This window comes from Ochotona princeps, chromosome 4 (genome assembly GCF_030435755.1).
Source record: "Ochotona princeps isolate mOchPri1 chromosome 4, mOchPri1.hap1, whole genome shotgun sequence".
NCBI lineage: Eukaryota > Metazoa > Chordata > Mammalia > Lagomorpha > Ochotonidae > Ochotona > Ochotona princeps.
In genome coordinates this window covers 97,140,667-97,284,845 of record NC_080835.1, presented here as the reverse complement: position 1 = coordinate 97,284,845, position 144,179 = coordinate 97,140,667, and the positions used below count along the sequence as shown (strand labels likewise).

Genomic DNA, 144,179 nt, shown 5'->3' with positions numbered 1-144,179 from the left:
AAGAGCCACAAAACAAAATCAACATCTGGGAGAAAAAAGAAATTAACAACATCAAGAAGTTAAATAACATGTTATTAAATGACTAACGTGTAGCTGATTAAATGAAAATCAAGAACCTTCTTGAAGAAAATGATGCCACTGCATGATCTATGAGTCATTGAATGATTTAATCAGAAGGAAGTGTTTTGAAGAAATGAAACTGACAGAAAACAACAAAACCCATGTGATATAGTTTCTGATCTTCGTTGAAGTGAGTCTTCTCCAGACAATAAAAAGATGGGTTCTGATTTTTAATCCAGTGTACTAATCTATGACGTTTGATTGAGCTTAAGCCATTTACATTCAGAGTTTAATATACATGGGTGGTACTTTGGTCCTGTCATTTTAGGAATGGGTTGTTCATTGGTTTAGTCTTCTGTTGTCATTTTAGTGGGATGTTCTTCCTGTTTGCCTTTGGTTTTGGTAGGTGCTATTCCTCTCCTCTGTCAAGAGAACATCTTTAAGTATCCCTTGTAGGGCAGATTTGGAAGAGGCAAATTCCTTTAGCTTTTTTTTTTACTGTGGAAGAATTTTATTTCATTTTCAAAGACAAAAGAAAGCTTTGCTGGATATGTTATCCTGGGCCGAAAATTTTTTTCTTTTAGAATCTGGAATATGTCACTCCATTCTCTTCTTGCCTGTAGAGTTTCCTGTGAGAGATCTCCTGTGAGCTTAATTGTCTTTCCTTTATATGTCAATTGATTTTTTTTCACGTGCACATTTAAGGATTTTTTCCTTATGTTCAATTGAAGAGAGCTTGAAGATCATATGTCATGGTGAAGATCATTTTTGATCAAGCCTGTTGGGAGTTCTGTGCCCCTCCTGGAACATGTTTCCCAATTCTTCCTCTAGATTAGGGAAATTTTCCTTTATTATTTCATTAAATACATTTGCAAACGCAGCTTCTCTTTCTGCACCTTCTGGGACTCCCATAACTCTTATATTTGGCCTCTTAATAGTGTCTTTCAATTCTTGAATACTTTTTTTGGCCTGATCCAGCTCTGCTTCCAGCTTTTTGTTTGCTTCCCCCTGATGACAGGAAATACCTTCCAATTCTGAGATTCTTTCTTCCGCTTGCTTCATTCTGTTTTGGAGACTCTCCACTGTACTCTTAATTTGCTCCACTGTGTTCTTGATTTCTGATATACCAGCCTTGATTTGCTTTATTGCTTCCTTAAATTCTTTGAACTCTTGCATGAGCTTCTCATTGTTAATCAGAATCTTTAAAATCAGTCTTATGGATTCTGTGTGCCCCATTTTCTCGATGTCTTCCTCAGTTAACTCTGAGGTTGGCATAGGGTTTTGCTCCCTTGCAGGGGAGTTTCGGCAATATTCATTGTGCCTTTGTCTCTTCTTTTGCTCTTGATCATTGTACTTCTGGTTAGCAGAGTCTTCTCCTTGGGGCAGGTTTCTAAGCTGTGTTACCCACAGGTCTACAATGCGATTTTACTTATTGCAGTTAGTACACACCTTTTGGCTTGCAGCCACTTGTGCTACAACCTCCAGAGAGTTCCAGGTTTGGGTTTTTACATCAGATTTCCACCGTGGTCTCCACAGCCCCAGCTCTTGGCTTACCACTCTCCTCCTCCTGTGATACCATGCTGAGGCTTCACTGTTGTCTCTGCAACCTTTCTCCCACTTTCAGTTGGAGCAGGTCCCAGGATTAGAGAGACACCAGGTGTCCTATATAATTAGGTTTTTGGTGGACAATAGTGAACTGCTGTCCCCTGAAGTCCCAAAGCTATTGCCACAGTGCCCAAAATGGCGCCTGATGTACAACCATTAAGGTTCTTGATTTGGTGGCCGTCAGATCCAAGGGCTACACAGACCTGCCCTGGGTGGAACCCGTAGAATGCCATGTCGTTGCAGTTCACTGAGACAGAAATGAGCTCACTCCCAGCTCAGCGCATGCTCCGTCCTTTCCCTTGCCTTTGCCTCTTTACACAAAACGGCGCCCAATTCAGCCCTAGGGGGCTGACTGGGCTGTGAAATCCGCTCTGTTCTCGTACTGCCCGTCTGAGATCTGCTGCTCTGTCTCTGCTCCTGGTCAAATCAAATGGACCAGCAGAACAGACAGTTCTTTGTCTGGGTTCACCTCCCAAACTCCCAGTGAAAGTCCCTTCCCACCTGGTTGCTGGTAGAGTTTCGGCTGCTGTGGAGTTCAGATCACCATGCTGGAGTATCAGTCAATGCAACACCACACCGTTGTGTCCACTGCTTTCCTGTGTCGGTCATTCTCCAGGTACCCCTCTGCTGTTGTTCTGTCCTTTCCTACAACCTGAAATATGTCCTCTCTGCTTCATCCTGATTGAATGTTTTTCGTCTGTATAAACGTTTCCTTACCCTATTCCGCCATCTTGATTTTCACTTCTAACAGGGGTCCCAGTTGTCAATTCCACCAAGTCTGCTTCCCGGTGACTGGAAGTGCCCCATTGCCCTGTGCCACATGGGTCCACTGTGGGAAAACATCTGGCTGGTACTGCAGGAGCCTGCAGCTTCGGCTTGTGGACAAGTTGGGGTCTCAAACAGCTGCTCCCTCCATGGGACTGGCAGCCTCAAGTGCCCCCACTCAATTTGAGTTCCCACCCTCTGGTCTGCTTGGGAAGAACTTAGGGCCAGGCAAGCAAGTTTTGCTTGGACCCATGGTCCCTGGAGCTATATATCTTTCATTGTTAGGGGCACTATGGGTACCACAAATAATCAAAACTATCTTCTGCTGCTTTTCCTGGAACATTAACAGGGAGTTGGATCAAAAGTGGAGCAGCTGAGATTTGAACCTGTACCCATATGCGATCCTGGCAAGATAGCTTAACCTCTGCTCCATAGCCATGGCCCAATTAATTTTTTACCATTGACCATGCCCTTGGTACTATGTAGAAGCTGTTGCTATACTCAATGTTTTCTGCAATTTTTCTTCTGTTATCTTTTTTTTAATATATATATTTATCTTTATTGGAAAGGCAGATTTACGGAGAGGAGAGACAGAAAGATCTTTAATACTGGTCACTCCCCAAATAGCCACAACAGCTAGAGCTGAACCAATGTGAATCCAGGAGTCAGGAGCTTCTTCTGGGTCTCCCACTGGTTCGGGGTCCCAAGGACTTAAGCCATTTTCTACTGCTTTCCCAGGCCACAAGCAGGGAACTGGAAGAGAAGTGGAGCAGGCAGGAAGTGCCATTTGGATGCCCATATTGGGATCCTAGCAGATGTGAGGTGAGGATTTAGTCACTAGGCTATCACACCAGGCCCTCATTATTTTTTTTAAGATTTATTTATTTTTATTTGAAAGGCACATTTACAGAGATAAGGAGAGACAGAGAGAATCTTTCATCTGCTGTTTCACTCTCCAATGGCTGCAATGCCTGGAGTTGAGCTGATCCAAAGACAGGGGTCAGGAGCTTCTTCCAGGTCTCCCACATGAGTGCAGAGGCTCAAGGACTTGGACTATCCTCTGCTGCTTTTCCAGGTCATATGCAAGAAGCTGTATTGGAAGTAACGCAGCCAGTATATGAATAAGCACCAAAATGGGATGCTGGTGTTAGCAGATAGATGAGTCTGTTGAGGCACAGTGCTAGTCCACCCTCTGTTATCTTCTACAAATTTTGTAGTTTTGTATTTTATACTTGTGTCTCTGGTTTATTTTGAGTCAGAATGTTAAAGGTGTAATTTCTTTTTTTTTTTTTAAGATTTATTTATGGAAGTGGAGCAGCTAGGACATAAACCTGCACCCATATGGGATGCCAGCACCACAAGGAGGAGGCATGTTGAGCCACTGCAACAGTCCCAGACCTGGTAACCAATGTGACTTCCAACTAGGGCTTAAAAAGATGTTGGGCTTTACCATATTACTGCTACTCACCCCAGATTGGTTTGAAAGACCATCCCAGTGGCACATAACAAGAAGAAAACAAAAGAGAATGGGATCTTAAAACAGAAAAAGCTTGAGACTGCTTCTTCTGGGAGATCACTGTTCACAAGCACAAAAATCTTCAAGGTGACACTTGAAAGATGCATTGCATCAGCTTTGTCCCCAAGGAGCCAAGGTGGTACACACACAGGATGCCCAACATCTCACAGGCTGCGAGGGACCTTAGAGATCCAATAGCTCATTCCCGACTGCATCCCATCTTACTTACTCCAGGCCCACTCTCGTGTATTCCATGTGTTTACACAGGCCATGCATCCTACGTGGATTCAGCTGTGGATGGCAGGGATGACAGGCACAGAACTGTTGCTTAGCACAATGGGATTCTGGGTATCCAACATATTCAGAGACCACTTAGCTGCCCACAAACATTTAGAGCAGTGTGCCACTTATTCGATTATTCCTCTACTCTCATTTTATTAATACCCATGTTCACTACTTTCAAGCTGGTAAGGTTACATCTATGCAGCTGTCTTCTCTTTGCTAGGCACAAAAGTTAAATTCTTCCTATTCTAATATCCCTTGTTTGACCTGCTATGGAGTCAGAGCCAGAATGAAGAAGACAGGCGTTGGCCTTCTCCCTGTGAACAAGTGTTTCACTGTTGATCCAGTCAAACCAAAACCTGAAAGGTGCTTTAAAAGACTCTACCATCACAAACCACACCCAACATAAGCATCCAAGGGCCATTAAGTATTATGAGGTTGACCTGACAGCAGCCTACCTCCCTCCGCAACATGACGTTCATTGACTTAACATCAAGATTTGGTAATTTCTGGGTCCAGCACTACAGGGGAATCCGTGCAATGGGTGTGGACAACACAAAGGCGTAAAGAGAACAGTTCCCGCTAAAATAAAAATAGACACAAGACAGCTCAATAGTACCCTATAGCCATTTTAAGGTGTATAGAAGCTGGTTGTATATAAACGAAAATTGAAATGTCAGTGAAGTAGTCATAGGATATGCTTAAGAACTTGCATATTTTAACATATTGGTTACTCAATACTATGTCAAATAATTCCATAATGTTATAAATTATTGTTGATGTTATGTTGTGGCTTTTAATTGATCCGGATGATATTCTGCCAGCTCTGCCTTCAGACCAGAGCTGGTCTCCCCAAGAAACCGTTGAATTTATCTGGACAATAAGATGCTGGACTCTATGTTTGGTATACGCTTGCAATGGGGGAATCTCAACTGAACTTGAGCTGTGGTTATGCAACAAGGTGGAGGAATCCACCATGGTGGGAGGGTTTGGGGAGGGGTGGGGAGAACCCAAGTATCTATGTAACTGTGTCACATAATACAATGTAATTAATGAAGTTAAATCATAAATAATTTTTTAAAAAAAGATGCTGGACTCTATGCTTGCAACGAAAAATCAAAACGGAGAGAGAGAGAGAGAAAACAGCTCCCCTGTTGGCAAGGCTGCAAGGAGCTTCCAGCTGTATGGCAAGGACTGGCAAATGTCTCTCCAATCACCTCAGTAGAGTTTTACCCCCTTTTCAAAGACACTCAACCACCCTGCTAAGAATCCTGTAAAACATTGAGGCATTGTTGTTTGCCCTTGTGAGATGGGTTTTGCAACCGATGTGAGCTTGGGAGTTAATGTTGCTGACAATGCCTTGGTGAGTGGGCGTTTAATAATTTACACACATGAATACAATTAAGCCCATGCCATTTCTGGACACCTTGCTATGTGCCTATTACCCCAAAATTTGGCCCAGACATGTAATATGCCTTTTGGGAAAGGGCTTGAGAAGTATCCTAAAAGTTAATGAAAAGTGATGGGATGTTGGGAACACCCTCGTCGCCACGTACCCCGAGCCGAGCGGAGGGACTAGGGTTGCAACGCAGACAACGCAGAGAGACAAGACAAGGCAACACGCAGTACACCGAATGCCGATCGATGACAGATTGATCTTTATTGCAACTCCAGACTTTCTTTTATACTCTGCTTAGCTCCTCCCAGTAGTGGCCACCCTAAATCCCTTCAGTTCCTCCCAGTGTTTATCCAATCCTCTAGTGGCCACCCTAAATCCCTTGAGTTTTATCCAATCCCCTGGCAGATAACTTGACAAATAGGAAGCAGGAACTTGCGGTTAAGCCAGTGGCTATATGTATCAGGCCAAAATTACCAATCCTGTTATGTTCTGAGAAACAAGCTAAGCTGTGGAGTTAATCCTTGGGAGACCGGGGCCTGCATGTCCCCCTTTTTTTGTTTTTTTTAATGGACGCCTGTCTTAGGTTGTCCAGCAGTCAGTTGACGCCTTACCCGTCATGGGGAGCCCCACCTGGGGAATCCCTGTCTTAGGTTGGTCATCAGCGCTGCCAGATCTTACCCGTCTCTGGCTGCCCATCACACCATGTTCACCAAACTTGAGCGCTAGGGTTTTCCACAGCCAAAACCATCATGGTTTGTCAAATAATGACCTGCTCCCAGGCTTGTTGCCTGCATAGGCGTCAAAGAAGAGTAAACAGTACTGCAATCATGGCTATGACCATCAGCCTCATGGCCAAGATTCCGCTTTGTTCCTAAAACATCCATGCTGCCAGTTAAATGCCATTTCACAGGGGTAACACATATATGATGGTAAATCGGGGAGCAGCTGGAGATCTGCGTTTCCCATGGGCAGGATATCAGGAAGTTGCACCACTGCTGTCAGGGTCTCCTATCCTGCAAGAACATCATTAGGAGTGGGATCATGTTGAGTTGGAGCCAAGGAGATTTGTCGTGTAAGTCTCTCGGGAACCCATCTAGGTGTTTCTTCATCCTGGGGAAAAACACAAACGGAGCCTCGCCCCCACGTTAGTACTGGATCTGGTCCTCGCCATTTATTTGTGGCCAGATCTTTCCATTTTACTTGGCCTTTATTCTCATTAGAAGGGCGAAGCCAATGGCGCTCTGCAGGAGCTACATCATTAGTGACAGTTAAAAAATTTAACACATAGATGGCAGATGCCAGTAAGGAATGGGGTGAGCTGCAATGCTCGGCCACATCCCCCTTCTTTATTTTTTCTAAATAAACTTTAAGGGTGCGGTTAGCACGTTCAACAATGGCTTGACCCTGAGGATTATAAGGAATGCCTGTTTTGTGAGTTATATTAAAATCTTGGTATCAGTCTTAATTTGTTTGAGGACGCCCATATAGGCAAAGGCCTGTAAACAATGGGCTTCTTTTAATTTCTCTCAAGCTGTTCCTTTACCAATTTAATTGCAGCCTCTAATTTTTAACCCTGTCACAGACTGGTTGGGGGTCACCTTGAAGATGTCTGCCCAAACCTTTTCCAGGAAAGTATCCCTGTCTATTAAGCATATTTGGCACAGGCTGAGAGGTCAATACAACATTCATGGCACTCAACAAATCTCGTCCCCACAGGTTGATAGGAATATGTGGTAAGACATACGGCTGGAAAACTCCTGAATGCCCTTCTTGATCCTTCCACCTTAACAACCTGGCACTTTTCTGTGGCTGAGAAGTTCCTATCCCTTGGAGAACGGTTGGGGTGGCCTCTAATGGCCAGGAACTTGGCCACTGTGCCTGGGATATAACTGTACTATCAGCTCCGGTATCAAGTAAACCTGTGAATTTTCTCCCTTCTATCTCTAACTGTAAGGTGGGTCGGGTTTGCATGTCGGAGACCCAACATGCCAAGGGGCCAGAATGTCCAAATCCTCCTTGTCTATCTCTCTTAAGAATGGGGTTGTCAGTTGGAACCTTGGGGATCAAGATCAGCTGGGCAAATCTAGCTCCTGGTGGAATGATTATAGTGCCTTTGGCTGATTCTGCCATGACTTCTATTTCTGCGGGGGTATCCTCATCTATCACTCCTGGGAGTACCCTGATTCCATGCATAGTAGCACTACTTCTTCCTAGGATCAGACCCAAGGTATTCTTAGGTAAGGGGCCCCTGACTCCTGTTTTTATCCGTTGGGGTCCCAGGAGCGGGGTCAATACCTCTCCAGAGGTGGCACAGAGGTCCAGTCCTGCGCTACCTGGTGTTGCTCTGAGGAGGGTTGAAATGTCGGTGCTCCTCGCCGTGGGAGAGGGACTCTGGAAGGAGTCTGCGCTGTTCCGGAAGTTACAGGTGTCTGCTGGGCTCCGTACACCTGAGGTTGGGGGGCCCGGAGCGGGCCCCTGACCCCGTTTCCCGATAGGGGATTGCCTTGGGCATCATATCTGGACCTACAATCACTGCTCCAATGATAGCCCTTACGGCATCTTGGACAAAGATCTGGGGCCTGCAAGGATCTTGGGGGTGATCTTCCTTGTCGCAGAATTTTGGGGCACTGTTTTTTAAAATGTCCAGGCTGTCCACATCTGAAACAGGTTTTGGGAGGCGCCCTAGGGTGGGGCTGAGGGTGTTGAACAGCGGCTGCTATCACTTGCCCAAGGGCATGGGTGGAGTCAATATGTCTGCAGATTTTGAGATAATCATGCAGGGACTTATCTCTGTGGGACATGAGAGCATCCTGGCAATATTTATTAGCATTCTCAAAGGCTATATGCTTAATTACTGGCATTGCTGGTTCCACGTTACCAAAGATCTTAGTAGCAACCTGCATAATACGGTCCACAAATTCTTGAAAAGGTTCTGTAGGGCCTTGCAAGACCTTGGAAAGCTGGTCTCCTGTATTAGCATTAGGTAAGGCCTTCCAGGCTCCAAGGGCTGCATTTGCTATCTGTGCATAAACTCCTAGGTCATAATTAACTTGTTGTTGGATGCCCTCAAAAGGTCCAGTGCCAGTAAGCATTTCAAGGCTTCGATCTGCATGTCCCCCAGCTGCGTTCTGCTCAGCAAAAAAGCTGCACCTATCTTGAAAATCCCCTTTCCATAGGAGAAAGTCACCACCATCGAGAGCAGAGCGGCACAATTGCATCCAATCACTAGGAGTAAGATTCAAACTCAAAAAGGATTCTATGAGTGCAAGAGTAAAGGGTGCCTGGGCACCATAATCTTTAACAGCCTGCTTTACATTTTTGAGGTCTTTAAATTGAAGGGGCTGATGCTCCCGGCGAGGGGGACCTCCTCGAACTGGGACCTCTATTACAGGGAAGCATCGAACCCCACCCACCGGCTGATCAGTGAGGCCGTCACTCCATGGCCGTGTGGAGTAATTATTGGGTGAATGGCCTGCGGTTTCCTCCTCAGGAGGAGCCGTAGGGGTCACAAAATTAGGGACATATGGTGGTGGTCTGGAACTGGACAGTTTGCCAGAGGAACATGCACCTATTCCTGCTTTCTTTAACTTTCTTTTAATGTCCCTAATTTCCCGCTTTAAGAAAACCTTCTCTTTATCCTTAATTTTCCGCTTTAAGAAAGCCTCCTCATCTCGTTTGTCCTCACTCTCTTCCGAGGAAGAGGCCTCGTTCTCATCTGAAGAAGAGGCTTCACTCTCCTCTAAAGAAGAGACCTCACTCTCCTCTAAAGAAGAGGTCTCACTCGGGGTGGTTTCACTCGAGGCCACCTCGTTCCAGGCTTCCAAGGACCGTAGAACTTCCCACCCCTGGATTGCTTCAAAAGTAGTCTGTACTTCTCTTAACTGTCTCTCAACTTTCACTTTATCAGTAAATAATGAATCACGGACTAAGCGCCACAAAGAAAAGTTAACAATGGGGAAATTATCTGGGTCTTTTTGTAAACAGGATTGTAAATTGGCCTTAACCTGTTCCCAATCGGGAATATTGAAGTTGCCTGAAACAATAAACCAAGGACTGCTAGATTGAATGGCTTTAACAAAATTTCTAATCATTTTAAATTTAACTGGCATCCCCAGTTGACGTAGAAGTTCTTCAAGCTCGGTGGCCAATTTATTCCGCGAGAAGGCAGAACCCATTTTATCGTCCTTTTCAACGGATAAATTAAACACCAAGACCTAACTATACTTCAAAATAAATCTAAAACCTGACTATACTTCAAAATAAATCGAAAACTTAAAAAATAAATCCAAAACCTAGTTATATTTCAAAATAAGTCTAAAACCTAACTCTATTTCAAAATAAATCCAAAACCTGACTATATTTCAAAATGAAACTCCCTCTCCTACCAGTTTAGGAGAGACTTACAATACGTCCCACTTACCTGAATCAGCTGGCCAGACTCTTGGGACGACCCTTCGTCGTATCCTCTCTTTCTCAATCTCGGTGGAACCTCCAGATGTTGGGAACACCCTCGTCGCCACGTACCCCGAGCCGAGCGGAGGGACTAGGGTTGCAACGCAGACAACGCAGAGAGACAAGACAAGGCAACACGCAGTACACCGAATGCCGATCGATGACAGATTGATCTTTATTGCAACTCCAGACTTTCTTTTATACTCTGCTTAGCTCCTCCCAGTAGTGGCCACCCTAAATCCCTTCAGTTCCTCCCAGTGTTTATCCAATCCTCTAGTGGCCACCCTAAATCCCTTGAGTTTTATCCAATCCCCTGGCAGATAACTTGACAAATAGGAAGCAGGAACTTGCGGTTAAGCCAGTGGCTATATGTATCAGGCCAAAATTACCAATCCTGTTATGTTCTGAGAAACAAGCTAAGCTGTGGAGTTAATCCTTGGGAGACCGGGGCCTGCAATGGGAGTATGAGCTAAAAATGTTATGGTGATAAACACAGTTACTGTGACCTTAAAGGCTAGACTGTCTGTAATTTCTTTGGAGCATAGGAAATGCATCTATTTCAGCCACTTTTATGATTTTTGGATAGAATAAATAAGGGATGCTTTTGTTAATATAGAGATATGCTTTTAATTATTATTTGATTGTTTATGGAGTTGTAGAACCTGTAGTTGTAGGGGGGTTTAATATTTGAAACTTTTGTCTTCAATCTTTATGATTTTTCCCTTGTGACATATTTTTCTCATTAAGTGTTGGGTAAATTATAGAAATAGAAATGTGGTAGGAACGTATTACTGATTAACAGGTAATCACACATACCTTGGCCTTGGAGTTCTGGCTGTCGCTTCATTGCTACTACTAAAGAATGAACAATGGCTTGCTTTGAAGAATATGAATATAATATTCGGCAGAATTATCTCTAGGGGCACCTGCTTAGCCATGAAGTACACAGTGACCACATGTCTGTGCATGGCCCCTTAGTCATGTAGTAGAAGCTTGTGATTGGCTGGAAGACACCTTCTTTTTTTTTTTAAGAGCTTTAATCCTTTTTTTTTTTTTCATCTTTTTTTTTTATTAATTACATTGCATTATGTGACACATTTTCATAGGCCCTGGGACTCCCCTAATCCCTCCCCTAAACCTCCCCCCATGGTGGATTCCTCCATCTTGTTGCAGTATTACAGTTCAAATTCAGTCAAGATTCTTTCATTGCAGGCATATACCAAGCATAGAGTCCAGCATCTTATTGTCCAGGTAAATTCAACGGTTTCTTGGGGAGATCATCTCTGGTCTGAAGGCAGAGCTGGCAGAATGTCATCCGGATCAATTAAAAGCCACAACATAACATCAACAACAATTTACAACATTATGGAATTATTTGACATGGTATTGAGTAACCAATATGTTAAAAAAATACAAGTTCTTAACCACATCCTATGACTACTTCATTGACATTTCAATTTTCGTTTACATACAACCAGCTTCTATATACCTTAAAATGGCTATGGGGTACTATTCAGTTGTCTCATGTCTATTTTCATTTTAGTATTTAGCAGTTTACAGTGTTGAAGCATAATTTTGCTGAACTTAGCAGATTTTAGGATAGTCTAAACTGGCTTATAATTCTAACAAGGCATATTTCAACAGTTGAGGTGCAAAACAGTTTTAGCAGGGGTATGCAGAGAAATACGTTAGTGAGGAGTAACTAATCTTTGTGTCCTACCTAGTAAGGTATGTGTGAGTCCATGCTGACCATTTCCTGTCAGAAGACAGCTTCTTGAGCTGCTAATGGAGAGCACCAAGTAACAATGTTCGCATCTTCTTTTTTTTTATTAAATTTATTCATTAATTACATTGTGTTGTAATTACATAGAATCTGGGATTCTCCCCCCCCACCCTCCCCCCATGGTGGGTTCCTCCACCCCGCTGCATAACCATAGTTCAAGTTCAGTTGAAATTCCCTCCCTGCAAGTATTTGCCAAGCATAGAGTCCAACATCCCGTAGTCCAGACAAGTCCAACTACTTATTGGGAAGACCCTCTCTGGTCTGAGGGCAGAGTCAGCAGAGTATCCTCCTGGTCAAATAAAAGCACTAATATACCATCTGCAACAATTAACATCGTTATGGAATTAATTGACATGGTATTGAGCAGTCAACATGTTAAAAATAAATGCGATTTCTTAACCACTTTCTGTGACGCCCCCCCCCCGTTCACAGTTCAATTTTAGTTTATATACTACAAATGACATAAAATCCATAACATAACATGATATGCTTAACATCATATCATATTAAATTAAGGCAAACATGTGGTATCTAACCTTTTGGGATTGGCTCATTTCCCTTAGCATTATGGTTTCCAGTTTGGCCCATTTGGCCACAAAGAACTGCATTTTGTTTTTTTTAATAGCTGAGTAGTATTCCATGGAGTAGATGAACCATAGCTTTCTTATCCAATCCTCTGCTGATGGGCATTTTGGTTGTTTCCATGTTTTTGCAATTACTGATTGTGCTGCTATGAACATAGGAGTGCATGTTGGTTTTTCATAAAACAAGTGTTCTGGATATATTCCTAGGAGTGCTATAGCTGGGTCATACGGTATGTTGATTTTGAGTTGTTTGAATATTCTCCATACTGATTGCCATAGAGGCTGTACCAATCTGCAGCCCCACCAGCAGTGGAGTAGGGTTCCTTTTTCCCCGCAACCTCGCCAGCAAGTGTTGTTGGTGTTTTTCATGTGAGCCACCCTTACTGGCATTAGGTGGTATCTCATTGATGTTTTAATTTGGATTTCCCTTATTGCCAGAGAGCTTGAGCATTTTTTCATATGTTTATTTGCCATTTGGGATTGTTTTTTTCACTGACTCCACACACCCTGCTGGAGCTCCAAACATGGCTGTAGCTGGCCTCTGGCATAGCACGGTAACCTAACAAAGTCGTTGCCTTGCATGCACCAGAATCCCATATGGGCGCCGGTTCTAATCCTGCCGGCCCCAATTCCCGCCCAGCTCCCTGCTTGTGGCCTGGGAAAGCAGTCAAGAACAGTCCAAAGCCTTGGGACCCTGCACCTGCATGGGAGACCTGGAGAAGCTCCAGGCTCCTGGCTTCAGTTCGGCACAACTCCAACCTTTGTGGCTGCTTGGGGATTGAATCAGCAGACAGAAGACCTTTCTCTCTGTCTCTTCTCCTCTCTATTTATCTAACTTTCCAATAAAAAAATAAAATAAATCTTAAACAAAAAAAAAGATCTGGTCATTTCTTACTCAAATAATTACAACAATGTTGCCATGTGCTCTTATACCTGCCTTGACTTACATAACAAATTTCTCACTTCTGTACCTAGGGACCATATGAACAGAAACTGCTCTGTGTAAATCTAGGAGTGGCTTCTCACTGCCTCCAGAATCATTCTTGAACTTCCCAAAAGAGCACACAAACGTCCTGGAAAGCTCTCTCAGGCTGCACATCCTCTTGGGCCCTCTCCCAGGCACCAAAATGAACATTTCAGGCCCAGTGCGATGGCCTAGCAGCTGAAGTCCTCGCCTTGAAGTTGCTGGAATCCCATATGGGTGCTAGTTCTAATCCCTGCAGCCCTACTTCCCATCCAGCTCCCTGCTTGTGGCCTGGGAAAGCAGCCGAGGATGGCCCAAAGCCTTGGGACCCTGTACCCCTGTGGGAGACCTGGAAGAGCTCCTGACTCCTGGCTTCAGATCTCCTCAGCTCCGGCCATTGCAGTCACTTGGGGAGTGAATCATCAGATGGAAGATCTTCCTCTCTGTCTCTCCTCCTCTCTGTATATCTGACTTTGCCATAAAAATAAATAAATCTTTTTGAAAATGAACATTTCTTTAGCAATTCATGTCCCTACTTCAATGCCTTTGCATATTGTGGGCCAGCCCTGTAGTGCAGTGGATTAAACACCTGCAGCACCAACAACCCATATGGACACCAGTTTATATCCTGGCTACAATTCCTAAACATCTCTGTGATAACAACCTAAGAAAAGCAGTGGAAGAAATCCCAACTCCTCAGGCCCCTGCCACCCATGTGGAAGATCTGAAAGAAGCTCCTGATTCCTAGCTCCTATACCAGCTTCCATTGTTGTATCCATTTGGAAAGTGAATCAACAATGGAACAGATTTTTTTTTTCTCTTTCTATAACTTTACCTTTCAAATTAATTAATTAATTAATCATCTTAAATAAAGATTTGCTTAGTTTTTACTTGAAATACTTAATAGGGCTCAGCATTGTGCGTCTGGACTAAGGGGCTAAGCTGCTGCTTGCAATGCCAGCATTCCATATGGGCACCGGTTCAAGACCCAGCTGCCCCACTTCCAAATCAGCAACCTGCTAATATGACGGAAAATCAGTGAAGGACAGCTCAGGCACTGTACACCTAGGAGAACTGAATGAAGCTCCTGGCTTCTAGTTTGGGCAGGCCCAGCTCCAGCCCACTCTACCAGTTAAAGAGTGAATCAATGGATTCAAGATCTCTCTCTCTCTCTCTCTCTCTCTCTCTCTCTCTCTTTCTCTCCCTCTCTCTCCTCTTCTATCTTCAGTCTTCTCTCTCTAACTGTCTTTAGAACAAGATAAGCAAAAAACCTCCAAAGGACCAGCACCATGGCATTATAGACTAAACTTCTGTCTGCAGCATAGACATACTATATTGGTACCAGTACCTGTCCCAGCTGCCGCACTTTTTTTTTTATTCATTAATTACATTGTATTATGTGACACAATTTCATAGGTACTTGGATTCTCCCCACCCCTCCCCAAACCCTCCCACCATGGTGGATTCCTCCACCTTGTTGCATAACCACAGCTCAAGTTCAGTTGAGATTCCCCCATTGCAAGCATATACCAAACATAGAGTCCAGCATCTTATTGTCCAGTCAAGTTCAACGGCTTCTTAGGTATACCCTCTCTGGTCTGAAAGCAGAGCCAGCCCAGCTGCTGCACTTTTGATCCACCTCCTTGCATGTGGCCTGGGAAGATAGCAAAAGATGGCTTGGGGGCCCCTGTAGACAAGTGGGAGACACAGAGGAGGCTGTAGGCTTCAGATTGGCCCAGCTCCAGCCACTGCAACATTTAGACAGTGGACTAGTGGATAGAAGATGTCTTTCCAGTGGGAGTGGTAACCCAAGAAGGAGGCATCCACTATTTCCCTCATAGGCTACTCCCACTGCCAGATCATGCACTCTCCAGGTGGTTCTGCTGTTTAACTTGACAGAATTAGCCACCAGTGACAGCATCTGCCAGCTGATGCTGTGGCAAAGCCCAACCAATCCTCACCCACTCTGATTTATGCTTGCACCAGTCAGAACAATCAGCGCAGCCTGGTTTTTCCCTGATCTAGCTCACATGAGGCACATAGGTGTTGTAGCTCTGCCTGGTCTGGTCTGCCCCCATCCCAATTCACACTCTCCAGTGGGAGTGGCTGTCCAGCAGGGGAGCCCACTTTCCCCCTGCCTGCCAGCTTTGCCCACTCCCTCCTGGTTCTCATGTGTGCTGGTTGGGCCCTGTGACCCAGTCTGGTACAGCCCACCTCACCCTGGCATTTGCCAGTGGGTGTTGTAGCAATGTATATTTTAGAAGTGTATATAACTTGATTTTTTAATTTAAGGATTTATTTGTTTATTTATTGGAAAAGCAGAAAAACAGAAAAAGGTGGAGAGATGTGGAGAAATTTTCCAAAAACTAGTGCACTTCCCCAAATGCCCACAATGGCTGGGCCTTGACCAGGCGGGAGCCAGGAGCCAGGAGCTCTGTCCAGGTCTCCCATGTGGATTATCCTAGAACACTTATAAGTGACAACACGGCCCTATAGAGGTCTTAGAACTCCAGGCCCCTTCACTTCACAAGAAAGCATTACTTCAATAGCAGACGTAGCCAGGACAAAGAATTCTGCAATGAGTTTCAGCAACGGGCTTTAGCACTCTCACTCCCGACCTCCATTTGTGTGGAAAAGGAAGCCATGTCAGGATTCTGGGGTTGTTCTTCCGCTGTGCATCCTTAGCTGGCAGGGTCCTTACACAAATAACCTCTAAGGAGGGCAGATGGACCCACTCAGCCTCCTTCTGTGTTCCTCGTGCCTCTTTGCTTTCCTGCTTTCTCAACAAAACTTATGTGCATCAAACAGGAGAGGAATATTTCATTTCGTGAATTGTTTCCCAGTCTGAGTCAGCTGTCTGTCTGGCATTCCTCATCCAGTCGCTCAGTGGGAGGAGGAAGTGGATAATAATGGAGGGAAGAGGGAAGGGATACAGAAAAAGAAGTGAGGGGGAAAAAAAATAGAAGATAGAGGATGTCATTTGAGTTTTCCATGGTGGAAATGGGAGGAGTCAGCAGACAGCTGTCAACTATCCAGTCGACTGGGGTCTCCAAGCTGAGTGGAGACTGAGGGGCAGGAAATGTCTGAACTTTATTTACCTCCAAGAATAGGAACTCTCTTGATAGCTTAAGAGCAACCATGACTTGGGAAAGTTTCATCAAGTAGTTCATCCCAGGTCACTGGAGGGAGGCGTGATGGGTTTTAAAAGGAAGAGAGACACCATCAGAGAGGGGGGTGCACATTTCAACCAGTGGTTCACTTCCCTAATGCCTACTATAGCCATGACTGGACCAGGCCAAAATTCAGACCAAGGAACGCAATCCAGCTGTCCCACTAAGTAGCATGGACCCAAATACTTGGCCCACAATTTCCTGCTTCCTGGAGTGCACACGCACAGGAAGCTGGATGGGAAGCAAAGGAGTCAAGGTTAGAACTAGGCACTCTTACTGGGGGTGTGCGCATCCGAAGTGGGCTGCTGTGCCAAATGCCTGCCTCCTTCCTCAAGGGGTTTTCAAAGATTAAGCATCCTCAATCAAGAAGTTTCTCTTGGGGAGATCCAAGACTCCGGGGACCCCACAAGTAGCCAGAAAACCACAGACCACATCCTTCTCATTAACCCTATTCTGCACTCCTAAGATAAAACACTTAGTTTTGTATCAATTCCCAAAATAGACCTGCAGGTTCTTTGCTTCACAAATCCCAGGGGGCTCTTTGCAGATCCTGAGAAACTCTTCTGATAATATAGAGAAATATCAGGGATCCAGAACAGCCAAAATGCTCTTCAAAATTTTTGCAAAGGAATCTTGAAAAATAAATAATTCTCAATCTCAAAACTTACTACAAATCCACAAATGATTATAATTTTTAATGCTCAGATAAAGATAAATGCATATGAGCCTGGTGTGATACCATAGTGGTTTAATTCCTTACCTTGAATGCGCTGAGATCCCATATGGGCGCCGGTTCTAATCCCAGCGGCTCCACTTCCCACCCAGCTCCCTGCTTGTGGCCTGGGAAAGCAGTGGAGGACAGCCCAAAGCTTTGTGACCCTGCATCCATGTGGGAGACCCAGAAAGAAGTTCCTTGCTTCTGGCTTTGGATTGGCTCAGCTCCGGCCATTGCAGCCACTTGGGGAGTGAACCATCGGACAGAAGATCTTTCTCTCTGTCTCTCCTCCTCTCTGTATATCTGTCTTCCCAATAAAAAAAAATAAATTTTTTAAAAAAGGATAAATGTATAGATCAATGGAATAAAATAGAATCCAAATAATCAATCATACATACAATTGATTTCTGACAAAAGTATCAATACAATTGAATGAGAAAAGGATAAATTTTTTTCAACAGATGATGCTGTGATTATTGGGTATTTACAAAAGAATTAATTAGTGTCCTAACTCACACCACATATAAAATTAAGCTCAGACGAAATCTAATACCTCAGTCTATAAGCTACCCAATAAAATTAATGGGGAAATGTATGCATAAATACCTCTGACCACATATTTAGCAATGGGTTCTTAGATATGACACTGAAAATGTAAAAAATCAAAGTGAAAAAGGTAAGTTGAACTTCATTAGAACTTAAACTGCTGTGCTTCAAAAGCTACTATCAAGAAAACCAAATGAAAAAGCACAATATGACAGAAAATAATTGTAAACAGTATATCTAATAAAGGTCTAGTCTCCAAATTCTGATTATGTACTAAACAAATGTGTAAATACATCCTTTGCCATAAGAAATATAAAATAGCACAACTAAAAATTTTAAAATAGGCAAAGGGTTTGAATAGGTTTTTTCCTGAAAAGACACATAAATGAACATGAGACATTGGAAACAGCCTCAACATTGTTAATCAAAATACAAATCAAAACCAAAATAAAATACTGCTTTTCACACCGTAAGGATGTTTATTATAAAAATATAGGCAGGCGTGCTCACTTCAACAGCACATATACTAAAAATATAGGCAGGCCCGGCATGGTAGCCTAGCAGCTAGAGTCCTTGCCTTGCACATGCCGGGATCCCATATGACCACCAGTCTGTGTCCCAGCAACTGCATTTCCCATCCAGCTCCCTGTTTGTGGCCTGGGAAAGCAGTTGAAGACGACCAAAGCCTTGGGATCCTGCACCTGCGTGAGAGATCCAGAAGTTACTGGCTCCTGGCTTCAGATCATCTCAGCTCGGGTCATTGCAGCCGCTTGGGAAGTGAATCAACGGATGGAAGATCTTCCTCTCTGTCTCTTCTCCTCTCTGTATATCTGCCTTTCCAATAAAAAAAATAAATCATTAAAATATATATATGGGCCAAAAAATGTTGATAGACTGTAGAGAATTTGGAACCCTCTTACACTGCGGATGGGAATAGGAAAAGGTGGATGACAGTTTGATTCTCTAAAAAGTTAATGAGTTGCTTATAATATAGCACAATGATATAGTCTATATAACACTTTTAGGTATATACCCTTGAGAATTGAAACCAACACCACTGAAAAAGTTACATTTCGTAGGACCAGTATTCTGATAGAGTGGGTAAGCCACCACCTGCGACACCAGCATCCTATAAGAGCACCTGTTGGAATTCTGGGTACTCCACTTCCAGTCCAGATTCCTGCTAATAGCCTGGAAAAAGCAGCAGAAGAGAAACCCAGCCACCCCCATAGCAAGTCCAATAAAACCCCTGGCTAATGGTTTTGGTATATCACAGCCCATGGAAGAGTGTGTGTGTGTGTGTGTGTGTGTGTGTGTGTGTGTGTGTGTGTGTTTCTCCCTTAATCTCTGTAAATCTCTTTCAAATAAATAAATCCTAAAAGCAAACACTTGCCAGTGAATGCTCATAGTTAGTCACAATAATCAAAAAGTGAAACAACCCAAATATCCATCAACCAATATATGTAGAAACAGTATATGGTTTACCAATACACAAGAACACTGCAGCAATCAAAAGCAGTGGTATGCTGATATCTGATACAACATGGGCAGATATTGAAAGTGGCATGTTGGGTAAAAGAATCCAGATGGAAAAGGCCACATCAGATATGAAACATTCAGAAAAGGTGACTCATGTTCTGAAAGTAAAATTTCAAGTTTAGTAGTGGCTGCCAAGGACTAAGGTTAGCTTTTTATGAGGTATGACTGCTAATGGATGGGACTTCTTTTAGGTGGTAGTAAACATATGCTGGTTGTCCAACTTGTAAGGATATTGCAAATCATTGAAACACACACTTTAGAGAGTGGATTCTGTGTTATATACATTCTAGCTGCATTTTTTAAAATTAGGTGTATTTGTGGCAGCCTAGGACTTGAGGGAAAAAGAAAGCACAGACTTTCATTCACAGGTGACAAAAATATAGGATTAGCAGTGATGGTGACCATTAATAGATTTTATTAATATATCAGTATAACCCACTGAATTATAAACCAAAAAACGGCAAGTTTTATGCCATGTCAATTACTTCTCAATAATAAATAAGGAAGAGAGTGAGAAAAGAAAACAATAGGAGCTGGAGCGGTGAGGGAAGGTGATAAGAGCAGAGGGCAAAGAGGAAGCCCAGGGCAGAGGGCTGAAGAGAAAGGAGGAGGATGTGGATGCCCTAGGAGCCATTTGCTCCCTGCTTCCCACCAGTCAGGAGACCTAGCTGAGCAAGCGTGCTCAGCGCATGTGGCCCGCACCACTGTCATCAACAGGGCTTAGTTCTCACCCAGAGAAAGCTTCTCGCTGCCCCTCCACAGCCCTGCTCAGCAGAGGGGAGAAGCTGCTCCGCTGGACTGGGGAGATGAGCACTCACCGTCAGATCTGAGCGGCCAGCCATGGGCTCCAAAGACAGCACATAAACGCCCCAAAAGGGCTCCTCGCAGAAAACCACAGGAGAGGAAGGACAACATCCACTTCATCAGCAAGACTTTGAGGCTTGGAAGCCAAAGATGGCCTAAGAACTCCTATGTCTGCCCCGAGCTTAGCACCAAATAACAAGCAACAGAAGATGCCACAGAGAGAGAGAGAGAGAAGCAAAAACACCAACAGAGACCTCTGTGGTGCAAGAAGGCCAGCACCTGCGTGGGAGATCCAGAAGTTCCTGGCTGTTGGGGCTGCTTAGTCAGTGCATCAGTGGATGGAAGATCTTCCTCTCTCTCATCCTCTATGTATGTCTGACTTTCCAATAAAAATAAATAAATCTTAAAAAAAATGATACATGGGGGTGAGGGCAGATGCCAGCATGCCAGCATGCCAGCAAAAGGGATTTAGGGACACACACCCAAGATGTGTGGGACCAGGGCAAGCGGGCAAGGTCCCAGGCTGGCACCACACAACACCAGAGTACCAGACTTGGGTATCTGCATGCTCGAGGGCATAGGGGGCTGTGGATTGCTCAGGGAAGGGGGTCTGGGATGCATGGGAGGGAGAATATGACAGGTGAGGAGTGACTTTTGGGAGACCTCCACCAATCAGGTAAATGAGGGGCTGAGACCGGGTTGCTTGGAGGAGGAAAACTGAAGTACCTTTCAGGGCCAGACCAATACACCTATCCATGTGGGAATTTTGAGCTGGGCTTTTTAGTATCAACCACCGTCTACTAGTGCACAAGAAAGCTGGGGCTAATGGACCTGCCTGGAAGGCCAGACCACAGTACCTGTCAATGAGTGTCATGGCAGGGGGTGGACCATGTCAGGCTGAACCATGACACGAGTCAGCATGTGAGAGACCCAGGTCGAGGAGTAGATCCTTTAGGGAATTTCTGGGTTCACCCCAGCTGGTTTGCTCAAGGGCTGGGAGTAGTGATGGGCTGCATTAGGCATGACCATGGAACTCAACAACACTCATGGGTGCTGGGGTTGGGAACGGGCCAGACTTGTCCAGGCTACAGCCCCCACAGGCACACCCAAGAGCTAGATGTGGGGAAAGCCAGCACACAACATCCATCAGTACACACAAAAGTTGACACTGGCGAGGTGGGGGGAGTCGCAAACTGCCAGGTAAGGGCTTAGCACCCCTTGGCACACATGATCTTGGTCTGGGAGTGAGCCTAGTAGGGGAACTTGGGAAACTCCCCTGGTGGGCTGTAGCCCCCACTGAGGGCATGAGTTGCTGGGTGTTGGTCAGGCTGAGCAGGTCTGCTTCACATCTTGGCAGGTGTGGGTTGTCTCTGGGGGGGTGAAACAGGCAGCACTAGGTCAAACCATAGCATACTGGCATGTGCAGGAGCCAGGATGGGATGTGGGCCATGCTGGGCTATACTAGGCTGTCACACCTACTGGTTTGGATGAAAACCAGGGAAGGGAGTAAGCTGGGCAGGACTAGGCTTCAGCAACCACCAGTAAGGTTGGGAATGGGGAAGGGCCAGGCCATTCTGCTGCATATAATGTCAAAGGCCAAGATGGGGGTGGGCTATATTTGTCTGGGTCAAAATAACCACCAGCAAGCACAAGATCTGTGGCTGAGAGCAGGTCTAGTCGGGGAGCTAAGACGACACCCCAGCTAGGCTGCAATTCCCACTAGTTAGTGCTACAGCTGCAATGGTTACAGAAAACTGGACTAGACACGGCTGTAGCATCCCTTGACATAGGTGTAGACTGGGTATGGGGTGTGCCAGACTAGGCTAGGTTCCAGACCCACTAGTGCTCACAAGAGCCAGAGTAGGTATAGGACAGGCTGGGCTAGGCCTTAGCACCTACTGAACTATGTGAGAGCTGGTCTGGGGGTGAACCAGGTGTGGCTGGGCTGCAGCACACGATTGTAAGAGCCAAAACGGGTGTGGACTGGTCACAACAGGTAGGCCAAGTCAGACTAGGCCAAGAACCCACCAGTGTGCATGAGATCTGTGACTGGAAGGTTATTTGATAGAGGAGCTTGGAGAAATCTTGTCAGGACTTAGTCCCTGCAGGTGAATGCAAGCACCAAGGCTGGAAACAGCCCAGGCCACGCCAGGTTACAGTATCTGCCAGCATACAAGTGGCCAGGTCTGAGGATAGGCCAGACTGGGCCAATTCACAGCACCCACTGACAGATGTGAGGACCAGGACAGGCCAGATTAGGCAGCAACACCAGTCAGTTAGGGCCAGAACTGGGGCTGGTTGGGCTGGGCTGCAGCACCCATCAGCAAGAGCTGGAACAGGGAGCAGGCTGGGATGAGCCAGACTGCAGCACATACTGGAAAATGCTAAGGTGAAACAAGACATCTAGACTGAGTTGCAGCATCCATAAGCACACGAGAGACCCAGGAGAAGCAGGGGAGGGCAGAGTGGCGAGCCAGGTAGTAGGGATGGAAGGACTCCACTGCTGGACCACTTCTCCTGCTGGTGAGCATGAGAGCTGGGAATGGGAACAGACCAGGCTGGGCCGGACTACAACACCCGCTGGCCTATATGTGAGTTGGGTTAGGGGGAGAGGCAAGCTACAGCTGAGCGACCATATCTACTTGTGTATGCATGTGCCAGAGTAAATGCACGCTGGTCGGACTTTAGTGCAGCATTGGCTAGCAGGTGCTGGGACTGGGGGTAATTCCTGTCAAGCTAGACCGTAGAACCACCTGGAAAGTGCAGGATCTGGGGCTAGACGTGAGCCTAGTAGGGGTATTGTGAGCACCCCTCTGATGGGCTGCAGCTCCCATTGGTGAGCATGTGAACCAGGGCTGGGACAGACCTGACTGGACAGGCAGTAGCACCTGCCAGCTTGAGCATGGGCAGGATAGTGGGGTTGGTCAGGCTGAGTTAGGCTTCAGAACTCATTAATGTTTATGAGAGCCAAATGGGATCAGAATAGACTAGATCAGTCTGCTATACACACACTGACATGCACAAGAACCAGGGCTGGGGTGGTCCTGGTGGAGGCTATAGGGAGTCACTCTCACTAGGCTGTATTTCCCACTGGTATGTATGAGGCACAAGTGTGTGGTGGAACGGGCTGGGCTGTGTCTCAGCATCCACTGGTTTGTGTATGAGAAAGAGCTGGGGACAGAACTAACAGGACAACCGCAACTACCAGTGTGTTTATAGTCTGTTGTGGGTGATAGACTCAGCCAGACCCCACACTGGATGGCACACACAGGAGTCAGTTCTGGGGTCATTTCTGGTGAGGTTTCTTTGAGGACCCCCAACTGAACCTCTGGACTCAGAACTCCAACCATGGGGAAGATCACAGATGCTCTATGGTCTGACCATGCAGTGCATGTATCAGAACTCCATTGTTGAAGCCTGTGCAGCGGACAGCATGCCCAGATGCACATGGGGCACAGCTCATTGAGGCATGCAGAGGACGTGTAGTACCGTAGAGGGCAGAACAAACTGGACAGTTCTCCCAGCCAAGCTTTGAGAGCAAGTATCTGAATGAGCAAAGACTCGAAGGTGGACTATGTCAGTCAATGGACCTTGGAAGGAATTCCTCAGCCTTGGAGCAACGAAATCAACAGCATCTCAGAACTATCAAAACCACTTAGGCAGCTCCACATCAAGGACCCTGGGATGACATCCTGTGCCGTCCCCCATTCCTGAGTAATGATGAGGCGTGGCTGCTGAGAACGGTCCTCTCCCTTTCTGTATCCCACTCTCCCCAAATACCAGGAAAAAAGGGAAACAGTTGTCTCATCCACTCTCCCCCATTCCTTAACCCTGCCCACCCTAATCTGTGGTCAACACAGACTTACATCCTTCTTAACTATGTAAACACCTCAAAAGTGGAATAAATTTATTTTTTTAAAAGAGAAAAAATGACAGCCTAGCGGCAAAAAGTCCTCACCTTGAATGCCCTGGGGTCCCATATGGGCGCCGGTTCTAATCCCGGCAGCTCCACTTCCCATCCAGCTCATTGCTTGTGACCTGGGAAAGCAGTGGAGGACGGCCCAAAGCATTGGGACCCTGCACCAGTGTGGGAGACCAGGAGGAGGTTCCTGGTTCCCGGCTTCGGATCGGTGCAGCACTGGCCATTGCGGCTCACTTGGGGAGTGAATCATCAGATGGAGGATCTTCCTCTCTGTCTCGCCTCCTCTCTGTATATCCGGCTTTCCAATAATAATAAATAAATCTTTAAAAAAATGAGAGTTGAAATTAGAATACATCATATTGAGTGCTATAAGCCAGACCAAAAAAAAAGATAAATGCCACACAACATCCTTTATGTATGGAAGGTAAATATTTAAAAATTAATTTTTAGAGCCAGGCGCTGTGGCCTAGCGACTAAAGTCCTTGCCTTGAATGCGCCGGGATCCCATATGGGCGCCAATTCTAATCCCAGGAGCTCTACTTCCCATCCAGCTCCCTGCTTGTGGCCTGAGAAAGCAGTCAAGAATGGACCAGAGCCTTGGGTCCCTGCATCCACGTGGGAGACCTGGAGGAGGTTCCTGGCTCCTGGCTTTGGATTGGCGCAGCACCGGCCATTGCAGTCACTTGGGGAGTGAATCATTGGATGGAAGATCTTCCTCTCTGTCTCTCCTCCTCTCTGTATATCTGACTTTGCAATAAAAATAAATAAACCTTTAAAAATAAAAATAATTTTTTAAAAATAAATTAAAATAAAAGCTTTAAAAAAGAAAAAATGCCTATGTGTAGCAGTTTTGCTATGAGTAGAGTGTATTTTCAAACTGCTATATTACTATAATTGTAATAATTTTGTGATTTTTTTTAGGACTAATGTGTTTTTTAACTTTATTTTTTTAGGAATCTTATTTAGTTACTTAGGGTACAAAGGGTCAAGGGCTACAGGAAAGTCGGTAAGACCATTGTTTTCGCACTAATATCATTATTTCCCCCTGTATCTGGGATCAGGGGAGATATAAAGGGAAAAGTCTCACCTAACCTCCCTCCCATCCCAGGTTCCCACTGTGAGGCGCACTCCAAGGGCCCTGCTTACGCAGTTTTGATAGTTCAACAGTTCTGAATTGCTGCCAATCTCGCTGTTCCAATCGCAATGAAATCTATTCTGAATATACTGGCTGACATAATCCCTGCATGGTTTGGGTTCTGAGATCAGGAGTTCAGTTGGAGGGATCTCCAAAAAAACTTCTTCTGAGATGATCCCAGACCTGATTCTTGTGTGTGTTTGCCAGTACAGGATCTGGCACAATCCACCACTCCAATCAGCTGATGCACATGCTGGTGGTTGCAATTGTTGGGTCAGTTCTGTTTCCAGCCCTGTCTTCCACACGAACTGATGGGTGTGGCAGTCCAGCCCTATCTTGTCCCCTTCATACTCAACCCTCACGCAAAGCAGTGGGAGCTGCAGCCTAGATGGGGTGACTCCCCAGAACCCCCACCAAGCCTGTCCCCTACCCTGGTTCCCATGCTTGCCAATGTGTACTGCAGACTTGTTCAGTCTGTCCCACATCCCATTTAGCTCTCATACATGTCAGTGGGCATTGAAGTCTAGTTCAACCCAACCAACCCTGCTATCCAGTCCACACACATACTGGTGGGTGCTGTTCTGTCTAGCCACCCCTGCCCCAAACCTGGTTTTCGTGCTCTCCAGTGGGAATGGTAACCCAAGAGGGAGGTACCCACTGTCTCCCTACTAGGCCACTCCAACTTCCAGATCATGCACTCTCCAGGTGGTTCTGGAGTTTAACTTGACAGATTAAGCTCCCAGTGCCAGCCTCTGCCAGCTGATGCTGCAGCAAAGCCCAACCAACACTCACCCACTCTAATTAATGCTTGCACCAGTCAGAACAATCAGCCCAGCCCAGCATTTCCCTGATCTAACTCACATGAGGCCCATAGGTGTTGTAGCCTGCCTGATCTGGTCTGTCCCCATCCCAACTCATGCTCTCCAGTGGGAATGGTTGTCCAGCAGGGGAGCCCACTTTTCCCCTGCCTGCTCTGCCCCTCCTTCCCTGGTTCTCACGTGTGTTGTTTGGACGCTGCAACCACATCTGGTACGGCATTCCTTAATGTGCACTGGTTTGTGTCGCGACCAAACCTGCCTGACCCACACTCTGTTCTGGTGTTCAGTTTCACCCGTGGTTGATGTGAACTGGTTCACCCTGGTCTGCCTCTACCTATGCCATATGTATGCTGGTGGGTATCTTCTTCTGGCCTGGTCTTGGTTGCTCCCTATTGTGCTTTTTGCGCTCACCTGTAGGGACTGTGTCCTGATAGAGCAGTTTCCCAAGCTCCTCCAACAGAACCTCTCACTATGCCAGATCTTGTGCATACTGGTGGTTCCATGGGTCAGCCCTCACTGGTGGCCTTCAATCCATTTCCATTCTTGATGTTGGATGTTTCAGCCCAGCCAAGGCTCGTATGTACCCAAACACTGCTCACACATGGTTCAGTAGGGACAGAGACCCAGCATAGTCCGTCCTACATCTACCCGGGTTCTCCAGAGCACCAGATGGTGCTGGCATCCAGCCCGGCTTGGAGCGCCCAGCTTCAGTTTACACTATTGCCAAGGGAGATTGCAGCCATATCCATGCCAGAATGCAGCCCCCACTCCAGCCCCTGCACTCTCCCATGGAAACTTCAATCCAGCAAGGGCGTACTCTCAATTATTTTAAAATTTATGAGTGAAGTTGAACATCCTTTCATCAATTATTGTTTATAATCCTTTCATTTTTACTTCATATCTCTTGAACTCTTTAGTTAGTGGAGGACCGAGCCTTTGACTACAATGTAAATTAAAAATATGTGATTTCAGGCCTGGTGTGGTAGCCTAGTGGCTAAAGTTCTCGCCTTGTACTCACTGCGATCACATATGGGCACCGATCCTAATCCCGACCCCATTTCCCATCCAGCTCCCTGCCTGTGGCCTGGGAAAGCAGTCAACAATGGCCCAAAGCCTTGGGACCTTACACCCATGTGGGAGATCCAAAAGATGCTTCTGGCTTCGGCTTTGAATCGGCTCAGCATCAGCCAGTTTGGTTACTGAGGAGTGAACCAGCACACAGAAGATCTGTCTCTTCTCTATGTAAATATGCCTTTCCAAGAAAAATAAATCTTAAAAAAAAGAGAAATGGGGGGAGAATCCCAGATTCTATGTAATTACAATACAATGTAATTAATGAATAAATTTAAATTTAAAAAAGAGAAAAATGTTATTTCAAAACAATAATAAATAAAACATGAAATTGCAAAAAAGTTAGGAACTATGCCAGGATATTCATTAGGAATTATGCAATCCAGAGCCAACATTGTAGTATATCAGGTTAAACCATGGCCTCTAGCGCTGACATCCCATATGGGCACCAGGTGGAGTCCCTGTGCTCCACATCCAGTCTAGCTCACTGCTAATGCACCTGAGGAATGCAGTGTAGGATGGCCCCTGCGCCCACATGGATGACAAATGAAGTTCCTGGTTCCTGGCTTTGGCCTGGCCCAGTGCTGGCCATTGTTGCTATCTGGGGAGTGAACCCATAATGGAATATCTTTTACTTTCTCGTTTCTTCTCTCCCTTTATAATTCTACCTTTTAGACCCAGCACAATGGCTCAATGGCTATTTTCAAGCAGTGCAGGTTTGTGTCCTGGCTACTCTTCTTCCCTTCCAATTCCCTTTTGTGGCTGAGAAAGCAGTAGAGGATGGCCCAAAGCCCTGGGATCCTGCACCTATGTGGGAGACTCAGAAGAGGCTCTTGGCTCCTGGCTACAGATTGGCTCGGCTCAGGCAGTATTGGCTATTGAAGAGTGAAGCAGCACACAGAAGATCTCTTTCTCTGTCTCTCCTCTGTGCAGGCCTGTTTTTCCAAGAAAAATAAATTAATTTAAAAAAAATACAAGCCAAGAATTTTAACCATAACCCATTGCACTAGGCCCAAAAATAATCTTAAAAAAAAAAAATTCTACCTTTCAAGAGTCGACCTTGGCAGCTCAGGTGACAGCGGCCCCCCCACACTGTTGGCGACCCGCTTGTAGAGAATACCTGAGCCAGGTCAGACCCAATGCCCATGAATAGGCCCATGGGCACCGTGGCCACACGGTGACCTAGTCCTAGGTTTTGGAGGGCCAGTGCGCCTATTTGGCACCAGGCTCTGCCTTCTGACCGCCTGACGGCAAGCTCTAGGGTTTTTAGGGAATGTAATTGCTGCCTAAGGACATCCAGGGATAAGGTTAGTGTGAGCATAGGTGAGGGATGAATTCTGTGTGATTCCTAGCAATGGAGTCACGGAACTTGCTTCCAAGCATGGGGACCGAGTTCTTAGGGTTTGAAATGGAGAGTTCATAAGATCTATTTGGGCCAGACTGCTTCACCAGCCCACATGGGAGTCCTGAGTTGGGCTGCTAGCATAGAGCATCTCTGACTGCCACACAACAGTCCACACCAAAGCTATGGATGGGGGCCTATCTGGCAGGAATAGGTGCCAGTACCCGAATGAGTGGCAGAACGGGGAATGGGTCACACTTGGCAGGATCAAGACACTAACCAACACGTGAGAGAACCAGATCCAGGGGTAGATTCTCTGGGGGAAGTATGGGCTCAACCCTGAGGAAATATAAGCCCCGCTGGTTAGGTTGCAAGTTGGGTTGGTGATGGGCTGAGCTAGGTGTGGTCATGGAACCTGCCATCACTTACGGGTAAAGAAACCGACAACAGTCTGGGCAGGACAAGGCAGAAGTACCCGAATGTGCATCCTAAAACAGGATGTGGGGTGGGCTGAGCTGCAACTGATAGGGGGCGAACCGGTCAGGGTCGAACAAACCTCAACTCACAAGGAAAAACAGAAATCAGGATGGAGCACAGGTCATGCTGAGCTAGGCTCTTACATTTGCTAGTTTACATGAGCCAGGGATACTAAGCCACAGCAATGAAGGCAAAGGTCAAGACAGGTGAGGAGCTATGCCAAGCTGGGTCAGAGCAACCACTGGCACACATGCTTAATGGCTGGGAACAGACCTGGTTGTGGAGCTAAGAGGACACCCTGGCTGGATTGGGGTTGCCACTGGTGAGTGTGGAAGCTGGAATGGGAGCTGCATTCTGATCTGGATATGGCTACAGTGTCCTTTGGCACAAATGTGGACTGGGGCTGGGCTGACCAGGCTGGGCTAGATTCCAGCACCACCTGGTGTTTTGGAGAACCAGAGTAGATGTAGGATGGACTATGCTAGGTCTCTGCTCCTACTGAGCCATGTGTGAGCTGTATCTGGGTATGGACGAGCTTTGGCTGGGCTGAAACATCCAACAGTAAGAACCAGAATGGGCTGAAGGCAAGTCAGGAAAGGCCACTGTTCCTTCTAGGACAGGAGATAGACTAAGTAGGGCTGGCTCATGGACCCACTGGTATGTGCGAGATGTGGCATAGGGAGAGGCTCTGATGGAGGAGCTTGGGAAACTCCTCTATCAGGACACAGTCCCTGGAGGTGAATGCAAAAACCTTGATAGGGAGCAGCCCAGACCAGGCCAGGTACCCACTGGCATATATTTGGTAAAGGTCGGAGGCAGACCAGGGTGAACCAGTTCACATCACCTGCTGGTGAATTTGAGCACCAGAATAGAGAGTGAGTCAAGCAGGTATGGTCGCAACACATACCAGTGTACATTAGGACCGGGACTGGATGCCGGATGAGCTAGACTATAACCCCCACCAGCCCCAGCTGGAATTGGGGTGGGCCAGGTTGGGACAGGCTACAACACCCACTGGCAAATGCCAAGGTGAGGCGGGCCATGCCAGACTGGTCCACAGCGCCCAAACAACACACGTGAGAACCAGGGAAGGAGGGGGGTAAAGCCAGTAGGGGGAATGTGGACTCCCCTGCTGGAACACCACTCCCACTGGAGAGCATGAGTTGGGATGGGGGCAGAACAGACCAGGCAGGGCTACAACACCTATGGGCCTCATGTGAGTTAGATCAGGGAAATGCTGGGCTGGGCTGATTGTTCTGACTGGTGCAAGCATAAGTTAGAGTGGGTGAGTGTTGGTTGGGCTTTGCTGCAGCATCAGCTGTTAGATGCTGGCACCGGGAAATAATTCTGTCAAGTTAAACTCCAGAACCACCTGGAGAGTGCATGATCTGGCAGTGGGAGTGGCCTAGGAGGGAAATAGTGGGCACCTCCCTCTTGGGTTACCATTCCCACTGGAGAACATAAAAACCAGGTTTGGGGCAGGGGTAGCTGGACAGAACAGCACCCACCAGTATTGTATGGGCTGGATAGTGGGGCTGATTGGGTTGAACTAGACTTCAATGCCCATTGACTCGTATGAGAGCTGAAGGGATGTGGGACTGACTGGACCAGTCTGCAGTACACACTGGCAAGCACAGGAACCCAGGATAGGGGGAAGATCTGGTGGGGGTTATTGTGGGTCACTCCAACTAGGCTGCAGCTCCCACTGCTTTGCGTGAGGGTCGAGTGTGGTCGGACAGTATCAAGCTGGACAGCAACAACCATTGGTTTGTGTGGAAGACAGGGCTGGAAACAGAACTTACCCAACAATTGCAACCACCAGCATGTGCATCAGCTGATGGGAGTGATGGATTGTGCCGGACCCTGTATTAGCATGCACACACAAGAATCAGATCTGGGATCACCTCAGCCGAAGTTTCTCTGGGGATCACTCCAACTGAACTGCTGATCTCAGACCCCAACCATGAAGATAACTGCAGGTTCCATGGTCTGACCATAGAGTGTGTGTGTCAAAGCTGAGCCTCCTCAGTGGCTCAGATAGAGCAGTGGACAGCATATCCAGGTGCACATGGGATGTGGCAGTCTATAGAAACCTGCAGAAGACACCTGGTACCACAACAGATCACAGAGGACAGAAGAAATCAATCAACTATCCCAGCCATGTTTGGCAGTAAAAATCTGGGCAAATGGATACGAGAATTTAGACTATGCCAGCCAGTGAATTCTGAAGATATTTCATTGTGCTTGGAGTGGCAAGATCAGCAGCAATTCATAACTGTTGAACTATCAAAACCACTTGAGCAGTGCCCTTGGAACATGCCCCACATCAGGAACCCTGGGATGGGTGGGAAGCTAGGTGGGGCTTCTCCCTTTATCTCCCCAGATACAGAAAAAAAAAAAGAGAGAGAGAGAATGTGGAAACAATTCTCTTATTCATTTTCCTGTAACCCTTGGCCCTGTGTGCCCTAATCAACTATGTAAAGATTATCAAAATAAAATAATAATAATAATAAAGAATTGTATCTCTCCCCCATCTTTCACGTGAATAAATAACAATAACAAAAAAATAAAATGCAGTAATTGAAAGTGTATTTTTGTTAGGGTTATCGCTATTATCTTAAGCAAACTGTAATAAAGATGCATACCATAAACCCCGAACAAACAACAGAAATATTATAGAAAAAAAGGTATGATTAATGAACAAAACAGAATCATATAAAATATATAATTAATGCAAAATAAGGAACAAAATATGCCAATAATTTTCAAAGGGCAAATTTAAAAACATGTAACAAAGTAGTACATTTTAATCCAGTCATATTAATAACTGTAGAGTGTAACAATCCTCAAATGAAAGCGTAATGGTCAAATTCTATTAAAAACCAAGACCAAATATATGCCATGCTTTTAAAATAAGTTAAATACCTACGAGGTTTTCCATAATGGCAAAGGTAAAAGGATGTAGAAAAACATATCATGTAAACTAACTCAAAGAAACCTAGAGTGACTCTCTCATTATCAGATAAAGTGGACTTGAAGAAAATAACTATTACCACAGACAAAAAATAGACATTAATCAACAATTTAAAAGGTCAACCCACCAAAACATACAATAATCCTAAGTGTTTTATGTCTTTTTTTAAAAAAAAATTTTTATTATATTTTTGACAATCTTTACATAGTTAAATACGGTAAAAAGGTTCAGGGGCTATAGGGAAGTGGGTAAGACTATTATGTCCATATTGTTTCCTTCTTGTACCTGAGGTAAAGGGGGATATTGAGCGAGAAGCCCCACCCACTTTCCCACCCACTTTCCCACCCACCCCAAGTCCCAGATGTGGGGCATGCTCTGAGAAACTTGCTCAAGTGGTTTTGATAGTTCATCAGTTATGAATTGCTGCCAGTCTTGCCCCTCCAAGCACAATGAGGTCGTTGAAGAATCCACGGTTTGACATAGTCCACCATAGAGTCTCCATTTGCCTAGTATTTCGCTGCCAACATCTAGCTGAGGTGGTTGATTGACTTGTTCTTTTTTCTGTCTTTTCTTGGCTAGGGTTCTGAGTCCAGCAGTTCCATTGGGGAGATCCCCAAAGAAACTTTGAGGTATTCCCAGACCAGATTCTTGTATGTTCTAGCAAGCACAGGGCCCAGCACAGTCCATCACCATGATCAGCTGGTGGTTGCAATTGCTGGGTTGGTTCTGTTTTCAGTCCCGACTTGCACTGGAACCAGTGGGTGTTGCAGTCCAGCCTGCTTCTGCCCAGCACATACTTGGCCCTCACATAACCCAGTGGGAGCTGCAGCCTAGTCGGAGCAACCCACAATAACTCCCACCATGGGCTCGGCAGCGTGGCCTGGTGGCTAGGGTCCTCGCCTTGATCCCATGTGGCTGCTGGTTCTAGTCCCGGCGGCTCCACTTCCTCTCTGTCTCTCCTCCTCTCAGTATATCTGACTTTGTAAAAAAAAAAATAATAAAATAAATCTAAAAAAATAAATAAATAAATAACTCCCACCAGGCCCACCCCCTACCCTGGTTTGCCAGTATGTGTAGCAGACTAGTCCAGTCTGTCCCACATCCCATTTGGCTCTTGTACATGTCAATGGGTATTAAAGCTTAGTTCCAGCTAACCAGCTCAACTATCCAGCCATCACGGATGTTGTTGAGTGCCTCTCTGTCTAGCCACCCCAGCCCCTGTCTTAGTTCTCATGCCCTCCCGCAGGAGTAGTAACCCAAGAGGGGGGAACCCACTATTTCTCTCCCAGGTCTCTCTCTATCCCGGCTTATGATCTCTTTGGGTGGTTCTGTGGTTTGACCTGACAGAATTAGCCCCCAGTGCCAGCTTCTACCAGCTGATGCTGTGGCTAAGCCCAAACAACCCTCACCCACTCTAATTTATGCTCGCCTCAGCAGGAATAATCAGCTCAGCCTGGCTTTTCCCTGATCTAGTCCACATGAGGCACACAGGTGTTGTAGCCCTGCCTGGTCTGGTCTGTCCCCATCCCAGCCCACACTCTCCAATGGGGGTAGCTGTCCTGCGAGGGGACCAGCCCTTTAATCCCCCTGCCGGCTGTGCCCCCTCCCTTCCTGGTTCTCACGCATGCAGGTTGGGTGTGCAGTCATATCCAGTACAGGCAACCTCACCCTGGCATTCCATATTGTGCACTGGTTTTGTCGCAACCAAACCTGACTCGATCCACACTCGGTTCTGGTGTTCGGATTTGCCAGTGGATGACATGAACTGGTTCGGCCTGGTCTGCCTCCGACCCATGCCAAATGTATGCCAGTGGGAAACTTTCCATGGCCTATTCTGGGCTGTTTCCTATCATGCTTCTTGCGCTTACCTGCAGGGACTGTGTCCTGCCATAGGAGTTGCCCAGGCTCCTCCATCAGAACCCCTCCCAATGCCAGATTTTGCGCATACCAGTGGGTCCATGAGCCAGCACTACTCAGTTCACCTCCTGTCCTAGCAGGAACAGTGGCTTTTCTTGGCTGGCTTTCAACCCATTCTGGTTCTTGCTGTTGGATGTTTCAGCCCAGCCATGGCTCATCCATACCCAAATACAGCTCACACATGTCTCAGTAGGAGCAGAGACCTAGCATAGTCCGTCTCACATCTATCCTGGTTCTCCATGACACCAGACAGTGTTGGAGTTTGGCCTGGCCTGGTGCATCCAATCCCAGCCCACACCAGTGCCACAAGAGACTACAACTGCTTCCTGGTTAGAACGCAGCCCACATCCAGCACACACACACCTTGGTGATAACTTCAACCCAGTTAGGGTGTCCCCTTGGCTCCCCAACTGGGCCTGTTCCCAGCCATAGATCACGCGCCTGCCAGTGGTTGCCCTGACTCAGCTTGGCTCAGTCCCTCACTTGTCCTAGCCTCTGCTTTAGACACTGTGGCTTAGCGTCCTTGACTCACATAAACCAGTAGGTGCAACAGCCTAGCTCAGCATGACCTGTGCTCCATTCTGGTCTCTAGTTTCACTTGTAAGCTAAGGTTTGCTCAGTCCTGCCCAGTACATCCCATTCCATTACCAATTTACCCATTACCCAACTGTTGGAGCTACTTTTCCCAGACCCCCAGGTCTGGACCACATGTTCACCAGCAGGAGCTATGACTCACCAGGAGAGTTTCCGAAGTTCCTCCACTTGATCCACTCCCAGACCCAGTTCTCATACATGCCAATGGGTTTTAGGCCAGTGCCTGGCACAGTCTGGCCTTCCATATATGAGCTGGTGAATGTTGAAGTCTGGCCCACCCAACACCATATTCAGGATGCACATTTGGGTGCTGCTGCCTCGACTAGTCAAGACTGTTGTGGGTTCCTTTACCTGTGATTGATGGCAGGCTCCTTGGTCACACCTAGCTTAGTCCAAAGCCACCTAATCTCTTGAGCTAACCAGTGGGGCTAGAATTTCCACAGGGTGTGGCCCACACATCCCGCACAGAATCTACCCCCAGATAGGGTTCTCGAGTGCTAGTTAATGTTATGGCCCTGCCTAATGTGACCCCTCTGCTGATCCATCATCATGTCAGGCAAAAGGATATCCTGCTGGACAAGCCCCGAGCCTTAGCTTTTGCATGAACTGGTGTTCACTGCTCAGCATTGTTAAGTGATTACAAGTTCTTCAAAGGAAAAGTTACTGTCATTGGGAATCTTTAGGATTGACTCAGATCCCAGAGGCACAGTGGGATCAACCTGGAGCTACCTAAGCAGTGATTCAAAGAACCAAAACCCCAGAGCTCCCCAGCCGGGTGGCCAGCAGGCAGAGCCTGGCGCCAGATGGCGCCCTGGCTGCCCGGGGATAGCTCACCATGTGCACATGGTGGCTGGAGTCGGGATCCAAGCAAGATGCCCCATCCTGCAGCCCACCAGCCACCAGGAAGCTGCTGGAAGTTTAAACCCCCAGGCCCATGGTCGTGCCCCTCCCCAAACCCGTTCACCACCCAATGAGGGCAGTGGGTGGGCCCCGGGCCTATCCAGTCACGGAGACATCCCCCTCGGTGTACTCACCCCAAAGGAAGTGGCCCCCAAACCCAGGCAGGCCCGGGGACAGCTCGGCACGTGCACATGGTGGCTGTAGTGGGGATCCGAGCAAGACACCCCATCCTGCGGACCCGTGTTTTATGCCTTAATAACAGGCTATCAAAATGCACAAAGCAAAATCTAATAGAACTGGAAAGAAAAATAGATTCATAATTGTAGCCACAAATGTCAAACCTCTCTTAGCAGTTGAAAGAATAAGCCAACAGAAAAGCACTAGATGGAACATTTGAATAAACTATCAACCAACCAACCAACTAGCCCTAATTGACATTTGCAAAGCACCTGCTACTAGTAGGATACATAGGGATTTTTTGTAGTGTGCATGGAACATATATGAAGATAGATCATGATGTGGGCTATAACACCTCAACAAACTTTTTAAAATGAAGTCATACAAAGTATGTTTGTTTACTATAAGGAAAACTGACAATAGCAGAAAGAACAACAGCAACCCAAGCTCATCATATGCAAAAGCTCTAAACAAAAGGAAGATGTCAAAGGGAAAATACAGAACACATGTTGAATTGCACCCAATGTTCTGGAGTAGCAGCTTAAACTGCTACCTATGACACCAACATCACACATGTCAGTGGATTGGCTTGAATTCTGGATACTCCACTTCTCATCCAGCTTCCTGTTACTGCATCTGAGAAAGCAGTAGATGACCCGAGTGCTTGGGCCCCTTCGACCCACACGGAAGACCCAAATGCAGTCCTTGACTCCAGGCTTCAGCCTGATATTCCAACCATTTGAGGAATAGATCAGCAGACAGAAGACCTTTGTCTCTGTTGACTCTCCCCTCTCTCGGATACTCTGCTTTCAAATAAATTCATTTATCTTTCACTAAAAAAAAAACCCTACAGACAACACCCACCAAGGCACGGCTCTGCCTGATAGGCTGGGTTTACTGGTGATGTCTGATCTTGCCAGTCCTGTAATAATCTTTCTACACAGAGCATATGTTCTAGGAATTTAATTAAGTCACAAAAATTTAAAAATCCAAGCATAATTAAACTAAAAACATTCGAGATTTGTTAGTAACAAATGAAACCGTGGAAAGAGGAACAGGCCTAAGAAAGTCATGCCCTTATACCAGGGCAGGGTATAAGGTGCAGAGGATGGTGCCTGCTAAGCCCAAAGCCCTAAGAATACGACTGATGCAAAATACCATCCTAGGAATACCACCCATGCAAAACACCAGAGCCCTTGTCCCTGGCCAGCCTGGCAGAGCCCCTAACCTGACAGGTCTGCCACATGCACTGCGGTCTAACCAACGCCTAACTGTAGAGCTGCACATCTCAGAACATCTTGCTTGAAGGAGTGGAGAGAAAAGAGGAAAGGTGAGCAGCTACAAGTCCCCATCCGGGATTGGGGGGAGTCAGGGAAGACAGCTAAGAGTCAGAGAAAGATGAAACAGCAGAGCTGTTGGAAAGTAGGGGCCACCTTCAAGTTCCCTGGCAATAAGGGAAATCCAAATTAAAACATCAATGAGGTACCACCTAACACCAGTAAGACTGGCCCACATGAATAAAAGCACCAACGACACTTGTTGGCAAGGTTGCGGGGAAAAGGGAACCCTACTCCACTGCTGGTGGGGCTGCAGGTTGGTACAGCCTCTATGGAAATCAGTATGGAGAACACTCAAACAACTCAAATTCAACATACCGTATGATCCAGCAATAGCACTCCTAGGAATATATCCAGAACACTTGTCTTATGAGAAACCAACATGCACTCCTATGTTCATAGCAGCACAATCAGTAATTGCAAAAACATGGAAGCAACCAAAATGCCCATCAGCAGAGGATTGGATAAGAAAGCTATGGTTCATCTACTCCATGGAATACTACTCAGCTATTAAAAAAAACAAAATGCAGTTCTTTGTGGCCAAATGGGCCAAACTGGAAACCATAATGCTAAGGGAAATGAACCAATCCCAAAAGGTTAAATACCACATGTTTGCATTAATTTAAGATGACACGATGTTATGTGTAACATGTTATGTTAGGTTTGTTATATGTTGTGTATAAACTAAAATTGAAATGTCAATGAGATGGTCACAGAAGGTGGTTAAGAACTCGCATTTACTTTTACCATATTGGTTACTCATTACTATGTCAATTAATTCCATAATGATGTAAATTTTTGCTGATGGTATGTTGGAGCTTTTATTTGATCGGGATGATACTCTGCTGGCTCTGTCTTCAGACCAGAGAGGGTATACCTAAGAAGCCGTTGAACTTGACTGGACAACAAGATGATGGACTCTATGTTTGGTATATGCTTGCAATGGGGGAATCTCAACTGAACTTGAACTGTGGTTATGCAACAAGGTGGAGGAATCCACCATGGTGGGAGGGTTTGGGGAGGGGTGGGGAGAATCCAAGTACCTATGAAACTGTGTTACATAATACAATGTAATTAATGAATTAAAAATAATAATAATAATAATAAAAAGAAAGTAGGGGCCACCCATCCACGCTGCCGATTAAGCTGTGAAACTGACAGTAGCTGGCTAAGTAGAAGCAGGTTTGTGGGCCAGTCTCCGCAACACAGACGAGGACCAGGAAGGCTCAGGTTAAAACTTGTTACAGAAAGAATGGTCGCTGCAGCACTTCAAAATCACCTCAGTGTTGGGTGTGAAAAAGGACATGGGGATGCACAGGTCCCCACAGCCCTGGTATCCGTACTGGAGCCTTCCACCTGGGGAGGATAAAGTTAACAATAAATGGGAAGCATCAGCGAGGGGGTAAAGATGGAGAAGCAGACTGAGGACCGCGGAGTCGCCGCCCAGACCCCGCCTACCTTCATACACCTTCCGTAGGAAGCACTCCTGACTGCCCCGGGTCTCGCAGACGCTTTCCTTGCTCTCACAGACCCCGGAGGCATTGAATCGATGGCACTGCACACACTTCAGAGCTGGAAAAACAAAATCAGTAGAGCAAGGATGTTCCAGCTCACCTCCCCTCGCCTCGCCTCCGCTGGTAGCAAAGGAGCTCAGCCTCCAGTCCCGCAGCGGTGCACGGAACGAGTCATTCCAGCGGGGAGCAAGCTGAGCGCCTTGCAGAGCTTGGTAACTCTGCAGGGAGCACACAGCTTACAGGGCCAGCGTCCACCTTCCTGACCACGCCTCCCCGACCTCACATCCTGTGGGCTGTCTGCGCGTGGGCCGTCTGCCTGTGTCCCCTTGGTCTACAAAGACCCTTCTGGTCCCTTTTCAGCACCTATGTAGGGCTCTCCACAAGAGCGCTAGTGGAACTAGAACTTGCCTAGGGTTAGAAAGTAAGAAGGGCAAGGAGGATTAAAGGGAGGAGCAGTGTGGGACCCAAGGTGGAACAACCAAGGGAGAGAGGGAGGAGGAGGTTGAGGGGAAGCTGGGGGAACGAGGTTAGAGGATGAAGGTGAGGACTGGGGCCATTGCCTCTACAGGTGAGGCTAGGGCCTGGTCTTTCCTCACCTCCCCATTGCTGCCCAGTCAGCAGCCACCTGTATGCTCTGTGCATCAAAACAGAGGAGCTCACCTTGCAGAGAAGCGGGCAGCCAGAAGAGGCACAGGAACAGCAACAGCAGGTGTTCACCCATCTCTGTGGGGCCTCAGGACCAAGGAGCTGCAAAAGGTAGGACAGAACTGCAAACCTCACACCCTACGAATTCTCACTGCATCAGCCCAGGAGCGTGGTAGCCAATGAGAGTCTAGGCCAGGGGCTGTCCTTCCCCCACGGCACAGCAGTACAGCTGGGGGAGCTATGAAAGCAGCCCTGTGGGGTCCCACCTGGGTCCCAGCTCTGCTGGACTCAGCTGGGCCTACCCTGGCAGCCTTGAACTTTCATAGTACATTTGTTTCCATCTAGTGTTTCCAGGCTTTGGAGTGAGAGGATGATGCTGTCTTTCCCAGACAGGGGATTTGTAGGATCAGTGTGAGCTCAGCCCAGCGAGGCAAGGCACTTGATGCCATGACAGTGTCATGACAGTACCATGATCTTCCATACTGCAGGACGCTACTTCCCCAAAGATGATATGAGTCATGATGTGAAATCTCACCAGCTGGTGGAAATGGAGACGTACCTGTACTGTTGCTAAGATAAAGCACAAGGCCTCAAATACCACATCTGGGTTTATCTGCAAAGCAGACCACAGTCTAGACTAGAGGGAGATTTCTACCTGTTTGTACACTTGATGATGCAAATGTTCAACAGTGAAATTAGGGGAAAGGTTTGTAGCTTTGGCTTCAGGTTCCTCTCCAGCCAGAGGTAAAGTTCCAAATCCAGCAGCCATTCTTACTCAGGTGTGGAATACTTCAAGAGTTAGCACAGCACCTCACATTCTACACCTCTGACCAGGTTAAGCATGGAAAACCCACGGCAGTGAAGGACTTCCTCTAGGGTCATAATTATTCCCCAGCCTATCTCTGAATCCTCGGGAAGTTCTATTCTCTGACTCACCCTAAAACAATATAGGTATTAAGAGCTTGTCATGTAGGGACCAGCACTGTGGCATAATGGATAAAGCCACAGATCACAGGGTCTACATCCCACGTGGACCCGGGTTCCAATGCCAGCTACTCCATTTCCTATCCAGCGCACTGCCAATCCATTTGGGACAGCAGCAGAAGATGGCCCAAGTACTTGGGACCCTGCCACCCATGTGAGACACTCAATGAAGCTGGCTGCAGACTGCTGGCTTTGACCTTGCTCAGCCCTAGCTGTTGCAACTATTCAGGGAGTGAACTATCACAAGGAAGATCTCTCTGTGTCTCTCGCTCTATCTCTTTCTCCCTCTCTGTCACTCCACCTTTCAAATAAATATATAAATAAATCTTCTGGACACGGCGGCGTGGCCTAGCGGCTAAAGTCCTTGCCTTGAACACGCCAGGATCCCATATGGGCACCTGTTCAAGTCCCGGCGGCTCTACTTCTCATCCAGCTCCTCGCTGGTGGCCTAGGAAAGCAATTGAGGACATCCCAAAGCTTTGGGACCCTGTACCCCTGGTTCCTGGCTTCAGATTGGCACAGCACCAGCCGTTGCGCTCACTTGGGGAGTGACTCATCGGACGGAAGATCTTCCTCTCTGTCTCTCCTCCTTCTGTATATCTGACTTTGTAATAAAAATAAATAAATCTTTATATATATGTACATATATAAATGTTCTAAAAAGAGAGAGTTTACCAGCCACCAGGCAATACATTGGCCCCCTTTGGATCCCACATAACAACCTATGTGGGGCTAGCAGGTAATCGTCTCCATTTCTGGCTGAGAAAGCAATCTCCAAGAGGAAAAAGTGAGTAACTGGCGGATTCAAACCCAGGTCTGTAGGCTGCAGGGATTCCTGAGCTGTGGGAGTCCCCAGAACCTGCAAGATTCCTGCTGTCAGAGATGCTGCTCATTGCTCTTTCAGGCACAGAGGGTCCCTAACACAAGTCACACATAGTGACACAAGTGGTCAGCAGAAATAATAAGAACTTTTTTTATTAGATGGTCCCTCCACTACTTCCACTTAGGACAACCCTAGCATGATCTTGGTAGGGGATGGCTTGGGACTGGCTCCTATTGCCAGCTCAGCCCCTGGGAGATTCCCCCACCCTCCATCCCCGGGCTGCTCCCATATCCTTCTTCCACAAGGCTCAATTGTGCAAACTCCTCAGGCCAGGGGCCAGCCTGAGCACCTGTTCACAATTCTTCCAGCTTTGAGAAGACAGGAGAGACCCATTTCAGCCTGTGGAAGCGCAGAGGACATAATGCATTGGTAGGTGGGCAGGGGCAAACAATACCAGAATCATAGGATGGGGAAGCAGGAATCATTTCAGTTAATTATGTTCATCTACCCAACAAGCTCTTTGTTTTCCTATTGCAATTTGCACATTTGAAACTCCATATTGAAAAAAATTAAAGAGATAGAAATCAATTTGGAAAGCCTAGATGATCAATTCCTTAGTTCAAATGACAGTGTAGTTTTCTTATGAATGCATATGTTGTGTTATATTATGTTATATTATATTAATCCACATCATTTAATGCACATTAGCTGTCATTTAACTGCTCGTGATTCCACAGGTCTCCTAGACCCACAGCTGGCTTATGGATCAGTGACACTAGGCCCTACACTCAAAGCAGCCCTGGGTACAATGCTCCACAGTCAATGTCTTAAACTTCTCAGTATCTTTTAAACAAAATCCTCACATTTTCACTTTGCACTAGGCCCCATAAATTCTGTATTCCGTCTTATCTTTTGGGTTTTTCTAATGATTTACCTTACTTATTTGAAAGCCAGAGTAATGGAAAAAGAAAAAGGAGAGTGGGAGAAAGCATGGAAAAATTTGTACCATCTGAAGGCTCACTCTCCAAATGAGCCCAGCAGCTGGGGCTAGGTCAGGCCAAAGCCAGGAGCCTGAAACTCCAGCCTACCCTCCCAAGTGGGTGCCTAGAGCCCAACTGTTAGCTGTAGGATTTTAGGGTTCAACAAGATGAGAAGGTAATTAAAGAAAAGACTTCATTGAAGATAGGACAGTGTGATAGGAGAGGTGAAGAGTCATGATTGGGCAGCCAGCACGGTTGTGAGAACAGAATTAGTACCACACTCCCCCACTGCCCCAAGCAGTGGGTAACACCCTATTTGTGCTGTTAGGATGGGGCCATGCCTACATGCAGATTTATGCCCCTGGCAGTGAGAATCTGAATGAGCCAAAGGCCCTCTTGACCGGTGTTATCGATGTCAACAATTTACAGTGTGTGCTCTTACCAGCCTCGGATGTCCTAGGGAATTAAGCAGCTGTAAGAGTCAGAGTGGGCAGAATCTTAGGCCAGACAAATTCCATCACGACATCTTCAGGGAATTGTCTTTAAGATGTGAAGTTAACTGTTTGTACCTCCACAGCAAAGCAAGCCCTAACACCAAGCACTGGGACCATCTTCAACTATTCTCCCAAGCATATTAGAAGGAGCTGGATTGGAAGCCAAGTAGCCAGCACATGAACTAGCACGTGGATCTGGAATGCTGGGGGTGTAGGCAGTGGTCCAATCAGCTGTGCCACAATGCCAGCCCTCTCCGTGTAAAGATTTATTTATGTGTTTATTTCAACGTCAGAGAGACTGGCGCACACACATACTTCATCTTCTGGTTCATTCTCCAAACGCCTACAACCAACAGGAATGGATGATAGCTGGGTAGGAACTATGAAAGTCAAGAAGCTGTTTTTACAAGAGCATGGAGATTAAAAAAAAAAAAAAGACACGTCTGAATTTTATAGATGATCCTGCAAAGATGCAAAGAGACCAAGAGGAGCCAGAGTTGAGCTTCCAAAACTCACCACAACTAATTCCTGGTGCACCAAGATTACTCCAGAAAGGTAGAGGCAGTCAGAAAGAAGGAGGAGACGTTCAGAAGACATCCAAGTTCAGACTGTCTGAATGGCAACACGCATTGTCACTCACCCTCCATGTCAGAAATGCACAGTGCAGGGCCTAGTATAGTAGCCTAGTGGTTAAAGTCTTTGCTTTGCACACATCAGGATTTCATATGGGCACCGGTTCTAATCCCAACGGCCCTGCTTCCCATCCAGCTCCTTGCTTGTGGCATGAGAAAGCAGTCAAGGATAGCTCAAAGCCTTGGGACCCTGCACCCACATGGGAAACCTAGAAGAAGCTCCTGGCTCCTGCCTTCAGATAAGCTCAGCTCCAGCTTGTTGTGGCTACTTGGGGAGTGAATCAGTGGACAGAAGATCTTCCTCTCTGTCTCTCCTCCTCTCTGTATATCTGATTTTCCAATAAAAATAAATAAACCTTTAAAAAAAAGAAATACACAGTGCAACAGTGTTTTTGGTTGCTCCCCTGTATCAGTCAGCTTTTGCTTACTTCTGCTAACATCTGAGAGGAGCAACCTAGGAGGTTAATAGGTTCATTTGGGCTTACACCTCAATCCAAGATGAAGCAGCCCATTGGCGTCTATTAAGGCCAAGCATCTATCACATACTGAACCAGGAAGCAGAGAGAGATGGCAGGTGAACAAAGTCTAAGTAACAAACCCCCAGAGCCAAGATCATAGCAAAATGGGTCAAGGCATTGCTGACTGCACGGCATACCATATCTAAGCACTGTTTCTGTTTCTGGCTCCTCTGCTTACAATACAGCTTCTTGCTAATGGGCCTATTAGGCAGCAGCAGACGATGGACCTCGCCCTTGGGCGCCTGTCACCCACACAGGAGACCCCAATGGAATTCCTACGTTAGTTAACAAGCATTCTCTTTGGCTCAAAGCTCTCGCCTGGTTCACCTGATTAAGTGCCAAGTTCTTGGCTTGGCAGTCAACTCTCTCCCTAGCAAGGCCCTTCCCCTGTACTTAGTGCTCCACTCCCAAGCCCTCACTGGTACTCAGTGCTCTCACAGTCTTCTGCTTCACTATCCCCAAGTTCTGACAACCCAAAATGGCTCTAGCCATTGTGAGAAGTCCGCTGGAGGGGATGATCTTCCTCGGTGGGAGCCACCAGCAGAGTTCCATCCTAGAGGTCACTTGCATAAACCCTGTTTCTGATACTCTCCTCTCCTCCCCTTACCGCCGATATTTCCCAGGTTTGTTTCCATCTCCCTCCTAGCACTGAATCATAGCCTGCCTTCCTGCTGTACCTGTAAACAGACCTTCCCATCTGTTCCCTTTATCACATCTCCAGTCCTTGAGAGACCCACACAGTGTAATTTTAAAAGAAATCAAAATAAGGAAGCAGCTGAGTGTTTGAAGTCAACTGCTCCACTCTCTGCCATAGTTTCAGAGCAGTAGCTTCTGCACGGTGTGATCTGAGAAAGTTTCTCTCTCTCTCTCCCCCTCTCCCATCGTCCATCATTAAAAAGACATGGAATGTTAAAAATGCAGCAGAAATTAGGTGATCACGCTTGGCACCGTATCTGGCAGTAGTTAATACCTGAAACAAGGTTGGCGTAGCCAGGGTCTCACTACGCTCTGGAAAGTTGTCATCTGTGCCTGTGCTTCTGGGAGGCCTTGCTCAGGACAGGGTGTGCATGCACAGATCAGGGCGGGGGAGCAGCGGGAAAGGCTAGGAGTTGGCCTCAGGCCTGTAGGGAATTTCACAGAGCTCTTAATCATCTCTTCCCTCCCAGTCACCTGCCTAGGTTGTTCTCACTGGAGCTGTGGCCCTGGAATACATCCAGAATACATTACGACTAGTCAGAAAGAATCATGGATCACAAGAACCAGTTAATTCAAACAAGGAAATCAAGATAAACCACATAAACATCGTACAGCCCAGGCTGTCTGTAAAAATAGGGGCAATATGTGCCTTGCAGCATTGTCTTAAATGGGTAAAGTGCAATAACAAGTGAAAAGGTTGGTATCTTTTACAGCGTCCATCAAACTGAAGCCATAAAGAGGATCAAAACCTTAACACTCAATGACTACCCTTTACCGTGTCCATTGTTCCAAGCATGATGTTGGGTGTGTGACCCACAGTGCCTCATTTACTCCTCAAGAACCTGAAGTATTGAAACCACTGTGGCCCAGAGAGTCTCCTTTAGGGGTGGGGATGGGCACTATGGCACTAGCACCTCATACAGGAGTCCCAACTCTTTTTTCCTCTCTCTTCCCCCCTACCCTTTCTCTCTGCCATTCTGCCTTTGAATAATAGATATTTTTAATAAATAAATTTAAATCTCATAGTGCACTTTCCTTTCTGATCATTTCAGAAAAAGCCACAAATCAGTAGGGATTGGATTTAGAAAATGTGGAGGAATCTGCCCTAAAAACAACTGATGCTCTTTCAATTCTTTTCCTCCTCTTTGGCTGGTCCAGAGCAAACAAGAGCAGAAACCCTAAGGGATGCCTCCTGGGGTCCACATGGGATTCAGAGACCTCCAGGAGATCATTTTGGATGCAGGATGGACCAGGGCTCTTGGCTTGTGAGTGTCTAGCCTTGACAGCAGCCATCTTGGCTATAACCAATGCCTTGCCTACTACGTGACTTAGGCACTCATTCCAAAAGCTATTGAATAAAGAAAATCATCAACACAGTCTACCCATTATTTTGCAGCAGTCACTGATGCCTAGAATATTTCTTATCTGACACACAGTGTGCTAACATTTCTTGAGAAAGTCTAGGTATGTTCCATTTGGCCACCTTTGCTTAGTTTAGCATATAAATCCCTTCCCAGTGCCTCAGGCTGTAGGGATCCTCACACTTGGCTGCTGCCCAAAAGACACAGTTCTGTCCCTAATAAGGTGTAGCTGGGGCAAGCCTCGATACGTCTGCCTCTTGGGTCTCCTAGGTGTTTCCATCACTGACTGCTAGTTCTCAGTAAATGCACTGTTCCAAACATAGGCTGACCCCCTAGAGTGATTAGGAAAGAATTCCTGTTGGTCAAGTGGTAATAGGCAAATGACATGGGAATTCCTCTATTCAGCTTGCAATGATTTCTCTGAATGTCAGGTGCCTAGGTGATATCTACATGAATAATCGTGCTTATGGAGACCAATGGCACCCTCCCTCAAACCCCCAACACCCCACCCACTCTGCCAGTCACTCTGAGCTTGTTCTTCAGGAACTCACCTCTATGTAATACGTCACTTTTTCTGATTCCCCATTCTTACACATTACTTACTGACTTCTTATGACATCTCAGGTGTTACGTCCCTGACACATTCCCTTTGCCCTCCCCCCTCGCTCTTATAGAACTGGTTCACAATTCAGTAAAGATCACTGTTTAGTCATCTTTACAGACCTTGACTGCAGACTGTGGGGGTAAAGAAGTGAACACACAGATGAAACCTGCACAGGTGATTAAGATTCTGACTTATACAGAATATGTCAGGTAGTGACAAAAGCAATGAAGAAAGGGGAAGCAGTGTCAGATGGTAGACCATGACAAAGAGTCTCTGTCAGAAAGGTCTCTCTGAGAAAGGACACTGAATCATTCATTCATTCTTTCAAATGCAGTAGATGACTGAGAAAGGGAAGCATGCTGATACCTGTGTTTTTGAAAAAAAAAAATGCAACACCCACATTCTACATGGATGCTGGTTTGTGTCTTGGCTGCTTCACTTCTGATCCAACTCACTGCTAATGGCCTTGGAAAAGCACTAGTAAATGGCCCAAGTGTTTAGGCTCTAGCCATACACAGGAGAGATCTGGAGGAAGTTCTGGCTTCTGACCTTGGCCTGGTTCAGCCCCAGCCACTGCAGTAAGCAGGCAAGTCAACTAAATCTGAATTGTTTTAAAGTATCTTCATGCCCTATCATGAGGAGGACAGCCATCCGAGGTGGGTGCTGTCATGATGAGTACAGTGGCCACAGCAACAGAGGGAAATCAGGTTTCACTCTAAAGACAAGGAGAAGCAGGGCTTTACAGCAAAAGAGTGCAGTAGAGGATAGAGCAAAGGATATTGCTAAGAGCAAGCAGCAGAGTCAGGGGGATTCTTGGTAGCCTGACTCAACAGAACTCCTGTTGAAGACATGCCATAGTAATAAGATAATGAGGGTGATCAGATACCAAGGGTGGGGGATTTTGTGCTAAACTGATAAAGTGGGATTCTTGCTCAAGAGTGGATTTCACAAAGACTGGGAAGCCCAAGTTCAGGCCTTCCCCAGGCAGAGGGCTCAGAGGAGCCTGATGAAAGTTAAACGAAGGATAGAGCCTTTGTCACAGAGGAAAGATGACTCCAGGAAGAAGCAGCAGCCAATGTAAAGGCCCTGTGGTAGGCGTTTGGTACAATGGTGAGGACACAGTTTGGAAAGCCAGAAAACCACATTGGAATGTCTGGGTTCAAGAGCCGGCTCAGTTCCCACTTCCTGCTTCCTGCTAATGTGTAAGAGATAAAACATGACGGCTTAAGTGGTTTGGTGCCTGTCACCCACATGGGGTATCTGGATGGAATTCCTGGTTCCTGGCTTTGACCTGGCACAGTGCAAGCAGTCACAGGCACCTGAGAAATGAGACAGTGGATGAGGGATCTCCTTCTTTCTGGCTTTCAAATAAATTAAATAAATAAATTGCTTAATTGGGGGTGTGGGAGTGAAGGCCTTGAGATGTGAGACTATGATGTTCTTGCCTTGGTAGAATCACCCCAAAACCGTCTCCAACCCCTTCTGGGAGCTGTTTCTTTCTGGAAAGCTAAGAACTACAGTTCCCAGATTCCTTTGCAACAAGGGTTCTGAATGCTTTCAGGAATTGCTGTCTTTCTGCTGTGTCTGTAGCTGTCTGGAGATGGACATGTCAGAGGAATATGTGAGTTTGTTTTATTCTGCTTCATTCTGAGCTCCAGTCTTACAGTGCTGAGTTAAGGATAGTAAGACCACCTTTTATTTGCTGTTGCCTATCTAGCAGGCATAACGTGGGTTCAGAGCAAAGAGTCGTGGAGGCAGAAGACCTGATTCCTCAGGCCAATGATTCCTATGGAACTTTGTGGACACTCTAACATGACTTTCTTGGTTGTCATAAAGGTACAATATCTCCCCTGGGAGGCCAGTGCAAGAAGTCACTCGGGGAGCCAGTTCCCCGAGAAGCCCAGCCTTCAACAACCCATTTTAGTCAGGCTAGTTAGAAGCACCCGAGTCCTTGCTTGCTACCTTTGGTCAGAAAACAGCCAACTGGACTAGTTTCCACATTCAGCCCTGGGATGCACGTACACTTTTTATTTTTCCTGCAATTTTCATACTCTGATGATTAACTACCTTATTTCATCATTTGGTTAACTAATTTTGACTTGTGGCTAAGCTTGCTACACTATCCAATAGGTTCTCAATGGAAATTTCCACATGGCTATAATTAAAGCCATTAGTTAATATATTATTCTGTTATTTTTCTGGAAATTTTCACTTTAAGCCCTCTATTGTCTACCCTAATCTGTATGCAAGTATATCCCAAGTGGGGACTTAAACATGTACCAGCGTCATCCCAATGCCCATTGATTTAACCAATCACAAGAACTACAAAGAGAGTCTCCTATAAAGCCTTGTAAATGATGGGCTTCAGAGACCAATTGGATAGGTAAACTTGGGTGCTGGGCCCTGTCACCCCCAGAGTAGATGTGAAAGCGTGCAGCACCGCCAGTACATTGCCCCATGTATCTCTTCTGCTGTCACAACTGTGAAAAGAGAGTCATGGACATTCCTGAGAGTAGCAGCCAGCCGGCATATCAGAGACCTAAGGCCCTAAGGCATTACTGACTACGTCTTTTACAGGGGTAGTTAGATATTGGGTAAAGGGTCTTTAATGTGGTTTAGGGGTTATCTATTTGATGTTTAGGTCATCTGGCATTTGTCATATTGTTGTACCCAAGAGAGCCAATACAGAGCAGGGCCATTAACTGGGATATCCTTTCAAACTGGCAGTACAGAGTAGGCTCATGCCCCCAGAACTCTCCACCCCAAACTGCACAACAGTAAGGTTTACAAAGGTAACAACCACAAACTAGGAGGGACTCCGGGGGCCTGAGCTAATACACTGAGCTAATGCAGAACTATCTTAGGGATGAAAAAGTGACAACCACTAACTTTGCAAGCCTTTGTTACTGTACCAGGTGAAACTTATTTTTCTCCTAGTCATGCTTCAACAGCCTCGCCAGGGGTTCAAGCAATCTTGTCAAGCAGGATGCAGCTTTCTGGGCCAGGTTACAGTCTCATGGGTGGGAGGGAGGGTACCTCAGCTAAGATGGAGTTAATAGCAGCTAAGCCTGTTATTGCAATATCTACACATCCAGCTTTCAAGTGAAGACTATAGTACTATGTGCTAGTTTTTAAGTGAACATTTTAAAAATTTTATTATGATATAGCTCCATAGGCCTGCTTCCCTGCTCCCACACTGATTTCCCGCACGTCATTGCACTAGTGTGGTCCTGCTATGACTGTGTGATGGGAGATGGCCTCAGCTCTAATCTAAGCACACAGTCTCTTACAGCAGGACCTTTTCTCCAGCTGACAGCTGAAGGGACAGAAAGAGTTGGCTCTCACCTCTGCAGGTTTGAAGACCGAGGGGGCACCTGACTTGCAATCTGGATGGCCTCAAAAGATCGAGACAAGCCTGAGGTCAGCAGCCCTCAGGAAGTTAGACCAACAGCTGTCAAGAAATAAATTCTGCCAACAACTCAGAGCAGATTCTTCCCCAGAGTTTCCACACGAAGGCCTGAGAGCCCTGCTTGGTTTTTACGCCTGCAAGTCCCTAGACATAGGAGATAGTTAAGTCCTAGAATGCTAACTTACAGATATGTGAGATAACCAGTGTCACCTTAAAAAAAGAAAAAGAGATTTATTTACCTATTTGAAGCCGAATGACAACAACAAGGAGTGAGAAGTGGAGATAGAAATAAAAATCTCTTTCATCTGCTGGTTCACTCCCCAAATGGCAACAACAGCTGAGGCTGGGCCAGGTGGAAGCCAGGAGCCAGGAGCCAGGAACTCTCCGTCTGGATCTCCCTGAGAGTAGCAGGAACTCCACTACTTGAACCATCACCCATTGCTTCCAGGCAACAAACAGCAAGGGAAACAGCATGAGAATTTCAGACACTTGGCTTTGACATTCAGGCCTCTGACCAAGTGTCCGCAACTGCCTAACTTCAGCTGTGCCGTGGCATAGTCAGTAAAGCTGCCGCCTGTGGTGCCAGCATCCCATATAGGCAGCAGTTCATGTCTCGGCTGCTCCACTTCTAATCCAGCTCCCTGCTAATGGCTTGGAGAACAGTGGAAGATGGCCTCTGTGCTCAGGTTGGCAAGATTCTCTCTCTCTCTCTCTCTCTCTCTCTCTCTCTCTGTCTCTCTGTCTCTCTGTCTCTGTCACTCCCTTTCTAACGTTGCCTTTCACAAGGAAGTAAATCCTTCAAAAATGTATTTTAAAAGCCACTGGAAACCCTGTGTGCACAGGGACGACTTACCAAATGAAGCTTCAAGGGTGAGCAGTTAGCCTAGTGGTTAAGACACTCACATCCCACACTGGAGTGCCGAGATTCAATTGCCAACTCGAGTTTTTTACTCCAGATGCCAGGTTAGGCAGTGGTGGTAACTCACACAGTTGGTTCTTGTCACTTGTGTCAGAGACCTCCCTGGAGGTCATGGTTCAGCAGCTGGGCCTCAGTCATTGTGGGCAGTTTGGAGAGGGAGCCAGCAGGTGGTGTCTCCCCACCCTGTCTCCAAACATTTCTATGTGAGATTTCACTCTATAGAGTCATAATGGCAGAATTGACAAACAACTTTCTTGGGTTTCCTCAGCTATAAAATCTGTTGACTATTCTATTTCTCCAGAGAAAGATATGCCAATCTCTTGCCTAGGTGGAGAGGGAGGGGATGATAGAGTCTGTTCATCAATATTCAGGAAGTTGGGAAGAGAAGGGGACTGGAGAGCTCACCTTTCAGTACTCAGACTTGCACAGAATCCTACAAGTGTCAGCATGCCACCTCATGCCCACTCCTAACCCCTATACCTGTGCTGCCTGCACAAAACCTCTTAGCCAGGACCAGAGGAGGGAAGATGTTACCTTGATATTTGAAATCAGGATAGCTGGGAGTTGGATGTCTGAATCAGAACTCAGGAGAGGGAAGAGCTGCAGGTTTTAACTTCTATATACTTGAAAGAGATCTTGGTTGAAAATAATGGCAGACAGACAGACTGATTCACTCCCAAATACCTGACAAAGTCAAGGCTGGGCTAGGAACTCCATCCTGGTGTCCCATAGCGACCCATCTCTCTGAGCCATCATCTGATACCTCCTAGATTCACATTAGCAGGAGGTTGGATCAAAGGCAGAATAGCTTGGACCCCGCCAGGCACTCTGACATCATACGGGAGCATCCCAAGTGGAAGCTTGTGCCACTGCAAAAAACAAACAAACAAAAAAAAGCCTGACCCCTCTTAAGCAGTCTTCTGTGGAACAACTCAGAGCTTCTTCCGGGTGTCCTGGGGTACATAATTGACTCTTCTTCTCACTATCTCCCTCTAGAGGTAGCTGTGTTTCAGCTCCTGCTCAGCTAAATTGGTTACTGTTCTATTTCGTCAGTGTGTTTAATGTTGTTTCAGGCTTATGATATATTCTAACTCCACAAGAAAGTAAATGTTGCTTTACAATACTATTAAATTAACATTGATCTATCCTTTCATCTGGAGTGGAAAAGATTAATAGCAGAAGGACACAGGAACTGGCTCTGTGTGTCTTGGCTCATCATGCTTCAAGTCGGAGAATGAATTCTCCAGAAGCACATGTCTTCTTATACACCATGGGCTCCAGGACTAATACTTGGCTTTGAAGTTCCAGACTGCTGGGCACAAGGAGAAAGTTTCCAAACTGCAGCTCAGGTAAAGCCGACTGGGTAGGACTGCAAGATAGCCTTCTTGAGGAAAACAAAAAGGATTTATTTTATTTGAAAGGCAGAATTACAGACAGAGAGGAAGAGCAAGAAGAGCGTGAAAAGACAGAGATCTTCCATCCACTGGTTCACTCCCTAAAAGGCTGGAATGGCCAAGGCTGGGTAGACCAAAGCCAGGAGCCAGAAACTTCATTCAGGTCTCCTATGTATATGCAGGGCCCAAGGACTTGTACCTTCTGCTGCTCTCCCAGGTACATCAGCAGGGACCTGGATTGGAAATGAGCATTTGGGAATCAAACTCACACCCCTATGGGATGCTAGCATTGCAGATAGCAGCTTAACCCACTACCCCACAACACCACACCCTGCAATATAGTCTCCTAAATTCAACCTCAACCTGCAGGAAAAGCAGAGAACAGGCATACATTTCCTAAAAGCTCTGATATTTGCCAAGAGAGGTATGACCCAATGTGCAATAGCTGGGAGGTGGTACAGACAGCAGCTCTTCTTTCTTGTCTCAAAACACGAAAGTCTGACTCCATGTGATTCTGTAGCTGTTTCTTCAAATTCACTGCCCATGAAAGAAAAGAACTACTGGTAGTCTGTCCTTGCATGATTTTGTCTACAATAAAGGAGCCCAACCAAAAGCTGCCAAGCCCTACTTGTTCTCTTAAAGAGTTGCGGGGGGGGGGGGGGGAGGTCTCATTTGATGGTTATGTTTGCATGTCATCCTTGCACAGTGGCCATGCTAATCTTCTCTGTATCATTCCAATTCTAGTATATGTGCTACTGAAGCAAGCACTGTCACCCACCAGCAGCGACACTAAACGACAAGGCACACTCTTGAGGGTCTGGGAACAGCCGGAACCGCAACCAGACTCCTTATTGCCAAAAGCGGGTGCTTTTTTCCCTGTAGGTCTTAGTTTTTTTGTTTTTTACTTTTCTTTTTTTTAATATATATTTTTATTATTTATGTATCTGAGGTGAAGGGGGATATTGATGGAGAATCCCCACCCAGTCTCCCACCCGCCCAAGGTCCCAGATGTGGGGCATGCTGAGATACTTGCTCAAGTGGTCTTAAAAGTCTTCCAGTTATGTTTGGACCAGAAATGGTCTCCCCAAGAAACTGTTCAACCCATCTGGACAATAAGTAGCTGGACTCTATGTTTGGTATATGTTTGCAAGGAAAGAATCTTGATTGAATTTGAACTGTAATACTGCACCAAGGTGGAGGAATCCACCAGGGGGGAGGGGCGTGGGGAGGGGTGGGAAGATTCCCAGAGCCTATGAAACTGTCACATAATGCATAATAATTAATAAATAAATAAATAAATAAATAAATAAATAAATAAAAATAAAAACTAATAGAGATACCATAAAAAAAAAAGTCTTCCAGTTATGGATCGCTGCCAGTCACATCCCTCCCAGCTCAATTAGGTCATTGAAGAGGCCACTGATTGTCACAGTCCATCATGGAGTCTTCATTTGCCCAGTCTTTCGCTGCCCAACATTTAGTTGAGGTGGTTGATTGACCTGTTCCGTCCTCTGTCCTCTCCTAGCCAGGGCTCTGAGTCCAGCAGTTCGATTAGGGGGATCACCAAAGAGACTAAGAGGTATTCCCAGATCAGATTCCCGCATGTTCCAGCAAGCACCGGGTCCGGCACAGTCCATCGCCACAATCAGTTGGTGGTTGCAATCACTGGGCTGGCTCTGTTCTCAGTCCCGACTTGCACTGGAACCAAGGGTGTTGTAGTCCAGCCTGGTTCTGCCCAGCATGCACTCGACTGTTTCATCAACCAGTGGGGTCTGCAGCTCAGTCGGGGCGACCCACAATAACCGCCACCAGGCCTGCCCCTCACCCTGGCCTGCCAGTATACATAGCAGACTAGTCCAGTCTGTCCCGCTTCCCATATGGCTCCAGTACCTGTCAATGGGCATTGAAGCTTAGTTCCCTCCAACCAACTCAACTATCCAGCCCTCACGGATATTGCTGAGTGCCTCTCCTTCTAGCCACCCCAGCCCCCGTCCTAGTTTTCATGCCCTCTTACGGGAGTAGTGACCCAAGAGGGGAACCCCACCACTTCCCTCTTGGGTTTCTCTCAGTCCCGGTTTATGATCTCTTTGGGTGGTTCTGTGGTTTTACTTGACAGAATTAGCTCCCAGTGCCAGCTTCTGCCAGCTGTCTGCAGTTAAGCCCAAACAACGTTTACCCACTCCAATTTATGCTAGAACCGGCAGGAATAATCAGCCCAAGCTGGCTTTTCCCTGACCTAGTCCACGTGCGGCGCTCAGGTGTTGCAGCCCTGCCCAGTCTGGTCTGTCCCCATCCCATCCCACACTATCCAGTAAGAGTAGCTGTCCGGCGAGGGGACCAGCCCCTCCATCCCCCCGCTGCTCTGCCCTCTCCTTTCCTGGTTCTCACACGTGTTGGTTGGGTGCTGCATTCTAATCCAGTACAGGTAATCTCACCCTGGAATTCCATACCATGCACTAGTTTTAGTCGCGACTGAACCTGGCCCGACCCACACTTTCCTCCGGTGCCAGGGTTTGCCAGTGGATGACATGAACTGATTCAGCCTGGTCCGCCCCTGACCCATGCCAAATGTATGCCAGTGGGAATCTTTCCATGGCCCATTCGGGGCTGTTTCCTATCATACTTCTTGCACTTATTTTGCGCATACCAGGGGGTCCATGAGCCAGCCCTTCTCAGTTCACCTTCTGTCCTAGCAGGAACATGGCTGGCTTTCGCCCCACTCTGGTTCCCGTTGTTGGATGACTCAGCCCATCCATGGCTCGTCCATACCCATGTATAGCTCACATATGGCTCAGTAGGGGATTGAGACCTAGCCAAGTCAGTCCCACATCCACCCTGGTTCCCCAGGACACCAGATGGTGCTGGGGTCTGGCCCAGCCCGGTGCATCCAATCCCAGCCATACTAGTGTCATGGGAGACTACGACTGTTTCCTAGTTAGAACGCAGCCCCCATTCCAGCACCCGTGTCCCTTGGTGGGAACCTCAACCCAGCTAGGGTGTCCCCCCCGCTGACGAACTTGGCCTGCTCCTAGCTGCAGATCACACACCTGACAGTGGCTATTCTGACTCAGCTTGTCTCAGGACCTCTCCTGTCTTGGCCTCTGCCCGAGACACCGTGGCCCAGCATCCCCGATTAAAGTAGACCTACAGGTGCAAGCGCAAAGAGTTACATGTCCCTATCACTGGCAGTCTCCAGGAATTCATGTTTCACCTATACTAAAGTTGGCCTAATTCATGAGTGTCCCTGAGCAGCTATTACAAATAGTAAAAGCCCCAGAGCTCGCCGCTGGGCAGCCAGCAGGGAGAACCTGGCACCAATTGGTGCACTGGCCGCCCGAAGCCAAGGACTCGTCCACCTCCTTGTGGGGTGGTTTTGGCTCAAACCCTCAGCTGGATGCGCCTTAGCCGAGAGCGCCTCCCCACAGCTGCCACCCTGCAAGGTGGGTCAGTCTGTCCCCGGCCCCAAGCATGGAATCCGCCCTAACTCGTCCTGCCTCCATGGCGGCAGGACGGAGCTGGGTTAGTCCAGCTCCCAAATTGCCCTCATGGTTTGCAAACGTGCGGGGGTCCGCTTACCTGAGGGATCGTTGCTCCATGGGCGTGGAGAAGACTAAAGGCTCGTCCACCTCCTTGTGGGGTGGTTTTGGCTCAAACCCTCAGCTGGATGAGCCTTAGCCGAGAGCGCCTCCCCACAGCTGCCACCCTGCGAAGTGGGTCAGTCTGTCCCTGGCCCCAAGCATGGAATCCGCCCTAACTCATCCTGCCTCCATGGCGGCAGGACGGAGCTGGGTTAGTCCAGCTCCCAAATTGCCCTCATGGTTTGCAAACGTGCGGGGGTCCGCTTACCTGAGGGATCGTTGCTCCATGGGCGTGGAGAAGACTAAAGGCTCGTCCACCTCCTTGTGGGGTGGTTTTGGCTCAAACCCTCAGCTGGATGAGCCTTAGCCGAGAGCGCCTCCCCACAGCTGCCACCCTGCGAGGTGGGTCAGTCTGTCCCCGGCCCCAAGCATGGAATCCGCCCTAACTCGTCCTGCCTCCATGGCGGCAGGACGGAGCTGGGTTAGTCCAGCTCCCAAATTGCCCTCATGGTTTGCAAACGTGCGGGGGTCCGCTTACCTGAGGGATCGTTGCTCCATGGGCGTGGAGAAGACTAAAGGCTCGTCCACCTCCTTGTGGGGTGGTTTTGGCTCAAACCCTCAGCTGGATGAGCCTTAGCCGAGAGCGCCTCCCCACAGCTGCCACCCTGCGAGGTGGGTCAGTCTGTCCCCGGCCCCAAGCATGGAATCCGCCCTAACTCGTCCTGCCTCCATGGCGGCAGGACGGAGCTGGGTTAGTCCAGCTCCCAAATTGCCCTCATGGTTTGCAAACGTGCGGGGGTCCGCTTACCTGAGGGATCGTTGCTCCATGGGCGTGGAGAAGACTAAAGGCTCGTCCACCTCCTTGTGGGGTGGTTTTGGCTCAAACCCTCAGCTGGATGAGCCTTAGCCGAGAGCGCCTCCCCACAGCTGCCACCCTGCGAGGTGGGTCAGTCTGTCCCCGGCCCCAAGCATGGAATCCGCCCTAACTCGTCCTGCCTCCATGGCGGCAGGACGGAGCTGGGTTAGTCCAGCTCCCAAATTGCCCTCATGGTTTGCAAACGTGCGGGGGTCCGCTTACCTGAGGGATCGTTGCTCCATGGGCGTGGAGAAGACTAAAGGCTCGTCCACCTCCTTGTGGGGTGGTTTTGGCTTGAACCTTCAGCCGGATCCGCCTTAGCCGAGGGCGCTTCCCCGCAGCCGCCACCCTGCGAGGTGGGTCAGTCTGTCCCTGGCCCCAAGCATGGAATCCGCCCTAACTCGTCCTGCCTCCATGGCGGCAGGACGGAGCTGGGTTAGTCCAGCTCCCAAATTGCCCTCATGGTTTGCAAACGTGCGGGGGTCCGCTTACCTGAGGGATCGTTGCTCCATGGGCATGGAGAAGACTAAAGGCTCGTCCACCGCCTTGTGGGGTGGTTTTGGCTCCACGGTCTTAGTTTTTTCTGCTGCTTTTCTAGCTCTCTCTCTGCTGCTTTTTCCCCATTCTTCTCCTCATTGGCCTTATTGCTTTTGCACCCCTCTGCTGCTTTTCTCCCCATACGCCTTAGCTTTTCTAGCCCTCTCTGCCGCCCCGTTCTTCTCGTTGTCCGGCGTTCTTCTCCCCGTTTTTCTCCTCCTCATCCGTCTTATAGCTTTTAGCAGCTGCTTTTTTTTTTTTAGTGTTTTCTTTTTTTTTTTTTAAGATTTTATTCATTTTATTTTTTTTTCCTTTCATGTTCCCTTTCTTTTTTCTTATTTTCTTATTTATTATTTTTACTTCATTAATTACATTGTATTATGTGACACAGTTACATAGGTACTTGGGTTCTCCCCACCCCTCCCCAAACCCCCCCACCATGGTGTATTCCTCCACCTTGTTGCATAACCACAGCTCAAGTTCAGTTGAGATTCCCCAAGATTTTATTCATTTTATTACAGCCAGATATACACAGAGGAGGAGAGACAGAGAGGAAGATCTTCCATCCAATGATTCACTCCCCAAGTGAGCTGCAACGGGCCGATGCGCGCCGATCCGATGCCGGGACCAGGAACCTCTTCCAGGTCTCCTGTGCGGGTGCAGGGTCCCAAAGCATTGGGCCATCCTCGACTGCTTTCCCAGGCCACAAGCAGGGAGCTGGATGGGAAGTGGAGCAGCCGGGATTAGAACTGGCGCCCATATGGGATCCCAGGGCTTTCAAGGTGAGGACTTTAGCCACTAGGCCATGCTGCCGGGCCCTAGCAGCTGCTTTTATACTGCTCTCCACCAATCACTTCTCCCCGTGGGTCCACTTGGCAATACGTGATAGGCAAGTAGCAAGACATAATCACAGTGAGGGCGTCAGCCTATCCCTGTGATTTCCTGTTTACCTGCTGGTGAGAACAACCCCACTTCCTGGTACCTGGGCCAGCCGCCATCCTGCAATGGCCTTGCCTATTCCTGGAGCAACTTCGGCACCCTGCTCCCCACATAGCATTGATGTTTATTTTTTCAAACATTAAAGAGAGAGAGTGACATCATCTTACATTTGTTGTTTCACTCCCTAAATGCTGCCTACAGTATCCAGGGCTGGGCCAGGTGCCAGGCACCAAATCCAGGTCTCCCACATGGGTGACGGGACTCAGCTACATGCTGCTCCCAGGGTGCGCATAAGCAGGAAGCTGGAATAGGAAACAGACCAAGACTCTCTGAATGGCATCCTAACTGCTGTGCTGAGCCCCTCCCGTACACACACTCCGCAAACCCTCGCTTTGTTCTCCAACTCGCATCAAGAAGGGGAGGCCTCCTTCTACAACTTCAGACTCTGGTGATCCTGCTTTTTTTCAGCTGCCGTCGTCAGGGCCTTGAAAATGTCCACATTAGGGCCTCTGTGCAGTTTCCGTCACAAGGCAGAGAGAGAAAAAAAACCATTCAGGAAAATGTGTTAACACCCTATAAGGTTGGAGCCAGCATGGTGGCTCAACAGGCTAATCCTCCCCTTACAAATGTGGCCAAAGTTTTTTTTTTTTTTAGGGGCATAGAGGATTTAATTTCCAATGATTCAAATATTTTCATTTCAATGGATGACAAGAGAAAAATGATCTCTGTGACATTTAAAGGGAATCAAGAAGTTTCCACTTGAAAATAAATTCACAAGGGTACAGAATGAACACAACCCTGACAAAACACAGAAAACTAGCAGTGGTGAAGATCCTGAAGGAATGCCTTGAGAGCTCTCAGCAAAGACTGTGACACTCAGCAGACACTTTACAGAATGCATCCAAATGGTGATGATCACCCACTGTAGGTGGAGGTGCCATGTGGCATTCATATTACAAAAAAGCACTACCTGCTATCTGGCTGCCATGCAGAAAGGCAACAGCAGCACTGTAGCTGCGAGTTTGGCCTTATGGGGATGCGTAACATTGGCTTTTCCCATTTTAGTCCCTTGTGAGCTCTTTTCTGAAGATCAGATGGGACCACTATATGTGAAAACACCTTAAGGTGAGAGACTGCTTATTATTTCCACCTGTCTAGTTATGCTGTGCAGATGATCCAGTAATATGCATGACAGAGATTTAATCATTGTGAACTGAAAATTTTTATAGAGCATTATAACCTAAAGCAAATTGTTTTTGTCATCACTGTGTTGTTAACTCTATTAATGAGTGAAAACTCAAGAGCCCAAGGGCAAGCTGAGGTTTGCATACCATAATAAGTAGTAAGAGAAAACAGTGTGAAAAAGCAGGCAGTAGGTGTCAAATAAAATCCTTGCAATATTGTTCAAATCTTGTCAAAGATTAATACATACCTTGTGCTCCTCTGTAGTGACTGTCCTGGGGACTATTTCGCTCTCAAATGCATAGACTGGTGACAAAATGCATCCACTTGTCGTGTGTGGGGCACAGAGCAGCTTGAGCTGACCCTGCAGCTGAACTGATGGGAAAAACATTTCTAGAGCCTGTGTTCTTTACTCATGCAGATTTTATTTAAAAAGTAAATCAGGAATTTTGAGAGGGGAAGCAAAGAAGACAGGACAGAGAAGAATGGGAAAGGTATTTAGAATCATCCTGTGTGATGCTGAGAGAGAGGTGTGATGAACTGTTGACTGGGGTAAGGAACTAAATAGAGAGGAGCTGAGCGTGGCGATGGGAGGCCTTTGGCTGCCCCGGTCAGCAAGAAAGGAGGGCACAACCTTCTAGATTTTGTTGCAGAAAGATTGATGCCGGCAGCATATGATTTGCATTCTGGTTCCATGGGAGAAGAGGTTCATAGATGGGCACATGTTCTCACATCCCTGAACCATGAATTGGAGTTTTCCTCCTGAAAGAAGAAACAGATTGTGAGAAGGCGGCTTGCTCCTGCAGCTGTAGCCTTTATCAACTCTCCTCCTGTCTCCGTGCAGGGACATGAGGCCTCCACTTAGAAATCTTTTCTCCACTTCCCTCCCATATGCCTCTTCTGGGACCTTTCTCCTTTGGGTGGACCATTCCTTTCTTCAATGTCTTTTCTATACTCTCCTTTTGTTTGTTTGTTTCTTTGTTTGCTTATTTGAAATTTCTTTGTTTCCTCAAACTTCAAAATACTCTTGACTATGTTACTGTCCCACCTTCCTCCCATACCTGCCCAGAGAGCCGGCAACCCTCAACATCCCTCCTGTCCACATGTTGGTCCCTGGCACTTTGAACCATTTCCACTGTGCTGAAACTTTCCGCTCAAGGCTCACTCTGGGGCTACCCATTACATTCTGGGGCCTATATTCTGGACCCCCCTGGTTTTCTTTGCCACACACATGATGTTGTTGAACAACCCTCATTCTTGGCTCTGACCTCTGCTGACATGGTCTTCTAGTGTTCTGTCTACTCTTCTTGGTGTGGTTACTCTGTCCTCTCAAATTGAATCCTGCCATTTTCAACTAACTGAATATCATCTCCATGATGCTAAGGCCATCTTAACCTGTTTCCCAGATGAAACTCACTGCTTTCCTCATCAAGTTGGTGTGTTTTCCCGAGTTTCCTTGTGCATCTTCTGTACTACCTTTGCAGCTTTGTCAATTGACGCCTGAATTACATTCCCAGATGTTCTGACTGGTTTAATGTAGTTTGAGCATTGGGATTTTTTTGTTTATATTTTAAATATGTACAGCCTTTTCGCTTCTTAAATTTTTAAAGTTTTGATGTGTACATAGTTGACAAGGATGCATGTTCATGAGGACCACCAGTTAGAGTGGGGGTGGCTGAGGCATAGGGTAAGGCAGGTGGGACAGATGCTTCCAGTTTTTCTTTACTTCCATATCTGAAGGAGTAGGAGGAGTGAAGGGGTGAGGTGCTTTCAGCAGCATCGGCATTTTTAAAAAGCTGCTTATGTACAAGACTGAGAACCGGTGGCCAAAATCCTAAATGTCCTCCAAAGTCTTTTCTTTCTCTTTAAAAATATTGAGTTGAATGGTACAGCAACAGAGAAGGGGAAAGGAGAGAGACAAAAAGAGATCTTCCGTCTCTGATTCACTCCTCATAGTTGCTGCAACTAAGGCTGGGCCAGGCTGAAGCCAGGAGCCAGCAATACCATTGGAGTCTCCCACAGGGTGGAGGGGTGCGAGTACTTGGACCATCTTCTGAAGGCTTCCCAGGCACACCAGCAGGAAGCTGGATTGGAAACAGAGCACATGGAGCTCAAACTGCTATCCCAGTATGGGAAGCTGGCCTTCCCACAATGCTGGGTCGCCTCAAAACCTTTCCTAAATATAACTTCCTCCTCAGACATCCATTCACCTCACAACTTGCTTTTCCTAATCTCCAACATTTTGTGTGGTTTCTTAGGACACTGTTTTGTTCTTGGTGATATTATTTCTTTTATCTTACACTAGACCATAACCTATGTGCACACAGTCTGTGTTTGGATAATCTTTCTGTAAGGATTCATGATATGTGTCATTCATACTTCTTGGGTGACAGTGGATGAATGAGTTCATACATGTAGAAATATGAGGGAGAATACATTGTTTTACAGTGCCTAGTACTTGACAATGACAATGGCTATGTTCTTATTTATATAGTTACCACATAATACTTTTTTTTCACTTTGAGTGATTGTAAGTGTACATGTGATATGTGTGATTTTACATACATATATATAGAGACAGTAAGGGAGGACAGGCTATGAGGGACTGGCTCACTCTTACTGTGGAGGTTAGATCCCGAGATGTGCAATCAGCAAACTGGAAACTCAGAAGAGCTGAGGGTGCAAATTCTAGTCTGAAGGAAGAAGATGGCCAATGCCCCAGGGCATCCACTTCTCCATAAGTACATGGGATTCTGTTAACCTTCCAAAGATAAGACTCTTTCTCCAAGTTCCTTGATCCCTTCTTAGGCCTTTACCACAATGCTGCCCTCTTGGAGTGGTACCCAAATTGCTTTATGTGTTTTTCTGACTAAAGATTGCCTTGTGAAGTCCCCACATACCTTCAAAGATCTTCTTTAACATACACTGCTGGGAATTCTGAGTGGTACAAACTCCCTCTCCACGAAGACATTTTCCTTGATCGTTCATATAAGCACAGGTGTTGCAATTTAATACCGCACCTACAAATTGGAAATATGCTTGATGAAAAGTGTTTATGATCCAGGTGTGAATCACACATCTGGGAAGGGATGATAGGCAATAGACAGTCTGAATATCACTATCTTTGCTGAAGAATCTCAAATTGGCCTAATACTGACTCTGGACTCTAATCCATTCTCCATTGGTTTTCTGAACATCTATAATTTTGTCATGTCTGACTTAACAGGAACAATGTATCATGTGACTGGCTCTCTGTCATACTCTCGCCCACAAAACATAAAGAATAAAAGTCACATTTAACTAATCCATAAGACATGTTGAAGTGTTCTGATCCTGCAAGTCTTGTGTGTGGTACTCTGCATATTCAAATTGATCTTTCTGTGGAATGCTTCTATATTGCCTCACTTACAATCTCAACTGTTCATCTAGATCAAAAGCAAAAAAAATTGGAAAATATTGGCTTTTATTAGAGCTAGGTTTGATCCAAGATCTGCCACTTTCTATGTGTGATATTAGCCTCTCACCTGAAATATTATATTAATTGTGCTGTGTAATGTGTTAACTAGGAAGTATTTATGTCTAGTAATAACTGAAGCATGAAACTTGGGTCGTGTTTGCCTTTTTTTGAACATCCTTAAGGAAGAGAAACAAAATTACAATTGTCCTGTAACTTATTTCTTGTAATAAGACAAATGTATCAATGTAATAGTTGAAACCATCTGCATGTTTCACATGCAGAAAAGAAAAAAAGTCAGATACAGGGCTGGAAATCTGTGGGGTTTGCAGTTCTATCTTTCTTACGTAGTGTAACAGCAGGTTTGGCTGAAAGCTAATGAACACTGGTCTTTGGAACTCTGCACTGTGTGAGCCCCTACCGAGAGAGCTGTGGGCATATATATTCATAGTTTATTATGGAGCCTGACTACTGGCATTTTGGCCTTGAACTGTTTTTCTTCAAAATGGGCTTTAATTCAAATCATTTAGTCTTCAAGATCTTATAAAACCTGGACCATGCCTCTTGAGAGAACTATTGTGAAGACACCTTTGAGAGAACTATTTGTGAAGTAATATCAGTTCTTTTTTTTTTCATTTACTAAGCTAAAACTGAGTTTTCTTGAGTGTTCTGCATTTCCCACCTGAAGACAAGCACTGGAACTGATCCAAATGTGGCTCACCTGGGGATGTACTTGAAACTGGTACAGCTGAAGGTTGTTCACTCAAAGATTTGTCAGGTGAAGCCTGTTCACCCGAGGCAGCAGCCTGTTCGCCTGAAGAATGTTCACCTGAAGTAGCAGCCTGGTCACCTGCAGCATAGTCACCTGAAGTAGCCGCCTGATCGCCTGAAGTGTGTTCACCTGAGGTAACAGCCTGTTCATCCGAAGCGTGTTCACCTGAGGTAACAGCCTGTTCACCTGAAGCATGTTCAACTGAGGTAACAGCTTGTTCACCCAAAGCGTGTTCACCTGAGGTGACAGCCTGTTCACCTGAAGCGTGTTCACCTGAGGCAACAGCTTGTTCACCTGAAGCGTGTTCACTCGAAGTAACAGCCTGTTCACCTGAAGCGTGTTCACCTGCAGCCGTATCAACTGCAGACTTTTCACCTGCGGGCTGTTCTCCTGATGCGTGCTCGCCGGTATGTTCGCTTACGGCATGCTCACCAGAGGTGTGCTCGCTTGTGCTGTGCTCACTGGAACCATGCTCAATTAAAGAATTCTCACCTGATGTCTCATACAAAGCCTCACTTCCGGAAGGGTTTCCGAGGGAAAAATCGTCACCTGTAAGTTGGTGAGTTCCAGCTTGATCCATAGAGCCAGGAGGCTCAACAGGTCGGCCTGGTGGTAAAGATGAGAAGATTAAAGCCTACCTTCCTAGGGGTAAAGGGTAGTGCCACATTCCTAGGTTTCCCATGGTTCTAGATCAGGTACCTGAAGTACAGATGCCAGAGGAAGTCAACCAAGTGCTCCAAGAGACCATGAAGATAGATATTTATGAAAACAGAGACGACCTCTGGGATTCAAAGGCAGTATTTAAGATACACAATATTAAGAACTTCGCAGTTGGATCATCCAACCTTGAGCCAAAAGCACCTGAAGGAAAATCAGCTTGCCTCCCTACCAGCACCAGGAAACCAATGCACTGTCAACTCAGGATACCAGAAGTCTCCCAGGAGTCCTCTCTCCAATGTTGCAGTGAGTGAAAGACAAGAAATGGGAAAGAGGAAGCAAGAAGTTTACAATGGCTAAGTAATTTTAGCCTAACTCAAGGGTGGTGGATTTTCAGCTTTGGACAGGATAAACTTTGGAAGATGACAAATGCCTAGTGGATCCACAAAAATTATTAGGGGGATAGGTCTGGTGCTATGGTGCAGCAGGCTAATACTCCATCCTGTTGCGCTGTCATCCCATATGGGTGCTGGTTAGTGTCTTGATTGCTCCAATTCAAATTTAGTACTCTGCTTATGGCATAGGGAAGCAGCAGAGAATGGCTCATATCCTTGGGACATTGTATCATGACACTGTATCATGTGACTCCTGAGGGAGGTCAGGAAGAAGCTCCTAGCTTGAGCTTCAGATCAGCTCATTTAGCCATGTGGGGTGTAGACTTGGAGGATGTAAGACCTTTCTTCTCTCTTTCCCTTTCTCTCTCTAAAATCTACCTTTCAAATAGAAATAAATAAATCTTCCACTGCTTTCCAAAGCCCATCAGCAGGGAGCTGGATTGGTGGTGGAGCAGCTGGAACTCAAACTGGAGATGATACGGGATGCCAGCATCGTAGGTGGGAGCTTTACCCTTTATAACACAACACAACCCCTCTAGATACTCATAAATATCTGCTTGACTGATTGTTCAATGAAGTTTTAGCAGAGTTGTTTCTTTTACACCAGAAGATTGAAAGCCTGTGAATTTCATATGTGACTGACATACTGCCATCTAGTGGAAAGTATCTGTTGCCGAGTCAACTTTTGCAAGTGTAACAAAGCATTGAATACTCTGAGCTTACACTGTAGCTCAGAGCTCATGACCTCTCTTTTCCTGTAGGACTCAGGAGGAAAAACAGCCCATATTATTCGGGGATTCTGATAGAGGAGATGCAGACAATTGGATGAGTAGAATACAGCCACAGTGAGGTTTATAAAGTCTGTGTGACCTAGACCCTGCAGTGCGTGTTTCCTTTTTAAAATTTATCTATTTGAAAAAAGCTACACGGGGGGGGGGGGGGGGGGGAGGGGCGGGGAGCAGACAAACACAGAGAAATCTTCCGTTATTTGTTCACTAATTCAAGTGGTAGCAACAGCTGGAACTGGGCTGGTCCAAAGCTAGGGGTCTGGAACTTTCTTCCTAGTTTCCCCAGAGACCCAAGCACTTGGGCTGTCCTCTGATACTTTTCTAGGTGTATTAGCAGAGAGCTGAATCAGAAATGGAGCAGCTAGAACTCAAACTGGTTACCCATATGAGATGCTACTGTCACCAATGGTGGCTTGCTATGCCACAACGCTGGTTCCCCCAATTCCCACTCTACTCCGAGATGTATTTCTGGACGTATGACATCCTCATCGCCAATATTTCTTCAGCACACTGCCAACATAGCATCTATGTTCAGTAGGAGGGTTAAACCTTTACTGCACTTATACTGGACCTGTAGGTCCAACCTCCCATCTCACAGAGCATCAGGTGCAAACGTGGCTTGGCTGAAGAGGCAGAGGCAGAATTATGCCGGGTCAGTGGTCACTTCTGACTGTAAAACCATAACTAGGAGAAACCAACTGGTTTGGAAGCTCTCAGAGTTGGGCTGGATTTGTTACTCTCGATTCTGGGGCAGATTGGTGTCGGTAACTAAGAGATTGGTCTTCCTTTCTTTCTCAAGAACAAAAACACCTTCAAGAAGGTTCCCTTACATTTCCACCCACAGCCTGGAGAATAGAAGACTCACCTCTGGCAGATCCAAGCAGATAAAGACCCATCAAGAAGATGAACTTGTCCATCTGGAATTAAGGAGAGAGGGGACCCTAGTGCAGGGCACCCAAGAGCTGTGAAGAAACTGACCAGAGTTCCACACCTGTGAGTGGAATTCTAGAACCTCAGACAATCCATGCTTCTTCACAATGGATGATGCTAATGTCCTTGAGTAATCTGTTCAGCCAGCAGGCCCGTGATGACCAATGGCAGATTCCACTAGTGAAGATTAGTGACTATTTTCTATTTATAAAATGGTGTGTTGGATTAATCTGCCCCATCTCGAAACAAAACCAAAGAAATGACCAAAATAGTATGTGTGTTTTGTAATAAAGTTTAAAAGATATCCACTCTTTTAAAAAAATTTTCTGGCACTTTCAACCAGCTAGGTGTGACCAGCTAGTTGTTTCTCACTAGACTTCCTAAATCAGTTATTTCTTTTTCTTGGTCCTGACCTGTAGCCCAGAAGGTTGATCTGTGTTGACCTCACCACCTCAGTCGTTGGGTGAGTCTGCCTTCAGGTTGCCTATAGCCAAAGGAAGACTGGAGGGAAGCGAACAGAGGGCAGCAGAGAGGGAAAGAGGAGCCTGGGGCTTTACAAGACAAAGCTCCTGTTTGCAACTAGGTTATGGTAACATGTTTTCCATCCCTGCTTCCTTGGTATAGATAATTGTTTCTTGCTGGTGCTAAAATCTGGATAGTCTAACTTGAAAAAAAATTTTTTTTTTTTTTTTTAAGGAAACAACTGCCAGCTTCGGTAAACTTTGTCGATGTGGACTTCAGTCAATCATGGTTTTGGCAGGAAACAGTTGGCAAACTCAAGTAGGTACCTGCGGAGAGTTTACACAGAGTAGAGAAATCATTGAGGGGCAGCTGAAAGCTGTGTCATGAGCAGTCACTTCTATCAGGGAGGCAAACAAACTGGGGGGTGAATGCGGTGAGGCACCCACCTGGTATAAATCTAGAACTCTTAGAGGATTGATTGGCAGAGATCCTGAGCCCCCTTCTCATACATACATCTCCTTGCTTCATCCTCTTAGACCACCTTGTAACATGCACCACTGAGTGCTGAGTCTAGAACAGGTCTACTTGCCTTATTATAATTATTTGCCTAATGTCTGTTTCGCTGTTGAAAACTAGGGCCCTATTTGTCACGATCACTATCATTGCCTCAATGGAAGTAACACTGATTGTTACATAACAGGGTCTTTTAAAAAATATTTACGTTTATTGAAAGGTAGATTCTCAGAGAGAGACAGAGATCTACCATCCTCTGGCTCACTCCCCAAATGGCTGCAATGGCCAGAGCTGAGCCAATCTGAAGCCAGGATCCAGGAGCTTCTTCTGGATCTCCCACATGGTTGCAGGGACCCAAAGGCCTTGAGCATCCTTGACTGCTTTCTCAGGCCACAGCAGGGAGCTGGATGGGAAGTGGAGCAGCTGTGACTAGAACTGTTGCCCATGGACCTGGCACAGTAGCCTAGTGACTTAAGTCCTCGCTTTGCATATACCAGGATCCCATATGGGCGCTGGTTCTAATCCTGGCGGCCCTGCTTCCCATTCAGCTCCCTACTTGTGGCCTGGCAAAGCAGTCAAGGACGAGCCAAAGTCTTGGGACCATGCGTCCACGTGGGAGACCCGGAAGAAGCTGCTGGCTCCTGGCTTCTGGCTTTGGATTGGCACAGCACTGGCTACTTGGGGCAGAAGAAATTTCTTTCTGTCTGTCTCTCCTGCTCTCTGTACATCTGACTTTCCAAGAAAAAAAATCTTACAAAAAAAAATAACTTTTGCCACATTTGTAGGTGGAGGATTAGCCTGTTGAGCCACCATGCTGGCTCCAACCTAATAGGGTATTAACACATTTTCCTGAATGGTTTTTTTCTCTCTCTCTCTCTCTGTCTCTCTCTCTCTCTCTCTGCCCTGTGAAGGAAACTGCACAGAGGTCCTAATGTGGACATTTTTAAGGCCCTGACGACGGCAGCTGAAAAAAAGCAGGATCACCAGAGTCTGAAATTGTAGAAGGAGGCCTCCCCTTCTTGATGCGAGATGGAGAACAAATCGAGGGTTTGCGGAGTGTGTGTACGGGAGGGGCTCAGCACAGCAGTTAGGATGCCATTCAGAGAGTCTTGGTCTGTTTCCTATTCCAGCTTCCTGCTTATGCGCACCCTGGGAGCAGCGTGTAGCTGAGTCCCGTCACCCATGTGGGAGACCTGGATTTGGTGCCTGGCACCTGGCCCAGCCCTGGATACTGTAGGTAGCATTTAGGAAGTGAAACAAGAGGTGTAAGATGAGCTCACTCTCTCTCTTTAATGTTTGAAAAAATAAACATCAGTGCATGCTTCAGCAGCACATATACTAGAATTAGAATGATACAGAGAAGATTAGTACACCCTATCAAATGAGGCCCCACCCCCCACCCCCAACTCTTTCAGAAAACAAGTAGGACTTGGCAGCTTTTGGTTGGGCTCCTTTATTGTAGACAAAATCATGCAAGGACAGACTACCAGTAGTTCTTTTCTTTCATGGGGAGTGAATTTGAAGAAACAGCTACAGAATCACATGGAGTCAGACTTTTTGAGACAAGAAAGAAGAGCTGCTGTCTGTACCACCTCCCAGCTATTGCACATTTGGTCATACCTCTGCTGGCAAATATCAGAGCTTTTAGGAAATGTATGCCTGTTCTCTGCTTTTCCTGCAGGTTGAGGTTGAATTTAGAGACTATATTGCAGGGTGTGGTGTTGTGGGGTAGTGGGCTAAGCTGCTATTTGCAATGTTAGCATCCCATAAGGGTGTGAGTTTGACTCCCAAATGCTCATTTCCAATCCAGGTCCCTGCTGATGTACCTGGGAGAGCAGCAGAAGGTACAAGTCCTTGGGCCCTGCATATACATAGGAGACCTGAATGAAGTTTCTGGCTCCTGGCTTTGGTCTACCCAGCCTTGGCCATTCCAGCCTTTTAGGGAGTGAACCAGTGGATGGAAGATCTCTGTCTTTTCACGCTCTTCTTGCTCTTCCTGTCTGTAATTCTGCCTTTCAAATAAAATAAATCCTTTTTGTTTTCCTCAAGAAGGCTATCTTGCAGTCCTACCCAGTCGGCTTTACCTGAGCTGCAGTTTGGAAACTTTCTCCTTGTGCCCAGCAGTCTGGAACTTCAAAGCCAAGTATTAGTCCTGGAGCCCATGGTGTATAAGAAGCTATGTGCTTCTGGAGAATTCATTCTCCGACTTGAAGCATGATGAGCCAAGACACACAGAGCCAGTTCCTGCGTCCTTCTGCTATTAATCTTTTCCACTCCAGATGAAAGGATAGATCAATGTTAATATAATAGTATTGCAAAGCAACATTTACTTTCTTGTGGAGTTAGAATATATCATAAGCCTGAAACAACATTAAACACACTGACGAAATAGACAGTAACCAATTTAGCTGAGCAGGAACTGAAACACAGCTACCTCTAGAGGGAGATAGTGAGAAGAAGAGTCAATTATGTACCCCAGGACACCCGGAAGAAGCTCTGAGTTGTTCCACAGAAGACTGCTTAAGAGGGGTCAGGCTTTTTTTTGTTTGTTTGTTTTTTGCAGTGGCACAAGCTTCCACTTGGGATGCTCCCGTATGATGTCAGAGTGCCTGGCGGGGTCCAAGCTATTCTGCCTTTGATCCAACCTCCTGCTAATGTGAATCTAGGAGGTATCAGATGATGGCTCAGAGAGATGGGTCACTATGGGACACCAGGATGGAGTTCCTAGCTCAGCCTTGACTTTGTCAGGTATTTGGGAGTGCATCAGTCTGTCTGTCTGCCATTATTTTCAACCAAGATCTCTTTCAAGTATATAGAAGTTAAAACCTGCAGCTCTTCCCTTTCCTGAGTTCTGATTCAGACATCCAACTCCCAGCTATCCTGATTTCAAATATCAAGGTAACATCTTCCCTCCTCTGGTCTTGGCTAAGAGGTTTCGTGCAGGCAGCACAGGTATAGGGGTTAGGAGTGGGCATGAGGTGGCATGCTGACACTTGTAGGATTCTGTGCAAGTCTGAGTACTGAAAGGTGAGCTCTCCAGTCCCCTTCTCTTCCCAACTTCCTGAATATTGATGAACAGACTCTATCATCCCCTCCCTCTCCACCTAGGCAAGAGATTGGCATATCTTTCTCTGGAGAAATAGAATAGTCAACAGATTTTATAGCTGAGGAAACCCAAGAAAGTTGTTTGTCAATTCTGCCATTATGACTCTATAGAGTGAAATCTCACATAGAAATGTTTGGAGACAGGGTGGGGAGACACCACCTGCTGGCTCCCTCTCCAAACTGCCCACAATGACTGAGGCCCAGCTGCTGAACCATGACCTCCAGGGAGGTCTCTGACACAAGTGACAAGAACCAACTGTGTGAGTTACCACCACTGCCTAACCTGGCATCTGGAGTAAAAAACTCGAGTTGGCAATTGAATCTCGGCACTCCAGTGTGGGATGTGAGTGTCTTAACCACTAGGCTAACTGCTCACCCTTGAAGCTTCATTTGGTAAGTCGTCCCTGTGCACACAGGGTTTCCAGTGGCTTTTAAAATACATTTTTGAAGGATTCACTTCCTTGTGAAAGGCAACGTTAGAAAGGGAGTGACAGAGACAGAGAGACAGAGAGACAGAGAGAGAGAGAGAATCTTGCCAACCTGAGCACAGAGGCCATCTTCCACTGTTCTCCAAGCCATTAGCAGGGAGCTGGATTAGAAGTGGAGCAGCCGGGCCCGGCGGCGTGGCCTAGTGGCTAAAGTCCTCGCCTTGAAAGCCCCGGGATCCCGTATGGGCGCCGGTTCTAATCCCGGCAGCTCCACTTCCTATCCAGCTCCCTGCTTGTGGCCTGGGAAAGCAGTCGAGGACGGCCCAATGCATTGGGACATTGCACCCGCGTGGGAGACCTGGAAGAGCTTCCTGGTTCCCGGCTTCGGATCGGCGCGCACCGGCCCGTTGCGGCTCACTTGGGGAGTGAAACATCGGATGGAAGATCTTCCTCTCTGTCTCTCCTCCTCTCTGTATATCCGGCTTTCCAATAATAATAAAATCTTAAAAAAAAAAAAAAAAAAAAAAAAAAAAGAAGTGGAGCAGCCGAGACATGAACTGCTGCCTATATGGGATGCTGGCACCACAGGCGGCAGCTTTACTGACTATGCCACAGCACAGCTGAAGTTAGGCAGTTGCGGACACTTGGTCAGAGGCCTGAATGTCAAAGCCAAGTGTCTGAAATTCTCATGCTGTTTCCCTTGCTGTTTGTTGCCTGGAAGCAATGGGTGATGGTTCAAGTACTGGAGTTCCTGCTACTCTCAGGGAGATCCAGACAGAGAGTTCCTGGCTCCTGGCTCCTGGCTCCCACCTGGCCCAGCCTCAGCTGTTGTGGCCATTTGGGGAATGAACCAGCAGATGAAAGAGATTTTTATTTCTATCTCCACTTCTCACTCCTTGTTGTTGTCATTCGGCTTCAAATAGGTAAATAAATCTTTTTCTTTTTTTAAGGTGACACTGGTTATCTCACATATCTGTAAGTCAGCATTCTAGGACTTAACTATCTCCTATGTCTAGGGACTTGCAGGCGTAAAAACCAAGCAGGGCTCTCAGGCCTTCGTATGGAAACTCGGGAAGAATCTGCTCTGAGTTGTTGGCAGAATTTATTTCTTGACAGCTGTTGGTCTAACTTCCTGAGGGCTGCTGACCTCAGGCTTGTCTCGATCTTTTGAGGCCATCCAGATTGCAAGTCAGGTGCCCCCTCGGTCTTCAAACCTGCAGTGGTGAGAGCCAACTCTTTCTGTCCCTTCAGCTGTCAGCTGGAGAAAAGGTCCTGCTGTAAGAGACTGTGTGCTTAGATTAGAGCTGAGGCCATCTCCCGTCACACAGTCATAGCAGGACCACACTAGTGTAATGACGTGCGGGAAATCAGTGTGGGAGCAGGGAAGCAGGCCTATGGAGCTATATCATAATAAAATTTTTAAAATGTTCACTTAAAAACTAGCACACAGTACTGCAGTCTTCACTTGAAAGCTGGATGTGTAGATATTGCAATAACAGGCTTAGCTGTTATTAACTCCATCTTAGCTGAGGTACCCTCCCTCCCACCCATGAGACTGTAACCTGGCCCAGAAAGCTGCATCCTGCTTGACAAGATTGCTTGAACCCCTGGCGAGGCTGTTGAAGCATGACTAGGAGAAAAGTAAGTTTCACCTGGTACAGTAACAAAGGCTTGCAAAGTTAGTGGTTGTCACTTTTTCATCCCTAAGATAGTTCTGCATTAGCTCAGTGTATTAGCTCAGGCCCCCGGAGTCCCTCCTAGTTTGTGGTTGTTACCTTTATAAACCTTACTGTTATGCAGTTTGGGGTGGAGAGTTCTGGGGGCATGAGCCTACTCTGTACTGCCAGTTTTCGATTAGTAGACTGGATTAAAAACAAAACCCATCTATTAAAAAAATCCCATCTATTTGTTGCCTACAGGAGATATATCTTACCAACACAGATCATTGAAAACTATGTCTCATGGATTTGGATTTTTTTGTTGTTGTTGTTTCATCTCTTTAAAACACTTTTTTCCCTCATTAATTTCTTCAAATACTCACAGATCATACAGTAGCATCATTTTTTTCAAAAAGGTTCTTGATTTTCTTTTCCCCCCCTCTCCCCAACCGGGCCTAATCACAGCCAGTGTTACGCGTGCCAGTGGTTGTTCTGGCTCAGCTCAGCATAGCCCATCGCCTGTCACTATCCCTGCCCTAGATGCTGTGGCTAAGCTCCTTGGTTTCACCCATCTTGGACTGTCACCATCCCCACAAAGCTACCCAGTGGGGTTCGTATTTCCGCCTGGTGTGGCCCAGCACCCCCCATACAATCCACCCCCAGATATGGTTCTCAAGTGCTAGTTAATGTCATGGCCCTGCCCACTGTGACACCTCTGCTGATCCATCATCATGGCAAGTAATGGGGACAGCCTGCTGGGCATGCCCGGAGGTGAACTTTTGAATGAACTGGCATTCAATGCTCAGCACTACTAAAGTAATTACAGGTTCTTTAGAGGAAGATTTACTGTCATTGGGAATCTTTAGGATTGATTCACAGCTCCAACGCACTTTGGGTTCAGCATGGAGCTACCTAACAGCCCATCAAACAACCAAAATCCCAGAGCTCCCCTGCCAGTGGCCAGCAGGCGGAACCTGGCGCCAAATGGTACGCTGGCCACCCAGGAGCAGCTCACCATGTGCACGTGGCGGCCAGTGCGCTCAAAGCAGGCATGGGATGACCCGTGTAGCCCTGGGGTGCCTCCACAGCCTGGCAGCTACAGGAAGTTAAGATCCCCAAACTCAAAGATCTGCCCCTACCCATCCCCCTCCCCAGCTCAACCCAAAGCAAGCAGTAGGAGGAGCTGGACCTGCCTAACAAAGCCAGAGTCCCACCTCCGAGAGGTCAGCACCTGGGGCTCCGCCAGGCAGGTCCAGGAGCGGCTCACCACGTGCACATGGCGGCCAGTGTGCGCAAAGCTGGCATGGGATGACCCGTGTAGCCCTGGGGTGCCTCCGCAGCCTGGTAAACTCTTGTACATGAAAGGTTTTCATCCAATGGATTTTGAAATGTGACACTAAGCACAGCTAAAGCTGTGTCTAATGAAATCCATTCCTCCCTTTCCCAAAATTTTACTTACAATTAAGATATATACATTATTTGTATGCAAAACATACAAGAACTATGAGGCATTTGGGTGAAGGGGAAGAGAACGCTTCAGGAGCTATTGTTTGCAGTTTGCAGAACAGAAATCATCTTCTCTAGGAAGAATAATGTCAGCCTAGCAGCATTGTGTTTTCGAGGAATCCCCAGAAACGACGGGTGGATCATGTGGCAGGCAGCCACACTTTCTGGCTGCTGACAACATCACTCAGTTTCCCTTTAATCTTCAGGAAGTGTCTCTTGAACTCCAATCCATCACCCTGTATTAGGAACAATATTCACAAACAATGTCAAGAGTCATGTCATAAAATCAAACTCTAATTACTGGTACCTAAAGAAAAACATCCTCAGATAAATCCAGTTCCTCTTAGGGAAACCAACCAATCCAGTACAAGAAATGGTACACAAATAATTCTGAGAATTTTGTGCTCCTTACCTCTCCCACCAAACTAAACTCAAGAGAGCAGAAAAATTCTACATTGCTGTTTAAAGTAAGAGTGGACTTAAGTCAATTTCTACTTGTAGCAGGTATCTGTAAATAAAACAAATTATGTAACTTGCCATAATACTAAGGAAACAAAGTCAACATATTGAGTTTTGAGAATGACTTCTTAGTGAGTGTATAGCAAGTCCTTGGAAAACAGTATTACACCATTATCTCCACTATAGGGAAGGTGAACTCTCTCCAGCCTTCTTTAGGGCTGCAATGAGATTAACTCAAAAATTTCTGAAAATTCAACCAAAGATCATTTTATTTCAGCATAAAGTTTTTTGCTATTCTTTTATTTATAATATTAAATCTAAAAAGCAAGTTGTAGTAAATGTTAAACACCATGTAAGTAGTTCCCTTACCTAATGGGAATACATTCTATGACTCCCAGCAGTTGTTGAAAACTGCAGTTATATCAAATGTGATATTCTATATATTACTTGATCTTATAAAACACTTTTAACAATATACTATAGTAAAATTGCCAGCATCACTACTATTGTGTTTAGTGGTCACTGTTTAGGAACAATAAGAATGACTTGAATCTAAGAAATATGCTATCACAAGAATTGATCTGATAACCAAGTGGATTACTGTGCACTTGAAAATGAAACGATGACAGCAAAGATCTAAGGCAGCTGGGATACTGTCCCACTCTGGCTGCCAGGCAACATGATCCCTTCCACATTAAAGGTGAACAAGAAAATACCCGCTCTACCATAGGTGCAAACTGTATGTCACAGGGCCATTATGGAAAGATCAGCAACCCCATTAACTGCCCCTCCCTACATAAAGACAGCACTCAATATGAGAATGGAATGTACCTCCTTAATCAATAATCAAGTCTGTTAAGCATTACCATGCGTTCATGGAGTTTTAATGGAATTTTTTTAATCTTTAATGTGTTTTGTAACCAGATAAAAATCTGTATTATTCAAACCTGATTCAGGCACATACTCATCCTGTAAGAAACACTGAAACCAAACTCTGGCTGTGCAAACAGCCAACTCGGGCAAGTGATTGGCTGTTTAAGGGTTTAAACACTCAGTTTAATTAGTTGGATGAACTTTAATGCTGAGTCTTCAATCAGACTGATTATTTCCGTTAAGATTACAAAGGCCTGATTGCCATCCCATGTGAGACAGAGGACACAGGATTCCATTATGCTACTCAGAACCCCAGATCATTTAAAACTTATCAACTGCTTATTTCTGGGATTTTCCTACCATAAGTTTTACTGCGATTAACTTTAGAAAACTAAAATTATAAAAAGAGAAACTGTGGCTAAGAGGAAAGTAATATATGCAAATACAACGCTATTAAAAATTGTCCACTTAAAAATATCATAGTAGAAATAAAATGAAACTTTAAAAATACCTTAGAAAGTCGGAAGTCAACCAGTATCTTCTCATCCATTTCTACCAAATTCACTTTGAAAATCAGTTTATTGTTTCTCCTGTCAGTGGTCGATACAGTAACCTAAGGCAAAAATAAATAAGTGAGGCAAAGCTAGATTTAAGAATATTCTTGGTTTATTTAAATATTTATTTTTATTTGGAAGGCAAATATACAGAGAGACAGATAGTCCAACTGCCGGTTCACTTCCCAAATGGCCGCAATGGCAAGAACTGAGCTGAGCTGAAGACGGGAGTGGGGAGCTTCTTCCCTGGCCTCCCACACAGGTGCAGGGGCCCAAGGAGTTGAGCCATCCTTCGCTGCTTTCCCAGGCCATAAGTAGAGAGCAGGATGGGAAGTGAAACACCCAAGCATGAACCAGTTCCCATATGGGATGTCTGCTGAGATAATGTGACAGCAAGAATACTCTTAACAAAAACTATGTTCTCAGGTCAATGATACTTCTGAGATAAAACTTTTAAAACCAAGAATAGTAATAAGTATGCAGAAAGTCCAGATTTCTCTTCTCCCAGTGGCTGCATGTGTCCAACCCAAACTTATAAACATAGTACAGTTCCACTAGCAAAGACTCTGCATGAATTCTTAGCACCGAGAGAATTAACATTTCATCAAAACATAACTGAAAGAAACAAATAAAAATAAAAATATGGGGCCAGCATTTACAACGCCAGCTACTCCACTTCTGACCTAGCTCCCAGCTAAGGACCTGGGAAAGCCCAAGTGCTTAGGCTGCTGTCAACCATGCAGAAGACCAGGACAGAGTTCCTGGATCCTGGGTTTGGACTGACAAAGACCAGCAAGCAGCTCTGGCTCTCAGCTTTAGCTTGGCCCAGCCCCAGCTAGATGCTGCGGTCTATGTGGAAAATGAACTAGCAGATGAAAGATTTCTGTGTGTGTGTGTGTGTATAAAACTCTGGCTTTCCAAATTAAAATAAAACTTAAAAACAAACAAACAAGAAAATATAACAAGAAGGAATGGACTACCAGATGGAAGATCTCTTGGTGTGTGTCTCCTCTCTCTGATGCTCTGCTTTTCAAATAAGTAAATAAATAAATCTTTTAAAAATCAATTGAAACAGGGCCCGGCGGCGTAGCCTAGCGGCTAAAGTCCTCGCCTTGAAAGCCCCGGGATCCCATATGGGCACCAGTTCTAATCCCACCAGCTCCACTTCCCATCCAGCTCCCTGCTTGTGGCCCTGGGAAAGCAGTCAAGGACGGCCCAAAGCTTTGGGACCCTGCATCTGCGTGGGAGACCTGGAAGAGGTTCCTGGTTCCCGGCTTCGGATCGGTGCAGCACCGGCCGTTGCGGCTCACTTGGGGAGTGAATCATTGGATGGAGGATCTTCCTCTCTGTCTCTCCTCCTCTCTGTATATCCGGCTTTCCAATAAAAATGAATAAATCTTTAAAAAAAAATCAATTGAAACAAACAAAAGCGCAATGGAAAATTTGAGAAAATATGACCTAAATGCAGGAAACATCAGGGAATATACTTATAAGTAATCATGAAATAAGTAATAATGAAAGTAAACATTAAAATCTCCAATTAAAAGCCAGAAATTTGGGGGTGAGCATTTGCCTAAGTAACACTCACACATCTGTACCGGAGTATCTGGGTTCAACACATGAATCGCTCTGCTCCTTATCTCTGCTCTTAATGTAGACCTCGGAAGAAGCAGGCAGGGCTCAAGTGACTTAGCTGCTTCCGCCCACATGGAAGACAGATTGCATCCCTGCCTCCTGGGCTGTGGCTCAGCCTGGGGTTGCCGTGGGCATCTGGGGGTAAGTCGGCCAGCAGGAGATCCCTATCTCTCCGTCTCTGTCGCTCTCATTCCCTCTCAAATAATAATTTTTAAATGATAAAAAAAATCCTTGAAAAGCATAAACTAGCAGATAAAACATATTCAATTACATGTTGCCGACATTCACTTTAGACTCAGAGAGACTGAAAGCTAATGGGAAGAAAATAGGAGCCCATATAAACAAAAAACAGCATCAGTTACATAGTATCACACAAAACAGACCAACAAAAATTGGTATGAAAAAGCATTATATCATATTAAAAGACACAATACATAAAGAATCTGATTGAGCAATTAAAATTATTCATACTTAACTATCAATCAAACCCTAAAATATAAGGCCAACCTGAAAGATTTAAAGTAAGAAATAGTCCAGCAATTACAGTTGAAGACTTCAACACCAAATTCTCAAGAAGGAATGTAAAAGATGAGAAAAAAAGATAAATAAGGAAACATAAGACTTGAGGAATACTATGAAGCAACTGTACCTAACAAAAAGATAAAGAACATAAAACAGAACGCACTTCTAAATGCACCTGGAATACTATCCAATGAAGACCTCAAGCTAGGTGTAAAAAAAGAAAAAAAACCATCTCAAGACTAAAATTACACGAATGAATCTTTTATTTTTTCATTTTAAGATTTATTTTTATTGGAAAGTCAGACATACAGACAGAATGAGAGACAGAGAGAAAAATCTTCCATCCACTGGTCCATCCCCAAGTGGCCACTCAGCCACAGCTGAGACATCCAAAGCCAGGAATAGCTTTAGAGTCTCCCACACAGGTGCAGGGTCCCAAGGCTTTGGGCCATCCTTGAATGCTTTCCCAGGCCAAAAGCAGGGAGCTGGATGGGAAGTGGGGCCGCCAGGACACCAGCACATTCAAGACAAGGACTTTAGCCACTAGACTGCCACTTTGGACCACAAATGGATTTTAATGAAATGTAATTATAAATCAATAACAGAAGGAAATTAAACACATAAGTAAGTAATGAATCAAGGAAGAAATCACAAGGAAAGTTTATTGATATGGGGACAGGTGCTATGGCACAGTGTTGTCATCCCTGGCTGGTTCTATTCCTTGCTGCTCTACTTCTCACCCAGTTCCCAGCTAATACTCCTGACAAAGTAGAAGCTGGCCCAAATACCTGGGGATGAGCATTTGCCTAAGTAACACTCACACATCTGTACTGGAGTATCTGGGTTCAACACATGGATCGCTCTGTATCCCTTGAGACTCAGATGAGGCGCATGCCTCTTGGCTTCTGCCTGGCCTCGCTCTAACTACCGCAATTGGGGAATGAACCAACAGATATACCTTTCCAATAAATAAAAGAATCTGAAAACAATATTTGATACATTGATAACAGATAAAAATCAAAACATGGCATAGCAAAACTGACAGGAAAGAACTACGTTCAGAGGTAAGCAAATTCAAAACCACAAGCATTTACATTAAAGATAAGACTGCTGTGGAGAAAGGCCAGCACCACTGCAAAGCAAGTTAATCCTCTGCCTGAGATACTAGCATCCTTTATGGGCACCAGTTCATGTCTGGTTTGCTCCACTTCCCATCCAGCTCCCTCCTTATGGCCTGGGAAAGCAGTAGAGGGTGGCCCAAAGCCCTGGGACTCTGTACCCACGTACGAGACCTGGAGAAGGTTCGAGGTTCCTGGCTCCTGGCTCCTGGCTTCAGATTGGCTTGGCTCTAGCCACTGCGGCCACTTGAGGAGTGAACCTGCCTTGCAAATAAGTAAAACTTTAAAACAAAAAAGGAAATAAATGGGTAAAATACAATTCACCAAAGTTAATTTTTATGTGTGAATCAAAAGATAGTAACAAAAAAGGGGGAAACAATGAAAAAAAAATTTCCAACAAAACAGAATATATTTGCAAATCAGGTATCTGAGAAAGTTATGTTCATAGTATATAAAGAACTCTCGCAATCCAATAAAAAAAAGTTAAAATGACTATAAATTGAATAGGGATTTCTCTGAACAGATGGCCAGTAAAAATATGAGAACAGGCTCACTAGTAATTACAGAAATGCAAATGAAAAACAAAATGATTCCTGGTTTCCAAATGTCTCTATCTTCTGCATTCAGAGAAATGTCAGGATTCAGTGTATTTATTGCATTACTATATTTACTGCTAAAAATTAATAAATCTATACATGATCAAAGATCTATAGTAATCTATAATGATCTATAAAATGGTTAAGCTTGGGTCCTTAAAGATAATAAATCTGAGATTGTAGTAAAAAAAAAAAAAAAATGAGATGACTCTTCCCACACAGTGAGATGGGAATAATGAAAAGAGCAAATCGATCACCAGTGCTGCCAAGGATGCAGAGAAAACGGAAGCCTTCACCCACGGCTGCTGGGAATACAGAGTAGTTCACCTGCTATGGAAAAATCTCTGCAGTTCCTCAAAAAGTTAAACATAAAGATACATATGCCAAGCAATTACACTGTTGCACACATAAGTAACTAATTGGAAACACACGTTCACAAAAATTTCTGCACCAGAAGATTCAACGCAGCAATATTTACAAACCTCACAAAGTAGAAACAAATCAAATATCCATTAATGAATGAGTATAAACAAAATGTATCATAGTAATCCAACAGAGTATGACTCAGCCAGAAAAAGGAATAAAGTACTGACACATGCTACAACACAGATGAACTTTGAAAACATGCTAAGTCAAAGACAGGTTCAAGTGAACACACATTATATGACTCTATTTTAATGAAATGTCCAGAAAAGGCAATCCTCAGAGAATGAAAGTCGATGGGCAGATGGTGGGAGTGGGGGAATTAGGAATGACTGCTAGCGACACAAAATTTTCTACTATGCGGTTTTTTACGATGTGGATGAAATATTTTAAAGTTAGAGGTGATAGTTGCACAACCTAGTGAATATTCTAGAAATCACTGAATGTGCACACTTTACATAAAGTGATGAATTTCGTGTAATATAAATTTAATCTCTTATGCTAAGAAAAAAAGAGAAAGATAAAGTGAATCAACTATATTGGTGACAGGAAAATGAGGCTGGTCTCAGATTTCCACATAGTAACATTTTCCCTAATTTTTAATTTTGGAAACTTACAAATCTAACACCACCATTTACTTCATGTGAATACTTCATGAATACTTCATGAATACTTCTTATTCACCAAGATACGCATGTTTCATTGTCTTCCCTTCTGTTTCCAAAACTAAGCTGCAGACATCACATTGACATATCTCCCCTGCAGTCTTATTTCATCACATGGTCAAAATCAGACACTGCTATGTCAACATTACATATTATATAAATGCTCAGCAACATTTTTTATGGTGATTATTACTTTGCTGTTTCCTTCTAGGACCAAATGAAAAGACCCAGCTCTGTGCTAAGTTATCAGGTCTCTTCTGTTTCACTCATGCACAAAAAAACCCTCTTTCTGTCTTGGATGATACTGATATTTTTCTGAACAAAAGATTATTTAGAATGCCACTATTGTAATTCTGCTATAGTAATACAACAACAAAAACTGATAGGTTGACTCAGTGAAGGGAGAAAGTACAGAACTGTTAATATGTTCCTGTTCTAGAAGGGAGTAAAATGTTAATGGCTATAATTTAAGTAAATAGTTCTTAAGAAAATAAAGACTCCTGCTACTAATTTTTAATAACCCAAGTGAGGTCTTTTAAGAAACATTATTTTTCTTGTAAATTGTATTTACTTATTCATGACGCAGAGAGGCAGAGAAAGCTCTGTCTGTTGGATTACTTCCCAAACAACTGCAAAGGACATAGCCAGGGCCAAGGACAGAAACTGGAAACTCAATCCAGGTCTTCACATAGATGGTAGTATCCCAATTACTTGAACCATCACCACTGATTCCCAAGGTCTACATTACAAAGAACCTGGAGTTAGGACCTCTGGCTAGACACTGAACCCAAACACTTTGACACAGGATGTGGCATCACTAGGCCAAATGCTCATTGAGTAAAAAAAATTTTTTCTCAAATTTCTCCAATTTTAACTGTTCCTTTTTCAAACTAAACCATTACTTTATTTCAGAATAAAAATACTTTTTACAAAAATACCTAACTTTTTCTGCATGAAATGACATGATGAAAATCAATGAAATATACCTGATTCATACAACTCTTCTTCCACTGATAGCCCAACTTCTCACATGTCTCCTTCAAGCACTGGTAAGATTTGTCTGCATCCAATTTGGTAAAGAATCGTGTCATTCTTTTGACCAAGCGTTGCCAGGGATTCTATATGTCAAAGGAAAGTTGAATTAATCTACTGGAACCAAAAGCAGTCACATTGTAACTATTTAATCTGAAACATTCTTTTTGTGACCCAGAATTATTTTTCCTGAAGGTATCCTCTAATTCATCTTACCTTATCAAAAACTATGTACAAATTAACGTATTAACACTATACAGCTAAAATTTACATATTCAAAAAAGACACTAAGTCAATAAAAATAAAGGGCTGTCATTATTTGTTTGGAAAATCAGTTCTCTTACTTGTGAGGATCCTGGGGTGCCAAGTAATTGACTATTCAGAAGCATATGATCAGGACATGTGGGCTGGGAAAAGCTGATCCCTTGTACCAGCTTATCGATGTAGGAGGGACTGGTGTCCCATAAGGAAAGACCTGTCCGTGGCTCTGGTTGGGAACTGGAGTACTTCACGTTTTCTTCACTGAGTAGTAAAACAGAGGGGTAAATATGTCTTTAAATAAATAAGTAAAATATGCTAGGCCTTCCTTCTATCACACAAACATTCTCACATTTTTAAGACCATGTTATTAAAAATATAAAGACATGGATATAAGTTAAATACAGAAACATAAAAATATATACATGCGTTATTCTTCACAGCACAAATGTACCTCACTAACAGTTCTCACGCTTCATTAATCTCACCTAGACGCACTGTTGACTGGAGAAAAGTCCAGATTGGATTGAATATGCTTAGAGAATCCACCAGGAGACTCTGACACACCACCTGAAGTGACTCGGGGTCTCTTTGCCCCTAAAAAAAAAAAAAAAAAACAAATACAGATACTTTCAAATAGTCTATGCAGGCAATCTGAAGTAAAATCACATTCGTATCAATTTACAAGAAAGGTGGTCAAGTTACAAATCTCCTAAGTACTAAGACTCATTTGTCAAATTAGGTATTTCACAAATCATGACCCATAAGTAAGTTCCAAGTATGGAGTATCATGCTAAAACAATCATGTTAACAGTACTTTTCATGGTTAAGCAATGTTCTACCAAGAATGTGAAATATATCTATAAGACCAAAACTTTCTAAAACAAAAAAATAAATAACGTTAGTTGCTCTATCCATTATTTGTTCCCTTAAAAAAGCTTTACCAAAGGGTGCGTTTAAGAAGTAACACATGTCCCCTTCCCCCAGTCCTTGCCCCCAGCAGATACAAGAGAAAAAGAAAAAAATCTGGGAAATTTGCCCCACCTTCCTTTATGTCTTGACCCTCCCCACACTAAGAAGTGGCCCACATGGGCATACATTATTCCCAACCATGAAAACAACAGTAAAAGTGAATTAAAAATAAAGAAATAGGTAAGATAGTTTTTGGGATGCCAACATCCCATATTGCAATGTCTGGGTTTGAGTCCCAGTTCTGCTTGATTCCAGTTTCTTGGTCGAGTGTACTCTGGGAAGTGACAGATGAAGGCTCAAGTGCTTGGATCTGTCAACCAACTGGGAAATGGGACAGTGTTTCTGGTTCCCGCCCTTGACCTGCCGCAACCCTGACTGTTGCCAAGTATCTGGAGAATGAACCAGCTGATGGAAGACCTTTCTCTATCTGTCTCTGCTTGTCAGCACTTTTTCTAAAAAAAAAAAAAAAAAGTGAAAAATTTAAGGTGGCAAGAATTTGGTAGCACAGGTTAAGCTGCTGCTTTGGATGCTCACATCCTATATTACAGCACAGGTTTGAATTCAACCCTGCCTCTCATTCTAGATTTCTGCCACTACCCAGGTGATGGTTTAAGTACTTGAGTCTATGCCACCATACATCAGACCCAGGTTGAGTTCCCTACTCCTGGTCTTGGCCTGCCCCAGATTTGGTTATTTAAGGCTTTGGGAAGTGAACCTGTTGAGAGGAACTCTCTGTCTCTTGTGTCTTTCTGGTCTTCAAATTAATAAAATTAAAAAACATACAAAAACATGTTTTAAATTAGCTCAACCTGCAGCCATTTAAAGTTTGGTACTATAAATTCATTGTTACAATTATCAGCTGAACATTCTTTGTGTGCAATCTGAATCTGTAGTTAGAATCCTTTTCTTTCCCCAAATGGATTATTTCAAAACTTCGACATTCTTCTGAAATTCTCATGAGCTTCTCCATCACCCCATTACTCAGACGATGTCACTTGCTATCCCATTGAGATCATAAAGCCATTAGACAGACTCTACTAGCCAGCTCCACATTAATCTTTAAATTCTAGAGTTAATGTCATGTCCTTAAGACGAAATGTCCTCCTTACTCTTTGAGATCTGGTCAAATTCTTAGCACTAACACTCTTTCCCCTCTATTAAACAGAATCAGCTTTTATATTTGTTTTTCCTATTAGACATTATAATCATTATGAGAGCACAGTTCTTTTATTGCTGATTTGTAATTTTTTTTTTTTGCAGAGAAAAATGCTTGTGTTTTAATAACATTACCTTTCTTGAGTGGCTTGTTGTACCATCTATCTTTTTTTATGTCTGGGATGGTAATCCGAGCTGATGGATTCTCAACTAGGATTTTATGTAGCAGAGCTGAAGTGAAAACAAGAAGACAACACTCACAAAAGAGTAATTCAGATTACAAGTCAGACGGTGGGGCCAATGTGGTGGCATAGCCGGTTACGCCACTACCCAAGACAACAGCATATCATATGGGCGCCTGTTCAAGTCCTGGCTGCTCGACTTCCGATCCAGCTCCGTGATTGTGTGTCTGAGAATGCAACAGAACACAGCCCAAGTTCTTGGGACGCTCAACCCAAGTGGGAGACCCATATGGAGTTCCAGACTCCTGGCTTCAGCTGGCACAGCCAGGCTGCTGTGGCCATTTGGGAAGTTAACCACAGAGTATGGAACATCTTTCTCATTCTGCCTCTTCTCTATCGTTCTGCATTCCAACAAAAAAAGCTCCTCTAAGTATTTTTAATATCAAACTTTATTGCTACAATATTTCACATTCTCATGTAACTTCATCTTCCGCAATTTTAGAAATAAAACTTACTTACCAATAGCATATTAAGGGTTGGTGTAGTGCGTTAAGCTACTACCTGCAATGCCAGCATCTCATAGACACCAGTTAAATTCTTGGATGTCTCACTTCCAATCCAGTTCCCCACTAATGTCTCTTAGAAAGCAAAAGAAGATGGGCCCCTGCCACCCACGTGGGAGACCCACATGAAATTCCTGGCTCCTGTCTTTGGTCAGGTCATTCATGGCCACTGCGGCCATTTGGAGAATAAATCAGCAGATGGAAGATCTCTATTTTTCTAACTGCTTTAAATAAAGTAAGTAACTCTTAAAAATTCCACATGTTTCAACAGAAAAATTCTATCTAAGAAACTGAAGATTAAAATGTGAATATGCGGGCCTGGCGCCCTGACCTAGTGGCTAAAGTCCTCGCCTTGAACGCGCCAAGATCCCATATGGGCACTGTTTCTAATCCTGACCGCTCCACTTCCTATCCAGCTCCCTGCTTGTGGCCTGGGAAAGCAGTCGAGGACAGTCCAAAGCTTTGGGACCCTGCACCCACGTGGGAGACCCGGAAGAAGCTCTTGGTTCCCGGCTTAGGATCAGTGCAGCACCGGCCATTGCGGTCACTTGGTCACTTGGGGAGTGAATCAGTGGACGGAAGATCTTCCTCTCTGTCTCTCCTCCTCTCTGTATATCCAACTTTGTAATGAAAATAAATAAATCTTAAAAAAAAAAAAAAAAAAAAAAAAAACCTTTGCAAACATGGTAATATAGTTAGAAACCAAAAATAACAATATATATGAAAAACAGAACTTTTACATATCAAAGCAGCATAAAAAATAGTAAATGATAAATTATTAAAAAATACTTGTAATTATTGTAGTCCAAATGACATTAGTGTTAAAAAATAATCTCTGAAGTGCAACTACAAATTTTCATGCCACAAAAAGCAAACAAACACAACTTAATTAGTACCAAATTGAAAACTAAATTGAAGACTTTTATCATTTATACTTTCATAATACTAATTAAAATTTTTTGATCAAATAATGATTTGAAAAGCAATCTGGCAAAATAAGCCATAATAATTAAAAACTATACACATTCTTGGTCCTGAAATTTCACTTCTAGAGGTTTATTTTCAGGAGTAACTTAACAGTAAAAGAGACTCCTGGCTTTACATGTACTCAGCAATGAACATTATGGCTCCCTGGGAGTGAACCAATTGATGGAAGAGCTCTCTCTCCTTCTCTCTCTAATAACTTGCCTTTCAAATAAAAATAAACTTAGAAGACTGTGGAAAATAGAATTTAAAAAGCTTACTTCAGTGCAAATATTTTTCAAATTTTTGCATTTTTTTAAAATACGCATTTTCCATGAACTTTTTAGATTCCACCTATTCAGACTTCAAATTTTTTTGTGCCAAAATAAACATATGGTTAACTTTCACTTTCTGCAAATGTTCTGGAGACCTCTCGTATCTATTTAATGAAAAATCAGGAAAAATCTAAATCTCCAACAGTGTATTTCTACAAAGCAGAATGGCACCACCACACTCTGCTGACATAGTACTACAGTGACAGCATGAAAAGTTTTCACAGATCATTAAAACCACAAAACAGGGCCTGGCTTGACAGCCTAGTGGCTGAATTTCTCACCCTGAACATGCCAGGATCCCATATGGGCACCGGTTCTACTCCCAGTGGCCACACTTCCTATCTAGCTCCTTGCTTGTTGCCTGGGAAAGCAGTAGAGGACGGTCCAAAGCCTTGGGTCCCTGCACCTGTGTGGGAGACCTGGAAGAGGTTCCAAGCTCCTGGCTTTGGATCGGTACAGCTCCATCCGTTGTGGCCACTTGGGGAGTGAATCAGCGGATGGAAGATCTTCCTCTCTGTTTCTTCTCTCTGTATATCTTTCTAATACAAATAAATAAATCTTAAAAAAAAACAGGATTATGGAGCTATATCATAAAATAATAATAAAATGTAAAAAAAGGCTACTGTAGCACAATCTCATTCTTTGTAAAAGTATATTTATAATATATGCATAATAAACATTTATTACATATATCTACAACAAAATACAGAAGAACATAAAATACACATGATATTCTTAAACAGCTACTTACTGAGATCTTACAGAATTTTTTTTTTCTTAATAGTATAAAATTTCATTATTCAAGAAGTCAGTATTTTTATTTAGTCAAGATAACCTGCTTACCTAGAGGGGCAGAATCGATTTTTTTCCAAGGATTGAGGTATGTTTTTTTTTCTTTCCAATCAGAATATTCCTGACAACTGTCACTGGGCTGGTCCCATGGCAATTCTAAAAATGAAACAAGCCTTAATTTTATAAGGGCACATCTTTATAAAGATTTCAAGAAAAAATCAGTATTATATAAATATCCATAAAGTTTCCTCCACTACAGTTTTCAAACTAAGAATGCCAATCACAGAAACTTTAGAGGCACTTAGAAAACAAAGTATTTCTTGTCCAATTGTTTCCAAAAGTGTTCACGTGACTGTGTATACTGCAGACTAACATACTGGGAAGTGAAGATACAGTGTACTACATATCTCTACTCCTGAATAGGAGGAGAACTTCCAGTGAAACTGTTAAAGATGCCTGACAGTATGATACCAGATTTTCTACCTTTGTCTATACCTACATTACCATGATGAACTTGAATAGCAGAATGTTAGACTTGTAACTGTTGCTTAAGTACTACACTAATATGGGGGAAATGGGGAGAGGGGAATATGGGGAAGGAGAAAATGGAGGGAAAAGGAGGAATCCTTACACCTACAAAACAGTACCATGGAAATTAATAATTTTAAAAATTTAAAAAACAAAGTGTTCACATGAAGAGATTGGCGTAATTTTTTAAATATTGCATGAGTTTATTTATTTATTTATTTTGGTTAATTTATTTTTATTGGAAAGTCAAATATACAGAGAGGAGGAGAGACAGAGAAGATTTTCTGTCTACTGATTCACTCCCTAAGTGGCCACAATGGCTAAAGCTGAGGTGATCTGAAGCCAAGAGGCAGGAGCTTCTTTTGGGTCTCCCACACAGGTGCAGGATCCCAGGACTTTGGGCCATCCTCAACTGCTTTCCCAGGCCACAAGCAGAGAGCTGGATGGAAAGCAGGGCCACTGGGATTAGAACTACTGCCCATACGGGATCCTGGTGTGTAAGGCGAGAACTTTAAACACTAGGCTGTCACTCCAGGCCCAATGTTGTAATTATTATTTTTTTTTAAAGATTTTATTATTATCGGAAAGCCAGATATACGGAGAGGAGGAGAGACAGAGAGGAAGATCTTCCATCCGATGATTCACTCCCCAAGTGAGCCACAACGGGCCGGTGCTGCGCCGATCCGATGCTGGGAACCAGGAACCTCTTCCGGGTCTCCCATGCGGGTGCAGGGTCCCAAAGCCTTGGGCCGTCCTCGACTGCTTTCCCAGGTCACAAGCAGAGAGCTGGATGGGAAGTGGAGCTGCCGGGATTAGAACCGGCGCCCATATGGGATCCCGGGGCTTTCAAGGCGAGGACTTTAGCCGCTAGGCCATGCCGCCGGGCCCGCCGATGTTGTAATTATTTTTAAAGAAATGGCTCCAACTGGATCTGGTGCAATGGCTCAATGGCTAAATCCTCCCTTTGCTTGTGCCAGGATCATCTTGCACATGCTGGTTCATATCCTGGCTGCTCCACTTCTCTTCCAGCTCCCTGTAGAGGATGGCACAAAACCTTGGGACCCTGCATCCACACGGGAGACCTGGAAGAAGTTAATGGCTCTTGGCTTTGAATCAGTTCAGCTCTGGCCATTGTGGCCACGTGGGGAGTAAACCAGTGGATGGCAGATCTCTTTTATCCATTTCTCTCTGTGAATTTGCCTTTCCAATAGATATATATTCATATATATATATATATATATATATATATATATATATATACACACACGATTTGTTTTTTTAAATGAGGTATGTTTAAAAAATGAGGTCATTTCAAATGAGGTCATTTAAAAAATAAAGTGTATATATATATATATATACACCTCATTTAAAAAAACTTTGGGTACATATTATGAATTTTATAAATAAATTTAAATAAATTATAACTTAGAATGTACTTAATGTTTGCATACCATTCCCCAGACATATCACATTGAAACACAAAAATATGTATATTGGAATCCTAACCCACGATGTGTCAGCATTTGGAATGAGATTACTGCCCTTATTTTACCACTTCAGAGTGCTTGCTTCTGCCCCCACCCCTGCTCCACACTGCTTAGAACACAGAAAACGTCTACTCAGAAGCCAGAAAAAGGGCTCCCACAAAAACACACTGAACTGATCTCCAGTATCACAAACTAAGAAATGTCTATAAACTTACTGTTTCTAAATCACTTGGCCTATGATGCGTTGAGCATAAATCCAAATTGATGACAACACTGTTATTTAAACATAACTAGTGGAGGTGTGGGCGTTTGGCCTAGCAGTTAAGATGTCTGCTTCTCAGTAGAGTACCTGCAGTGGATTTCCTCAGGCTCCTGACCTGAGTCCAGCGCCCTGCTCAGGTACAGCCTGCGGGCAGCTGTGCTGACTCAGTTAACTGGATTCCTGCACCCACAGGGGAGACACGGACTCAAGTTTCTGGCTTCTGGGTTCAGTCCTGGCCTAGCTCTTGTTACTTGGGGGCATCTGGAGAGAGAATCAGATGGGAGTGCGCATTTCTCTCTCTCTCTGCTTCGCAAGTAATTCTTTTTCTTTTTTCTCTCTCTTTTTTTTTTTTTTTTTTTTTGGAAAGGTAGATGTACAGAGAGGAGGGGAGACAAAGATCTTCTGTCTGCTTGTTCTCTCCTCAATAGCCAAAATGGTCAGAGCTGAGCTAATCCGAAGCCAGGAGCCAGGAGCCAAGAGCTTCCTCCTCCAGGTCTCCCACGTGGGTGCAGGGTCGCAAGGCTTTGGGCCATCCTCAACTGCTTTCCCAGGCCACAAGCAGGGAGCTGATTGGGAAGTGAGAGCAGCTAGGATACAAACAGACACCATACAGGATCCCAGTGTTCACAGGGTGAAGCTTTAACCACTGAGCCATGTTGCTGGCCCCTTGCCAGTAATTCCTAAAAAAATTTCTTGAGGTCGACATGGTGGCACAGCAAGCTAATCCTCCACCTATAGCACCATCACCCTGTGGGGTACCAGTTTGTGTCCTGCCTGCTCCACTTCCCACCTAGCTCTCTGTATATGGCCAGGGCAAACAGCAGAGCACAGCTCAGATCCTTGGACTCCTGAAACCCATGTGGGTGACTCAGAAGAAACTCCAGGCTCCTGGCTCCGGATTGGCTCAGCTTTAACCCTTGTAGCCATTTTGATAGTGAACCAACAAATGGAAGATTTCTGTGTCTCCTTCTCTCTGTAAATCTTTCAAATATAAATAAATAAATATTTAAAAAAATTTTTTTAAGTATTATAACATGGACTCCCTTGGCTTATTTCCTTGATTTTAGTGCAAGAAATTTGACCTTTCTGAGGACAGGAACTTTACCACGATTAAGCAGCTTTTACCTCCAGCCAACATTGCAGTAAGTACTATTCCACAGGACCAAACATCAACCGGCTCTGCGTGAAAATCTTTTCTCTTCAGAAGCTCTGGAGCAACATAAGGTAAAGTCCCACACATCTTGTTCAATAAACGCTCACGATTATTATGCCGAAACACTGTGGCCAGGCCAAAGTCAGAGATTTTGAGGTTATCTAAACCAAACCAAGAGAAAGAAGGACGAAACTGAACAAACATTTTGCAAACAGGTAAGTTTCTGCTGGAAAAATCACTGCTGTTAATTGAAGTTTGCAGAACTACTTTACCTTAAAATGAAAGAAAAAAAGAAATGCTTGTAAGAGAAAAGTCATTCCCATCTATGATCAAATGAAACAAAGATGCGTCCCTTCCACTAATTTAAGAGAAGTATCATCGATACATATTAACAGTTTAGATTAGGTTAAAAGAAAATGCTGTGGTCAAAAGGAGCCCTGAATACTCAAAAGAGTACTCCAAACTGCTCTGAGAGCAAAGCAGCACCTTTCATCAGGTAACAGAGGACAGGGAGGAGGCCACAGCTATACATCAGGAACACTGCAGGCAGGATATCCAACCCACTTGACAAATACAACTCTAAATGAACGGCAGACGCTGTGCCAGCAATATCAACTAGTAGATAAATCAATGAAAAAGACTGACAGCAGACAACTGCCATGGAAAGTTATAAAAATATAGAGGACAACAAGGATCTAACCCAGAACTGACAAGTTAGGGAAAGCCATCTATAATCGGAAGCATTAACCAGTAAAACCGTTTCAGAGGGCCATGTGGCAAAAGATGTCAAAATTTGAATAGTCACTCTTTGAGCTGGCATATTCCTCTTTTAAGACCATTTCCATGAAAACAATCCCACAAATTCATAAACATAAGTATATTTAAAGCAATGCTATTTGTAAACAACTTATATATCCATCTGTAAAGAAACTATCAAGTTTTGTAAAATATGTGTACAATGAAAACTATGGAGATAACTGCTTAAAAAAACCACATTACATCCACATTCACTGACATATACTGAGGGATGTGCACAATTTTTATCATAACATGACTCAAATATAAAGAAGGGGCATCATTACTGTACTTATGTCAGAAAGTTACAATGTCTCATCTAAGGGACAAAGTCCTTAAAAACTAAGGACATTCGGGCCCAGTGGCATGGCCTAGTGGCTAAGGTCCTCGCCGGGATCCCATATGGTCACTGGTTCTAATCCCGGCAGCTCTACTTCCTCTCTCTCTCTCCTCCTCTCTGTATATCTGACTTTGTAATAAAAGTAAACCTTTAAAAAAAAAAAAAACTAAGGACATTCACAACAATGTAGTATTTGAGCACTCGTGATACTTGCATTTGATTTCAGAGGTAGCTAGAGTATTTTATCTTTAAACAGCTTTCTTTCAATGGCTACCTGGTTGACACAATGTGAAGAAACCACTTAGATGAAAAAGTCTAGGTTATAAGGCTGGCACAATGACTAGGCTGGCTAACCCTCTCCCTACAAGAGCCACCATCCCATTTATTTGCCAGTTTGCATCCCAACTACTTCACTTCCCAGCCAGCTTCCTGCTTGTGGCCTGGAAGAACAACAGAGGGTGACCCCCCAAAAAACTTTGGAACCCTGCACCCACATGGGAGACCCAGAGGAGGTTATTGGCCCCTGGCTTCGGATCGGCTCAGCTCCGGCCATTGTGGCTACTTGGAGAGTCAGTCAGCAGACGGAAGATCTTCCTCTCTGAGTCTCCTTCTTTCTGTTAATCTGCCTTTCCAATAAAATAAATCTTTTTTGTTTCAAGATTCATTTTTATTGGAAAGTCAGATCTATAGAAAGGAGAGACAGACAGAAAAATATTCTGTCTACTGGTTCACTCCCCAAATGGCTACAAGGGCTTGAGCTGATCTGATCTGAAGCCAGGAGCCACGAGTTTCCCCTGGGTTTCCCACGCAGGTGCATGGTCACTAGGCTTTGGGCCATCCTCTACTGCTTTCTCAGGCCACAGGCAGGGAGACTGATGGGAAGTGGAGCAGCCAGGATTAGAACTGGTGCCCATTTGGGATCCCAAGTGAGGATTTAGCCACTAGGCTACCGTGTCGGGTCCTAAATAAATCTTTAAAATAATGTGTCAGTCACTTATAAGGCATAATCATTTAAACTACTCATGAATGACTATACTATTCCTTGGACTATGTTGTTATATACTATGTCTACAACTTAGCACTATATAGAGAACTGCACATAGTAAGTTTAAAACTTAAGAATATGGTATGAGGTGGCCTACATCAAGTCCAGGATCAAATGACTCAAAAGCTCACTCTCTCAACACTGCTACGTCGCTTCTCACATTCACAGATATGTGCCCCTTTCCCAGCGGGGTTTATGTAGCTTGACTTTCACCTGTGCTGCACTTTCCTTTCTCAACAGGCCACCCTACAATATTCTCACATGCCAAATTTTCTAAATATCTAATCAATTTTACCGTGTGCCTTATGAAAAAGCTTGCAGAAGGCTAAAAAACTAAACCTCATTGTTGCACAAGATCTTGGAAAGTACATTGGTCCAACTAGCCAAGCTTTTAAATTCCCTTTAAATATTCCTGATACCTAATTACCACATTCACCACATTCACCTCCTGTCCCGAGGACCAGATGGTGGGGTTGTGCTGCCTCCTGTCCTGGGGAGATGTTCATGCCCAGTTTCACACAAACGACCAGTCAGCCTGCTCCTCTGAGCCAGTTGAGGCCCTGAGATGCCACTTCAAAAGACATAAAAATGCTGGGGCCCGGCGGCGTGGCCTGGTGGCTAAAGCCCTTGCCTTGAACCCGCCAGGATCCCATATGGGCGCTGGTTCTAATCCTGGCAGCTCCACTTCCCATCCAGCTCCCTGCCTGTGGCCTGGGAAAACAGCCGAGGACGGCCCAATGCTTTGGGACCCTGCTCCCGCGTGGGAGACCTGGAAGAAGTTCCTGGCTCCTGGCTACTGATCGGCACAGCACCGGCCGTTGCACTCACTTGGGGAATGAATCATCAGACGGAAGATCTTCCTCTCTGTCTCTCCTCCTCTCTGTACATCTGACTTTGTAATAAAAATAAATCTTAAAAAAGAAATACATAAAATGCGAGCAACTTGTAGTGCCAATGACAGTGTGGGGAAATACAGTCATTGGTACCAGCTACTTTATCTGGCTCATTCTGAACTTGGGACACCCAAGGCCTATACCCTTGATCAGCTGGAAGTAGCTAGAGAACATGACATGATACTGCATCCTTCAGCAACTCTTAAGAATAGGGTCTGAAGTCTCAGGAAGAAATGGAACAGGCAGATAGGAAGCTTAGATTCACAAACTAAAAGCTATTACCACCCCCCACTATGTAGTAGAGTCTATATACTTGCCAGTCAAATGACCCCTTCCTCAGCTTGCGCACCCCCTAATCTGGGACTGTGGAATGGCATTATATAAAGAGTCCCCTTCCTAGGCTCACAAGAAGCCAAGCAATGGAAGGGGCACCCTGTCTCCCCATGGACACAAGATAAAAACAGAAACCTCTCTCTCCCACCTTTCCCCTCTCTGTCCCCACTCTGACTCTGAATGTGTTTCTGTGATTTCATTCTTTAAATATACTTTATCACAAAAATGTCTAAGAATAAATAAATAATCTGCCATATTCCACAGAAATCTGTTCCATTTTTGAACAGATCCACTTATGGAGGTCACAAATCCTAACTTTCCCATGTAGTTTTCACCGGCATATTCTGAAAAACCACACTTAATAATCAGCAGATTTTCCCTAAGTTCTAATAATTTTTTATTTTGCATGGCACATAGTCCTTTTATCATTCAGGTCACCCTCTGGTAAGTTTTTGGCAGTCCACAAGCTTGTCACAGCGTGGTTCACAGGAAACCCATTATTGCCCACACAGCACCACCAGAGCAGTGCAAGACTGCTACCTTCCTTATGAAGGACATCACTTCGCATTATGTGACCAAAGCACACAGTGACAAGCGTCAAGGTTGTTGCTTCATAAATGTCCTTCTAAATCTGTTTTGCTGCCAACAGCATATTACTCCACTGCACTTGGTTAGTTTCCTCAAATCAAATGTTGGATTTCATATTTTTTTCCTATACAAAGCAACTGACTCGATTTATCTATCTCTCTTGTTTGTCAAATTCACTCATTTGTAAATATTTTTGAAAGCTTACTTTTTTGTTATAGAGCATTAAACAAAACAAAAATCACTTCCTCACACAGCTGACAGTTTTTAAATCCTCAGTCTACAATCTCACACTTTTACTAACCATCTCTCTCATTAAATGCCATCCATAAAGTAACTAATTTTCTCGTGTCTTTATACAACACTAGGCCAAGGCTAAGATCCAGGACATTACAACAGAGTCTTACCTTTATTTCTCTATTGAAGAACTGAGACAAGTATTACATTTATTCATCTAGTGAGTAACCCCTGCTCAGGGTCAGATTTCCCTCCCTCACCTACACTTATAATGAGAGCCTTGTTTAGTCCAAATAGATTGAGTCTTGCAATTTTACTTGATTTCTCAGATTTTCTGCCCTAAAATTTTAGTAACACAAAAGCCTCGATCCCACCTTGCATAGCTGTAATAAAATAACAGAGGCACCGCTTAGAAAATGATAAACTTACCTCTGTCATCCAACAGTAGATTTTCTGGTTTAATGTCCCTATGAGTTATTCCAATACCATGCAGATAAACCTAAGGGAGAGGCAGATGCAAACACACCTGAATTTGGTATTTCATTCCTACTAATTTTAAGTAAAAAGAAAATAGACAACTGTACCTACCACTCCTGCCATGAGTTGATGGAAGAATCTCTGAGCATCTTGTTCAGGCATGCCTATGTCTGGCTCTGCAAGAATTAATGATGACATTTAGTTTACAGGATAAACATAATTAGGTACCAACCACAATTTCTCAAGTCAAAGTTTTTTGACATTCATGACTGTACTTTAGCAAACAGAATCTTAACACGAACAGAAGATTCAGGAGTCAACCAACACACGCAGTACTGAACAACATATTTTCTCATTGGCTAAATGTCAAAAATAAACTAATACCAGAGGAATATTACAGAGCAACAACAAGCCACCATCAACTCAAGAATGCAAGTTATGCTTCAAAAGCTTCTGCATAATGTTAAAATTATCCTGATTTATTTGGTGTCCTTCAAATTTTCCTCTTGTAAATGCTAAGGCAAAGATTTTTTACACTCCTGAAATAATTGTCAATGTGGAAATCTAGAGCTATACAGGCCAGTATCACTACGTATTTAACAGTCACAAATTTCATAGTGTCTCACACTACAAATCCATGAATGTAAAGTTCCTTCAGAAAACAGTATTATTAAGAAACGTTCTATTGATCATTATCCTTTCACAAGTAACTCTAGATTTCCATTACCCTCAACTTCCTCTAATGCTAGTAAATTAGCTTTAAATAACAAAGTTAGATTTACAGAATGTATTACATGTACTTCTAAGTCTTCTGCAGTACCAATGCTTAATTTGCATGAGTAGCAAATATAATTTACTGAATATACACAAAGCAGTCCTAGAAAATTCCCAATTAGTTCCCTTAAAAAAAGGAATATTAAAACATGTTCGATATGTAAATGTGTATATGATTTCATGTAACTATAATCTCTATAAGGAATTATACAAGGCAACAATGTTGCATTTATACTTCATCATGAAATAATTCATTAAACTGCATAAAATGGTGATCTTGATTAATAAATCTTGTATCACTTGAAAAAAAGTTTTCTTTCAGTGATTCTATACACACTTTCATGTGTTAGTACAAGCTGCCAAGAAAAAAGACAACTTAAACTTATTCCAATTTCACTGTTGCATTAGTAATTCTGAAAGGGCAAGGACCAAGTAACCCCTCAAGGTTAAAACAACAAATTTAGAAACACAGATTATCAAACATTTTGCATACCTATTCTATCAAAAAGCTCTCCTCCACTACAGTACTCCAAAAATAGATACTGGATATTGCCCTCTCTCCTGTGACCATAGAATTTCACTATGTTCTCATGATTTAACATTTTATTTATGCAGATCTCTTTCTTGATATTTTCTGGGCAGTCTATGGCACGCTTCATGTCCACAATCTTCACAGCGACTGCCTCTTCCGTGATTCTATTCACAGCAAGCTGAACCCTAAAAAAGAAAAAAGTTACAACATTCCACATTTTTTGACATAATTTCTCTCAAATTTGCAAAAGATTAAATATGATGCATCCAATATCATTCTACCTTTACTTTCTATTTTCTCCATTAAAAACGAACCAAGGAAATGGTTTCTGCCATGTCTTCAACTGATACTACTCATTTCTGAAACACAAACTATTACAATATGTCAACAGTCATCATGGGGACAGGCATTTAGCCTAGGTTTTCAAATGACGCTAATGATGTCGATGCCGCAAATCCGAGTGCCTAGATAAAAATATCTAACTCATCTCCTGACTTCTGCTTACTGCTCATGCGGCTCAAGCAGCTGAGTTTACACCACAAGAGAGACTGGCAAGTGTCCCAGCTCCTAACCTGGGCAGCGCCAGGACAGGATGCTCAAAGTGGGTCAGCCGCAGAGCAGCAGATGGGAGGTCTCTGTTTCTCAAATAAATACATAAGTTAAAAAAAAAAATATGTTGGACACATAAAAAAATCATAAACTATCTTTGGATTACTAGTACGTACATCCTACATACATGCATATCCATGCAATTTTAACAGCATAATTTAACATTTATCAATTCTATGCTAGTCATGCCTATACTAATGTTCTAAGCATCCATGGGGTAGGTACCATTACCGCCACCTTACAGGTCAAGTACACAGACACTTAGGAAGAGTGCTTAAGATCACACAACAGCAATGTGACAGCATGAAGATTTGAAACTAGGCAGGCTGTGTGCAGGCTGTGTGTTCCTTTATTAAGTACTAAGCTTATCAAGAATGTGTATGTGGGAGGGGAACCCTGAATTTGCAGATTTCTTCCCGCTCTTTACAAAGAAAATGTTAGAAACAAAAAAAGCCAGCAGAATATATGTGTGTGCGTGTGTCTTCACAACAACTGTATGACTTCATCAGTCTTGCATTTCAATTGTAAACATCTACTCTCTAGAGTTGGATGAATTAGAGTAGTACAATTCCAAACAGTGAAACAACGGATGTGCACTCAAGCAACAGACAGGAAATGAAGGCTAAGAAAAATAAAGATTCAGACTCACTCTCCATAGGCTCCCTCTCCCAGGGTTTGCACCAAGTCCCAGTCTTCCACAAAGGGCACTGCCATGACTCTACCAAGAACCACGGCTGTGAAACACAAGAACCCGGTAAGGACGGGGAATGGGTGTGGGCGCTGTCACCGGCGAAGCCACTGAGCTTTGGGTCCCCACAGCATCTGCTGCTTTCCCCCTCAAGGTCTCATCCACGTTTATCCCAGCCTTTAAACCACAGCATGTTCCCCGAACGCTGGCTTTCTCTGCCCACCCCCGGCCCCCCAGGAGATCCAGAGGCGTGCAGGGTGCTGGAGGGGCCAACGCTCTCCGGGGAAGCCCTGAGCCGCGGCCGGAAGAGGGGCCGAGGAAGCCGGCCGCCCGCAGCCCCTCCTCCGCTCGCCCCGGTCCCGGAGGCCGGGAGGAGGCCAGGAGCAGCCCGGGGCGGGGCCCCGCTGGCCCGAGAGGCGGAAGGCCGGCGCCCAGGCCTCCGGGCCCCCGGCCGCAGGGCGGTCGACGCTCGTCCTCCGTCCCCCACGCCGCAGCACTCCCACAACGGGGACGCCCTGGCACCGCACCCCCCGAACCCGCCTCTCCGCGGAAGTCCCTCCTGTCTCCCTCGCCCGTCAGCGACACTTTCCTCATCATGCCCTGCCACACTAACCTCCGAACCCCTTCCCCGGATTCCCTTCCCACCCAAGCGGCCACTCCTCCTCACCAGCCTGTCCTTTGCCCACCACTTCAGGAATCCGAATGCGGCGCTTTTCCCGCCAAAACTTGGTCGCGTCACGGCGTCGCAAACGAGCGCACCCTTGCCGTAAAGCACGGCAGCGCGCGTTTCCATGGCTGCCTCGGCTGAAGATTGGCTGCAGCCGGAGGGCCTTCTGAGAGGCGTTTCTCCCGCCCACGGCCGAGTGGCTTGGTGGTCCCGACAGTCCTGACTGAAGGGGTTTAGGAAGTTTCGCTTCACATCACCGAGCCTTGGCGACCGGGCCGAGTGTGAACTGGCTGGGCGGAGCCGAAGCCTGCCCGCGGCGAGCTGGGCTTCCGCCGTGCTCGGTCACTGCTCGGTCACCGCCTGGGAACCACAGCTCCGACCTGCCCAGCAGGACCCAGAGCTGCGGCCCTCCTAGTCCTGGAGACGGCGCCCTGTGAGGAATGGGAGGACTCCGAAGTAGGAGCCAGGAGTTGAAAATGAGAAGTGAGGTTAAGGCAGTCGGCGGTGCCGCAGGTTGTCAGGTCGCCTGTTCGAGACCCAGTCCTGCGTCCTGCTCGAAGCCTAGGAGTTAATCAGTCCAAGTACTTGGATCTTGGGCCCCTGCCACCTGCAAGACCGTGTTTGGCTGGACCAGCACTAGGTGTGGGACTTCAGGGAGTGAGTGAACCAATGGATGCAAAATCTGTCACTATGCCTTGCAAATAAATGCAGTTTTTTAAAAAGGGAAAGGACTCGCACAGTTCCTATGTAGTCTGGATAGAACTGATGTCTTTCTAGCCTGAAAAAAAAAAAAAGGGTATGCAGGTTCAAACAGGATATCAGACAATATATATGAGGTGGCACGTGAGAATTGATGTTCCCTTCTGAACCCTCACTAAAATAGTAAAGGATATTTAAGAGAAGAATGGATAATGAGAAAATGTTAGAAAGTGGAAAACATTTAGCTGAAAGGTACCGACCTTAAATAAAGGTGAACCCAAAAGGTAGCCGGAAGTAAGCAGAAAAGCAACTTGATTTGCACCTCAGAAATCCCAAAAGGTTCAAGTTGGATCGGTGAGTTTAAGTAAGGACAAAGTGAGGCAAATGAACTGGGCTGCGCAGATGGTTTCTGCCTCAGTACCTTTCTGAAAGCAGAGGGACTGACATTGTGCAAAGTCGAGCCTATGAAATCTTTCACAGAAAGCTGACAAACCTTTTCGAATTGCTCTTACGTATGTGGAACAAAATATTCCTGTCAGGAATTTCCCAATTTAACGGTCCAGCCCAATCACTATAGATTGTCACCAACGTCAGTAAGTTATGCCCCAGCAGATCTTGCAATGAGCTTTTTAGCATCCAAGTCAAAAAAGCAGACAACCAAAAATTTGAGAAAGTCTTTAATTGGAAAGATGTCAAAACAAGGGAATATTTAACCCCACAAAAAGCTCTTAACCATTAAAATTATAGAAGAAAAAAAATATCTTAAATAGAAAAATAAAGTTGAGGAAGTGCCCCAGAAGAAAGAAGAGTTTATATTAGATTATTTCAGAAGGTTCAACATCAAAATAAGCGTATTTTTCAGAAAGTTGGTGGAATCCACATGGATTACAAGAATATTTGCCAAAACCAAAGAACTTGATTTTCCATATGTAAAAACTCAAAACAGTTAGCAAAATGAATGACTTGCTCAAAATACATTATTGGAAAAATGTAAAACATTGTAGAGAAGACTTTAAGAGGTCTGCAATGAGAGTGGGAGGGAATAAACATGCCAAAAAAAAAATCAGGACAGCATTCATTAATCAGTATTTAGAAGATAACAGTGGGCCAATGCCTTCACAATACTCCCAAAGTAAAACTATTTTCAACCTGAAATGTTATACCCAGCCAACCAATTCATAGAATGTGACAAGAAACATTCAATATCCCAAGACATTGATCTTCACACATTTTCTCAGGAAGCGGTATTTAGAAGTGGTAAGAGGGTGTAGAGTGGGGCTGTGGGGAATATTGTGTTTGGGAGGCAGCATCACCTACTCAGAGTGGTGGTTCAAGTCCATCTGCTGATCCACATAGAATCTGCTCCCCACTAATATACCTGGGAAAGCCACTGAGGATGGCCTAAGCGCTTGGGCTCCCGCTACCAAGGACTCCCCCACTCCTGGCTTTGGCTTGGCCAGCCCAGGCACTTGTGGCTTTTGGAAACTGATTTAGCAAATGAACAGTATATCCCTCTGTCTCTATTTGCCTGTTGTCACTCTACCTTTCTTTCTTTCTTCTTTTTAAGATTCGTTTGCTTATTTTATTGGAAGGATTTACAAAGAGAAGGAGAAACAGAGAGAAAGATGTTTCATTCACTGGTTCACTCCTCAAGTGGCCACAATGGCTGGAGTTGAGCCGAAGCTAGGCAACTCTTCTGGGTCTCCCACAAGGGTGCAGGGTCTCAAGGCTTTGGGCTGTCCTCTACTGCTTTGCCAAGCCATAGGCAGGGAGTGGATGGGAAGTGGAGTAGCTGGGACATGAACTGGCACCCACACAGGATCCTGACACATGCAAGGGGAGGAGTTTAGCCACTGAGCTACCATGCTGAATCACTCTACCTTTCAAATAAATAAATGCTAGAAAAAAAAAAGGAAGGGAAGGGTAAGGGAGGATTTTAACACATACCCAAGAGATGTGCAACAAACTTGGAGAGTAAAGCCAATCCAAACTGAATTATACCCAAACCAAAAACACACCTAAACATGAAAACTGAGTGTATCTGAAGATATTAAAAGGAGGCTGGCACAAATTATGGAAAATCTGAAGATAAATTACTAGCACAAAAATACAAGCAAAAAAATTCCCTGAAAAAAACAACACATGGGAAGAAAAGTTGTTATAAAACATGGCTTACTCCGAATACTGATATAATCTAAATTATAACTATAATAGAACTAACAGTACTAAATCAAATTATAAAACTAAAACTGTGACAAATATAATTAGAAGATGGTAAAAATGTGTATCCATAGGAGTAAAATAATGCTGAAAACAGTTTCAACACCATAAAAGTTGATTTGGTGCCTAAAATTGAAAAACCAAAGTGGCAAAATAAGGCAAACGACTTAATGATGTGAAAATAAGAAATGTGTAAATCAATGGAGTTGAAAGTTACCTCTGAAAAGCAGAAAACAGTGTTGCTACTTATTTAACTGTTCTGAGTTTTTTTTTTACACTAAGTGTATTATAAACAGTGAAAATGCAAATTTAAGAAGGTATCTTCTTGGGCCCGGCATGATAGAGTAGTGGTTAAGGTCCTCACCTTGAGCATGCCGGTATCCCATATGGGCACCGGTTCTAATCCCAGCAGCTCCAGTTCCTATCCAGCTCCCTGCTTGTGGCCTGGGAAAGCAGTGGAGGACGGCCCAAAGCCTTGGGACCCTGCACCCACTTGGGAGACCAGGAAAGAAGTTCCTGGCTCCTGGCTTTGGATCAGTGCAGCACTGGTCACTGCGGCCACTTGGGGAGTGAATCATCGGATGGAAGATTTTCCTCTCTGTCTCTCCTCCTCTCTGTACATCTGCCTTTCCAATGAAAATAAATAAATCTTAAAAAAAAAAAAAGATATCTTCTTACAGCATAGAAAGTAACAAAATTAAAATCCTCTGAGCAACAGCTGCTATTACTCATATTGGTAAATGTAAGTTAGGATAACATCTTCAGCAGGGAAGAATTCTATATATAAATCAAATATTGTATTTACATGTGGTACACCAATTCTTATATAAAATCTAAATCTCACTCAAAGTTGAAGCACAGGATACAGAAACTGGCTTAGAAGGCCACATTCCCTGGGTATACAAGCAGACCAAGCTCTCCTTTGGCAGCACCATTCTGACTTAATCTAAAAGCCATACAATTCCTATTTTTTGAACCAGGTAACACGTTACCTTATTTTTTTTTAATGACTTGCAGTCTATATACATCAGTGATATGTCTTACGTTATAAAACACAATATCTGACCGTACTTATTTATATAAGGCTATTTGTCATGACATTAAATATGCATGGATCACAGTGCTTTTGAATTAAAAAGCTTTTAGTCATTTTTACAATCAGTACCTATTAAGAATAATCCCCCCTTCTATTTTGTGGCTTATGTGAAGAGTTTCAAAACCAAATAATTGAAATTTTTCTTTTATAGCATAGAATAACAAATAGGCAGAGACTAATAAAGAAAATAACTCCTTGAATAACCACAATTTTAGTGAGTCTAAAGAAAATAAGAAAAGGACAACTTATTGTGTCATGGATAATGAGTGCATGAAAAGCTAAATTTCAAAGACTTGTGTATTTAAGTTGATTCAAAATATCTTACTAAGCCCTATATGTAGTGTTGGAAAGATTTCTTCCTCTGTGCTGATAACAGTAATTTCATTTTTGTCATCACTCTTCAAAACTACTGATTTAGTCACACTTGATTTATTCCTGCTTCAAAAAAGAAACCAGAAACCCTGGCTATCCCTTGGAGTACTTGTTGAGATCAGGTCTGGCCAAGTACCTTCTGTCCACTATGAAGTCAAAGAGTCTCGAAGGACAAGAGAAACTGTGAACAAGACATCCTAGCAACATAGCTGTCTTTCCTGCCCAGAAATGGCATTTCTGTGGTCCCACATTTATTCATCTGACAAAAGTTTACACTCTATGTGCAAGGTATCGTACTAGGTGCTACAATGTAGAAACAATAACAAAACTGCTATATATACAGGATCTGAGCTAGTCCTTGAGAGTTTTCCTGATTTGAAAAAGAATACCACTATTTGATTCATTTAGAAAGCCAAGAACATGAATGAGGATGGTTATCCTACTTTCAGCCCAGCATATACTTTTGCCTTTGTCAGATCAGTCATAATTCAAAACAAATAAGGCACATTTAAAAAAAATCCCCCCTTTAATTGATCAAAGTAAAGCCATGACATTTCATTTGGTAACCTGCTCAGAATTATAAAAATCATTTAATTTGGCCCAGCCCATACTGTCCAGGACAAAACTTCCAGACAATTTTAATCCCATCCATCTCGGTTCTTATAAACTGTATATTTTTAAAAATCTTCAACATCTTAAACATGACGCTCTCAGTGCGAAGAATATTAGAGCTGGATGTGACATTTATGTCCTTGATAAGCCTCGATTATCCAGGTCCTTTACCTGCAATATAAAAATGCCAGTTTGATATTCATAATCAGGTTAACTTTGGAAAGCTTTTCTACTGCAATGCACTCACCCAGAACGAGAGGAAGTATTCTGGGTTCTGCTGCCTGGTTTGGTGTTTGGACACATAAGCATAGCAGATTAAAGACTCGTTTTTCTTTGATTAGCCTTTTAAAGTACTTCTGTGAGGGTAAGTGTAAATTTTCTATGCTCCACGTAGATCAAGGGTTCTCTAGCTTATGTAAAGAGATAGAGTAACCTACTGTGGGACTTCATGTGACTACGCAGTAAGTTCTTTTATGAGTGATGCAGTTCAAGAACACAAATGTGAGCATGTTTGACACAGATTACTACACTAACTGGGATTCCTGCACTCCGTGTCAGCTAGCTTCATTCCTGATTGCAGCTTCTTGCTGATATGTATCCAGAGAGACAGCAGCTAATGGCTCAAGTACTTAGGTCCCTGCCACCTATCTAGCAAACTTGAACTGAGTTCTAGACTCGTGGCTTCAGCCTGGCCAAGCCCTGAGTGTTGCAGGCATTTGAGCAATGTAATAGCAGATGGGACATCAGTGTCTGTTCTGTCTTTCAAATCAATAAAAACAATTCAACACACAAATGGGTGGGCATTTGGCTTAGCACTGGAGACCTTGTACCCCATCACAGAGCACCAGAGTTCTATATCCTACCACAGGTCCTAACACAGGGTCCTGCTAACATACACTTTGGGAAGCAGCAATAATGGCTCAAGTAATTGGTTTTCTGGGGTACATGGAAGACCCAGATTGTCCAGTCCTAACTGATGTAGGCATTTGGGAGTTGACCCAGATGACTGCCTTCTCCAAGTCTCAAATTTTAAAAGAAAATACATGAACTTTCTGTACCTCTGCCCCACCAAATGTAACAGTGATTGAAACATGCTGACCTAGGTGTCAACCAGAAAACAACACTGTAACAATTGCCAAAATGACAGTCAATGGAGATGTCTCCTAAGAACAATCTTAGATGCCAGCAGACATCACAAGAAATGTCTCTTTTCTGAGAAATACATGGCCCATTTTCTAAGCATTCCAGTTTATCTGCAGACATGAGAGCTGTTTTCTGAGTCGGGTTACCACTGGTTTACCATCTGCTCACCTTGTATATCCTGACCAGCCAATGCTCTGTGGTATAAGCCTCCTCCAGCACATCAAGCTCAAAGTCTTTATTCCCAATCTCAGCATTTCGGACACGGTCAAAACCTGGTGGACGTTCTAAAAAGGGACAAAAAGAACACACTTCTTTCTATAGTGCTAATTGCCTAAAAAGACTGTAAGTCAGTTTGGTACATCATCTGCTACACACACACGGTTATTCACAGTCTGCAGTTTGGTTAAAGGGTAGAATCTACAAAAAGGCGATCAAGCATCAAGGCTGGACCAAGTGTTACCATATTCAACACCTGTCCGAGATGATGTAGATGATGTATATCAGAGTCCATGGAGTTCTTTATCTGTTTCGTGAGAGATAGATGGCTAACTCCCAAGCCCCTCTAGTCCCAAGGATTGTTATGTACATGGCTCTGTAACACATTGGTCACCAAAGAGTAACAGAGGCCTTACTCTACTTCAGAAATTCTCTCCCAAGTACAGAAAACACAATGGAAGACAGAAGGAATGACTTAGCTGATCAAACTACTCTCAACGTATTGATCAGAAAAAATGAGAAGTCTTGTCTTTCCATTTTTTCACCTCAAAACCTGTTACTGAGACAATACAAATTACGGTCAGGTGTTTTTTTTTTTCTCCCTTGGAGCCCCTCCTGCCACTAATGCAGGAGCTCTCTTTCTTTCCTAAATAAATCATACTTTGACAAAACTTTAGTTATGAGCCAGCATTATTATGTAGCAAATTAAGCCTCCATCTACAGTGCCAGCATCCCATGTGAGCACAGGTCTGGAGTCCAAGCTACTCCACTTGTGGTCTAACTCCCTGCTTATGTGCATGGGAAACCAGTGGAAGATGGTCCAAGTCCTTGGGCTCCTGCACCCACATGGCAGATCCAAAAGAAGCTCCTGCCTCCCAACTAGCCTAGCTTCAGCTATTGGCAGCCACTGGGGGAGTGAACCAGCACATGGGAAATCTCTGTGTCTTCACTTCTTCTTCTGTAAATCTCTCGGTAAATAAAAATAATCTTTAAAAAAAATTACAGTTGACAGTACAGATCTAGGGGAAATCTTTGGGGTCTTGCTTAAGATGTCACTTGAACGTAGGAATCCACCATGAGGGGAGGGTATGGGGAAGGGCTGGGAGAATCCCAGAGCCTATGAAACTGTGTCACGTAATGCAATGTAATTAATAATAATAATAAAAAAAAGATGTCACTTGAAACACTGGCACATCGGCCCAGCATGGTGGCCTAGCAGCTAAAGTCCTCGCCTTGATCGTGCCAGGATCCCATATGGGCGCCGGTCCTAATCCTGGCGGCCCCGCTTTCCATCCAGTTCCCTGCTTGTGGCCTGGGAAAGCAGTCGAGGATGGCCCAAAGCCTTGGGACCCTGCACCTGCGTGGGAGACCCGGAAGTGCTCCTGGCTTCGGGTCGGCGCAGCACTGGTCATTGTGGTCACTTGGGGAGTGAATCATTGGATGGAAGATCTTCCTCTCTGTCTCTACTCCTCTGTATATCTGACTTTGCAATAAAAATAAATAAATTAAAAAAAAAAAAAAAAAAAACCACTGGCACCACCCCATGTCTCAGTGCGGGAGTTTGAGTCCTGGCTTGGATCCCAATGATAACTTTGTGTTAACAAGCATCCCAGGAGGCAACAGGTAGTGGCTCAAGTTGTTAGGTCCCGGCAACACGTTGGCCATCTGGACTGAGTTCTAGGTTCCTGGTTGTGGCCTGGAGCATTTGAGGAGTGAGTCAACAAACAGAAAGGAAACCAATCTTTGTCTCTTATTAAAAAATTTAATAAAAAACAAAAAAAGAATCTGGAGCTAGTTCTAAACTCTGACCCTACCACCAGTCATATGCCATTAGGAAGTTAACATAAGTAACTTACTTATACCTCAATTTCTTTGTATAAAGTGACAATGGTACTAGTGTCTATCTTTAGGTGACTAGGTTTTGGGGTTCTTTTTAAGAGTTAACAGACAAAAAGCACTGTAGGCAGGACCTGGCATGTGGAAAAACTCATTAGAGTAGAAGACACCATCATTCATGTTGTTAAATCTCACTCACTGGCTTCCGTGTAGACCTGTCCGAAGCGGTAGTAACACATCTTGTACATGAGACAGTTGAGCAGCACAGGAGAGCCTTCACGGTCTACTCGGAATTCCCCAGTTGGAGTATAATAGTCATTTTCCTTGATATGTTTGCCTGTGTCTGTGCTGCCTCCAATCCGAACCATCCAAAGAAACTTGTTGATATCTAGGTGAAAAATAAAAAACTGCTACATCACAAAGGTTGCTGGAGTAAAATAACCTAATGAAAAGGCAGCAATTTCTAACACAAAATCCTATGATATTTTTTTAAAGGGAAACGATGGCAATTAGCTTAAATTTTTAAAAATAGAAATGATGTGGGCATATTTTCCTCAAAACTTGTTAACTATTCTTAAAACATTATTATTTTCCTAAGATCCTATATTACTACTCTAGACTTAAGCTACAATTGAAACTACATGTGGGAGGCTGGCATTATAGGCAGCAAGTTAAGCCACTGCCTGCAAGGCCAGCACCCTATATGGGCACCAGGTTCTGGCTGCTCCATTTCTGATCCAGCTCCCTGCTAATGCACCTGGAAAAGCAGAGGATGACACATGTGCTTGGAACAGGATGAAATTCCTGGCTCCTGGCTTTGCACTGGCCCAGCCCTGGCAGTCACAGCCATCTGGGGAGTGAACCTGCAGATGTAAGATCTCTCTGCTTCTCCCTTGATCTCTGTTCACTCTGCCTTTCAAATAAGCAAATCTTTATCAAAAAAAATTGATGTTAGAGATCACCTGACACCAGGCTACTGAAGGTTGTAGTCACTACTCACAAGTCACTGCTAAGCACAGTACAAATTAAGATGCGTTATAAGAAAAAAAAAAAAATACATACCAGATTTGTAGGACTTAGAAAAGAAAAAAAGGAAAACCACAATGAGTAAAATATACAAATTTAATGTTTTGACATGGAGATCCAATTACTTGAGCCGTTATCATTACATCACAGGGCCTGCATTAGTAGAAGCTGGAGTTGGGAGCCGCCGCTAGGGCGCTGGGAATTTCATCCACGTACGTGCTCATTGTCTACTTGTTTTTGAAAGTTTGACTATGAAAGTCCTGTTATGGTCCTTTTCCCCCCATTGACTTAATTTTTTCATGGTCAAATCTCACTTTTATAGTCGAATGCCTTTAGAAAAAGTGTAAAAATGAGTTTGCAGTACTTAGCATAAAAATGCTCAAAACAAGTAGGCATTTAGCAAAAAACAGGATAAGATGATACATCCCATACTGGACTACATGGGTGGAGGATCTTGGTCTCTCCTTCTCTCTATAAATCTGCCTTTCCAATAAATATAAGTAAATCTTTTTTAAAAATGCAGACATGAGAATGGTATACTTATTTTGATATAGCTGATCGTTTAGAAAGACATTATGTGGCTCCTTCTATATGAGTGCTAGACAGTGCACAGCATTAACCTAGGGGGCAGCAGGTTTACCAACAAAGTAGACAGAGGAGTATGCTCCTTGCTGACCTGCAATTACAAAGTTACAGACCGGGCCCGGCGGCGTGGCCTAGCAGCTAAAGTCCTCGCCTTGAAAGCCACGGGATCCCATATGGGCGCCGGTTCTAATCCCGGCAGCTCCACTTCCCATCCAGCTCCCTGCTTGTGGCCTGGGAAAGCAGTTGAGGACGGCCCAATGCATTGGGACCCTGCACCCGCGTGGGAGACCCGGAAGAGGTTCCAGGTTCCCAGCTTCGGATCAGCGCGCATCGGCCCGTTGCGGCTCACTTGGGGAGTGAATCATCGGGTGGAAGATCTTCCTCTCTGTCTCTCCTCCTCTGTGTATATCTGGCTGTAATAAAATGAATAAATCTTTAAAAAAAAAAAAAAACAACAAAGTTACAGACCACCAATGCATATGTATGAGAAGCCAACATTCAACACTCTGAGGCTCCATAGATACCTACACCTCCTCTGGCTCAGGATATCCCTCTTGGAATGTATCATTCTCTGCATTGTTCTTAGGGACAATGGGAAATCAACTGCGTTTATTTCACTGGTTATTACAAAAAATATTACTGATCCATAAAATATAATATTCCCACTAAATAATCAAAAATGATTCTAGAAGATACCATGGCTGTTAAGAACAGACTCTGAGATCCAAACTGCCTCAGTTTGGATTCTAGAACTGCCAAGTCAATCTATGTGACTCTGAGCAAGTTAATTAATCTCTCTATGCTTTAGTTTCTTCATCTGTGAAGTTAAAAAAATAATACCTACAACAATACATTTGCTATAGTATTTTGAATATAAAACATGTAACATATTGTCACATAATAAGCAGTCAAAGGATAGTGCTCCCAGGTGTGGCTCCTAACTCCAGCTTCGTATTAATACAGACCTTGTGATGTAGTGACAGTGACCCAAGTAAACGGATCTTTACCACTTCTACTGGAAACCCAGCCTGGGACTCTGGCTTCAGTCTCAAGTCAGCACAGCTGCTACGGGCATATAGGGAATGAACTAGCAGATACAAGATCTTAGCATCTATAAGTTTATTTCTATTTCTTTGCCTTTAAAATAAATAAAAACAAATTTTACAATTTTAAAAACAAGTACAAGAATGTTCCCAAAGTACTGCTCATAACAATCTAAAGTGTCCATGAACTTGCCCACAGCGCAAATATTCATGAACCTTAAAGGCACGCAAACTGTGCTACATTCACACAATGTAATCCTATACAGGGATGAGAAGGAGTAAGTTGTAACTGCATGTAACACACCCACAACATAAATACATCCTTGCAAACAGAATATCCAAAAAATTCAGAGGTCAAAACACTTCATTGTATAGTATTCCAAAATAATAAAATTCAAAAACAGATAAAAATTCACATGTATTTATGCTAAAACCTATCAAATTAGACATTTTTAAAATATGCAGTGTAGTATGCCAGTTATGTCTCAACAAATCTGTTTCAAAACCAAATGGTGGGCCTGGTGTGGTAGCCTAGTGACTAAAGTCCCCTCGCCTGGCACACACTGGGATCCCATGTGCGCCAGTTCATATAACGGCAGCCCTGCCTCCCATCCAACTTCTTCCTTGTGACCTGAGAAAGCAGTCGATAATGGCCCAAAGCCTTGGGACTCTGAGTCCACATGGGAAACCTAGAAGAGGCTTCTGGTTCCTGCCTCGGGATTGGCTCAGCTCTGGCTGTTGCGGCCACTTGGCGAGTGAATCATCGGATGGAAGCTCTTCCTTCCCCTCTGTCTCTCCCCCTCTCTGTATATCTGACTTTCCAATAAAAATAAACGGATGTTTAACAAAACCAAATAGTATAAGAGAATTCAGTATTGCATTTAGAGTAGATATTGCACGGGATTGTAACAAATGTTAGAATACAAGTAATATTTTGTTTCTTGGCCTAGGAGTTGGATACAAGTTTCTTTTTCTGTGCAACTCATCAAGCTGTACACCTAAACATCTGCACTTTTTTTTTCAGATTTATTGATTTTTATGGGAAGTCACATATACAGAAAGGAGAAGAAAGAGATCTTCCATCCACATGGCCAGAACTGAGCTGATATGAAGCCAGGAGCCTCCTCCTGGTCTCCCACAAGGGTGGTAGAGTCTCAAGGCCTTCAGCTGTCCTTGACTGATTTCCCAGACCACAAGCAAGGAGCTGAATGGGAAGCGGGGCTGCTGGTACATGAACCGGTGCCCATATGGGGACCAGGTGCGTGCAAAGTAAGGATGTTAGCCACTAGGCTACTGCACTAGGCCCTGCACCTTTTTAAACATTATACTTCAATGTAAAATTGCCTTAAAAATTCATGCAATAGGGCCTGGCGGCGTGGCCTAGCGGCTAAAGTCCTTGCCTTGAAAGCCCCGGGATCCCATATGGGCACCGGTTCTAATCCCACCAGCTCCACTTCCCATCCAGCTCCATGCTTGTGGCCTGGGAAAGCAGTCAAGGACGGCCCAATGCATTGGGACACGGCACCTGCGTGGGAGACCCGGAAGAGGTTCCAGGTTCCCAGCTTCGGATCAGCGCACATCGGCCCGTTGCAGCTCACTTGGGGAGTGAATCATCGGGTGGAAGATCTTCCTCTCTGTCTCTCCTCCTCTGTGTATATCTGGCTGTAATAAAATGAATAAATCTTAAAAAAAAAAAAAAATTCATGCAATACTGCAGAAAGTGTGCAGAAAATGCAACTAAAAGGTAAATATTTCTTGGCATAAAAACACTTTGAAATCCACGTATCACTTTTCATGATCTGCACTGTTCTGTGACCTTTCTGAAGAGTCCTCAATGGACTTCAAAAATCAGTGAAAATATAAAACCAGTCGATCACATTTGATATTGAGACATAAGAATGTTAAGTACTAGAAAATTAGCTGAGTTAGGGCTCTGACTACTGAATTAAGTTGGAGGGCATTTTTTAAAATGACAAATCTTTAAAACTGTTCAACTTCTCAAAGGTAACTAGGTTTTTAACTTAACATAAACTATTTTGAAGCTACATTTGGATGTTTCTTCTAAAATATCTTTTTGCCATTGTATGGAACAAGAGATCATATGCCATTTTATATATTATATATTCACTTGCTATTATATATATTATCATAAATATGTTCAATATCTATTTTATACACACAGTGTCTTTAAAAGAATTCTTGTAAAATGTATATGGTTAAAAATTGTTCACAGATTTTGGATCTTTTTTTTTTTTTTGCATCAAAATAAACACACCGACTTGTTATAGCTGACCAGGAGTTAGTTTGTGTCACTAAGAAAAATAAGGCAGTAGCAGCTTGAAAAGAGCCCTATTCAGTAATGTGAATTCCACTACATTTGAAGCAAAAACATCACATTCACAGGGAAGTCTGGCTGGAAGAATACTGAAATCAATGACATGTAATAAAAAGTTTACGGGACAATGCCCCTAAGAAGCCAGCAATGTACAAGTGGATCATTTATTTTAAGATGGGACAAGGTAGTATTGAAGAGATGTAGCCCACAGTAGCAGACCAGCCACATCAATCTGTAAGGAAAAATAAATCTTGCTCATGCCTGAATAGAAGACAATGGATGAGTAACAGCAGAAACGGGTAATACCATAGACATTTCAACTGGTTCAGCTTACACACTGCTGATAGAAAAATTGAAGTGAAGCTAACTTTTAGCTGAAGTACCAAAACCAGCTGCACACAGATTGTCTTCGGACAAAAACAGCTCTTAGTGGAAATTCTCAACAAGAGGGATCAAGATGCTGAAGTATTTCTTAACAACACTGGAAGAGGAGATGAAACAGATTTCCCAGTACAATCTTGAAGACGATCCACAACCAACACATGACTACATAAGGTAGAGAAGTGGTCCCTCAAAGCAGAAATGGACCAGTCAAAAGCAAAGATCAATGGCAACAGCTGGGATGCCCAACTCAGTTTGCTTTTGACCTTTTAGAGGCCAAACAACAGTAACATCTGTTTATTTGAATGTTTCACAGAAAAACACCCAAGAAATCTTCACCAGGGAGTCCGCCACCCTAGCAATGATCCTGCTTATTCCTCTCATCCAACAAAGGCAACTTTGCATGAGTTTTGATGGAAAATCATTAGCATCCACTACAGATCCCTATTTTGGCTCCTTTTCACATCTTGTTGTTTCCTAATCTTAAGGAACCCACCCATTTTTCTTCACTTAAAAACGTAAAAGTTAACCATGTGTTGACATGGTTAAATCCCTAGGATCCTCAGTCTTCAGGGATGGAACAACTGACTGATATCCTCACTTAGAAGTATCTTGACCTTGAGGGATCTTATGATGAGAAATAAAGATTGCATTCTTTATTTTTATCTTTCAATTCCATGTTTTTGTGAACATTCTAAAGTTCCTCTTGTGTACAATTCAGATTGTGTTTTTTTGGCTAGCAGACAATTACATGGTTTATACCCCATATATGTATTTCTAATTCTTAAGTTCACGTTCATAAACCTTATGTTCTTTATATTACTGATTGTGTAACTATTGTATTTAGGCAGTTTATATCATATCTACATCACAATTATTCACACAAAACTTCAAATAAAAAATACTTTGGAACTTTCCAGAGTATAAAATATCCTGATATGATAAAGGGAACTGAAAATAAAGTCATCTAGTTTTCTCAGAATTCATGCCCTGCAGCTAGAAACAGGATCAAGTACATTACCATCAGAGGAATAACCAGTAAGGCCTCCGAAAATGACCAACACATAGCTGACATCAAGCTCCCTCATAATCTCATAGGCTTTTTCTTCTGTGGATGCCATTGCCTATGAAAATAAATGCACAGTTCTCAGAGAAGATCTCATGTCAGATGATCCCGTCATGAAGAAATATTTTCCACTAGATACTGCATATCAAAGAGTCCTATAATCTTACCTGTCCTACTCGAGAAATATGGGTATTATTCCAGGTGTTATTGTCCACTAAAATTGTCCGATTTGCCATAGCTGTAATCTGGTAGCCATAATCCCACCATGACATAACCTTTGCATCCTAAAGAGAGAAATGGAAATCACAGACTTCTCACTGCCTCAAAAAACAAATACAACAGGAGTAGAAGGACATTCTTCAACTTGATGGTTTTAATCAATTTCTATATAAATTAATTCAGGCTTAACCAGAAACTAAATCTGGGCACCTGTTTCACCATTTATGTAAATCACAAAGTTTTACCAAATATCACATACTATCCTACACTCATAATACTTTGACACTGGATCACTTTATAAAAACCAGCACTGAGGTAAGCACTGTGACTCAGCATGTAAAGCCACCACTTGTGATGACAAATTCCCATGTGAGCATCCCATAAGGGCATCGGTTTGAGTTCTGGATGTTCTCACTTCCAACCCAGCTCCCTGCCAGCACGCATGGGAAAAACAGCAGAAGATGCCCCACGTGCTTGAGCCCCTGCAACCAAGTAGGAGATCCAGAAGAAACTCCTGGCTCCTGGCTTCAGACTGGCTTCAGACTGGCCCAACCCAGGCTGCAGCAGCCATCTGGGGAGGGAACCAGTAGACGAAAGATTTCTTCCTCTCTCCCTCTCTTTCTCTGTAACTCTGCCTTAAAAATGAATTTTTAAATTTTTTAGTTAAAAAAAAATTAAAAACAAAACAAGAACCTTGGTATGCAAAGTGTGAAAATTTATGCAAAACAGCCAAATACATATATATTATATATATTGACAATGTCATATAAAAATACGTTATAGTGATGAAAAGGAAATTAGCAGTTGTGGGATATGATGAGTAAGAACTAAAAGATTCTTAATTTCAATTTCTAACAAATATTAGACATGCTATTCCCAACAGCTACTGCAAAAGAAAATCACTTGAGATCTTCAAAAGGTATACATTAAAATGTTAGAAATTGTTAATATTAAGCAATCACCCTGTTTTCCCTGTTTGTATTTTTATTTTCCTACAGTGAACATGAATTATGCAAAGTCTAGATAATTACTGGTAAGATCACCATAGAAGAGATTCCTGAACTGAATGAAAGTTGACTTTAAAACTGCATTCAAAACTAGGTTTCTAAAACTCTAATTTCTCCAAGCTTTTCACCCATCTGAAGGCTATATAAATCAATAAATATCAAATATCTTCCCTTTGTCCCTTTCCCCACAGTCCCACTCCTCCCCAATCTTTACCTCTGGAGTGTTGTGACGAAGCCAATAATATGCTTCTCGGAAGTCATCAAAAATAATCCTACTGCCATCCCCACCCCGGGCAGACAGCACAATGGAGGGAGAAGAGTATGCCTCGCTGGTCACCCAGGTAGAATGAAAGGTATACGTAATGAGAAAGAAGGCCATGACCAGTATCATCCCACTGGCCACCTAAATGAGAAAGAATTACATAGTAAACCACATTGAATTTGCCCAACACATGACAGCTGCGTACATACAATCGATATATGATAATCAAAATAAACCATGACCTAAATGTATTAATTCTGACCACCTATAACAGTGCTCTGCTATTTTCCCCAACCCAAATGCACACACACATAAATGCAGTTTCCCAAGACGATCTTAGCATTGCTAAATTCTCACCTCATTCTTGATTGGGTATGTAGAATCCTGTTGCTTCTTGCTCTTCTTGTCAGGACGACTAATGTCCAGATTCTTCATGTATGTGGACAGCACCTGAGAGACCCCAATGCCAGAAAGAATGCACATAACAGGTGCCAACACTAGCATCAACCGCACCTAAAGAACACAGGAAGCATGATCAGTTTAATCACTGCTTTACAGATTTCAACGTATTGTAAGATCATATCAACTTACTGATTTTTATCGAATAGGACTTCCCAATGAAAACGCAACACACTTGAAGAAGCTACAGAGCTATGTATTTCTTACACTTTGCTTCAGGTATTTACAGATGTCTATGTGTGCCCTGAGTAATGGTATAACAAAAACTGTATTTGTTAACTGTAGCCTGGGATCAAAAAAGTACAAGACATACTATTTTACTGATATGTATATAAATTTATATACATTTATATTTATATACATATATATTCCTTTTATAAAAATCTAGCACTGAATAATATTCCCAGGCTTCAAGAAAAAATTATCGGGCACGGCACGGTGGCCTAACAGCTAAGATCCTCAACTTGAATATGCCGGGATCCCATACGGTCACTGGTTCTAGCTCCACTTCCCATCCAGCTCCCTGCTTGTGGCCTGGGAAAGCAGTCGAGGACGGCCCAAGGCCTTGGGACCCTGCACCCGTGTGGGAGACCTGAAAGAGCTCCTGGCTTCGGGTTGGCTCAGTCTCGGCCGTTGCGGTCACTTAGGGAGTGAATCATCAGACGTTAGATCTTCCACTCTGTCTCTCCTCTTCTCTGTATATCTGACTTTGTGATAAAAATAAAATAAATCTTTAAAAAAAAGAAAGAATGAACGCAATTATCACCTCCCATTTTAAGACACCCAGGGTCACATTCTCCAATAAAGTACAAAAGTGACTAAGACAAAGCCATGAATCTAAGAAAGCTGGACACCAACCCCGCAAGCAGAATGTGTGTCTTGCACATTCCTTGGACAGATCAACAACAGGCAGCTCTCTAAGTCAGCCTTTCCAGTGATCAGAAAGTAGCACTGGCAGAACCATCAAAACCTCTCCTATCCTGCCAGGCAGAAAAAAACAAGGCGACTCCAGAGTTTGGGGTTGAAGGGTTTGCTAGGACTGAGAGCATTCCTTACCATCACAGCTGAGAAGTACATGCTAGTTACACCATACATGATGATAAAAATCCGGGCATCAGACAGGTTACTGAAGCAGTAATAGAGGCCAACTACAAAACAGGGGAGAGAAGTAAGCAGCTGAGCCCTGTCCATGGAAACCTACAAGGGAAAGTATCTTCAATATATGGTTAATTACAAAAATTTTATCTAGCAATCCCACTTCCACCAATTTATACTAAACACAATCATAGAAATGTCTAAAGAATCTTTACTGTAACAGTAAAATAGAAGCAGAAAACAGAAAAAGATGGGGCCAGTATTGTACTAGAGAGGGTTAAGGCACTGCCTGTAACACCATCATCCCCTATAAGTGCCAGTTCAAGTCCCAACAGCTCCACTTCTTATCCAGGTCAGCTAGTGTTCCTGCAAAACCAGCCAAGGATGGCCCAAGTACTTGGGACCCTGTACCCAGGTGGGAGACACAGAAGTTCCTGGCTCCTCATCAGCTCAGCTCTAGCCATTGTGGCCTTTTAGGGAGTGAACCAGCAAATGAAAGACCTCTTTTTCTGTCTCTCCTTGTCTTTCTCTGCAACTCTACCTTTCAAATAAAAACAAATGTTTAAAATAAATAAGACAGAGAAGGATCAGAAACAAATGTCCACTAACGAGTTAATTATTCAATGGAATATATTATGATTCCAGCCTCCTTTTAACAGGCATTCCAGAAGGCAGCAGGTAATAACAACTCAAACAGGAGACTCAGATTGAGTTCTAGGCTCCTGACTTCAGACCAGCCCAGCCCGAGCTGTTGCTGGCATTTTGGGAGTTAATCAATAGATGTAAGATCTCTTTCTTTCAGAAAAATAAAATGAAAATAATTAAAACTTTCAATAGGTAACTTTAAAAAAAAAGTGGAATTTATCAACTAAATATTACCACATTGGGACAGACCTGTGACGCCACCTGTGACACTGGCAAAATATATTAGCACCAGTACAAGTCCTGGTTGCTCCATTTCCAATCTGATTCCCTGCTAATGGAGCTGAAAAAGCAATGCAAGGTGCTCCAACTAGCCGAGTCCCTGCCACTCAAGTAAGAATGGCAGACAGAGTTGCTGGTTCTGGCCTGGTCCATCCCCAGCCACTGCGTTCATCTGGGGACTAAAGACTAGCCTATGTGAAGATCTCTGTCACTCTACCACTCAAATCAATAAACAAATAAGTGTTTTTTTAAAACAAGAAATCCTACGTGAGACTCTGGACCATTTACCTTCTTAAACCCTTTTCATACCTCTACACTTCAAAACAAATATTGTATTTTAAATAATTCTAAAAAATAACAGTAAGTCAGAGAGAGAGATTATCACAATTCCTAATAAAGTTAAAGAAAACAGAAGGGACAAAGAAACTGTGTAACCTCATTCTTATTCACTAAATAACTGAATAGGCTGGGCATATGGCTTAATGGGTAGCATGCCACTCGGGATGTCCACAGCCCATGCTGGGTTTGAGTCATCAATGCTACTCCACATCTGGTCCAGCTTCCTGCTAACGTATACAGGAAGCATAGGGTATCTCAAGTGCTTCAGTCCCTGCCACCCACTTGAGAAACAGACTGAATTCCCAGCTGCCAGTATTTGGGGAGTGGATCAGAAGATGGGAGCTCTGTTCCTTACTCCCTGCTTCTCAAATAAACACCTTAAACAAATCATTGGATGAATATATACTAAAATTTTAAGTGGCTACAGATACATGGTGAGAATTACACTCTTTTTCTTTTCACTGCTATTTATATCTGTGTATATATATGGAGCGATACATTTTTTAAAAGATTTTTATTGGAAAGGCAGCTACACAGAGAGATGGAGACAAAGATCTTCCATCTGCTGATTCACTCCCCAACTGGCTGCAACAGATGCAGCTAAGCTGATTAGGTGCCAAGAGCTTCCTTTGGGTCTCCCATGCAGGTTCAGGGTCTCAAGGCATTGGGCCTGCTTTCCCAGGCCACCAACAGGGAGCTGGATGGGAAGCGGGGCTACCGGGACATGAACCAGTGCCCATATAGGATCCCAGCACAAGCAAAGCAAGGACTTTAAAAGCCGCTGGGCTACTGTGCCAGGCCCTATCTCTGTATTTTTTATAATACACAAATTATGTTCATAATAAGAAAATGTTTTTTTGTAAGAAAAGATGCCTAACATTAGTAAATTCTAAACCATATGGATTTGTCAACAGATAACTTAGGTAAGTCAAAGGCTTCAGCAGTGGCTATACTGGAATTTCAAGGTTGCCACAAAGAGAACTGAGATGGAGAGGACGACAATGAAAGTATCAAGCTAACTAACTGAGGCTCTAAATACAATGCCATATCTAAAACCATTCAACCTCTACTCTGCTTTAAATATTAGAAAATGTGTTTACGCTTCCTATTTCTGATCCAGAGCAAAAAAAAACCTGGATAAAGGCAGTTCACATAGTTGTAATCAGGTGGTCGTTCTTGTAACGAAGCCCACTTCTGAATGCAAGACAGACAAACCTGGGAACATGAAGACGAGGAGTTGCAGATCAAAATAGTAAGAGGACCAGGTTGTAGGCTGATGCTCGGACACAGAAGCAATGATGGGGATGTTGTTCTTCGCGTATGACGGATCCAGCAATGAGTAGAAACGCCCCGTCCAGGGAGATATTTTTCCTGGCAGCACAAAGGCAATAAAGTTACTTCACAAACAGCCCTGAAACAACCTCACAATTGGTCCTAGTTAATAAAAGGTCCCATTTCCATAAGCTTCTCAGAGATAGAAAAGGGAGAGGTTTTTGCTTAAATGCCACCAGAGCTTCACCCTCCTTTTCCAACTAAAAAGGGCTTCACTCAGCACTGCCAGTAAGATAAATTCAGGCTGTACATAAACTGAAAGAGAAGAGAAGTAGAGATGCCAAACAAAAGATTTTAGGTTAAATCTGGTCAAACCAAGCTCAACTCTGGAGATTCAGTTGATTACATCCTCAGGTCCTGCTCTGAACTAGCCAATACACAAGGACCTGAGCAAAACCAAATCAGAAGTGTGGAAAATGAAAAAACAAAATGCGACATGGCTTAGTTCCAAACTGAACTAAAACCTTCAATTTGTTCCACTGAATTAGAGTCTAATAAGCAGTATAAGGATTTCTACCACCCGATCAACAGAAAAGTCGCTCTGTTATGCTGAATCCAAACACTGGGCTGATAGGTGGGATAAGCATAAAAAAGTGGCACTTCATGGGCTTGAAACAAAAACAGAAAAAGAAGCTTCTGTGATCACAACATACTTCTTTCTTTGAAGTTATTCTATGTCTGTTTCCAACTGTGCAAAGTGTGAACCTTCCCGACCTGTTAGCATGAGAAGAGCTCCCACAGTGAGAAGGACAAAGCCCACCAGGGAGATGACACTCCGGAACAGGACTTCAAATTGTTGTGGGTTCAACTTGCTGCGCAGGTAATCCACAAAGGCATGGATCTGGCAGAGGCCAAAGACTCCAAAGGCTGCCATGTGCTCCGACGAAAGAACAGGCTGCAAGGAAGGTAGTAACGGTAAGGAAACAGAAGTGAGTGCAGCCCCCTGAAGTGCATAACCTGATCTAGTTCAAACCAAAGGATCAAGAGAGTTCTGAAGCTCCCAAAGGGGGCTTGAAAGCACCAGGATCCCATATGGACTCTGGTTCTAATCCCAGCAGCCCCACTTCCCATCCAGCTCCCTGCTTGTGGCCTGGGAAAGCAGTCGAGGATGGCCCAAAGCCTTGGGACCATGCACTTGTGTGCGAGACCTGGAAGAGCTCCTGGCTCCTGGCTTTGGATCAGCTCAGCTCCACCCATTGCAGCCGCTTGGGGAGTGAACCATCGGATGGAAGACCTTTCTCTGTCTCTCCTCTTCTCTGTTTATCTGCCTTTCCAATAAAAATGAATAAATCTTTTTAAATAAAAGATAATTCCTTTTACCTATTGTTAAAACAACCCATGATGCGCAAAGCCCATTTACAAATCAAACTTCTTTGCAAACCATCCAAAAGCAGAGTCCAGAAGGGCTGCTGATCGCACTGCCTGAAGCTCAGTTTCTGCTCCATTTTGAGAGTATGGCTGCTTCAACACAGCTATGTTTTTACAAGTCAGAAGCTTCAAATAGAGCCATACAACCATACATGACATTTTTACCATTAACTAGCAAAGCTATCAAAACAACTCAACAGGAAAAGTTTTAGGAATTCTATCTGCTGGTGCATACTTACAATATCAGACTTCTGCAGATGGAGTTTTATAGTCTGACCTTAGAAGCTTTACGTTCATAACACATAAAAGTACGTGAACAAATAAAAACAAAACCACATGCTGAGCCTATCCCTGGAGTCTCTGACTGAGAGAGCTTGTGAAGGAAATCAGAATTTGCACTGTCACAAGTATTAAATATACGGTCTGGGGATGGAATTTCCAGAACCAGCACTCTACTGGCTACAGACAACTGCATGGATTCCTTTCCTCTCGAAAAAGATTGAAACTTCCTTCAAGACAGGAGCCACAATTTCACTCTTTGTTGTAACTGCAAGTGATTAATAAACTGCAATATAGTAGGTGATCAGTAAAGAAACACCTGCTGACCTCTAAATAAAAGTTCTACACTCATGAAAATTTTGATGACAAACTGCACGTTATTCTGGTCCAATAGCTGCCTCTTTACGGAGTAATAAGGTTAAAAGTGTGTGTACTTTGCTTCCTGAAGAACCTGCATGAAGGCCCCAATATGAACATGGGAATTCACTACTATTAAACTGGGTCATCAGCATTACAAGGGATGAGAAAATACAACTTTGAACACTCAAAAGAACTTAGCTCAATCAAAACATTCCTCTGGCTCCCACAAACTGTAGACAAACGAAGAGTCACTGAATTCAGCCTTCCTAGAACAAATATATTTTGACATAGTCCAGGAAGCAGACTGTACAAAGCGATGATTCTGTTGCTTCAGTTAACATAAGTAGTCCAAGCTGAGCTGTGAACAGCGTGCTTGAAATTGCTTGGGAAAAGCAGCAGCTAAACACTGCCCGCAGTCTAGGACTCACCTGGAAACCCACAAAGGAGATCTGCATGGAGAGAATGGTGCCCAGGCAGTAGACAGTGCAATAGGCCACATAGATGCGATGGGAGAAGCGGCCTGTGAGCATCAGCACCAGGACGTGGAGAGGGATCAGGTTGATCAGGAACACATAACCTCCCCAGGAAGAGACCTGCAGCAAGACAGAAAAACAAACCACACTTCTGAGTACTCCTCCTCAGACTACCAAAACCCTGGGATCTCCTGTGACCTCTGCAATTATGAGATGCAGAGTTACAGAGAGAAGCAGAGACAGAGAGATCTTTCATTCACTGGCTCATTCCTCAAATGGCCAAAATAGACAGAGCTGGGCATCCCAAAGCCAGGAGCCAGGAGCTTCTTCCAGGTCTCCCACATGGCTGGCTGGAGCCCAAGCCCTTGTACCATCTTTCCCAGGTGCGTTATCAGGGAACTGGATCAGAAGTGGAGTGGCCGAGTCTCAACCCAGTGCCCCTGTGGATTGCCAGCACTACAAGAAGCAGCTTTACTCAAGATGCTACAGTGCAGGCCCCACCTATGGCCTTTTCAAAGAGAATCTCTCTCTCTCTCTTTTTTCTTTAGATTTATTGATTTTTATTTGAAATGCACGTACACTAGGACAGGAGACGCAGAGAAATCTTGTATCCACTGGCTTATCCCACAAATGGTCACAAAAGCCGGAGCTGGGCCAGTACAAGCCAAGAAGCATATAACCTCTTCCAGATCTCCCAAGTGACTTGGGCTATGTTCCACTGTGTTCCCAGGCACATTAGTAGGGAGCTGGATCAAAAGTGAAACAGCCAGGCTGAAACATCCAACAACAAGAACCAGAATGTGGTGAAAGCCAGCCAGGAAAAGCCACTGTTCCTGCTAGGACAGGAGGTGAACCGAGTAGGGTTGGCTCAAGAACCCCCTGGCAAGTGCAAAATCTGGCACTGGGAAGGGTTCTGACAGAGGAGCCTGGGCAACTCCTCTGGCAGGACACAATCCCTGCAGGTAAGCGCAAGAAGCATGATAGGAAACAGCCCAGAATAGGCCATGGAAAGTTTCCCACTGGCACACATTCAGCATGGGTCAGGAGCAGACCAGGCTGAATCAGTTCATGTCATCCACTGGCAAATCTGATCACCACAACAGAGTGTGGGATGAGCTGGGTTTGGTGGCGACAAAACCAGTACACATTATGGAATGCCAGGGTGTGGTTGCCTGTACTGGATATGAATGCAGCACCCATCCAACATACGTGAGATCCAGGAAGGAAGGGGCAGAGCTGGCGGGGGGATTAAGGGGCTGGTCCCCTCGCCGGACAGCTACTCCCACTGGAGAGCGTGGGCTGGGATAGAGACAGACCAGACTAAGCAAGGCTACAACACCTGTGCGCTGCATGTGGACTAGATCAGTGCCGCAGCATCAGCTGGCAGAAGCTGGCACTGGGGACTAATTCTGTCGAGTCAAATCACAGGACCACCTAAAGGGTGCACAAACCGGGACAGAGAGACCTGGGAGGGAAAAATGGGTTCCCCCTTCTTGGGTCACTATTCCCGAGGGAGGGCATGAAAACTAGGACGGGGGCTGGGATGGCTAGACAGAGAGGTACTCAACAATATCTGTGAGGGCTGGATGGTTGAGTTGGTTAGATAGAACTAAGCTTTAATACCCATTGACAAGTACCAGAGCCAAATGGGATGGGGGACAGACTGGTCTTCTGCTACACATACTGGCAAACCAGGGTAGGGGGCGGTCTGGTGGGGGTTATTGTGGGTCGCCCCGACTAGGCTGCAGCTCCCACTGGTTGATGTAAGGGCCGAACCAGACTGGACTGCAACACCCATTGGTTCCAGTGCAACTCGGGACTGAAAACAGAACCAGCACAGCAATTGCAACCACCAGCTGATCGGGGTGATGGACTGTGCCGGGCCCTGTGCTTGCTAGAACATACAAGAAACTAATCTGGGAATACCTCAAAGTTTCGTTGGAGATCTCCCCAATCGAACTGCTGGACTCAGAACTCTAACCAAGAAAAGACAGAAGACAAAACAGGACAATCATTCATCTCAGCTATATGTTGGCAGCGAAATATAGGGCAAACGGAGATTTTATGATGGACCATATCAATCAGTGGACGACCTCATCAAGCGAAACTGGCAGCGATTCATAACTGAAGAACTATTAACACCACTTGAGCACATATCTCAGAGCATGCCCCACATCCGGGGCTTGGGGTGGGCAGGAACCGGGTGGGGCTTCTCCCTCAATATCCCCCTTTACCTCAGATACATGATGGAAACAATATTGACATAATAGCATTACCCACTTCCCTATCCCCCTGAACCTTTTTTTTTTCTTTTTTTTCTTCTTTTTCCTTTAACTGTAATTAACTATGTAAAGATTGTCAACAACAATACAATAAAATAGATTAAAAAAAAAAAAAGTGAAACAGCCAGGACTTGAACTGGTACACATATAGGATCCCGGTACCACAGACGGAGACTTAACCTACAATGCCAGGGAACCAGCCACAAAAGAGCATCTCTTTATAATAACTATAAAATTTACATTTGCCAAGTGGCATAAAAAGTTTAATCCAAACCTATCATTGTACCTCAATCCTGCTCCCTGTGGCTACTAATTTCATGATCGCCTAAGAAAAAGTATCCATGTCTCAGGTAATCGAGACACAACCCAGTAAAGAAGCCAAAGGACATGCATAATGTAAGAAACATATTAAGTACAAACATTAGACTGAACAGGAAAAATACAATAGAGGGGCTAGATTTGCAGCACAGCAAGTTAAGCCACTGCCTGCAATACCAGCATCTTGTATCAGATCGGCAATTTAAATTGGGCGCTTGTCATTCACACAGGGGAACTGGAGGGAGCTCCTGGCTCCTGGCTTCGGCCTGGGCCTGCCTTCAGCCATTTGGGGAGCATATCAACAGATGGTAAATCTCACTCTTCTTCTGTCACCTTCTTCCAAATAAATAAAGTAGATTTTTAACACCAGGGCTCCAATTTCCATCACTCCTACATGAACAATAAAACTTAAAAAAAAAAGTTTTTTTTAAAGAAAATAGAAAGGATAAAAAGAAAATTTAAGTGGAAAATATCAGAAAAGAAAGTTGGCTGAAGCCAGTTTTGTGGCACAGCATGTTAATATGCAGCTTGCAATGTCCTGGCTGTTCCATTTTGATCTAGTGCCTTGCTACTGCGCCTGGGAAGGCAGTGGAAGATGGCCCAAGCACAAGTACCCTTGCCATCGACAAGGGAGAAATGGCTACAATTCCAGGCTCCTGGCTTCAGCCTGGCCCACTCCAAGCTGTTGTAGACATTTAGGGAGTAAACTAATGGGATCTTTTCTGTGTTTCTTCCTTTCTCTCTGTATCTCCATCTCTCAAATAAGTAAAACTTCAACAAACAAACAAAAAAAGCTTGGACACCAGAAGCCAGTGTGAGGTACAGCAAATTAGGCAGCCACCTGCAACACTGATATTCCATATCAGCACTAGTTACTAGTTCCAGTAACTCCATTTGCAATCCAGTTGCCCCCTAATGTGCTTGGACAGGCAGCAGCAGATGCCCCATGGGTGCAGGCTATTGTGCTAGGCCACAGAACCGACAAGTGAGTGCTAGCACTGGGAGGAATCCATGTCAGGCTGGGCCATAGCACTCGCGATTAGGGGGTTGTGAGCAGGCCTGGTAGGGGAACTTGGGAAACTCCCCTGTTAGACAGTAGCTCCCACTGGGGAGCATAAGAGCCAGGAATAGCAACAGGCCAGGCCAGGCCAGGCCAGGCTGCAGCACCCACCGGTATAACATGTGGGGTGGACCTAGGAACTGGGCCAGTTCACAGCACACACTGGTACAAGTGAAAGCCAAGATGGGACACAGGTCTGGCCGGGTTAGACCATAACACCCACAAAGTCACATGAGAGCTGGCTCGGGCCGGGGGTGTACAGGCTGAACTAGCTGGGACTGCCAATGACAGATGGGACTGGAGGTGGGCCAGGCTGAGTCAGGTTGCAGCACCTGAAGGTGAACACCAAGAATGGGAGCAAGCCATCACAGATAAGGCCACAGCATAAGCTGAAATGCGCAAGATCCAGGGTTAACAATGGGCCTGGCAGGGAAACTCTGGCGACTCCCCTGCTACGCTGTTCCCTCCACTATGAAGAGAAATGGCACTGAGGGTTGGTGGGCTGTGCTGGGCTGTAGCACCCATTGGCAAGTGCCAGAACTGGGATGAATCATGTCAGGTTGGACCAGCGCACTCCCTGGCAAGTATGAGATCCAGGACTGGGAGTGGGCCTGGTAGAGAAACTGGGCACTCACCTGCTATACTATAGCTCCTGCTAGTAAGCATGAGAGCCAGGGCTGAGGGCAGGACAGGCTGGACAAGGCAGAAGCACCAATCAACATACATGAAGCCAGATAGCCTGAGCTAAGCTACAGCACCCATGGGTGTGCATGAGAACCAGATGGGACGTGGCCCAGTCTAGGCCACTGCACATGCTGGCCTGTGCAACAACCAGGGCAAAGAGTTAGCCTTGGGGGATGGGGTCAATGGGGGTCAACTCCAATTAGGCCACAGCGTCTGCTGGTGTGTGTCAGAACCAGGCTTGTGGCAATCTGGGATGGACTAGGCCACAGCACCCTTTGGTTCATGTGAGAGACCGGGTTGGTAACGGATCTGATCAGTCAGCTGCATCCACCAATACCTGTATTCTCTGGTGCAAGTGACAGACTGAACCTGATCCTGCACTGGCTGGTGCACATAAGTGTCAAGTCTGAAGTCACCCCAGTGAGGTTTCCTGGGGGACTCCCCAACTAGACTGCTGAAACTCCAGCCACAGGGAAAATCACAAGACATGTGGTACAACCTGAGAGCGCTAATATCAGGACTGGACCTCCTCAGTTGCTGATGCCTATGCAATGGACAGCATGTCCAGATGCACATAGAAGACATAACAGTCAGTTCATCTGGGCCAGTAGAGGATGTCAAGTGCCTCAGCAGAGGATGGAAAGCAGAAAAAGCTATACAACTCTCCTGGCCAAGCTACAAGTTTCAGGGTCTGTGGATGTCCTAAGGTGGACCTGGTCAGCCAATAGTCCATGGATTTTCTCAACCTTGGTTCAACAAAGCTGATGATGTCTCTGAACTATCAAAATCACTCAGTTAACACCTTCAGAACATTCTTCCCCACACTGGAGACTCTGACTGTTCCCCAGCCCTGCATGTGGATGTAGTCTGACAGCAAGGAGCAAGCAGTCCCCTCCCCTGCCTTCGCCAACTGACAGAGGAGAAAAAGAAAACAACAACAACAACAACAAACTGAACATTTGTCTCACACACCTTCCTCCATATCTCGACCCTCTGCACCATGATAAGAGGTTCACGTGGGCATGCATCCCTCTCAACTATGTAAATAATATTAAAAATAAAATTGAAAATCTTTAAAATAATAAAAATTCAAAAGAAGAAAATGGCCCAACTACTTGGACTCGTGCCATCCACAGGGGAGACCCCCCATGGAGTTCCAGGTTCCTGGCACGGGCATGTATCAGTCCCAGGCACTGTGAGGAATAAACCAGTGGATGGAAGATTAATCTCTCTCAATCTGCTTCTGCCTCTTTCTCTCTGTAATCTGCCTTTCACATAAATGAAACAAAACCAAACAACAACAACAACAACAACACCTGGTCAACTAACTTAAATCCAGAGGAAATCTCAAAAAGTAAAAAAGTTACCATATAGAAATAAGCAAGGGCACACTTCGCTGCCCAATAGATAGAACCCGTCTTTACTGCCTTGATCCACATGTAGTAGGTAAGCAGCATACAAAAAATAGCAATCCCTGTAGAAAAAAACACACCAAAAGTTATACAAAAACTAAAGAAAAAGTCAAGTGAGCACACCGAGTATAAATACCGCAGAGAAATAGACTGCTTAGACTCGTATCTCAGGCCTAGTAGCAAGTAACATTGGAAATTCGGGCAAATCATTTTATCTGCTTCTTCCCAGTGTCCTAGAAACAGGAGTCTGTAATAGCACGCACTTCATAAAATTATTGTAAAGATAAATAGAATTAACGTATGTAAAGCACTCAGAAGAATATCAAGCATACATTAAGCACTCATTAACTGTTAGTTATCATCGTAGTTCTAAAAAGTGCACTACCCTGCTTCTACATCTTAACTCAAGCTGGTCCTTAGCCTCTGTTTGCACCTCTCATTAAAGTAGTTCAACTTCAGGGCTCAGTTCAACCTGATCCACTTTCCAAAAACCCTCCCTTGGTCCCAGATCCAAATTAATCTCTACTTAGAGCATTTTGTTCATATTTCTACCAGTGCATATAGTATCAGCTATTTTTCTTTCGAGTTATCTCGATAGGTCCATTTTTATCTTATCAATTATTATACAATGTAATCTTACTCATAATCTATCTTTTTATAGTTTCAAGCGAAACTGGCAGCGATTCATAACTGAAGAACTATTAACACCACTTGAGCACATATCTCAGAGCATGCCCCACATCCGGGGCTTGGGGTGGGCGGGAACCGGGTGGGGCTTCTCCCTCAATATCCCCCTTTACCTCAGATACATGATGGAAACAATATTGACATAATAGCATTGCCCACCTCCCTATCCCCCTGAACCTTTTTTTTTTTCTTTTTCTTGTTTTTCCTTCAACTATAGTTAACTATGTAAAGACTGTCAACAACAATACAATAAAATGGATAAAAAAAAAAAAAAATTACTAGGTTTTAAGGATACCCATTCCCCTTATCTAACACAACACAGCAAATGATTATGTTAGAAAAACAATTAGCTATCATTTTCTGAGTTCAGAAATAAAACCAAAAACCTGTAAGTAACCAGCTCCTGTTTCGGAGGGGATGATGGGACAAGAATCTGAACTTGTCTGAAATCCCTTCCTATCCATTTCTAATCTTCTCCCCCAAATGTCATTCTTACTAATGCTCAGCAGCAGACCTGAAACCCAATTCTCCAGAACTTTAGGAAGCTCTGGTGGACAAGACGAACAAATTTCCTGTAGTATTCTACACTCACCTTCGTTATCATAGGAGCCAGCCACAGATCGGGAGATGTATCCAGGGACAACAGCTATCATGGCAGCGGCAAGAAGTCCAGCCCCTGCATCCTGTAAGAAGAGAAGGGATAACAAGAACTTAACACCAATAAACGGGAGTCATAATAGCAGATCCACCAGTCAACCTGTTGATAATGAGACTAGAGAAGATTCTAATAACTTCCAAGGTTGATGTGAGATCACAGAAATGCTCCATGCACAAAAAGCAACAAATTTCACAACAATTTCTTATAATGACACCAAATCTAAAACTGAGCACACAAATGTTGAGGACAAATAAATTATGTGAACTGTCAAATATCAGACACTGCCCAAGAAGTTTTATTTCCAGTATCTGAAGGCTTATCTGTCTCTCCTCCTCACAGCAACTGTATCTCCCAGAAACAAAACACCAGTCCTGGTTCTAAAAGCCATGTAAGAGGACAACCAGAGAATAAATTAATTAGAGTTAAAAAGGCAAGAGTAGGTATAATCTATCTAGAAGAAAGATGCCAGGATCTTAAGTCACTATGTTGAAGTATCACAAGGCAACTTCACACAGCTCAGAATAAATGGCTAGCATTGTGGTATACCAGGTCAAGCCACCACCTGCAACACTGGTATCCAACGGGTGCCAATTCTGATTGAACTCGCTGCTAACGGCCTACAACACGCAGCGGAAGACAGACAAGTGCTTAGGCATCTGCAACCCATGTGGGAGACACAGGTGAAGCTCGTAGCTCCTGGCTTCAGTTTATCCAGCCGTCCATTGCGGAGTGAACCAGCAGATGGAAGATTTTAATTCTGACTTTCAAAATAAATGCATCTTTAAAAAAAGAGATAAAGAGAGAGAAAATACAACCCACAGTCCACAACAGTAAGAACTTAGTGATAAGACTCAAATTTGGTCAAAGGCAGCAAGGAGAAGGATGAACAGTTTCCAAACTAAACTCAGGATTACCAAGCCCTCCTACTGGCTTATCACCTCTCAGGTACCTCCCTGGCTTTAGGGCCACAAATTAGGAATAGCATCCAGGAGACTAGGGTCAGCAGTGCTAAAATCTTGAATGAGAGCATTACTGAATCTACAACAGAAGTTAAATGGCTTTAAAATAAATATTGGAACAAAACTGAGTGCTTGTTTCCAATGCAACACATCTCTGGAAAACATCATGAAAATTTCCTCTCTTCCTTACATTTTGAGGACTCACATTTTTTTTTCCTTTATGTGACAATGTACATCTGACTTTGAAAAGTTCTCTCACGAGAATAAGCTGTTCATAATGACAAGAAACAACATGTCTTAGGGATGGGTTGGAGTGAACCCAAGCTGTCATTATTCTTGGTCTCCCTTGTACTTCCACCACTATCTAGCATCTACTAGGGAGGTTCAACAAAATTCATGCCAAGCCTACTGTCACCCAAATCCTTCACCTTGAGCTCTTTGGTAAGGTGGTACGTGACGATGGTGGTGAAGGAGGAGAAGAGTGGGGCCAGGAACACACAGACATTCCGAATGTCGATGGTGATGTGGAAAAAATGGAGTACATGGTAGATTGCAGCAGAGGTGATCATTAAGCCTGTAATGGGAAGAAGAAACTCCATTAGGTTGTCCTCATAAGACAAAAAAACAAAAACAAACAAACAAAAACAGAAAAAGAAAGGGTAAATTCAAGTATCAGTAACATAAATGTTGACAAACCCCTGGAATGCTATTATGGCAGCTGAAGGCGGCTTGTAAATTTGTGTCCTAAGGATTCAATCACAAGTCTAGATTGTAAACTCTTCCCCACTTGTTCTCTTCAGTATATAAGATACACTTTTGAGACTCTGTAACCAGGATGGAATTACAAGCGCCACAAAATGAAGCTAACACAAGACAAGACACTGCTCTATATCCACATATAATAGTGTGCCCTATCTATGGGGGATACATTCTAATATTCCACTATGGTTGAATAAACTTTATCCTCATCAAAGCCAATGCTAAGACTTAACTCCATGATGCAGCAATGCTGGGAGATGAAGACTAGTGAAAGGTGTCTGGATTAGCCACTGCACATTCACAAAGACACTAATGACTTTCTCATAGAGATGGCTTAGCTATGGTGGGAATTCAATTCTCTTTTCTCTCTGCACAGGCCCACTTGCCCTTCCATTTTTTGTCATGGCAATAAAGCACAGGGCCCTCATTGAAAACCAAACAGAAGACAGTGCCCAATTTTATCAAAACTTTCCAGCCTCTAAAACCGAGAAAAAAGCTCAGGAGATGTCTCTGCTTTATCAATTACTCAGTCTTGGGGCTGGCATAGGTGGTAAAGCAGGTTAAACCATTGCTTGTGAAACTGGAAATCCCATATTGCAGTGCCACTTCCAATTCAGTTCCCTGTTAATGTGCTTAGAAAGGCAGAGAAAGTTGGCTGAAGAACTCAGGCCCATGCCACCCATGTAAGAAATCAGGATGGAGTTCCAGGCTACTAGCTTTGGCCAGGACCAGCCTCAGCTGTTGCAGTCATTTGGGAAGTAAACCAGCAAATGCAAGATCAATCAATCTCAATCTCAATCTCTCTCTCATATGTATATGTATATGCATATGTATATGTATATAATATCCTTTCAAATATATAAACTGCCTTTCAAATAGTCAGTCTTAAAACAAAGGTAACAAAAACAAATTATTCAGTCTTGAATATGTACTATTACAACAGAAAATGGACTGAAACAGGCTCCAATTGAATCTTTGAAATTATGCATAGTACTGAACCCTATAACCAAGTATAACCACAACAATTGCTATATGACTGACAGAGGGTATTTACAGTGTGTGGTTATGTTGCACAAAGAGAATATTCACATCCCAAGAAACACTGCAAGAATTTTCATCATGCTACAGCATATAATTTAAACAATTATTCATTGTTGGGATTTTCATTCAACATTTTCACATCATGGATAATTGCACATAAATGAAACTGCTGAATGCAAAATTGTGCATAAAGGGGCTACAGTTTTCTATTTGGTTTTTGGTTTTTTAAATCCTAACCACCTCACCTGGGTAAATTGTTCCTCCTATGATTCGTCCCAAAGGATACCAGGCCCGGTCATCAAACCAGTTATGGAACTTATAAAATCCCTCCTCAGCCAGGAACCGGGTGGTCCGATAATTAAAGTACCTATAGCAAGGGGGAAAGAAAGAAAAGACGTTTCCTCTTTATACTGGAACATTTACACTAAGTTGCTCTGAATTGTGCTCCTCAGGCTACTTCACTGAGGAATTTTATCCCTACTTAATGAAAGTGAGTTTCATACCAAAAGTTACGCCATGAGAAATCACTTCAGAGAACTTGCATAAGTGTGCAGATGCATCACCTGGAACTCAGGCAATGGCACACAGGCCCTGAAGACGAAGACCAAAGTCCAGGAAAGCATTTCACACAGACAGCCAAAAACTTCAAGGATAATCGAAGTTAGGGCGCCAATGTTGTACACAGTAGTTTAAACCTCCAAATGAGGACAGTTCAAGACCCAGTGGCTCCACTTCTAATTTACCTACCTGCTAATGCGCCTGGGAAAGCAGCAGAAAATGGTCAAAGTGTTTGGGCCCCTGCACCTGTGTGGTTGACCCAAAGTTCCTGGCTTTGGCTTGCCCAGTCCTGGCAAGATGCTTGCCCAGTCCTTGCCCAGATGTGGCCATTTGGGGAGTAAACCAACAGATGGAAGACTGTTTCTCTCAACAGAAGAACAGTAAACTTCCTTTGAGACTAGGGAGAGGAGCTTTCTCTGGTCCTTGCCTGCTTCCAATTTTGGGTCCCCACCCCCTCCCGTAATAACCATCAAGAGTGCTCCAGAAACCCCTCAAAACAAACAAACAAACAAAACTAGAATAGATAGACAGAACAACAAGGAAAGCTTAGAAACAGACAGGAAACAGCGGGGATGCACTTGTAACTCACTGGGTGGGACACAAAGATTAGTTACTCCTCACTGGGGTATGGAAGATTTCTCTGCACACCCCTCCTACACATGCTCAGCTAAACTGTTGACATATATCCTGTCAGAATTATAGAGTTAGACCACCCGAAAAACAGCCAGGTTCAGCGAAAACATGCTTCAATGCTATAAACTGCTAAATACTAAAATTAAAATAGGCATGAGACAGCTGAATAGCAATCTAAGCCATTTTAAGGTGTATATAACACAGTTGAATATAAACCAAAATTGAAATGTCTATGAAGAAGTCACAGGTTGTGGTTGAGAACCTGCATTCTACTATTAACATATTGGTCAATCAATTCCATGTCAATTAATGCCACAATGTTGTAAACGGTTGGAAATACTGTGTTGGGGCTTTTAATTGATTGGGATGATACTCTGCCGGCTCTACCTTCAGACCAGAGATGGTCTCACTAAGAAACCATTGAACTTACCAGGACGATAAGATGCTGGACTTTATGCTTGGTAAATACCTCCAATGAAAGAATGTCAACTGAATTTGAACTATGGAAATGCAATAAGGTGGAGCAATCCGCCGTGGGGGGAGGGTATGGGGAGGGGCGGGGGGAATCCCAGTGCATAAAAAATGTATCACATAATGCAATGTAATTAATTTTAAAAAAATGAAATGCAATAAAATGTATGTTTAAAAAAAAAAAGATTGTTTCTCTCTTTCCTGTCTGCCCTAACTCTGCCTTTTAAAAAAAATATATCAAAAAATGGGGAATCTAGATCAACCAGTGGATTTTGAGGCAATCACATCATGCTTGGAATGGCAAGATTGGCAGCAGTTCAGACCTGCTGAACTACCAAAACCACTTGCCCGCCCTCCCTCGCAATGACCATCGGGATCACTTCGAAAACCCCTCTCAGCAAACAAACAATCATACAAACTAAAAAAAAAACCTAAAATAAATACACAAACAACAGAAAGTAGAGCTTGAAATCTGACAGGAAAGAGCTGGCGTGGATTGGCTCATGCCTCGCTGGGTGGGACACAAAGATTAGTTACACCTCACCATGGTGTTGAGGATTTTCCTGCACACCCCCCCCAAAAAAAAAAAATGTTCTGCACCTTAAATGTCGACAAATATCTTGTTAGAGTTACAAGCCAGTCTAGATTATCCCAAAATCTGCCAAGACCAGCAAAATTATACTTCAACACAACAAATGGCTAAATACTAAAATGAAATAGACACGAGACAGCTGAATGGTGCCTTATAGCCATTTTAAGGTAGATAGCAGCCGGTCCGGTCCTGTATATAAACTAAAATTGAAATGTCAATGAGCTAATCATAGGTTGTGGTTAGGACTTGCTTTTTTTTTTTTTTTAACATACTGGTTACTCAAAACCATGTCAATTCCATAATATTGCAAATTGCTGTTGATGTTATATTGGGACTCTTAATTGACTGTGATGATATTCTACCAGCTCTAACTTCGGACCAGAAATGGTCTCCCCAAGAAACTGTTCAACCCATCTGGACAATAAGTAGCTTGGTATATGTTTGCAAGGAAAGAATCTTGATTGAATTTGAACTGTAATACTGCATCAAGGTGGAGGAATCCACCGGGGGGGGGAGGGGGGGGATTCCCAGAACCTATGAAACTGTCACATAATGCAAAATCATTAATAAAAAATATATATATATAATAAAAAAAAAAACCACTTGGGCATGACCCTAGGAGCATGCCCCACATTGGAGACCTGGGATGGGTGGGAGGCTGGGTGGGGCTTCTCCCTTTTTCAATCTCCTTACCCCAGATACAGAAAGAAATAATAATAATAATAACGTGGACACAATGGTCTTACCCATTTTCCCGTAGCCCTTGACCCTTTGTGCCCTGACCAACTATGTAAAAATTGTCAAAATAAAATAATTACAAAAATAAAATAAAATAAAATAAAATATTTTAAAAATCAATAAAAAATCAATAAAATCAATAAAAAAAATCAATAGAAATCAATAAAAAAGTTACTAGCCTGGGGCCTGGCGGCGTGGCCTAACAGCTAAAGTCCTCGCCTTGAACGCCCCGGGATCCCATATGGGTGCCAGTTCTAATCCTGGCAGCTCCACTTCCCATCCAGCTCCCTGCTTGTGGCCTGGGAAAGCAGTGCAGGACGGCCCAAAGCTTTGGGACCCTGCACCCATGTGGGAGACCTGGAGGAGGTTCCTGGTTCCTGGCTTCGGATCGGCGCGCACCGGCCATTGCGGCTCACTTGGGGAGTGAATCATCGGAGGGAAGATCTTCCTCTCTGTCTCTCCTCCTCTCTGTATATCTGACTTTGTAATATAAATAAATCTAAAAAAAAAAAACAAAAGTTACTAGCCTGAGAAGATAAACACTGAGTGAACTCAAAGTTAACACAGTGAACAAATATACAAAAATTTTATAAATACACAAAAGGAATTTGGCAAAATTTCTAAGGGGCCTTTCTCTAAAACCTCTACAGAAGAGCTGATTTCTAAGCAGAGCCATGAAAATTAACCTGTTAATGCAGATGAAGCTACAAGATTAAAGGCTCAGTTGGAATGCAGCAGTGAAATAATGGAATTCTCAAACAGATCAATACATTAAATGTTATACCCAATTTTTAAAAAATCAATTTACACTACTTGAATTTCCTCATTTCCAGCTCTAATTTGCTTCGACTAAAGCATTCCTCCTATCCTAAGAAAATGAGAATGGAGATTAATAGTACAACATAGCACTCCAGCTGGAAATTCGGCATGCTGGCAGGAGGCCGCCTTATGAACAGCCAGAGAATTTCAGCACCCAGAAAACAAGATGTGGGCATCACACATTTTGGTTTGTTCTGAGTGACAGGAACATAACAAAAATAACTTCTATATCACATACAAGTAACTTCAAGTGATAAGCATCTTTAAGTATACTGGTATAACACCACATGCAGGAAGCCAAAAAATTAACCCATGTCAGTAACACAAACTGCTTAATAAGTCCTTAAACTCTTCTGTTATTTAAAATACTTCTGAATTCTCCCTACATAGTACCATAAAAATACAGACATATTAAAAATACAAAAAAAAAAAAAAAAAAAAGACTTAAGAGCTATACAAGGAAAAACTCAGTTCTTCAGGGCCATGCTATATAAACCTTGAACTTTCACATTTAAAAAGAAATAAGAAGGGTGGGCTTTGTGGCCCAATGTAGGTAAAGCCTCTGCTTGGGATGACCATATTCTTTTTTTCTTTTTTTTTAAGATTTATTTATTTTTTGGAAAGGTACATATACAGAGAGGAGGAGAAACAGAGAGGAAGATATTCCGTCCGATGGTTCACTCCCCAAGTAAGTTCAACAGCTGGAGCCGAGCCAATCCGAAGCCAGGAGCCAAGAACTCTTCTGGGTCTCCCACGCAAGAGCAGGGTCCCAAGGATTTGGGCCGTTCTTAACTGCTTTCCCAGGCCACAAGCAGGGAGCTGGATGGGAAGCAGGGCCGCCAAGATTAGAACCGGCGACCACATGGGATCCGGCACATGTAAGGCGAGGACTTTAACCACTGTGCTATTGTGCCGGGCCCGGGATGACCACATTCTAAATTAAGAGTGCCAGTTCAAGTTTCACTGCTCTATTGTTTTTTGTCCTAAGACTCATTTATTTGAAAGGCAGAATTACAAAAAGAGAACTCTCATCTGCCGGTTCACTCCCCAAAGGCCATTAAGGACCAGGGTTGAACCAGACCAAAGGTAGGAGCCAGGAGCTGTATCCAGGTCTCCCAGATGGCTGGCAGGCGCCAAATCACTTTGGCCATCTGCTGCTGCTATCGCAGGCACATGATCAGGTAGCTGTATTGGAAATGGAGCAGCCAGGACTCACTCAGGCCTATATGGGACACCAGCACACACCAGTTCCTCCAACTGAGCTACTTCTGATTCAAGTCTCTGGGAAGGAACAGATGATTCGAATACTCGGGTCCCTATTATCCACTTCAGAGACCAGGCTGGAATTCTTGGCTCCTGATTCAACCTGGCCAAGCCCTGGCTCATACCACTGTTTGGGGAGTGAACCAGAGCATAAATTCTTTCTCCCACTCACTGTCCCTCTCAATCTCTCTGTCACTCTGCTTTTCAAATAAACAAATAAACCTTCAATAAATATAAAAAGAGAGTTGGTATTGTGGCACAGCACATTAACACCACTAAATAAAGCTGGCATTCTGTGTCAGAGTGCTGGTTCAAGTCTCAGCTCCTCCACTTCCCACATAGCTCCTGGTTAAGCAGTGCCAGATGGACCTGACACAAATTTGAGAGACCCAGATGAGTTTCAGACTCCTGACTTCGGCCTGACCCAGCCTTGACCATCAGGGCCATCATTATGCCTTTTCAATGAATAGACAGATGAGTATTTCTAAAAAAGAAAACAACAGAAATTAGGGGAGAAAAAGCAGGCAAAATAAGTAAATGAATACTAGGATCTCAAACTGGGTAGTGTAATTACTACAGATAATCATGACTAGTTCCCTAACCCTAGTTCCACCTTCAATCTTGGTTAAAGTTTTTTTTTTTTTTTAAAGATTTGTTTATTTTTACAAAATCAGATATACAGAGAGGAGCAGAGACAGAGAGGAAGATCTTCCATCCGATGATTCACTCCCCAAGTGACCACAATGACCCATGCTGTGCCGATCCAAAGCCAGGAACCTGGAGCCTCTTCCAGGTCTCCCACGTGGGTACAGGGTCCCAAGGCTTTGGGCCGTCCTCGACTGCTTTCCCAGGTCACAAGCAGGGAGCTGGATGGGAAGTGGAGCTGCCAGGATTAGAACCGGCGCCCATATGGGATCCCGGGGCGTTCAAGGCGAGGACTTTAGCTGTTAGGCCACGCCGCCAGGCCCGTTAGACCAGTTTTAATAGCTGAAGTAAGTTCAAGCAGCAGATGGCAGAAACCTCTATCCTTCTGTCAGCCACTGATGACTATTACTTTTCTAATAAAAATATAGACAGAAAGGCCACCATGTGAAAGAAGAGTGTGTCCTTTTCCTCCCCAGGAGGCAGAAGGGGAAGTATGTTAGTGGGAATAGGTCTGAACTAGTCTTTCTGGGAGCATTGGTTTCCTTCTCTACAAACCATGAATCAAATCCCTAACTTTCATGGTCCCTTTCAGTTCTACAACTCAGAGGAGTTACTTCTGTTTTCTCTGACAATCTCACCTCCATGTTTACTCTTCCAGGAGCCAGCACCGTGGTGCATCACGTTAAGCCACCACCTGCAGCAACAGCATCCCATTCAGGTGCCAGTTTTGAGTCCTGACTACTCCAGTTCTAGTCCGGTTCCACAGTAGTGTGCCTGGAAAGTTGTGGAGGATGACCTAAGTCCTTGGGACCCTGCACTGACATAGGAGACCTAGAAGAAGCTCCTGGTTCCTGGCTTCTGCCTGGCCCACCCTTGACCATTGCAGCTGCTTAGGGAATGAATCATAGGAAGGATTCTCATTCTCTCTCTCTCTCTCTCTCTCTCTCTGCCTCAACATCTTTGTATCTTTAACCTTTCAAATAAATAAATAAATAAATCTCAAAAAAAGATTGTTCTCCCAGTGGGTCTGAGAAACCATTAACAGACCAACACCAAGAAAGTACAAATTCATGTAGGGAGGTTCCAAAGCAACTATTTGCAAACATCCAAAATTCATCCTTTAAAAAAAATTTTTTTGGGCTTGGCGGCGTGGCCTAGTGGCTAAGGTCCTCGCCTTGATCCCATATGGCCGCTGGTTCTAATCCCGGCAGCTCAACTTCCTCTCTATCTCTCCTCCTCTCAGTATATCTGACTTTGTAATAAAAATAAAATAAATCTTTAAAAAAAAAAAAAAAATTTTTTTTTAAAGATCTGTTTATTTTACTTGAAAGTCAGAGTTACAGAGAGAGAGGGAAAGAAAAAAGGAGAGATCTTTCATCCACTGGTTCACCCTGGAAATGGTTACAGCGGCCAGAACTGGGCTGATCTGAAGCTGGGAGTCAGGAGCTTCTTCTGGGTCTCCCATGTGGGTGCAGGGGCCGAAGCACTAGAGCCATTCTCTGTTGCTTCCCCAGGCCATTAGCAGGGAGCTGGACTCAAAGTGGAGCAGCCAGGCCAAGAACCAGCATCCACATAGGATGCCAACACAGAAAGTGGAATATAAGCTCATTAAGCTACCACACCAGCCCCCAAAATGCTTTCAATTATCTATGCAAAACAAGAAATTCACAACTTTCAACTTTTCAACCAATGTTTCACAAGTTGAATAGAAATTGCAAAAATTGTTTTTCTGGCCCTACAAAGTTTTTATGATTCTAAATTTGAGGTAAACCTACTCTTTTTCTTTTTTTTTTTTGAGAGGTCGTCTTATTTTATTTATTTTTTAATGGCAACCTTTTTTTTTTCAACAATTTTGTATAGGCTGGGATTTCCACTCTTTTAATTCCAGTCTGGAAACCAGATGAACACATATCCAAATCTTAGCTCCTCCACTTCACAACATGTGTGTAACCTTGGACGGCCTGAGTCTCCTCACGTGCACAAAAGGGTATATAATAGTACATCCACCCCACACGGTTACTGTGATTTGAAGAAATGCGGAAAACAGGAGTTCTTACAAAATGAAAGCTCAGTGCAATCTTAGTTGTTGCTATCACCAGGAACTTTCACTTATACATTTCTCTAACAAAATCCCTAATCAATCTTACGGTTTTGAATTTTTCCCAGTGCCTTAAAATCTAACTAATAAGCCTAATTTCTATTATATAAACTGTTAAACAGTTCATGACTTCTACCTCCTCTTTATCACGCACCTGGCCCCTTCTGTTCTGGGAGCCTGGGACTCTGCAGCAAACTAAGAAGCCAGACTTCCCACATCACAGCTAGGTGTCCAGCAACACACAGGCATAACAGCCAGGCTCTCCCACACTTCCTGAGCTTAAGACTTGGTGCTTACCTCCAACAGAATGGTATAAAAGGTTAGTGGTCTCCCCTTGTGAAAATACTGCCAACATCACCACATCACTGTCAACTGGCTAGAACATGAATCTGAAACCCACAAGACAGAGTGCCTCAAACAGGAGATTTCCCCCACACCAAGCAGAGTACTCACGGATCAAACTCATGGATAACACTTTCAAATCTCAGGACAGCAAAGAGACGAGTGGAGAAAGCTGCAAAAATCAAACAAAAAACAGAGGATTCATATTTTGATGGCAAGGTACCATAAAAGACTAACTGTAAACAGACAGCATTATTGATAAAATAGCCTTATTCAGCACAGAGGTCACACAACATAAAACAACACTTGAGGAAAGTCTCGAGCTCTCTCCACACAGAAGAAACAAAACTCCATTTCCTGCGGCAATGGCACCTACATTTTCCACTGGAGGGCGATCCATCTATTATACAAGCCCTTTAACAATTACATTCATCCAACACCACCAAACTAAACATACATGGTCATCTATTATAAATGTTGACTCCCTCCTCACATACAATGAGTTTGGAGCAAAAGCAAACTTTATGCCAAGCTAGACAATACTTTTGACTCATAATGAGCAAGAAAAATCTAGAGAATTGAGTAAACTCTCAAGACTCTTTCAAAAATGCTCATGTAAGTGGGATGCACGGCGCAGCAAATGGGATATGGTTTGGGATGCCCATCATCAAAGTGCCTAGCTTTGAATCTGCACTCAGCTTCTGATTCTATTAACTGTTAATGAATATCCTAGCAAGTGATGATGCCTCAAATATCAAATACCTGGGTCCCAGAGCTGGCACTGTGACGCAGAGGGCTAAGCCTCCACCTGTACTAGCATCCCTCATGAGTGAGTGCAGATTCAAGTCCCAGCTACTCTACTTCCGATCCAGCTCCCTGTTAGAGCACCTGGGCCCCTGCCACCCACACAGGACACTTGGATGGAATTCCATGCTCCCATCTCCTAGCCAACTGGGGAGTGAGCCAGCAGACAGAGGATCTCCTTCTCTCTCTCTCTCTCTCTCTCTCTCTAACTCTGCCTATTAAATAAATAACTAAATCTTTCTTTTGAAAGATTTATTTATTTTTATTACAAAGTCAGATATACACAGAGGAGGAGATAGAGAGGAAGATCTTCCACCCGATGATTCACTCCCCAAGTGAGCGCAACTGCTTTCCCAGGCCACAAGCTGGAAGCAGGATGGGAAGTGGAGCTTCCGGGATTAGAACCGGCGCCCATATGGGATCCCGGCGCTTGCAAGGTGAGGACCTTAGCTGCCAGGCTGCACCGCCTGGCCCAAATAACTAAATCTTAAAAAAAAAAAATTCTAAATGAAAAATAAGAATTTACACTTCATGTCAGTCATATGAATTTCTCAGCTCTGGTTCCGGCCTAGATTTAGGCACTTGGGGAGTGAATCAGAACTTGGGCTCTATCTGTCTTTTTCTTGTTCTCTGCTTTTATTTAAAAAAATACATATATATTCTTTACTTTTGTTTTAAAGATTTATTTCTTTTTATTGGAAAGGCACATATACAGAGAGGAAAAAAGACAGAGAGGAAGATCTTCCCTCCGATGATTCACTCCCTAAGCAGCCGCAATGACCAGAGCTGAGCCAATCCAAAGTCAAGATCCAGGAGCCTCTTCCGGGTCTCCCACGTACTGCAGGGTCCCAAGCCTTTGGGTCATCCTCTATTGCTTTCCCAGACCACAGGCAGGGAGGTGGATGGGACGCGGGGCTGCCGGGATTAGAATCAGCGCCCATATCGGATCCTGGCGCGTTCAAGGCAAGGACTTTAACCACTATGTTATCGAGCCAGATCCAAGAAATTATTTTTAAGTAAGGTATATTAATAAGTCAATTTAGGGCCCGGCGGCATGGCCTAGCTGGGCGCCAGTTCTAACCCCGGCAGCTCCACGTCCCATCCAGCTCCCTGCTTGTGGCCTGGGAAAGCAGTCAAGGACGGCCCAGTGCTTTGGGACCCTGTACCCACGTGGGAGACCCAGAACAGGTTCCAGGTTCCCGGCTTCGGATCGGCATCGGATCAGCACAGCACCAGCCGCTGCAGTCACTTGGGGAGTGAATCACAGGAGGGAAGATCTTCCTCTCTGTCTCTTCATCTCTTTGTATATCTGATTTTGTAATAAAAATAAATAAATCTTAAAAAAAAAATTTAAATTTTTTTTCAAGATTTTAGCCTTTATATTCCTAACGAGAGGTCCACATGCATACTCACATAACACGGCAGCCATTGACAGAATGAGAAGCTTCAGAAGCGTGTCCTGCTTCTCATAGGACAACCGCAAAAATCCAAGCTTGGTCATCTTGACATCAATGGTGGCAACAGATGACACTCAAAGGGCTAAAATGGAAAAGTCAAGGCCATGGAATGTTGATCACCTCCAATTCACTTAATTAGCATTTGCTGCTTAGGATGAGAAAAAAAAACATACAATTAAGTTATGTAAACACCAGTGAGGGTCAGGACCAATCTCAATGCCCAAGTGCTGCCCCAAGTATGTTCTACCTGTAAGGAAGCAGGCACGAATCACATCTACCTATCAAGGCTACCATGCAGTGAACAAAACCACTTAGAATTAAATCACCTGCTGCCGCACAGAGAAGGCCTACATCAGCACAACTGCAGAGCACACCGCTCAGAACGAGCAAGGAAGAAACAGGAACACAGAAAAGAAAGTAGAGGGGAAAGACGCCAAAATAAAGTCAAAAATGAAAATTAAAGGGCATGCTGGAACAGGCAGAGCATGGGAGAAAGCAAGCAATGCACAGAGTACAGAAGTGAAAGTAAAAAGGAAAATCCGAAGCTCCCTCTGCATCAGCACAATTTTCAGCCCTAAATGTAAGCCACACGCTCTTCTGTGCCAGTGGGGCTGTGCAGGGCTAAGAAGAGAGCAGAAAGGAGCTCACTAACAAGGTATACCCTACACTCAAGAAAGGGAGTGGGCAACACACACACACATCGGGTACTTTCACTCTCCAACACCACACTCAGGCTCCCACTCAGGTCACAAGGGGAGGCACCTCTGTAACCAACTCTGCCCTTGAAGCGACAATGAGTCCTTTACACAAAGACAGTTCATGGCACCAGATCTGGAGGGAAGAGAAAATCAACTTTTCTTATTGAAACAGAAAAAGCTCAGAGGGAAAAAAAAAAAAAAGGAAATCATAAAAAACTAGCTTACAGGGCCCGGCGGCGTGGCCTAGCGGCTAAAGTCCTCGCCTCGAATGCGCCGGGATCCCACATGGGCGCCAGTTCTAATCCCGGCAGCTCCACTTCCCATCCAGCTCCCTGCTTGTGGCCTGGGAAAGCAGTTGAGGACGGCCCAAAGCTTTGGGACCCTGCACCCGCGTGGGAGACCCAGAAGAGGTTCCTGGTTCCCGGCTTCAGATCGGCACAGCACCGGCCCATTGCGGCTCACTTGGGGAGTGAAACATCGGATGGAAAATCTTCCTCTCTGTCTCTCCTTCTCTCTGTATATCCGGCTTTCCAATAATAATAAATCTTTAAAAAAAAAAAAAAAACAAACAAACTAGCTTACAACAGAATACTGAGCGAGGCAGTCTGTAGCTGGCTCACAGTATTAGTCACCTGGTAGTTAAAAGCTGCCTATAGAATACTAACTTACCATAAGAAGTCAGCTAGCTCTGTATCATACAGTACCACCTTCTTCAGTGGTAAGCCCATCGATGCCTACGTGATAAAGACACTAAAAAAACAGAGCTTACATAAACACAGTTCCAGACTGTACAAACGAAATACCGGAACCTACATTCCTCCTCTAGGCCTGGAGAAGAGGAAAAAATAATGCTGAACTAGGGAGAGGGCATGAAGAATCACATATTCCAATGCCCTACAATGAGAAGTTAACCACCATTTCCGTAATTAGCCATCCCAGAGGAGCACCTTCTGATGTCAGTGTATTTAACTACAATCCCAAAGGAAAATCTTATCTTGACAAAAAAAAAAAAAAACCCTAACTACAGAAAGTCAACAACCCATCCCAATCTGTCAGCTTCGTAGCTGTTTTCTGGAACGCCTGGAACAGAAGTAACACCAAACAAAAGTAACATTAATGAACGGATAAGGGTCACATAACTGGAAAAGCAAGCAAAGGTGTACGAGTCCTACAAGCTGAGTAAAGGAGCAGGTGTGTTAAAGCGGGCTGTAACGGAGTTTCTATCGTGGGCTCTCGGGTCATCTGCACTCTCCACCAAGGCAAATAAGGGCAAAGTCGCTGGTCCTGAAAACTTTCAGAATCTGCTCTCTTGGACCGTGCCCTGCAAGCTGCAACCACCTGTCTGTCGCACTCTGGGTCTAGTTTCCAAGCCCCGTTTTCCTAGACGTCTCCCCTGTGCCTCACACTCCACCAACTCACCTTCTCCTCCTCCCTTCTGCGTTCCCCTGCAGGTCCCACCTCCCTCTCCCTCCCGCTCTCACAGATTCAAAACCTCGCACATCACCCACCTTCCCCTCCACGCCTAGCCCAGCCTTTCCCACCTCCTTCTGACCTAAGCAAGACCCCTCCTCCCCAGACCCCTCACATCCTTTCCTTCCAGGGCATTACCACACCACGCCCCACACCCCCTCCTCTACAAGGCCCAAAGCCTTCCTCCCCTCCCCCTTGCAGACTCCTGCCTCCTGCACTTCCTTCGTCCCCACGAACGCCCTAGACCGTTCCTGACAGCAGTTCTCCGGTTATAACCCACGGCCTGCTCACCTGGCCAGCGGTGCCCAGCAAACCACTCGGCTCCTTCTGCCATCCGTTCAGTGGCGCACCCAACCCTGGCAACGGCGGAGTCCACCTCCCGGTCGCTTTCCATTGGTTGACTCCGGCCCAAGACGCCCTCGATGGAGGGTGATGGGATTGTGTTCCTGTCTGTCAAAGGGAGAGGGGCCGTCTGCGCCGCTCTCCCGCGTCCTAATTGGTCAATACTGCTGCCACTTAGCCTCCATGGAGGCGTGACCCTGTGCTGCTGCCGAGCTGTCATTGGCCCTCGCCCCGGAGCTAGGAGCGCGGAAAGAACGTGCCGCGAGCAGTTTGGTTGAGAGTGGAGCAGTGACGTGTCGGTCAGCGGCCAGGAGTAGTGGAGGGAAGGGGTGGCGAGTTAACCCCAGTCATGTGACTTGGAGCGGAATTGCGCTGACGAGTGGGCCGAGACTACTGATCCACTGATCCCATAGGGGGCCCTCTGAGGCGGCCTGTAACAGGAATCGTCCAATAACCGGACTTCCTTGGCGCGTGAGAGCGAGTGTTGTTCAGTTTAAAGAGAAGCTTGAAGGCTCCACTGCCACCCAGGCACCGCGTTCCCCTCCCAGCCCTGCTTGCT

The 144,179-nt window shown here is 44.4% G+C and overlaps 3 protein-coding genes, 1 long non-coding RNA gene and 1 other non-coding gene across 7 annotated transcripts; all 5 read right to left on the bottom strand.

Annotated features, from left to right (window-relative positions):
• Positions 1 to 36,631: 36,631 nt before the first annotated feature.
• Positions 36,632 to 38,423, bottom strand: LOC131480238 (uncharacterized). The gene is made up of 3 exons (XR_009245364.1): positions 38,307 to 38,423; positions 37,974 to 38,204; positions 36,632 to 36,944 (listed from the first exon to the last, which is right to left on the bottom strand). It is a non-coding gene; the product is annotated as an uncharacterized LOC131480238 (long non-coding RNA).
• Positions 38,424 to 52,482: 14,059 nt separating this feature from the next.
• LOC131480262 (U6 spliceosomal RNA) lies at positions 52,483 to 52,589 on the bottom strand. Its single transcript, XR_009245384.1, has one exon. It is a non-coding gene; the product is annotated as a U6 spliceosomal RNA (small nuclear RNA).
• A 6,729-nt stretch (positions 52,590 to 59,318) lies between these two features.
• LOC101521410 (acrosomal protein SP-10-like) lies at positions 59,319 to 65,990 on the bottom strand. 2 transcript variants are annotated; one of them, XM_058664068.1, is made up of 5 exons: positions 65,845 to 65,990; positions 63,434 to 63,745; positions 63,089 to 63,217; positions 61,814 to 61,933; positions 59,319 to 59,675 (listed from the first exon to the last, which is right to left on the bottom strand). In XM_058664068.1, exons 1-5 carry the CDS (start codon positions 65,894 to 65,896, stop codon positions 59,551 to 59,553), a joined length of 738 nt encoding a protein of 245 aa, XP_058520051.1. In that variant the 5' UTR covers positions 65,897 to 65,990; the 3' UTR covers positions 59,319 to 59,550. The 2 variants fall into 2 exon arrangements, with proteins under 2 accessions (XP_058520051.1, XP_058520050.1); XM_058664067.1 differs by having other exon boundaries at positions 63,089 to 63,745.
• Positions 65,991 to 73,422: 7,432 nt separating this feature from the next.
• Positions 73,423 to 98,182, bottom strand: CHEK1 (checkpoint kinase 1). Its single transcript, XM_058664065.1, has 13 exons — positions 98,084 to 98,182; positions 97,378 to 97,462; positions 96,081 to 96,304; positions 94,925 to 94,989; positions 94,766 to 94,835; positions 90,081 to 90,269; positions 86,730 to 86,834; positions 83,979 to 84,074; positions 82,205 to 82,313; positions 81,803 to 81,980; positions 81,413 to 81,544; positions 75,425 to 75,526; positions 73,423 to 73,817 (listed from the first exon to the last, which is right to left on the bottom strand). The coding sequence occupies exons 2-13, from the start codon at positions 97,440 to 97,442 to the stop codon at positions 73,722 to 73,724; spliced, it is 1,431 nt and encodes a 476-aa protein (XP_058520048.1). The 5' UTR covers positions 97,443 to 97,462; positions 98,084 to 98,182; the 3' UTR covers positions 73,423 to 73,721.
• Positions 98,183 to 102,977: 4,795 nt separating this feature from the next.
• On the bottom strand, positions 102,978 to 143,716 carry STT3A (STT3 oligosaccharyltransferase complex catalytic subunit A). 2 transcript variants are annotated; one of them, XM_058664063.1, is made up of 18 exons: positions 143,570 to 143,716; positions 141,067 to 141,192; positions 138,961 to 139,021; positions 130,936 to 131,057; positions 129,319 to 129,464; positions 127,866 to 127,956; positions 126,542 to 126,648; positions 120,786 to 120,950; positions 119,065 to 119,245; positions 118,234 to 118,389; positions 115,717 to 115,808; positions 114,559 to 114,714; positions 114,154 to 114,342; positions 112,881 to 112,997; positions 112,669 to 112,771; positions 106,477 to 106,665; positions 104,394 to 104,509; positions 102,978 to 103,253 (listed from the first exon to the last, which is right to left on the bottom strand). In XM_058664063.1, the coding sequence occupies exons 2-18, from the start codon at positions 141,152 to 141,154 to the stop codon at positions 103,215 to 103,217; spliced, it is 2,118 nt and encodes a 705-aa protein (XP_058520046.1). In that variant the 5' UTR covers positions 141,155 to 141,192; positions 143,570 to 143,716; the 3' UTR covers positions 102,978 to 103,214. The 2 variants fall into 2 exon arrangements, with proteins under 2 accessions (XP_058520046.1, XP_058520047.1); XM_058664064.1 differs by having other exon boundaries at positions 141,067 to 141,255; positions 143,570 to 143,666.
• Between the last annotated feature and the right edge of the window lie 463 nt (positions 143,717 to 144,179).

What these genes read in the sequence shown, in the direction of transcription:
- LOC101521410 (XM_058664067.1), bottom strand. Translation starts at nt 65,896, where the DNA reads ATGGACAAGTTCATCTTCTTGATGGGTCTTTATCTGCTTGGATCTGCC. An exon ending in AGTTTCAAGTACATCCCCAG is followed by an intron (nt 61,934 to 63,088) that starts GTGAGCCACATT and finishes TCCAATTTGTAG; the next exon opens with GTGCGGTATTAAATTGCAAC. An exon ending in GTTAAAGAAGATCTTTGAAG is followed by an intron (nt 59,676 to 61,813) that starts GTATGTGGGGAC and finishes TTCTTCTTTCAG; the next exon opens with GAGGAAAACTCCAATTCATG.
- CHEK1 (XM_058664065.1), bottom strand. Translation starts at nt 97,442, where the DNA reads ATGGCAGTGCCCTTTGTGGAAGACTGGGACTTGGTGCAAACCCTGGGA. An exon ending in AGAGCTTTTTGATAGAATAG is followed by an intron (nt 94,990 to 96,080) that starts GTATGCAAAATG and finishes TAATTCTTGCAG; the next exon opens with AGCCAGACATAGGCATGCCT. An exon ending in TCTACTGTTGGATGACAGAG is followed by an intron (nt 90,270 to 94,765) that starts GTAAGTTTATCA and finishes GGTTTGGTTTAG; the next exon opens with ATAACCTCAAAATCTCTGAC.
- STT3A (XM_058664063.1), bottom strand. Translation starts at nt 141,154, where the DNA reads ATGACCAAGCTTGGATTTTTGCGGTTGTCCTATGAGAAGCAGGACACG. An exon ending in GTCAATGGCTGCCGTGTTAT is followed by an intron (nt 139,022 to 141,066) that starts GTGAGTATGCAT and finishes TGATTTTTGCAG; the next exon opens with CTTTCTCCACTCGTCTCTTT. An exon ending in AGGAGGAACAATTTACCCAG is followed by an intron (nt 129,465 to 130,935) that starts GTGAGGTGGTTA and finishes TTCCCATTACAG; the next exon opens with GCTTAATGATCACCTCTGCT.